Below are 139,868 nucleotides of genomic sequence, written 5' to 3'. Positions count from 1 at the left end.
ATGCATAAGAGGGCTTGCCATGAGAGTGATCTCTACAGCCATTGAGAAGGCTCCAGGATCGCCATCTGGGATGCTGATGCCTCTACTGGAGCAGCATGACCTGGGAGAACTGGAGCTTGGCGAATAGGGGTGATCTCTCTGGGGAGAGATCAAAAGGGGGAATTGTAGATGTAGTGATTGTATGAGTTAGTGAACTGTTGTAAGCTGTTGTAACCAATGTAGATGTATTGATTGTATAAGTTAGTGAACTGTTATAAGCTGTTGTAACCAATGAAACAAAATATTAATTGTTTGTAATATGAGCTGAAACTGAAGGAGCAAGTAGGAGAATAGGAAACCCTGTTCAAGCGGTTGCCGGGGAGAGAAAGGTTTAGTATGTCTGTCTTTTGAGAAACAGGACACAGGTTAGAGACACACACACATAGTCTGACAGGCCAGACAGAAACCAGGAGGGGACAAGAAGATGTTTGCGTTTATCCTTATAAGGAATAGAACTGGAACTGGACCAATAGCACACTTGTTTTGTGAATTTAACGACTCTATCTTTTGGGCGTAGCAGAAGTATAAAAATGATGTTTTGACTGTTGATCCTTAGACATTGTGCGGCGACACCTTGTCTCCAAAAGCTTTTGTAATAAACGGAATATGGGGTACGGTAATTGACCTGACTCCTGGTGTTTTATTCTCCTTTCCAACAAACCAACTCGGGGAAGTGTTAGACTTCAACAGGGCAAAGCTTCACAATATAGAGCCGCCGGCCCTAAGGCCGACTGCTTCATTTTCTCTGGCGGTTGCCTCGGTCTAATGGACCGCGGCCGGCTGGCGACAAGCCGCTTTGAAATACAAGGCTACTCTCAAAATCGACCAGCCATGTTGGTTTGGACACGCATTCGCATCAGTTCGTCGCTCAATCGCGAGTTACTACAGCCTGCACTTTGCTAGCTAGCAAAGTCATCGACTACCATCGTTTAAGTAAGTACATGTTTCCTTTTTGTGTAACGCTATGTTATGTTTACATTGTTTTTAGTTTATATATTTAAAATCTGTAGTCATCTTTGTTCTTGCCTTACTAGTCAAGCTAAAGTAGCCTTGTTTACGCAGTGTTGCTAGTACATGTAGAAATGTAACGCCAGCGAGGTGACGTTCCACGTCCCTAGAGCTAGTTTCCGTGTCCAGGGATCGGGTTGTCTAGGCCCCCGCCTTCGACTGCCGCCCGATCCTCTCTGCACCGGCCCCTTATGGTCCCTCCTGTGAGTGGTGAGCCCACGGGAGGGCGGCCCCATGTCGCTCGTTCGGGCTGGGCCCGGCCGGGCCCCATGGGGAAAGGCCCGGCCACCAGGCGCTCGCGAACGTGCCCCAACCCCGGGCCTGGCTCCAGGGTGGGGCCCCGGCTGCGCCATGCCGGGCGACGTCACAGGACACAAAATCTTTTTCATCATTAAGGGGTTTTTGAACCGCTCTTAGTCTGACCCGTCGCCTAGGACCTGTTTGCCTTGGGAGACCCTACCAGGGGCATATAGCCCCAGACAACATAGCTCCTAGGGTCACTCGGGTACTCAAACCCCTCCACCACGTTAAGGTGGCAGTTCAAGGAGAGGTTTAGATATAAATGTAACATTTAGATTTAGATATAACATTTAGATTAACAATTAAATTTAGATATAATTTATAGATATATAATTTCTGTCTCAAATGTGAGGAAAATGCGCTAAATGTGAGGAAAGTGAGCTAAATGTTGAAAATGTATCAGCAAAAAAATTTTAACTGAACTTTTACATTCGGCACCCCATAGAAGAAGAGTTAACTAACGTTACAACTATCTCAGAGTCCATGTGATTTCATTCAATATCTTTTGTTAACATATAACACTAGGTTCAAGCGGTTCAAGCATAGATAAAGAAAACAAAAGTGTATTTGCTTTGACTACAAGTTGAAAAAGAACTCTAGTACCAATTATGGAAAATTAAATGGTATTTTCCAATACCATTTAATTGTATTTTGTTTCAGGATTAAAATTGTTTGATTACATACACCTGAAATATATTAATTTGAAAACTGAAGTGCCTCTAAAAATAGTTTTGGTTGCAGTCACTGAGACACTGGTGGTTTAGAAAGCTGCTGAGTGCAGTTATAATATATAGCAGTATGACTGCATACATACACATGCAGTCATACTCACTATGCCTTCCATGGTCAATTTTCCTTTGAGTAGCTATTGCTTAGTTATATGTGATACAGTAGAGGGCCATCATTAAGAGGTTGATGGTTGAGAATGCTGCTTATTGCAGTTACAATATTGTTGATCTTAGCTCTACATTTTACAAAGTGAAACAGGACTCCCCAAAGTATATACAGGATTACCATTTATGCATTTTCCTTAGATTCAACATATTCCACAAATGTGAACATACTGGGGAAGGTACATTGTGCGGTGGACTTGTGAGCAACAACTTCAGTGTCAGCTAAACTGTTCTGAAGGCCCTTTGCTGAGACCTGTGGGTCCTGCTGTGTAGATCTCACCAGTTTTCATACAAATCATTGTAATGGTTTCTCCTTCCTTTGACTTGCACTGTTCAATTTAAAAGCGTTGTTCTAGAAAGTTGAAATTGATAACTGGAAGTGTTGAATTTTCTATAGCTTGTTGCAGAAAGGTGGCAAGTTTCATGTAGAGGTCAGATCTGTTTACAGAAATATAGATTTTTCAGAGGGTGCCTGGAACAAGCACATTTTTAATTCTAGAGCAATGATGTGGTTTTGGACTTTGTGGTAATGGACATTGTAAGTGTTACATGTCTTTGTGGAGGAATGTAAGTGTTACATGTCTTGTGTGGAAGATGGAAAATGTTTGTGATTTATCTAAATAAAAACTTCCCAGTTGTTCGTATAACAGTTGATTATTTCAAGTTTAATTTTGTGGATCCAAGGAAACAATCATCACAATATGACAAAGAATGAGTACAGAGACCACCAGAGTAATGTCATAACAGATTGTTCTGATTATGCATTACAAGTTTCAAGCTTATATTCTCTTCCAACAGTAAAGATGATAGAATTAGCATTTGTAGAATGTACGTATAAGGAATAGTGGTCACTATGAGGTAGTCTAAAAATGCAAGGTTGCACTCAGCTCCAGGAGGCATTGAATTATATAATGTCGGTTGCCCAGACAACCCGGTCAAAGAATGAGATATACCAATCTGGACAGTTACTATATGGGGACTTTAGTTAACTATGCTCATCTCAATAAGGAATTGAGCTGTGTTCACCTGTAGAATGTAAGTAATAATAACCCCCTGCTGTTCAAGAGCTTCCTCCTAGATAACAGTTTCTTATGGCGGTTTTATGGCACAGGCATGTTTCTCTTACTGCTAAAAGGAGTATGCTCAGCCGACATTCCATTCATTACTGCCCCTGAACACAAGACACTGGCTTTATAAGTTGGAGACAGAGAGAGACAAGTCTTTCAGTATATGTGTAATTGATCAAGCATACAGAGTAAAAAAAACCTTCTAATAAAATAATGATTAAATAAGGATATAATAATTAATTAATTTTCTACAATTCCTCCCTTTTGTCCCCAAAGGGACAATAAAACAAATTATTATTCTAGTATAAAATACATTCTTTATTGTCAGAACTTCCTGGTCTTAAGTATCAGGAGGTTACAGTTACTTTTAAATAAGTTATAGCAGAATCAAACACTGACAATCAAGACAGTTGTTATGGTTATAAAGATCATTGTCCAGTTTATACTAAGTGTGGATCTTCCTCCACGGAGGGTCCATCCGCCGGGTCATCCATCACCGTAGTCACCCTAGGGGTTTACCATACTGGGCCAAGGCCCACTCTGGGTTTGATGCACACCATCGTGACAACTCCATGTTAACTATGTGTGTAATTTACCTAAGCATGGACTTGTGAGGCAGTCAGTGTATGTGAGCATCAGTAAATCATTATCAGTAAATCTGTATCAGTAGGTTAGTTATCTTATACTAATGCATGTCTTTTAGCTGTATGCCAAACTAATTATTACTGTGAAATAATGCATTCAGGGCCACTCGGCAACTGGTACGTAGGAGGAGTACCAACAGGCCTATGGCCACTATGACTATAATGGCTATACCAATCCATTCAAAGACTTACCCAGCAATACTGACCCCATAGCCCAGCTATCCAGGAAAGTGGTCCTTTGATGTTATCATTGTGGGCCTGGTGGGAAACTTGAATCATTTCATTAACTAGGTCAGGAACAGTGGAGTTGCAATTAGGTATGAATGTACAGCATTCCTGTCCTACCAGAGCACAGGTTCCTCCCTGGGAGGCCAATAAATAGTCTAAGGCTTCCCTGTTCTGCAGAGCAAGCAAGCGTACAGCTCCCTGCTCCTCAGAGATCAGATTACTGGCCCTAGCGGTCACATTCGCAAGATGTTCTACATCCTAAGTTAAATCACGCACCTGATCCAAGGACTGCATCACACCATACATGGGCAATAGCATTCCCATCGTTTGAGTGCCCCAGGTCTGCTTATGGGTCAGCCAGGATAGATCACGTGCTGGCCTCTGGCTACTATTGACAAGAACAGGGAAAGAATCCGAGACTTGCATTGTCGGATTGACATACCTATGACCGTGTGACTGTGAGTGTCCCAAGAGCACTAACCCTGCGTATACACCACATCAGAGGTTTTAGGACAGTCATCCCAGGATGGGATGTCTTCTGGCATCCGATGTTATCTTTCACCATTGGACTTGGCCCACATTTACTGTCTGGCTGGGTACTATTTGGAAATAATAAAGCACACACGTGTCACAGTCAGAGATTGGAATAGACATAAGGGGCACACCCCCTGTGGAACTGTGTTATTAGCCCACATATTACGCATTTTCCTTTCTTGATGGCTCTTGCATGAGCAAGAGCAAGTTGGCTATATAGGTTACTGGTCCTGCCTTTAACGGCATGGTCCTGAACAGAAAGAAAGGCTGGCGGAGAGTTGTGACCAACCGCTTTAGGTGAATCATGGTGTGTGTCGGTTACCTTGGGTCTGTTACAGTTTAGAACTACCACCTGATGGCCTGGGCATATCACCTGATTCTCTGGGTTTGGAGCTCCTTCAGGGGTGGAGAAAGTACAGCAGAACAAAGTCCTAATGGTTAATGTGGATGGGTTAATTACAGAGAAAACAATTCTAACATCATATCTTACGGGCACATGGGTTATCATTACTTTTTCTGGGCAATCATAGCCTATAAGTGCTTCCATCTTTTCCTGGTCCCATGAAGCTGTTTTACATATTTGGGCAGAAGATTTTGGTGAAACAGATAAGAGACTCACTACTGTCACAGGAGACCCTGGGGTAAACAAACATTCTATATGGGCTATCCTGTCTCCCCTACAAACAGTATGGTTCACTAATGGAGGAGAGATAGTTTGTCTGCTTCTTACCTCTGGTCTAAATTGGGTCATGAATTTTTGCAAGCGCGGGAGAAGAGTTGATCCTCCCTTTTCTCCTATGGACCACCCGGTCCTTACAGATGATGGACCATCGCACCTGGATACCTCGACCAATGAGAGCAACCTGTTCTTTATTAGTTCCTTTCCTGAGATAGTAATAACGAAGAACATGCATACAGCGTAAAAACTTTCATCGAGTTGTAATGTGTAAGAGAGAGAGCCTCCACTTTCCCTATCGATTGGACTGGAGAATATATATGATTGTAAGGTGTATTGACAAATCCCTACTTTAGAGGAAAACCCTTGTGGGGGCCATTCCTTGTTAGAAGCTAACTTCAGTCCTCCTGCTATACAGTTTGCCCCTGTTGGTAACCCCTGGATACCCAGGGTCAGATACTCTCCCTTTATGCCAGGGATGTTATTGCAATTCAGGTGTACTTCTGTCCCTGTCCCTGCTGAGTTTCTGTCCCTGCTGAGTTTATCCTTCCCCCTTTGTTCTTTGTATTCCCCAAAATGTGTTGCTGGAGAGTGTGGGTGAGTGGTGGAAGTGTTGAAGTGCAGTTATGTGCAGTGGCATCTGGTTTCTTTGATTGTTCGGTTTGGCTGTCAGAGTCAATTCTCCAGGCCCACCCTTGGCAGTCCCTGTGGATTCTAGACTCTGCCAGCTTTGTCCTTCTTTGAGCACAGGCTGAACTCCTGATGTATGTCCTTCTGTACTGGATGGTTGTGGTCTGGTTGGCAGTGGCTGGCATGGATCCAGGTATCTTGCAGTGCTGTGTGAGTTGTCAGGAGTACCTGGTGTGGGCCACTCCATTGTGGATTCTTCCATTTTCTGCTGTAGATCTTGATGTAGACCCAGTCGCCGGGTTGGTATCTGTGGCATGGCAGCGTTGGGGGAGGCGGTCCTTGTGCCTCCTTGACCTGTGAATGCATACGCTCGACAATTCTAGTTAGCTCTGTGGCATAATCCATAAGTGAATCAGTCAATGTTCGGAGGAGGCTCCAAAGGAGTCCTCATCGGTCTGCAAGTCAATATCTCATGTGGAGTGTAACCAGCCCTCTGACTAGGAGAGGAGCGTAGTGCCACTAGTGCCAGAGGTAGTCATTCAATTTTTGTTGAATTCCTAGTTCGTGGCACAGTTCTTTCGTCAGTTCATTTTTGAAATGTGTCCCTTGGTCAGATGAGAGAATCTGTGGCATAACCTCCATCATTAGACATTCCACAACTGTCTTTTCATCATTGTTTCGTGTAGGAAAAGCTTCTACCCAACTTGAAAACCTACCAAGCAATAGCGTTTGTCACCAGCTCTCTCAGTTGTGTCAATGAAATCCATCTGTAAGTGTACAAATGGACCATGTGGTGGGGGTACTTTACCTTTACCTCTGTATGTTGTGTACTTTACAGATTGGGCATCCTCTGCACATTTTCTCACATCCCCTTCGGAGCCCTGAGGCGAAGGTTTACCTATGCTAGCTATCATTCCCCCTTTTCCCGTGTGGCAGACACCGTGTGCAGTTGGGTGTGGTAAGTTGCTGGCCATCTGTCTTGTGTCACATAGGTTTTACCTAAAGGGAGGGCTGTCCCCCAACCTTATCCTTCCTGCCATAATGTTTACTGTTGTGTTTACCTAAACAAGCCAATTGCTCCTACTTCCCCCCAAGGGCCACATTCCTAAGGAACAAAAGGACTGACACCCTTCTTGGTCTAGGCAGGAGAACATGGTCAAAGTACCTAATAATCCTCTGATATTATACAGACATGTGTGTCACCATCTCATCTTCATCCGCTTATCCGGTATCGGGTCGCAGGGGCAGCAGCTCCAGCAGGGGGCCCCAAACTTCCCTTTCCCGAGCCACATTTTCCAGCTCTGACAGGGGGATCCCGAGGCGTTCCCAGGCCAGTGTCGAAATATAATCTCTCCACCTAGTCCTGGGCCTACCCCGAGGTCTCCTCCCAGCTGGACGTGCCTGGAACACCTCCCTAGGGAGACGTCCTGGGGGCATCCTTACCAGATGCCCGAACCACCTCAGCTGGCTCCTTTTGACGCAAAGGAGCAGCCACTCTACTCCGAGTTCCTCACGGATGGCTGAGCTTCTCACCCTATCCCTAAGGGAGAAGCCAGCCACCCTTCTGAGAAAACCCATTCCAGCCGCTTGTACTCCCGATCTTGTTCTTTTGGTCATGACCCAGCCTTCATGACCATAGGTGAGGGTAGGAACAAAAATTGACCAGTATATCGAGAGCTTTGCCTTCCGGCTCAGCTCTCTTTTTGTCACAATGGTGCGGGAAAGCGAATGCAATACTGCCCCCGCTGCCCTGATTCTCCGGTCGATCTCCCGCTTCATTGTCCCCTCACTCGCGAACAAGACCCCGAGATACTTGAACTCCTATACTTGGGGTAATGCCTCATTCCCTACCCGGAGGAGGCACTCCATCGGTTTCCTACTGAGAGTACCTAATAATCCTCTGATATTATACAGACATGTGTGTCACAATCAAAGTAAAGTTTTACATACCAGCCCATAGAAAGATAGACATTTCTCAAATGTACCTTAGTTCAAAATGTCCATAACAATCCATCCTCTTGATACTCAAAATAAACCCTTGGTATCAATCCTTAAACAGTTTACTCATGAGGATGTAGACTGCAACAAAACAATACTCTGTAACAACATGACCCTGTCGATATCATTACCCTCATACTTAGAGAACGGAACATATCTGAAATGTCTGGATCCTCATTTACATGCTTATAGACCATTACCTTCGTTGTAACTCCAAGACCACACATTTTCATTATACAGAACTATAACCTAGTACAGCAAAACCTTTTATGTTAAAATCACTGGTCAAAGGAAATTAGTTCAAGTGACACATACAGATGCTGGTCATAAAATTTGAATATCATCAAAAAGTTGATTTATTTCAGTAATTCCATTCAAAAAGTGAAACTTGTATAATGTACACATTCATTCCACACAGACTGATATATTTCAAGTGTTTATTTCTTTTAATATTGATGATTATTACTGACAACTAAGGAAAACCCCAAATTCAGTATCTCAGAAAATAAGAATATTGTGAAAAGGTTCAATATTGAAGACACTTGGTGCCACACTCTAATCAGCTAATTAACCCAAAACACCTGCAAAGTCCTTTAAATGGTCTCTCAGTCTAGTTCTGTAGGCAACACAATCATGGGGAAGACTGCTGACTTGACAGTTGTCCAAAAGACGACCATTGACACCTTGTACAAGGAGGGCAAGACACAAAAGGTCATTGCTAAAGAGGCTGGCTGTTCATAGAGCTCTATGTCCAAGCACATTAATAGAGAGGCGAAGGGAAGGAAAAGATGTGATAATTCCAACAGGAATTGACACCTTCACACAGTGCCAAAGCTACCAGTACCTGGTTTAAGGACCATGGTATCCCTGTTCTTAATTGGCCAGCAAACTCGCCTGACCTTAACCCTATAGAAAATCTAAGGGGTATTGAAGAGGAAGATGCGATACGCCAGACCCAACAATGCAGAAGAGCTGAAGGCCACTATCAGAGCAACCTGGGCTCTCATAACACCTGAGCAGTGCCACAGACTGATTGACTCCATGCCACGCCGCATTGCTGCAGTAATTCAGGCAAAAGAGCCCCAACTAAGTATTGAGTGCTGTACATGCTCATACTTTTCAGTTGGCCAACATTTCTAAAAATGATTTTTTTTATTGGTCTTGAGTAATATTCAAATTTTATATACTGAATTTGGGATTTTCATTAGTTGTCAGTTATAATCATCACAATTATAAGAAATAAACATTTAAAATATATCAGTATGTGTGTAATGAATGAATATAATATACAAGTTTCACTTTTTGAATGGAATTACTGAAATATGTCATCTTTAATGATATTCTAATTTTATGACCAGCACCTGTATACTGACAGAAAGGGGTATGTAGCATCGACATGTGGGTGTGTAAACACCTATAACTGAATACATCCTTCAATTTTTTACTGGTACAAAGTCCTCTCATGCCAATTACTCAATTCACTGAAAAGTCCTCTCATGGTTCCAATAAGTCATCACAAAGGTTCTGCTCCTTCAAACATCAGACAGTCAGTTATGAACCATTTCTTGGCAGACCATTGTAACAGAACGTGAAAGTCAGATGTATATTCCAAGGTGTTGTCCTTCATAGCTCAAATGCAGGTTACCATGACACAGCTCTAGTTGTCTCCATTTCTACCTGCTTTATCAGCCAGGTCAGAAGAATCTTTGTGTTCTCCTTTGTGAATGCCAAGATGACCAGTTTTATCTAAGGGCTCTATAGCTGCAGGCCGGGTCGGAAGTGATGGTTACTGGCACCAGAAAATTCCCTTTTCCCTCAGTGACTTCAATTCACAGTGCCTTATCTTTAAACACCAAACCCCTCCTGTAGCGTGTATTGTCGAACCCAGGTTCCTCTCTCAGCTACCTGGACAGCAGATGAGATGTACCTGGTATGGACCCAACCAGCGTGGCATAAAGTCGTGCAGTTGGTCTCTCCGCGCCCCAGTGAACGTTGTCCAGAACCTGAGCTTTTCTTAGCCCCCATCCTCTCGGTTGGAGGTTGCCTTCTCCTTCTCATGGCAGTATCGTAAGGACTAGATCAGTTCCAAGGTGTTACGCTGCTATATTATTGTGCTGGGGGATATGAGGAATGCACTACTAACTTTTCTCAGTCTCCTCCAGTTTTAAATTTTAGGAGGAGATGAGGTCCTGGTTTGGGGGGCCCGTTGCTGTCCCTGTACTTGTCCACCTGGTCATATTTCTGACCTAGTCTAAAATCAAATATAATCTGGATTTAGCCCAGAGAAATGTATTTATTATTCCAATTGGACTCTTAATATCTCACCCAGCACAGCCAGAAGAGGACTGGTCACCCCTCTGAGCCTGGGTCCTCTCTAGGTTTCTTCCTAAAATTCGACCTTAGGGAGTTTTTCCTAGCCACTGAAATTCAACACTATTGTTGTTTGCTCCTTGGGGTTTAGGGCCGGGTGTCTCTGTAAGGCACTTTGTGACTGCTGTTGTAAAAAGGGTTTTATAAATACATTTGATTGATTGATTGATGCGCCCAACTTAGCTGATACCCCACGTTAACTGAAAGTTCACAGTTATTGCTCTACCCATCTAATATCGTTGCTGTTTGTAAAACAACGCTTATCTCATCAACACAGCAACAGTAGGGGGAAAAAACTCTCAAGACAGGCCAAGTTAATAGAGAACAGATGCATGAAGTCACTAAAATCAAGGAACAATCAGGGAGTGATCACCAGGATACTCCAACCTAGATCTCTAAATACAGTCACATCAATATACCCCATTTTTTCAGTTTACCAGGTTAAAATGTAAACGCCAATAACGAGCATCAGGTGTAGGTCTGAAAACACAAGTATTATCCCAATTATCATCGTAAATACAAACAAAGCGAAACTACATTACTTAACCAAACCCAATTGAACATTTAAAATAGGACGTCTAATTTTATAGGCTTTGGCTATCTGGGGAATAAACAGGTCATGTCTATATTGAATGCAGATCCAGTCTTGATGGAAAACAGCGTGTTTTCTTAACGTTAAAGACTAACGCCATGTTCTGCATTCTCCTCCAGGAGAGAGAAACACAACATTTTAACCCCTCATAACAAAACCACGAGGTCATATGTTACCAAATTAGAGAAGCATCATTGTACCAATTTCCAATCTATCCATCTAATTAAATGTCGGACATTATTCTCGTATAAAATCCTAAATTCTCAGGCGATTACCTCCACGTGTGCCAGTCACCAGCACAACACTAGAAGGCAAGTTTCAATTTCGCGCAACTGGCGCTTAGGCAAAAGCCGAAAGAGTGGGCCTCGCCAAAGAATCACATTAACGACGCAATGAGTGCGTTCACCCAAGTGTACACCCAACAAAGCAAAACCTTGTGAATTAAAAAATTCCAAGTTAACAACAACCTCAGTAAACAAGATCAAATATTCCACCAAGGAATACATAATGCAGCCAATCAGATCCCTCATGCACAGGGAATACCAAAATGGAAATGCATTTACTAGGTCGACCATAACAAGGTATTGACAATTCAATTATCCAAAACCATTATATACAGGAGCAATCTCTACTCCATCTCGCAGTCTAACTACCGCAGTCCAACTTATTTAAGTTATTGTACAAATCGCCAAACCACAGGTTGTCCCACAACCTTGGCTTTCTTTACTGGGAAAATAGGAGTGCGACAGGGGCTGTTTGGACATGGAACAAATATGCCTTTCTCTAACAATCCTTTAAAACGGGAGCTATCCCGTCAATGGCCTCTACTTGCAGTGGGTATTGAGTCTGGCATGGTCTATGGGGTCCTGTAGGTGTAACTACAAGAGGCTGTGCATCGTTTAATAGCCCAACATCATAGTTATGCTGCGAACACAGGGAGAGTGGAACCTCCGCTAATCTAGGATCTGTAGCAGCCACCTGGACTGCACAGACCTGATGGACCCAGTTGTCATATGGCATAAGATTTACTTCCCGTTTACACAAAACAGTGTACCCAAATCTTTCTCTATAGGCTTGGACTGCTATGGAAAATTCCACTCCCACCATATGACAAGGGACCCAGTCCACTACTTCACAGCACCACCCCACCCAAGGACCCAAGCTTTCCCACGTAGCAAACACAGGTTTAGTGAGGGAGACATGAGGGTCCAATCCCCTCCACTTCGAAAAAGCGAGGCACCTCTCTCACATTTCGCATAGACCAATCACAAAAACCCTCGGAAGACCAGTATACATATTCACCCGTCAAAAAATCACTTCTACCATCTTCAAACCACACTTTCTCAAAACCAACACCCTGACTTTCTGAAAGTCGCCCATATCCATAAACTGGGCAGAACCAGTTTCTACTCTATTCACCGCCTTATTTAACAACTCATTTGAAACAGCTCTAGGCCCTGTTCTTGCTAAATCCCATGACTAACAATAATCAACAGGCTGCCCACTGCTTGTAAAACAGTACGTTTAATTCGCATGCCTTTGTCTGAACATTCTAGCTTGATCCCAAACTGTTTTAATATACTTGCAAGGAGAGAGTACGCAGGTTACAAAGTAACAGTGAATAGTCTCTAACTCAATATAGCTCATTCAACCGTATATATCACATAGGAAAAAGGGGTGTGGTAAGATGCTGCCATCTGTCTCATGTCAATCAAACACATTCCCTTTGTTCTATCACACATGTCAAATGCTATCTTCCCCCACCTTATCCTTCCTGCCATAATGTTTACTGTAGTGTTTACCTAAGCTTCACACAAAGGACAGCTCTCCTTCCCGCCTGTAACGAGGACGCGCATGGAGGACGCGCGCCACCCCTCCCGACGTGGTGTTCGGGGCGCGTCATCGCCGGCCTTCTAGCCACGCCGCTCCTCCTCCCACGGCACTGTCCTGTCTTGTTATTGTACACACCTGGTGTCCATTCCCTCATTAGGTTGCCTATATTAGTTCCCTTGTTTCTGGGCGTCTTTGTGTGGTATTGTTCTATGTTCAGTGTTCTGTATTTGCCTTGTGCTGTGGGTTTTTGCACTTGTGCGTTATTTGAGTTTTGCGTGCCTTGTATTCTGAAGAACGCAATACAATTACTTTCCCTGCATCCCTGCATTCGACTCCTTTTCTACACACCTCTAGACACACTGCTACAGAATACCACACCAGCAAATGGAGTCAGCGGGAAGCGACCTGGTTCTCCAACATGGGAACATGATCGCGTCCCTGGGGGAGGCCGTGACGGAGATGGTCCACGCTATGCGGCGGTTGGAGGCGAGGCTGCCCCCTGAGCAGCAACCCCCGACACAAGACCCGGCTGGAGTGCCCCTGCCATCGTCTCCACCGTCGCCGAGGAGGACCATACAGCTGAGCCTTCCCCAGGGATTCGGCGGGGAAGCTGCCCAGTGCTCTGGGTTCCTGCTCCAATTGGAGCTCTACTTTGCCTCCCTTAGCCCTCACCCTGGGGATAGGGAGAAGGTCTCGGCCCTTGTCTCCTGCCTGAGGGGCAAGGCGTTGGACTGGGCCAACTCCGTTTGGTCCACTAACGGGCCGGAGTTGGCCCATTACGGGGCGTTCGTCGGCCTCTTCCGGGCCGTGCTCGATCACCCGCCCGACGGCAGGGAGGTCGGCGAGCGTCTCGTGCACCTGAGGCAGGGGACAAGGAGCGTACAGGCCTTCGCCCTGGAGTTCAGGACCCTGGCGGCGGTGTCGGGCTGGAACGACAGGGCACTTATTGATCATTTCCGGTGCCACTTACGGTCTGACGTCCGTAGGGAGCTGGCATGCCGGGACGCCATGTTGACGTTCGACCAGCTCGTCGACATGGCGATCCGGCTGGACAATCTGTTAGCCACCCGCGGACGCACCGGGAATGATCAGCCCCCTCCGGTACACCCCGTCGCCGGACCTGAACCCATGGAATTGGGAGGCGCCGCACGAAGGGAGACGGTGCGGCCTAGGGAGTGTTCCTTTTGTGGGAGGAAGGGACACTCTGCCTCCCACTGTTTCCAGCGAGAGAGGGTCGAGCGGAGGAGGCCTGACACCCCTACACTGAGTCAGGTGAGTAGACCACACACACTGTCAGGGCTCTCTGCGAAGCACATGACACTTTTGGTGGCCTTTCCTGATTTTCCTGTTAACTCTCAGTGTAAGGCACTCGTAGACTCAGGCGCAGCTGGGAATTTTATGGACAGCAGTTACGCACGGAAACTGCGCATTCCGCTGGTGCCATTGTCTCAGCCTAGGTCCATTACGGGCTTAGACAGCAAACCACTAGGCACTGGTCTCGTTGAGCACGTCACGGTCCCTATCACGATGACCGTACACACTGAACTCATCGAATTCCATGTTATCCACTCACCTGCTTTCCCTGTGGTGCTGGGTCTTCCCTGGTTGTCGGTACACAACCTGACTATTTCCTGGTCGCAGAGAGTATTGACAGGGTGGTCTCAGGGGTGTCAGGAGAGGTGTCTAGGTGTTTCCGTAGGTGCGACCTCGGTGGAAAGTCCAGACAGTGTCTCCGCAGTGCGCATACCCCCGGAATATGCCGATTTACCGCTGGTTTTTTCTAAGGCCATGGCAAGTCGTTTGCCACCACATCGGCCCGGGGATTGTGCTATAAATCTAAAGGGGAACGCTGTGCCGCCTTATTGTCATGTGTATCCCCTGTCGCAGGCAGAAACGGCAGCGATGGAGACCTACGTGGCCGAATCCCTGCGGCAGGGGCAGATCCGCCGTTCCACCTCGCCCGCCTCCTCGAGTTTCTTTTTCGTGAAGAAGAAGGATGGGGGTTTGCGTCCATGCATTGACTACAGGGCGCTGAATAAACTGACAGTCCGTTATTCATATCCCATCCCCCTTATTTCCCAGTACATCGAGTCAATGCATGGGGCGCGCTTCTTCACGAAACTGGACCTCAGGAGCGCGTATAACTTGGTGAGAATCCGAGAGGGAGACAAGTGGTTGACGGCCTTCAGCACCACCACAGGGCACTACGAGTACCTGGTGATCCCGTATGGGTTGATGAATGCCCCGGCAGTGTTTCAGTCCTTTGTGAACGATGTGTTTAGGGACATGCTGGGGCGCGGAGTTGTGGTTTACATCGACGACATCCTCGTGTATTCCGCTACGCGTGCTGAACATGTGTCTCTCGTTCGCAGGGTATTGAGGCGGCTGTTGGAGCATGGCCTGTACGCTAAAGTAGAGAAGTGCACGTTCTTCCAGCGAGCCGTCTCCTTCCTCGGGTTTCGAATTTCCGCCGATGGGGTGGAAATGGAAGTTGATCGTGTGTCAGCCGTGCGTAATTGGCCCGTTCCTACCACGGTTAAGGCGGTACAGCGGTTCATTGGGTTTGCCAATTTCTACCGTAGGTTTATACAGGGCTTCGGCAAGGTAGCAGCTCCCATCACTTCCTTATTGAAGGGTGGGCCGAGCCAGATCACCTGGATGGCCGAGGTTTTGGCTCACCCCGACCCGTCACTGCCGTTCATAGTGGAGGTGGATGCATCTGAGGTAGGGATAGGTGCTGTGTTGTCCCAATTATCAGGTACCCCTCCTAAGCGTTGCCCCTGCGCTTTTTACTCACGGAAGCTCAGTGAGGCAGAACGCAACTATGGCGTCGGTGATAGGGAGCTGTTGGCTGTGTTTAGCGCCTTGACTGTTTGGAGACATTGGCTCGAAGGAGCGAGACACCCGTTTGTAGTCTGGACCGACCATCGAAACCTGGAGTATATCCGGGCGGCGAGGAGACTGAACCCTCGTCAGGCCAGGTGGGCGTTGTTTTTTGCCCGGTTTGATTTCACACTGTCATATGTGCCGGGTACGAAAAACGCCAAGGCAGACACACTATCTCGGTTGTGCGACGCGGGTGTGAGGCGGGTAGATGAGACACCGATTCTGCCCGCCTCGTGCATTGTGGCGCCGGTTCGGTGGGACGTGGACGCGGACCTTCAGCGGGCGTTGCGTGACGATCCTGGGCCCCCTGGGTGTCCTGCGGGTCGTCAGTACGTCCCGCTGGATGTCCGTGACCGTCTCATTTACTGGGCCCACACGTCCCCTTCCACGGGTCACCCAGGCATAGACCGTACTGTGCGCTGCCTTACCGATAAGTACTGGTGGCCTGGTCTGGCCAAGGATGTGAGAGTGTATGTGTCCTCCTGTTCGGTGTGCGCTCAGTGTAAGGCACCTAGACACCTTCCGGCAGGTAAGTTACATCCTTTGCCCGTTCCACAACGACCGTGGTCTCACCTGTCCATTGATTTTTTAACCGATCTACCCCCCTCACTAGGCAACACCACGATCCTGGTTGTTGTGGACCGGTTTTCAAAGGCCTGCCGGTTCCTTCCTCTCCCCGGTCTCCCGACGGCCCTGCAGACCGCAGAGGCTCTATTCACCCATGTCTTCCGGCACTACGGGGTGCCGGAGGACATTGTATCTGACCGGGGCCCTCAGTTCACGTCTCAGGTTTGGAAGGCCTTTATGGGCCGGTTGGGGGTCTTGGTCAGCCTCACCTCCGGGTTCCACCCCGAAGCTAATGGGCAGGTGGAGCGTGTGAACCAAGACCTGGGGAGGTTCCTGCGGTCCTATTGCCAGGACCGGCCGGGGGAGTGGTCGGAGTTCCTGCCCTGGGCAGAGTATGCCCAGAATTTGCTCCGCCACTCCTCCACTTCCTTGACCCCTTTTCAGTGCGTCCTAGGGTACCAGCCGGTCTTGGCACCCTGGCAGAGCCAGCCCGAGACCGGGGCTCCGGCGGTGGACGACTGGTTCCGGCGCGCCGAGGACACCTGGTCCGTAGCTCATCGGCACATCCGGCGCGCCGGGGCTCGCCAGAAGTCCGCTGCCGACCGCAGGCGTAGCGACGCCCCGGTCTACACAGTGGGCGACCTGGTTACAGGATTAATGCCTCGTTCCATGTGTCTCTCCTCAGGCCGGTGGGGGCGGGTCCCCTCCAGCAATCTGAGGTGCGGGAGGTCCCTCCGCCCCCTCTGGACATTGAGGGGGGCCTGCAGTACCTGGTGGACTGGGAGGGGTACGGCCCGGAGGAGCGTTGCTGGGTGCCGGCGGTGGATGTTCTTGATCCGGAGCTCCTCGCCGACTTCCATCGTCGGCGCCCTGATCGTCCTGCGCGGCGCCCTCCGGATCGGCCCCGGGGCCGGTGGGGGCGCGCTGCCGGAGCCGCGCGTCGAGGGGGGGGTACTGTAATGAGGACGCGCATGGAGGACGCGCGCCACTCCTCCCGACGTGGTGTTCGGTGCGCGTCATCGCCGGCCTTCTAGCCACGCCTCTCCTCCTCCCACGGCACTGTCCTGTCTTGTTATTGCACACACCTGGTGTCCATTCCCTCATTAGGTTGCCTATATTAGTTCCCTTGTTTCTGGGCGTCTTTATGTGGTATTGTTCTATGTTCAGTGTTCTGTATTTGCCTTGTGCTGTGGGTTTTTGCGCTTGTGCGTTATTTGAGTTTTGCGTGCCTTGTATTCTGAAGAACGCAATACAATTACTTTCCCTGCATCCCTGCATTCGACTCCTTTTCTACACACCTCTAGACACACTGCTACACCGCCATAAATAACTTCTTCAATTCTAAGAGTTCTTACAGTATCTGGACAGACAATAGATGCCGCCTATGCAAATACCAGATCCTCCACATTGCTCTACCCATCTAAACAGTGGGACTCAGTCCTTTAATCAGTGAGAATACATTGTATAAAGAAATTTCCACAACAGCCCTCATCGTCTACCACCAACAGAGGGGTAGTAAATCGCTCAGTGGTCTGTCCTCCACTAGCCCCTACCGTAATTATGGTTCTACCACTCAATTTCGGAAGTGGGTCCCATTCCTAAGGACAGAATATCCCGCTCCAGAATCAACAAAATTCAATCTGTTTAACATTAATTGTAAGAAACATTGTGGGTTTAACTTGGTACTCTACGTGTTCTCTAAATGCTTGTACATTAAGTGTCTGCATAACATCACTATATGCAGGGTCATGTAATGGATTGATCTCACCGGTAGATGCTCTCTGGTCTGTCTCCTCTGACCGTCAGCACCTTTCCCTCAGACGGTTCAGTGTTCCTGCGTGTTCCCGTTGGATCGCTCACGGCGAGGCCAAAGAGGCAGCCGGAACTATCTCTATGCTTGCGGGAAAAATACATCTTTGCCTTCCGGCTCAGCTCTCTTTTCGTCACAACGGTGCGGTAAAGCGAATGCAATACCGCCCCCGCTGCTCCGATTCTCCGGTCGATCTCCCGCTCCATTGTCCCCTGACTTGCGAACAAGACCCCGAGATACTTGAACTCCTTTACTTGGGGTAATGCCTCATTCCCTACCCGGAGGAGGCACTCCATCGGTTTCCTGCTGAGAACCATGGCTTCAAATTTAGAGGTGCTAATCCTCATCCCAACCGCTTCGCACTCTGCTATGAACCGGTCCAGTGAGTGCTGAAGGTCACAGACCGATGATGCCATCAGGACCACATCATCCGCAAAAAGCAGCGATGAGATCCCCAGCCCACCGAACTCCAACCCCTCCCCACCCCGACTACGCCTCGATATCCTGTCCATAAAAGTTACAAACAGGATTGGTGACAAAGCGCAGCCCTGGCGGAGGCCAACCCCCACCTGGAACGAGTCCGACTTACTACCGAGAACCCAAGTTACCTTAGTTAAACATTTCCAGAACACTTACCTATTATAATGTGCGCAGTTCAGTCAAATGGAGAGTGTTGAAAAGCAGACACCGTTGTCGTGAAGATATTGAAGTCCCATCTGGGGTGCCAAATTGTGGAAGATGGAAAATGTTCATGATTTATCAAAATAAAAACTCAGTCGTTCGTATAACAGTTGATTATTTCAAGTTTAATTTTGGGGATCCACGGAAACAATCATCACAACATGAAAAAGAATGAGTACAGAGACCAGCAGAGTAACGTCATGACAGATTGTTCTGATCATGCATTTCAAGTTTCAAGCTTATATTCTCTTCCAACAGTCCAGATAATGGAATTAGCATTTGCAGAATGTACGTATAAGGAATAGTCACCACTATGAGGTAATCTAAAAATGCAAGGTTGCACTCAGATAGCTCCAGGAGGCACAGAAAATTATAGAATGTCGGTTACCCAGACAACCCGGTCAAATCTATCTGGACAGTTACTATATGACGACTTAACTATGCTCTTCCCAATAAGGAATGGAGCTGTGTTCACCTGTAGGATGTAAGTAATAATAACCCCCTGCTGTTCAAGAGCTTCCTCCTAGAGAACTTTTTCTTATGGCGGTTTTATGGCACAGGCAGAGGCATGTTTCTCTTACTGCTAAAAGGAGTCAAGGCCCTGCTCAGCCGAAATTCCATTCATTACTACACCTGAACACAAGACACTGGCCTTATAAGTTGGAGAAGGAAAGAGACAAGTCTTTCAGTATATTTGTAATTGATCAAGCATACAGCGTACAAAATCCTTCTAATAAAATATTGAATAAATAAGGATATCATTAATACATTTTCTACACTTGGAATTGATTATCTAAGGTCTAATTTAACCCTTATCCTAAAAGTTGATTCAATAACAAAAATAACAAGTAGAACAAGTCCAAAAGAGAACAACAGACAATAGTGAAAGTCAGTAAATGTAGTCCAAAAACATGAAGTTAATGGCGTAACCTAAAAATACAAAATTAAATGATATGCCAGTTAGACACTTAAACATTTAATCACCCAATCAAATATTCAAAAAATTACATTTCAACACTGACAAATTACAGGTGCTGGTCATACAATTAGAATATCATCAAAAAGTTGATTAATTTCAGTAATTCCATTCAAAAAGTGAAACTTTTATATTATATTCATTCATTACACACATACTGATATATTTCAAATGTTTATTTATTTTAATTGTGATGATTATAACTGACAACTAATGAAAATCCCAAATTCAGTATCTCAGAAAATTAGAATTTTACTTAAGACCAATAGAAAAAAAATATTTTTAGAAATGTTGGCCAACTGAAAAAGTATGAACATGAAAAGTATAAGCATGTACAGCACTCAATACTTAGTTGGGGCTCCTTTTGCCTGAATTACTGCAGCAATGCGGCGTGGCATGTAGTCAATCAGTCTGTGGCACTGCTCAGGTGTTATGAGAGCCCAGGTTGCTCTGATAGTGGCCTTCAGCTCTTCTGCATTGTTGGGTCTGGCGTAACGCATCTTCCTCTTCACAAAACCCCATGGATTTTCTATAGGGTTAAGGTCAGGTGAGTTTGCTGGCCAATTAAGAACAGGGATACCATGGTCCTTAAACCAGGTACTGGTAGCTTTGGCACTGTGTGCAGGTGCCAAGTCCTGTTGGAAAATGAAATCTGCATCTCCATAAAGTTGGTCAGCAGCAGGAAGCATGAAGTGCTCTAAAACTTCCTGGTAGACGGCTGCGTTGACCTTGGACCTCAGAAAACACATTGGACCAACACCAGCAGATGACATGGCACCCCAAACCATCACTGACTGTGGAAACTTTACACTGGACTTCAAGCAACGTGGATTCTGTGCCTCTCCTCTCTTACCCCAGACTCTGGGACCTTGATTTCCAAAGGAAATGCAAAATGTACTTTCATCAGAGAACATAACTCAGCAGTCCAGTCCAGCTGAAACCCATGTCTTACATACGTCTGTGCATGGTGGTTTTTGAAGCACTGACTCCAGCTGCAGTTCACTCTTTGTGAATCTCCCCCACATTTTTTAATGGGTTTTGTTTCACAATCCTCTCCAGGGTGTGGTTATCCCTATTGCTTGTACACTTTTTTCTACCACATCTTTTCCTTCCCTTCGCCTCTCTATTAATGTGCTTGGACAGCCTCTTTTGCAAGGACCTTTTGTGTCTTGCCCTCCTTGTGCAAGGTGTCAATGGTTGTCTTTTGGACAACTGTCAAGTCAGCAGTCTTCCCCATGATTGTGTTGCCTACAGAACTAGACTGAGAGACCATTTAAAGGCCTTTGCAGGTGTTTTGGGTTAATTAGCTGATTAGAGTGTGGCACCAAGTTTCTTCAATATTGAACTTTTTCACAATATTCAAATTTTCTGAGATACTGAATTTGGGGTTTTCCTTAGTTGTCAGTTACAATCATCACAATTAAAAGAAATAAACACTTGAAATATATCAGTCTGTGTGGAATGAATGTATACATTAAACAAGTTTCACTTTTTGAATGGAATTACTGAAATAAATCAACTTTTTGATGATATTCTAATTTTATGACCAGCACCTGTACATTCTAAACTGTTTCTTTATGTACTGTGTATTCAGCTTTGCCCAGTTTCTTTAGGTTTTGGTTTCATCCTATCATGTTGTATAGCAAGGCAAACACTTCCAAAATTCTTTCCAGTACTCTTGCTAAACAACTGATGTTTCTTGTCACTTGGTCTCGTCAAACTATATTGTGTTTTCTGGATCTTGTAATTTTTGTTGTGTGGAAAGCAGCATTAGCTGATGGTTTAATGACAGCTAATATGTATCCTCATCAATAAAAATAGTCCTCTTTTGTCTATTTCATCCATGAATGTTTCAGTGTCTTCAAAATTATTAAATAAAAACATGAATGGGGAGAGAGCTTCTTGTTCTTCCTCTAGGGGTGTTGGCATTTACCCAGGCAACAGCATCCCCCAGGTCAACAACGCATCTTGGCAACTGAAATGGAAGATCTCAACAAATCACATAGAAGTAGAGGTATTCAAAGTAAAAGTACTTAACTGGGTTCGGCTTAGGGAAGTATCTAATTAAGATCTAAGTAACCAAGTAAAGAGAGTTCAACACTAACTAGTGATCAGATTCAAAGAATTTAGTAGATCAGCGATCTTAGTGAACACGTTAACTATCCTTAAATATATAGCTAGAGGTTGTCATATGGAAGCACTTACCGAAATCTTCATCATAGACCCTGTAATTCTTCTTTCATAAAACACATGTATTAAATCAAAAACACCACACCAATGGAAAGTGTCAATGGGCGTAACTTAAAGTTAAGGTACCCCCAGACTTGCGGTCTGCAGAAACAGTGGGGAGAAAAAGTATTTGATACACTGCCAATTTTGCAGGTTTTCCCACTTACAAAGCATGTAGAAGTCTGTAATTTGTATCATAGGTACTCTTCAACTGTGAGTGATGGAATCTAAAACAATAAGCTAGGCCACTCCAGGACTAGGCCACTCCAGGACCTTGAGATGCTTCTTACGGAGCCACTCCTTAGTTGCTGTGTGTTTCGGGTTGTTGTCATACTAGAATACCCAACCACGACCCATCTTCAATGCTCTTACTAATAATTGCGCCAACAGTTGTAGCCTTCTCATCAAGCTGCTTGCCTATTGTCCTGTAGCCCATCCCAGCCAGTCTACAATTTTATCCCTGATGTCCTTACACAGCATTCTGATCTTGGCCATTGTGGAGAGGTTGGAGTCTCTTTGATTAAGTGTGTGGACAGGTGTCTTTTATACAGGTAACGAGTTCAAACAGGTGCAGTTAATACAAGTAATGAGTGGACAACAGGAGGGCTTCTTAAAGAAACAGGTCTGTGAGAGCCGGAATTCTTACTGGTTGGTAGGTGATCAAATACTTATCTCATGCAATAAAATGCTAATTAATTATATAAAAATCATACAATGTGTCACGATTCCTGGGACTCAGGACAGAGGTAGGATCCAGAAGCAGATACAGACACCGGGGTAAAAGGACAATGATGAGGATTATTGTAGTAGTCGGAGATGACAGTGGAGATATGTAAGAATTACGTAGGCGGGTATGAATTTATTGTTGGAGGGTGGATAGTGGGTAGCAGAGGTACGAAGTCCGGGAGGCAAGAATGGTTGAATAGTCAGGCAGGGTTCAGTTAACAGAGCGGGGAGTCAATACAGGGGAAGGTCGATAACGGGAAGGCAGATAAGTGATCCAGGTAGTTGGGAGGGGAGGTGCAGGACGGGTCTCGGAACAAGGGTGTGGCTGTACAATAATCCGGCAGGGACTGAAAGCAGAACTCTCCTATTTATAGGGAGAGTGGCAATCAGCCCCCCAGGTGTGTAGACTGGTGCAGGTGCTCAGGATCAGTGGTGATTACGGGTGCCTTCGTGGAGTGCCGGGAACAAGGAGACTGGTACTCGGGGAGATGTTATGACAGACAAACAGCTCAGGAGGGCTGAGTCCTGACACAATGAGATTTTCTGGATTTTTGTTTTAGATTCTGTCACTCACAGTTGAAGAGTACCTATGATAAAACTTACAAACTTCTACATGCTTTGTAAGTGGTAAAACCTGCAAAATCGGCAGTGTATGAAATACTTGTTCTCCCCACTGTATACCCTCCTCAAATGATCAGCATTTTTTTTTCTTTACAGGATGGCAAGAATGCTAGATATACATTTCTAGTAGACACTTCAGAGAAGACTAAGATCTGTCATTTGTAATAAAAAATAAAATAATTATAATGTAATTCAACAAAATAGTAAGGTCAATAGTATGGCCAACAATTGGAGACGGTGGCCGATAATTGGTGGTCGTATTTTTTAGATGAGTGGGCTAATTACAAAATCTGTCTGATGATTGATGACACGCTGGAGGGACTATGTCTCCTGGCTGGCCTGGGAACGCCTCGGTGTCCCCCCGGAAGAGCTGGAGGAAGTGTCTTGGGAGAGGGAAGTCTGGGCATCCCTGCATAGACTGCTGCTCCCGCGACCCGGCCCCGGATAAGCGGAAGAAGATGGATGGATGGATGTCTGATGATTCAGAGAAATCCCGCTTAGAAACAGAATATGTACTTTATGTAGATGTTAATTTACTATAATATATACAGTGGGTATAGAAAATAATTACCCCCCTTTAAAATAATCACATTTTGTTGCTTTGCAGCCTGAAATGAAAACGGACAAAAACTATTTTTGTTTTATTCAGCTGTATTTACAACATATAACATCCAAGTGAAAGATATAATACCAACTTAAATTAAACAACAGAATCACTGAGTTGGAAAAAGAATCACCCCCTCCTAAAAACTACTGTAAACCCAACCAGGTGTAGTTAATCACCTTCTCAATAGCACACAAGCCAATTGATTTTCAACTGTGATCAGCTGTGGTCATTTTGATTAGCTCAGCATGAAACAAGCTTTTCCTGAAGCATTTCAGTCCTTGGTAGTGCAACTGAAGAAAACAATCAACTATGGGTGGCAAGGCATTGTCAAAAAAACTACGGGATAAAGTTGTGGACAGGCACAAGTCAGGAGATGGATACAAAAACATTTCCAAGGCTTTATCAGTGCCTTGAAGCACAGTGAAGTCTATTATTAAAAAGTGGAAGGTATTTGGTACAACACAGACCCTCCCTGGGTCAGGACGTCGCTCCAAACTGAATGAAAGAGCCAGGAGGAAACTGGTCAGTGAGGCTACCAAGAGGCCTACAGCAACTCTGAAGCAGTTGCAGGAATTCACGACAAAGAGTGGTCATTGTATGCATGTGACAACAATATCACAAATTCTCCACGAATGTGGCTTGTATGGGAGGGTTGCAAGAAAAAAGCCACTCCTCAAAAAGGCCACATGCAGTCATGACTGAGCTTTGCCAAAACGCACCTTGAACATTCTAATGCCACATGGAAAAAGGTGTTATGGTCAGATGAGACTAAAATGGAATTATTTGGCCTCAACGCCAAACAATGTCTGGCGAAAATCCAATACAGCTCACCATCCAAATCATTCCTACAGTACAGCATGGAGGTGGTAATATCATGTTATGGGGTTGTTTCTCTGCAGCAGGGACTGGAGCACTTGTCAGGATAGAAGGAAAAATCGATGGGGCAAAATACTGTCAAATTCTTGAGGAAAATCTGCTGTTCTCTGCCAGAAAGTTGTCAATGGGAAGAAGATTTACTTTCCAACATGACAATGACCCAAAGCACACAGCAAAACTGACTACACAGTGTTTGAAGGAGAAAAAGGTGAATATCCTTGCATGGCCTAGTCAGAGCCTGGACTTTAACCCCATTGAAAATCTGTGGAATGACTTGAAGACAGCAGTCCACAAACGGTCACCATCAAATCTAACTGAACTTGAGCAGTTCTGCAAAGAAGAGTGGACAAATATTGCAACATCTAGATGTGCAAAGTTAGTAGAGACATATCCCAACAGACTAAAGGCTGTAATTAAAGTAAAAGGTGGCTCAACAAAATACTGACACAAGGGGGTGATCCTTTTTCCTACTCAGTGATTGTTTTTTTACTTAATCTTTTTTTTTTCTGACATGTTGGTTCATATCAGATTGCAAAGCAACAAAATGTGATTCTTTTAAATGGGGTGATTCTTTTCTATACCCACTGTAGTTGACAAAAGTATTTTAGCTACATAATTCAGATGTTTTTGTGCCTTTCTTTGGTGTTGGATGGATGAGGACAGAGCAGATTTGTTTTTCTTTATTTGGATAGAATTTACATCATATTAGATAAGTGTCTAACACAAACTATGAGACAGGTATACTTTTAGCTAACCTTGACCAAAAATAACCTTATTATTTTACACCTGTTGTTACTCGAAAAATACATGACGAAAAGATGTTTTGGGGAGTATGCCCAGACCCCCCAAAACAAGGCTTAGCCCCCCATTGATGATTTTCTAGTGACCTCCCTGCATAAGGGCATTGTGTTCAGGCTCTTATTTTATTTAACATTCCCACTCCAATTCCTCACATAATCGCTGAAGGCTGTCTGTTAAATGAATGACTGTGTATGTTGACTATGTTAAATATTTAGTAAAAGTCAAATTATCGATATTAGGGGAATCAAATGTCATTACAGGCTGATAAAACATTTGATACATTTTGAATGACTTCCTATAACCTTGCCCTAAATTCCTTTCTTTTCACTTGTCTGTGTTCCTCTACTCTCTTCCTAAGTATTTTAGTTATGCGTGTCTGAACACCTCATCACAGGCAATGTGCATTTGTAGCTCTATTTCACCACAGCATTCCACACTCGCTGAATCCGAAATGACTAAAATGTATATGTACAGCTGCTTCGTCGACTTATAGAGTATGTTCTTTTAATGGAATGGTCTTTCCCATATGCTTTGATTAAATTAATGGATTACTGTTTATTGAAATTAGTCATTTTAGCATTATAGCTACACATTCTAAGTGTTAAGAAAATAAGCAATAATTAATTTGAGTGTGTAATGGCATGTGTTACCTTTATTATTGTGTTTTTTTGTTTTTGCCATCCTATTAATAGATTAAAAGATGGCATCAGTTGATGGAGTTACAGTAATAATAAAACACAGTGATTAATTTAAAATCGATGACGTAGTGACAAACATGAGGCATGTTATCCTGATGATATCCTGTTGAAGCCAGTATAGTTTCCATTGTAAACCATATTTGTCAGGTCCTGGCCATCTCTATGCTGGTCTGGGGGCCATAGTCATGACCTGGCAGAGGAGAGGCCTCTAGGCATCTCTGCACAGTTTTTTTTTTTTTCCCCAATTAGAGGCAGCTGCACATCGTTGCCTCTAATTGTGAATCCTATTTAGTTCAGCCTTTTGCCATACTGTGTGGATTATTGTTTGTTTTCAGTTGCATCTTAGTTTTTTTTTTGTAAGCCTACGTTAAAGTAATGTCATGCTACTACTCTGCACCTGTGTCATGCCTCCCGCATCGTAACAATATTGCAGTTACTGCGGGCAGCTCTCAAAATATTTCAAAAGAAGAGTGATGTTCGCATTTCCAAACAGGGTCTATTTGACCTTTCTAGGGCTGTAGTTGACATTTCCTGGAAGTGTTCTATTGACCACTTGGGTTTGCTTGATCCTACACAAGGACAAAACCTTCTGTATTGTAGCCTTTCCATGCTATGTGACCAACCCCTACTCCAAGTGTTCGTTTAGCTTCACCCCCCCCTTCCCAGTAGCACCCTTTCCCCCGTGTATCTCTTTCACTCTACCTCCCTCCATCGCTGTCTTTTTCAATTACATTTTAAAGGGGTTTATTGACATAGGAGAAATGTATTTCCATTGCCAAAGCAAGTGGAAATTAAAATAGGATGATAAAAATAATAAATGACAAAAGTGGTAAAAGAAATCGAAAACACATTTCAAAAGGCTAAAGACATTTCTGATGATATATTATGAGCCATTATTAGCAAAGACCCTCCCTTCCTTCTTTCTCCAGTCCCTTCTCCCCTCCCTCAGTGCTAGGATTTCCCAGTCAGGCTGGTGTAGAGGCAGTCATAAACCCAACTAGGTTTCTCAAGAAAGGAACTTACACACTGTTAATCACCTCTGGATACAAGACACACCTTGAAACACATACACACACACTAGTGGAGACCAGGGGCAAAGAGTGGACACAATCATTTATATGTGCTTTGAAGATTGGCGTTCAGGAAGTAGACATAAAAGCATATTTACACACACACACTCAAGGTCTACTGCTTTCTCTCTCTTCCGACTCAGTAGAAGGAACAACAGGTAAATTCCAGTTTTCCGCCCTTGTATTTTCTTCTGTCCTCTCAGATATCATTCTCTTCCCTCCCATGCGCGCTCTCTCTCTCATGCTCTCTCTCACTCACTCGCCTTTTATCTGGCTCACCTACTTTCCTGCACAGTCCAAGGACAAGAAAAGTAGGCTTAAAGTTTGGTAGTCAGCTCCCAGAGATACTTAGGTAATAGTTTTGTATTACTGTAGCTTTACAAGTAGCCTGTTGTAGTTAACTCACCATAGAGACTTTTTTGTTGTAGTTAAGTCAACATAGAGCCAACAGAGTGGTTTTCCACAGCTGAAGCAGTCGTAGTTAGAGTTCTGGACTTTAGGACTGGTTGACGCTGTGTCCTGTCTGTATGTGCTCCAATAGTACTGTGTGTTTACCAAGAAGCCAGGCACCCTGCTCTCTCTGCTCTGGACCTGATTTCAAATACTCTTTCAGGTATTTCAATGACTTTGTTTTTGTATGTTTTTTATGTATTCAGATAACCTTTTTTGGATATACTGGAATGTATTTGATTGAGTGTTTGGGGCATGTATTGAAATGCATATTGTTAGGGGTACTTAAGTTTAAGTAAATGTTTGAATAATGTTTTGAGAATAGTTGTGCATGTACATAGTGCTTTAATTTTAAATAACAAACAATTAAACATTTGCAGGATGTGGACAGATTAACAGAAAAACCACATGGAAAATTACTGTTACTTTTAAGTAACTAAATCACAATTAAAGCTGCAGAGGTCACATTAGGTTGATTGGCAATTAGCAATAAATATTGTATGTGTCAGCTGTAAAAGAGGTCTCACAATTAGTCCTTTGATATTTGAATTTTCAAAGCAACGTGAGGCAACTAACAGATACAAGGTTATGAGATAATTCTTTGTTGATATATCCACCTGTGTTTGCTTGTTCTATGAAACCAAACCGTGCATCCAACCAACTTGTCTTCACTGACGGTGGTGGCTGGCTACAAGGGACATCTTGTTTTTGCTGGGGAACCTTTCTGTTACATTATTGACATCTGAAGTAGGGGCGGCATTCTTAGTGGCATTGTAACGTGCCAGAAAAACTCTGAGTTAGATCTATACTGATCTGGTATCGCTCTAATACAGTAAAGTTCTTGTGCAATACTAGTTTTAGGTGTTTCACAAACTATCCATTGTACCCTGTATAATAAGTGGTTCACTTATTTAATAATGTGGCCGGCTGTGACAATGTCATATTTTTGCACAGTCTTTGGAAAAGTGGGTGTTAGAATGTCAGAAATGTCAAAAGCGTGTGCATACATACAGTGTTTGATACACTGGCGATTTTGCAGGTTTTCCTACTTACAAAGCATGTAGAGGTCTGTAATTTTTATCATAGGTACACTTCAACTGTGAGAGACGGAATCTAAAATCCAGAAAGTCACATTGTATGATTTTTAAATAATTAATTAGCATTTTATTGCATGACATAAGTATTTGATCACCTACAAACCAGTAAGAATTCTGGCTCTTAAAGACCTGTTAATTTTCCACACACTCAATCAAACAGACTCCAACCTCTCCACAATGGCCAAGATCAGAGAGCTGTGTCAGGACATCAGGGATAAAATTGTAGACCTCCACAAGACTGGGATGGGCTACAGGACAATAGGCAAGCAGCATGGTGAGAAGGCAACAACTGTTGGCGCAATTATTAGAAAATGGAAGAAGTTCAAGATGACGGTCAATCTCCCTCGGTCTGGGGCTCCATGCAAGATCTCCGTAAGTGGCTCCGTAAGAAGTGTCTCAAGGTCCTGGAGTGGCCTAGCCTGTCTCTAGACTTGAACCCAATAGAAAATCTTTGGAGGGAGCTGAAAGTCTGTATTGCCCAGCGACAGGCCCGAAACCTGAAGGATCTGGAGAAGGTCTGTATGGAGGAGTGAGCCAAAATCCCTGCTGCAGTGTGTGCAAACCTGCTCAAAAACTACAGGAAACATATGATCTCTGTAAATGCAAACAAAGGTTTCTGCTTTTCTGATGAATCAAATACTTATGTCATGCAGTAAATGCAAATTATTTATTTAAAAATCATACAATGTGATTTTCTGGATTTTTGTTTTAGATTCCATCACTCACAGTTGAAGAATACCTATGATAAAACGTACAGACTTCTACATGCTTTGTAAGAGGGAAAACATGCAAAATCAGCAGTGTATCAAATACTTGTTCTCCCCACTGTACTTCTTGTTTACTGATAGCTTGGTGAGCTTGGCAGTGTTTCAAGATTTTCTTCATCTTCATGGAGAACGGAGCGAAGCAAGTAGATTTCCACCTTGTGATAGTGGCTGGGTGCAGACAATCGTGTGCTTCACAGAAATCTTGAGGAAATGATGGCTTTAGGTGGGAGACAATGTTGAAGGCTTCAGAAATGGTTTGGTGAGGTTCTCATTTAATGGTGAGCTATATGTAACATAACGATTGTACTCTGTAAAGTGAACATCATCGAGATCAGTGGAACTTTACATATTTATTTTATTTAACCAGGAAAGGATAATTGAGATTAGAAATGTATTTTTCAAGAGTGTCCTGGCAAAATAGGCAGTAGCAAGTAATTATTTCAAAATTACAGACATAAAATTAATGAGTTATCTAATAAAAAACATAGAAAAAAAATCAAAATCATAACAGCTAATTAAAAACATTTACAGGTCAAGGAATCTGCCTCAGAGCCCTTCATCAATTATTTAAAAACACCAAGAAGAACAAGTTCTTCCAATTTAAATCTAGATTGTATGGCGCTCCAAGCCTTTGGAGCAGAGTACATGAAAACCCTTTTTCCAAATGTAGTTTGGTCATTTGAGACTGTTAAATAACAAAGAGAGTACCCATCACATTTCTGAAGAATAAAAATGCACAAATAAGATGTTATGAAACACAGAAGACTTTGTAAATAGAAGTAAACCAGTGACTGAGCCTATGGGTCATTAGAAAAAGACAGCCAACCCCAGCATAAAAGATGCGCTTGCACATAAGGTCTTTGCAGTTTAAAATAAATCAAAATTTTCCATGGTAAAGGCTCTCATCTGATCTTAAACACTTTTAAAATATCATTTTTTAAATATCACCAAACCTTCCTCCTCATGGTCAACATACTCATCAGAGGATGAGTAGTCTTCACACTGAGCAATAAAAGCAACCATGTTACCATCTTCATCAGTGACCACAGTGTTCCCTTTCACTTTAGGTTTGCAGGGACAGTGGTGGTAGGGGTGGTTAAAACATGTACGCACTGGAGGACCTGTGATCAATCCCCATGTCATCCATTCCCATTTTCTCTCTCCTCTTAGTCTTTCTCCTACAATATTTCAAACATATCTCAAAAAAAATATATATATAATATGCTCAATACACAAGCATTCAAGTGATCCAGGATGTTTCTATGTGTACTGGCGATGCACTCTCTAGTATGACAGACACATTTACATGCCAGCATACCAATGTGAAAAGACTAGGAAGTGCTCTCATTGCCATGATTGATTTCATTTGGCAACCTGAACCAAAGATCAGGAGTAAAATCTAGGGAAGTTGATGTCCCAACATCAAACTCAAAGAATGTGGACAGACTTAGTCCTGATAAAAATAAAAATATCAAACATTCTAAAATGTCCAAAACTCTCATTGAAGTTTCAAAAGTTCACTTGGTGTGCTGCAGTAGCTACATTTAATTTACTTGATTAACAATGGTTTTATAGGCATTCCCTCTCACCCAACCCTCACAATATGTTTCAGTATGTTTTGTGTCTTAGTAAGACCTAAACTAGTAAAAACTTAGACCCAATCATCATACCACAGCGTTATCAGGAAGAAGGCCTTGAAACTGGCACATTCCAAACTTTTGCAACCTATATACTATAGGAGCATACTGCTTGGACTACAACAAAAGCATCAACCAAACTTAGTCTAATGAATATTGTAACTTCAACAAATAATAATCAAATAAATATTAGTGATATACACTCACCTAAAGGATTATTAGGAACACCTGTTCAATTTCTCATTAATGCAATTATGTAATCAACCAATCACATGGCAGTTGCTTCAATGCATTTAGGGGTGTGGTCCTGGTCAAGACAATCTCCTGAACTCCAAACTGAATGTCAGAATGGGAAAGAAAGGTGATTTAAGCAATTTTGAGCGTGGCATGGTTGTTGGTGCCAGACGGGCCGGTCTGAGTATTTCACAATCTGCTCAGTTACTGGGATTTTCACGCACAACCATTTCTAGGGTTTACAAAGAATGGTGTGAAAAGGGAAAAACATCCAGTATGCGGCAGTCCTGTGGGTGAAAATGCCTTGTTAATGCTAGAGGTCAGAGGAGAATGGGCCGACTGATTCAAACTGATAGAATAGCAACTTTGACTGAAATAACCACTTGTTACAACCGAGGTATGCAGCAAAGCATTTGTGAAGCCACAACACGCAAAACCTTGAGGCAGACGGGCTACAACAGCAGAAGACCCCATCGGGGACCACTCATCTCCACTACAAATAGGAAAAGAGGCTACAATTTGCAGGAGCTCACCAAAATTGGACAGTTGAGTCTCGATTTCTGTTGAGATATTCAGATGGTAGAGTTAGAATTTGGCGTAAACAGAATGAGGGCATTGTTTAAATGCACAGCCTACCTGAGCATTGTTTCTGACCATGTCCATCCCTTTATGACCACCATGTACCCATCCTCTGATGGCTACTTCCAGCAGGATAATGCACCATGTCACAAAGCTCGAATAATTTCATATTGGTTTCTTGAACATGACAATGAGTTCACTGTATTGAAATGGCCCCCACAGTCACCAGATCTCAACCCAATAGAGCATCTTTGGGATGTGGTGGAACGGGAGCTTTGTGCCCTGGATGTGCATCCCACAAATCTCCATCAACTGCAAGATGCTATCCTATCAATATGGGCCAACATTTCTAAAGAATGCTTTCAGCACCTTGTTGAATCAATGCCATGTAGAATTAAGGCAGTTCTGAAGGCGAAAGGGGGTCAAACACAGTATTAGTGTGGTGTTCCTAATAATCCTTTCGGTGATTGTATACAGTGGATATAAAATGTCTACACACCCCTGTTAAAATGCCAGGTTCTTATGATGTAAAAGAATGAGACAAAGATAAATCATGTCAGAACTTTTTCCACCTTTAATGTGACCTATAACTTGAACAATTCAATTGAAAAACAAACTGAAATCAATTTTTTAAAATAATAACCTCACAATAACCTGGTTGCATAAGTGTGCACACCCTTACCAGACCATAACACATTTTCCCATGTGCTTTTGGGGGACTTGATGTTTGTTTTTGCAAACTTCAGATGGGCTTGGATATTTGTCTTTGTAAGAAAAGGCTTCCGTCTTGCCACCCTACCCCATTCATATGAAGAATAAGGGAGATTTTTGTCACGTGTCACACAGCCAGTAAATTGCCAGTAATTCCAGCAGTTTCTTTAATGTTGCTGTAGGCCTCTTGGAAGCCTCCCTGACCAGTTTTCTTCTCGTCTTTTCATAAATTTTGGAGGGACATCCAGTTCTTGGTAATGTCTCTGTTGTGCCATATTTTCTTCACTTGATGATGACTGTCTTCACTGTGTTCCATGGTATATCTAATGCTTTGGAAATTATTTTGTACTCTTGTCCTGACTGATATCTTTCCACAATGAGATCCCTCTGATGCTTTGGAAGTTTGAATGTGATTGGTTAATTCTGAACACAGCTACATCCCCAGTTATAAGAGAGTGTGCACACTTATGCAACCGGGTTATTGTAAGGTTTTTATTTTTCATTTTTCCCCCTCGAAGATTTCAGTTTGTTTTTCAATTGAATTGTTCACATTATAGGTTACATTAAAAGTGGAAATGTGTCTGACATTATTTATCTTTGTCTCATTCTTTTACATCACAAAAACCTGGCATTTTCACAGGGGTGTGTAGACCTTTTATATCCACTGTACCTATATTCTTGTTACATTACTTGCTGATCAGATTTTGCTTGGAGGGAAATGTGGTTTGTCCAGGTACCACACACTGCACTTGGTGATGACGTAAATGTAAAATGTAGTTCTGTAAGATAGCCTAATTAGCTTTCCGTAAATTTTTGCCTAAATCTAGGCAAAGATATTGATAAAGGTCACCTTGTATTATACATATTTACACATCAAATTGGAAAAGTTGTGTAAGCCTACATGAAACACAAACCTTATTTGAAGTGGATCCAATAATCCCCTATGGGAAAAAATGTATGGTGAAAGAGATGCTTTTCCAGATGTGCTGCAAGGTTTTGTGGGTATTATGACAATATGATACTATTTCAGTTTCTATTATTTATTGGATTCATTTCAAAAGAAAATCACATACGCTATCAATGTTAAGTACAAAAAATACAAAAAAATTATAATTCTACATCAAATAATTTCTTTTTGAAACGCGACTGGAATGCCCATGACAACATACGATAGCAGTGTTAAGTTAACAATAACCACGGATAAACACAGACATTCTGTACATAACCTTGGACAATGAAACTGGACGAGTACATTTGTCCAAAGTAATGTACATAACAAAGATGTCTCCCACTTATCCCACAGAGTATAGGCAAACAACAACATAAGAAAACATTTACTAGTAGACATTACTGTTTGCCTTTATATTCACATGCTTTATTATTTCATTTTGGCTTTTTCATAGTTATGTTGGTACTAGTCTCGCAAGTCCACACCTTCAATCTCATCTGGGCTCCTTGGAGGTCTGGAAACTTACCTATTAAAAAAAGTTGCAGCTGATTGTCAGCGGCAACATTTCTATTGGATGTAGGTTTTCACAGGCTTGTTGAAGGCGGGCTTAGGGTGGTTTCACAATTTCTTCGAACTGGATAGAACACATTTCCTTAAAGTTTTTAGTTCCTACCTAGGTTGCAACACACCAGAAAAAAAGAAAAGATGGGGAGAAAACGTAATTCTGTTTTGGAAGAACTATGCTCTATTCATAAGATCGAGTCAATAAAACCATTACTTCTCTGCTTAAATGCTGTTCTGAAAAAAAGGGATATTTTGGCATGCCTTCCTTCAGGCTATGGTAAAAGTTTAATTTATCAAGCATGGCTGACATTCTGTGATTTTGTGAAACTGAAAGCAGACATCAATGCAGATCAATGCAGACATCCCAACTAGCAAAAACTTATTTCAGGAATGTGGCTTCTGCGCACCATCCCTCCCGGGTACTATTTGTTGACAAGGTAGTCCCAATCGGTCCCAAAAACGGGCATAATAGCCTACTATATACTAAATAGTACGTACTTCACCATCACCCATAGTTTGCGGTGTGCGAATTGAGATTCAGCCCTTAACTCTCTCTCGCTTGCTCAAAAAAATCTGGGATATTGTGTATAACTTGCAGGCGTCAGGGAGCCACTATTACAATGTGGGAGACTCACAAAAATTCTGGGAGAGTTGGGATGTCTGTCAATAATACTCACAGTATTATTGTATGTTAACCCAATGGGGGTACATGGACTGCAGCCCCGGGCCCCGACCACTATAGGGCCCCGAGAGTGGATGGCAGAATGAGAATTTTCATTGGGATTTTGTGTTGCATTTTAGGTTGAGTTTTGGCCTAAATGTACATCTATACATTAGTTAGATTTTATGTTATTAAAGTAGCTAGGTATGGGCTTTCACTTCTCGCAGGATTTGTTTCAGTTCACTGTACATGTCAATAAAAAAAGACTTGCATCATGTGTCATTAGACCACAAGACAATATGATAGTGGAGTAAATAAGAGAAAGCAATAACAATTGAAAAAGGCTAGAAGTGCTTAGTAAGATACAAAAACGAAACACTTTCTTCAAAAATTATTAGGGAACTTCAAAGACCCTGTTAGAAATAATTAGCATTAGCAGCAAACTCTCTGATGAAGGTAATTGCACTGCAACGCTCCCTGAGGGTGTCTACATCAGCCACTCTTAAAACCTCTCTCCGTTTTATGCCAGCACCAGAACAAACTTTCGCCATGATAATCGCCATTGAATCAAGTGCTTCAATGGACACAGGTGGATCTTTACCTGCGGTAACTCCTTTTATTGAAGAGGAGGTAAAAGATGTCATGATATCCACTGATGCTGCTTGTTGGGGTCCTATTACAGAGTTATTACGTTGTTACTATGTTAGCAAAGGAGTAAAAGCACCACTATTGGGTCAAAATAGAGATGCACCAATATTAGCATCAGAGCAAGTCTACAAAAAACAGAAGAGAAGCTTTAGCAAACCCTTGTTTATGCGTTCAATGCGTAATGGAAAGTTCCAAGAGTGGCTTGTTAACTCTCCACTGGAAATTCTTATTGCTTTGTTTGTAGGCTATTTGGTCAGTAATTAATTTCTTTCTCTCAATCCACTTTTTCCGACTGGAAGCATGCCTGTGCTTGTGTGGAGGAGCATGAATCAAGCCAGCATCTCCGAAATGCAATGCTTCTGTAATTTTTGCTCGGACTCAGGTGGATTGAACTGACTCCACCTGAGTCCAGGTGGAGCAGTGTGAAGATTAGAAGAAATATTGGCAAAAGGTTCTAAAACAAGTGATAACGGTAATACAGTTTTTATCAGAGCGAGGTCTAGCATTCCGTTGATATAACGAGACTCTCGGCTCACCCTACAATGACACCTACCTCGGGATACTCAAGCTTGAGCAAGTTTGATCCATTTCTTGCGAAACACATGAGGAAATATGGAAGCAAGGGAAGAGGGACATTTTCGGATCTATCCAACACCATATACAAGGAATTTATTGCACAAATGGGACAGCGACTAAAAGCTGAAATTATACTTCAAGTGCAGAGCGCTAAATAATTTCCTTTAGGAGTCATTTCTACCCCAGACGTCACATATTGACCAGCTCACATTTGTGATCCATTATGTTTCAGTGGAGGGCCAAGTATTTGCGCGCTTTCAGAAAATTCTACCAATATTTATCTATTGGAAAAAATACTGTTTTATATCGGCAGTCTGCATGTTCTCTTACACAGCTTTCTTAGTAAACAGATCTCTATCTGGTTTCACCCTTATCTTTAACCTCTATCTGTTTGGCCAATACTAAACAGTAGAGTTGTTGTTTGCTGTGTAAGACTTCCTATAGAGACTCATTGTTTTTCTATAAACATTGGACGGTTTTCTGAGGCCTGTTTTCTTGGTAGTGTCTATTCATGAAAAGTGTCTTTTTTTATACTATGGGGTTTCTATTCCGTCATTTCTGTAGTCATATTTGTGGTGTTCCTTAAGGCAAGGTAAGTTACAATGACTCTACATACCTTTACTATATAAAACATGGATTGTGTTTCCTTTTCTCCTTAAGCACTCTTTCAAAAAACCCTACTTTTGTGTTTTCTTTGACTCTTCCTTCCTCATTGTGTTTCACCCCTGGTATCTCTCTTTGTATTTGCAGACCCATTGACAGAGGCAATGCAATGAGGTGATCCATATCTACTTTCTTCAGCCTCATTAGACTGCCCCCCAGCCCTGTCTACACATGCAGTGATGGGAGCATTTAGGAGTGTCTGTGTTCCGGTAGGCTGCGCAGGGGCATTGTTGGCCTGGATCTGGGCTCTGCTCCTGGGGCCCAGCTTGGCCCAGCCCACTGCATCCTGTGCTAAGGGAGACGCTCTCTTGAACCTGACCCAACCAGAGTACCAGTCAATCCCAGGGGCAGACAAAGGCTTCATGTCCGGGGTGGTCCAGTCTTTCCTTCACACCGTGCAGCCCAACCCCTTCCCAAAAGGTCAGTCTAAGGGTGCGTCTGCTGGTTAAATTGTAGTGTACTGCTCTAAAAGAATAGGGTTTCATTGTCCGAAAAAGGAATGTTCACTTTTTTGAATGTAGTATATTGTATGACCTCATACTGACTTAGTCCCGTCTCTGTAACCATAATTTAAATTCAGGCAAATTTACATTGGGGAATTCATACAGAGGCTAATTTACACAGGGGCATTCATAAAGAGCTGCTATAACAGTTATTTCCTGGAAACCTGAAAGTTCATATTTTCCTTTGCTGCAACGCTTTCGAAGGTTTAACATCTGTGCATATTTGCTGATATAATTTGTGATCAGTTAAGCGTATCTATAGATAAAGCATTTGTGCTAACCTGCACCTTTTAATCATTGAAACTGGTAACCTGGCTAGCTAATCAGTCTGTGTCTTTTCTGTGTGGTGAGTCAGGCTAATAATATTTACCTAATCAGTTAATATACACAGTGTTTCTTTCCCATTTCTTTTGAGTAGTGACTGACTCATAATGGTTTACCTAGAAAAAACACAATTGACCTGTTGACAATAATCCACTGTGAACTGAATCTGTTCACTGAAAAATAAGTTGTTGATTCATTGCTAGTTATAGACAATAAGAAAACCACAGAGGATAATGTGCTAGATCAAGGTTTATTGGTTAGGGCTGCTCCAATTATCTCTGGAGTTCTAATGCATTAATTCTGGGGTTGTCCCTTAAGTCTGGAAAACCACTCATGTTCTCCCACTGCATAAGTGGGAGATAGTACGTACTTCACCATCACCCATAGTTTGCGGTGTGCGAAGTATCCTTGAAACCTATCACCCTAAAGCCCTAGATGAGAAATTAAGCTGTGTTGCTCTGTTTGCTGATGAAGCGAAGGTGTTTGATACAGTAGATCATTAAATCTTATTGATAAAGCTTTTCTACTTGGGCCTAGCCAAGGACACTGGCCACTGGTTTGAAATTTACCTTAGTGACAGAACACAGGCTGCTGTAGCTGATAGAATTAAATCTACATTTCTTGTAGTCTACCAATTAGTTCCAAAGTGTTCGATTTTGGGTCCTGTTCACTCTACATATTAATGATATCCAAAACTCTTTTATGCATTTCATTTTTATGCTGACACACAGAGGTATACACTACTGCTCCCTCTCTTGAACAAGCTGTTGCACAGCTAGTCTGTTGGGCTTCTAGGCAAAGTTCTTCTTCTATCCAGTGTCTGTGTTCTTCTGTTCATCGTAATCTTTTCTTCTTATTAGCCAGTCTGAGATATGGCTTATTGTTTGCAACTCTGCCTAGAAGGTGTTGTTCCAGAGTTGCTTGTTCACTGTTGACGTTGAGACTGGTGTTTTGCGGGTAGATTACTGGCATATAAGATTTGCCTATAGATACGGTAACCAGATGATTTGCCCGGGACTGTCCTGGTTTCAAGCTTGGTGTCCCAGGTCCTGACAAATATCTGTAAAATACATAAATGTCCCAGTTTCTGACATTCACTACCAAATTGTCCCGGTTTTCACCACAATAATAATAATAATACTGTAATGTTTCCACATATGAGTCGGAGCCAAACAAACAATTGCGTAGCAAAGCAACAATTCTCATCAAAGCTCAAAGCGCCCCCGCTCCATCAACCACAAGCACGCATGATGACCAACATGCGTGCATAAGGGCATAAATGTGTGCGTGCATTCACGTGTGGTTACACAAGGGTCCCGGTTTGAAAATATGGTCACCCTATCTATATAGGTGACTTGAATAAGTTATCAAAAAACTGAGAGGAGTTCAGTAAAATAAGCTGAGAACATTCAGAGAGAGATGATAGGATGTGTGTGTGTGATTTAGTTACTCTTTCCCTCCTAAAATATAAACAGTGACTTGTAATACCTTTGTTGAATTGATAATTGGTGACTTGTAAACAATATCCTTGGTATTTTGTTCGTGAATAATTATTTAGCATAATACATTTGTAGATTTAAATTTTATATTTAAATTTGATGAATTAGCCCACACAATAAGCTGAATCTCCTATTGAAAAACGGTAATGTGTGATAAGTAACCTATATAATTTGTATTATGTTTCAATAATAGCCTAAATATTTTTTGGAATGGTCATGTTCATTCAAATTCAAGGTCTGATCATTCATCTGGGAGTATCGCGCATTCATCCATTGACGTCATGCATTTAGTGAGGGGTAATTAGACCATTTAGGTACCAACGCTAAGTGGTGTGGGCTGTTGGCGGATTAATATATGCCTATTTAGGAAAAGTCATGGAAGGAGGAGGGTGTAGCTTTCAAAATGGCAGTTTTATTTTAATTACAAACTCAAACGCAAATTGGCGTAGGCATCGATTTACCGGTCAATCTACGTTCCTACTCTCACCTATGGTCATGAGCTTTGGGTCATGACCGAAAGGACAAGATCCCGGATACAGGCGGCCGAAATGAGCTTTCTCCGCAGGGTGGCTGGGCGATCCCTTAGGGTGAGAAGCTCGGTCACCCGGGAGGAGCTCAGAGAGGTGCTGTAGAGCCGCTGCTCCTCCACATCGAGAGGGGTCAGCGGAGGTGGCTTGGGCACCTGTTTCGGATGCCTCCGGAGCGCCTTCCTGGGAAGGTGTTCCGGTCCCGTCCCACCCCGGGGAAGACCTAGGACACGCTGGAGGGACTATGTCTCCTGGCTGGCCTGGGAACACCTCGGTGTCCCCCCGGAAGAGCTGGAGGAAGTGTCTGGGGAGAGGGAAGTCTGGGCATCTCTGCTTAGACTGCTGCCCCCTCGACCCGGCCCCGGATGAAGCGGAAGAAGATGTATGTATGTATATGCATTTGGTGGTTCTAGTGTTAATGAAGCTGCCAGTTTCAAGTTTTTCAAATGTACCAAAGAACGTAGCGTCATCCTGCACAATGAAATTCTTGTGACATGGCACCTGATATCTACATAATAAGAATTAAGAAAAATATATAAAGCCAAGTATATGGCAAAAAAATAAAGTGATAATATACATAACGCTGTAAAACAAGCAGCAATTTAAGAAGAATACTGAAAAAATTGCAGCAAATGGGTAGTAGTGTTAAATATTATAGATATGGCAATTATGGCAACTTAGGAGGAGTATGATTGGGAAAATGCACAGTATTTTGAATAATATAGATGAATATGAGTGTAATATGCTTACGATTGGCACATGAGAGGGAACTTGTACATTGAAAGTACCTGAAAATACATGAAAGCATGTGTGAGTTGAGAACCTGAGAGGCATCTGTTTCTCAAACTAAACACTCTAATGAATTTGTCCTCTTGCTCAGTTGTGCACTGGGGCCTCCCACTTCTCTTTCTATTCTGGTTAGAGACAGTTTGCACTGTTCTGTAAAGGGAGTAGTACACAACGTTGTACAAGATCTTTAGTTTCTTGACAATTTCTCGCATTGTATAGCCTTCATTTCTCAGAACAAGAATAGAAAGACATTTCTTTGTTTCTGGCCATTTTGAACCTACAATTTAACCCGCAATTGCTGATGCTCTAGATACTGAACTTGTCTAAAGACTGACAGTTGTATTACTTATATAATCAGGACAACATTTTTCAGTTGTGCTATCATAATTGCAAGGGTTTTATATTGATCACATAGCCTTTTAAAATAATTAGCAAACACAACGTGCCATTGGAACACAGGACTGATTTTTGATGATAATGTGCCTCTATGTAGATATTCCATAAACAATCTACCGTTTCTAGCTAAAATAGTCATTTACAACGTTAACAATGTCTATACTGTATTTCTGATAAATACAAAAAAGTTTGGACACTCTAAAATGTGAAGAAAAACAGAATTAAATTATTTAAACCCTATATTCAATAGAAAATAGTACAAAGACAACATATCAAATGTTGAAACTGAGAAATGTTATTGTTTCTTGAGAAGTCTGTCTATTTTGAATTTGAAAGTTCCGTGTCGAGAACCAGACTTTGTCGCTAAGATGGTACATTGGCGTCTCCCCGCGGTGGCGGTCGGCTTGGTGTTTGTGACGGCCTGCGGCACGCTGGAGGCACAAATGGGCTGTGTTTCAAATCTCATCCGCGTGCCGGAACAATTGGTCCACTGCGGGGGCCTCGGTCTGGCAAAGGGGCCATATTCTGGTACATAGACCACCCCCCCGGCCTGCCTTGGCATTTAGACCACAGGAACCTGCCCACCTACTGGTTCACATGCTCCACCTGCCCATTGGCCTCGGGATGGAACCCAGAGTTAAGACTGACCATGACCCCCAACCTTTACATGAACGCTCTCCACACACTAGAGGTGAACTGGGGGCCCCGGTCAGAAACAATGTCCTCCGGGATGCCATAGGTCCGGAAGAGATGGGTAAAGAGGGCCTCTGCAGTTTGCAGGGCCGTGGCAATACCGGGGAGAGGTAGGAAGCAGCAAGCCTTTGAGAACCGGTCCACAACGACCAAGATCGCAGTATTGCCCCCAGAGGGGGGAAGATCGGTAACAAAGTCGATGGATAGATGCGACCAAGGCCGTTGTGGGACCAGAAGAGGCATTCATTTCCCTGCAGGAAGATGCCTTGGTGCTCTACTCTGGGCAAACACCGAGCAGGAGGATACGTAAACCCTCATGTTCTTGGCCAAGGTTGGCCACCAGTACCTGCCCTCCATGCAGCTGATCATGCGGCCAATGCCAGGATGACCGGAGGAGGGGGTGGTATGCGCCCAGCATGCGCCCAGTAGCCTGCTGTCTTATGCTTGTCTCCCTCTCGGATATGCACGAGATTGTAAGCATTCCGGAGATCCAATTTAGTAAAGAAGTGCACGCCATGCATAGATTCCACCACTGAGGAAATGAGAGGGAGTGGGTAGGTGTAACATATGGTGATTTGACTGAGTGCACGGTATTCTATGCATGGGCGCAGGCATCCCTCCTTCTTTATGAAAAAATACTTGTGGATGCAAGCGAAGAGGAGGGACGTATGTACTTCTGATTCAGGGATTCCGAGACGTATGTTTCCATAGCCTGTGTCTCCGCATTTGACGGGGTACACATAACCCCTGGGCAATACGGATCCCGGTAGGAGGTTGATGGCACAATCCCAGGGCCGATGGGGTGGTCATTTGGTGGCCTTTGATTTTGAGAAGGCATGCAACAGGTCAGAATATTCAATTGGAATGGGAATGTTGGAGGCACTGTTAGGACTTACCACTGTGGTGGCACTCAGCGAAACCGGGACACACCTTCCCAGACACTCATGCAACCCCCCCTCGATGGACCTACCGGGCCAAGACACAGAAGGGTTATGCACAGACAACCAGGGAAGCCCTAACACAACGTGACAGGAGGGGGTGTCTATGACGTAGAAGGAGATCTGTTCGGTGTGGGTGTGTTGAGTTGTCATGGAAACCGGAATAGTGGCCTGACGCACGAAACACGTCCCTAAAGGCCTGCTGTCCAAAGCTTGGATGGGCAATGGCTGTTTCAGTGTGGTCATTGGAATGCATAATGTGGGTGCCAATATCCTATGTATGAAATTACCCGCTGCCCCCAAATCTATGAGAGCCTTTAAGGACAATTATTATTTCTAACCTTGTCTATGACTATTTACAATTCATTTTGCTATTATTTCCTATTCCAATTAAATTCATGTATGTTTTATGGAAAAGGACTGCTAGTGTATATACATATACAGTGGGGAGAAGAAGTATTTGATACACTGCCGATTTTGCAGGTTTTCCTACTTACAAAGCATGTAGAGGTCTGTCATTTTTATCATAGGTACACTTCAACTGTGAGAGACAGAATCTAAAACAAAAATCCAGAAAATCACATTTTTCTGAAAAGAACAGGGATAGCATGGTCCTTAAACCAGGTACTGGTAGCTTTGGCACTGTGTGCTGGTGCCAAGTCCTGTTGGAAAATGAAATCTGCATCTCTGTAAAGTTGGTCAGCAGCAGGAAGCATGAAGTGCTCTAAAACTTCCTGGTAGATGGCTGCGTTGACCTTGGACCTCAGAAAACACTGGGCCAACACCAGCAGATGACATGGCACCCCAAACCATCACTGACTGTGGAAAACTTTACACTGGACTTCAAGCAATGTGGATTATGTGCCTCTCCTCTCTTCCTCCATACTCTGTGACCTTGATTTCCAAAGGAAATGCAAAATGTACTTTCATCAGAGAATATAACTCCGTAGCAGTCCAGTCCTTTTTGTCTTTAGCCCAGGCGAGACGCTTCTGACGCTGTGTCTTGTTCAAGAGTGGCTTGACACAAGGAATGCGACCGCTGAAACCCATGTCTTGCATACGTCTGTGCGTGGTGGTTCTTGAAGCACTGACTCCAGCTGCAGTCCACTCTTTGTGAATCTCCCCCACATTTTGGAATGGGTTTTGTTTCACAATCCTCTCCATGGTGCGGTTATCCCTATTGCTTTTTTTCTACCACATCTTTTCCTTCCCTTCGCCTCTCTTTTAATGTGCTTGGACACAGAGCTCTGTGAACAGCCAGCCTCTTTAGCAATGAACTTTTGTGTCTTGCCCTCCTTGTGCAAGTTGTCAATGGTCGTCTTTTGGACAGCTGTCAAGTCAGCAGTCTTTCCCATGATTGTGTAGCTTACAGAACTAGACTGAGAGACCATTTAAAGGCCTTTGCAGGTGTTTTGGGTGAATTAGCTGATTAGAGTGTGGCACCAGGTGTCTTCAATATTTAACCTTTTCACAATATTAAATTATTTTCAATAGTTGTCAGTTATAATCATCAAAATTAAAAGAAATAAACACTTGAAATATATCAGTCTGTGTGGAATGAATGTATACATTATACAAGTTTCACTTTTTGAATGGAATTACTGAAATAAATCAACTTTTTGATAATATTAAAATTTTATGACCAGCACCTGTGTGTGTGTATATATATATATATATATTTTACTGGAGATGCTATACGGAGGTTGGAGTGTTAAACATTGCAGTATTATTTATAATACATAAAATAATTCACATAAATAACACAATGACACAGCCATTTCCTCAACCGGTGAACTGTCTATGGACAATGCTATGGATAGCATTCAATACTTCTCCAGCCTCTGGTACAGCCTCACGCAGTTTTTCTTCTTAGATCCATTCTGAAAATGTCTAAGCCAGGTTACCCTTTAATGTGACTATAAAGTTATTAGTTGAAATTAAATACAGTTTAATGGCAGCCATTCTTAAATTTGCATGGTTTATGGTAATGAACATGCTACTTTTTGCTTTTCCTTTGGTTTCCTTTTTTTAATGGAAACCAAAAGAAGTCAGCTACCTATCTACCCGTAGCCCTCCTACGAAAACAAAGGTAGACTTTCCAAGGTGCGCTCCTTACATTGTGCTGACAGACTTGCGCCAACCATCATTACAACTTCATCAATACGTTTACATATGGACATCAAACTAAGGCCATATTTGTCGCTCGGCTTGGATAGCTAACTAACAAGAATGTAAAATGTTCGATAACCTGGTTTTTTTTATCTACTAGCTGGCTAACTACTTACACAGCCCTACAAAGGCAATGTGCAGTAACTACGCAAACTCTGAAACTGAGAAAAATGCCTTTAAAGTTTTTACACTAGCCAGTCAAGCATGATGTGGGTAGATTAGTCATAATGCATTCTTGTAATGCCTTCTTAGGAAAACATTTTTATAGATAAAAACCATAGACTGTAAAAAAAATGGACGACGCCCTTTCGCTCTTTTCCATTGGTGAAAAATGAAGCCACCAGTGTCCTGATACAGCGCTGACATCTTGGACTTGCGTCTGCGCAGATAGCGATCTTGGGACCAGATCTGCGCAGTAGTTATGCGCAGTAGCGAGAAGGAAGTAAAGCCGTAAAGCCGCGAAATCAACGGCCCCACCCCTGTGCCCCGCCCTCACTCTCCCTCGCAGAATGCGCATACCGTGATCAATCGCAAGTCCAAGTACAGTACAACCTTTGCTTGTTAAACCTAGACGATATGTTATAGCCTAACTTACATCATGTTTAACCTTAATTTAGAATAGGCCTAATACAAAAATAATTGGTAACTTCTAGCTAACGATCACCTGCTAGCTATTAACATGGCTATAAACGAGGCTTGTTGTCTTTTAGCTAACGTTAGCTAGCCCATTACATTTATTTACTAATTAAATAGCTTATAAATTTAACTTACGTAAAAAAATTCTAAGATCGATTGGAAATGCCAGATCGGTTAGCACAATGTACTGCAGAACAACCCATTATGTCCGTGTGAAATTATATCAATTATAGAAATTTAGAGATTAAATGTAAAGTTCCAATCTCCTCAGTCCTCCGAAGATTCAGTGGCTCCTCGGCTCAGATAGCTGTCAATCACAGCTGTGAATCACGACGTCACACCACCGTTTTTAGAGCATTAAATAACTAACTAAAAACAAACTTATTTTAAAAACAAACTCTTGAATTTTCATTAGCGTGATACAAACTACAGTAAATGACAGAAACCAGCTTCGGAAAAAATATATTTGAAGGGTAATTTAATTGTTTAGTTGGTCTCGCGTCCCATTGAATAACATGGGGAGGGCGGGGTTTATGACCTATACTGGGACCACTCACCAGGGGGCGATCGAGACGTTTTGGCTTCACTTTTCAGGGCTTGTGCGGCACGCTTGATAAAAACCATGACCACTGATGTGACCTTTGACCATCAAAATGCAGATACTGCACTCTGCCTTTGGATGACCTTAAACTACAAAAACCTAGAGTCAACCAGAATGTACATTTCGCTGCCAGTTGTACTCTGTTTATAACTCTGTATGTGACAAATACATTTTACTCTTACTCTTATTCTCCCTTACCTTCTTCATGAGGAAGTCCAATTGTGTGAACTCCTCTTCATCATGTGAGAGTTTGAAGAACATCTCTCTTGATCCTCTCCTCAGCTGAATAACAGCCATGACAGACTGATTTGGTGCCATCTTTAGTTTAGCCAGTGAGTGGCCAGCCCTCCATGCCAGGCTGTTTCGACTCCACATTGACTTTCACAGAGTTGGAGGAAGCGATGACATTCTTAAAATCCTCAAAATCCAGGACAACAAAATCCAAGACAGCACCTCCAGGCCGCTTCCTCATCTCTTTCTCCACCCCATGGTGGAAACTGTCTGCGCTCATGAAGGTGTACCCTGGTTCACAGTACTTTAAAGTTATATCTTCAAGTGGGGTCTTAGGGTCATTTACCACAGTGACTAAAGTTGTAAGTAGGCACCAGTTCTTACTCTGTGTGGTGTCAATGTCAATTGTCAACCCAGTAAATTGTGTTTCACATCCCGCTCCTGATTAAGTACTGTGACAAAAGCCGATGCCACCTCCTCTGCCTTCCTTCCAGTAATGCCTTTGTGCCATATTACTGAAATGTTGTTCTTCTTGGAAGATTTTTTTTTTAGTAAAGACTGCAGCATGATGACTTTCTGGAGGTCGACACTGCGGATTGAGAGGTAATCAAGCTCTTCCCTTTTTGCACCCAACCTATAGTGATGCCTTCCTCTCTCTGCTCCCACTTTCGACAGGGGTGACATTTTTCAATGCTGGTTTCAGCCTGGTGCTCTGCTTTGACGTGGACATCTTGCTTCAAGCAATTTTCATACTCCTCTTCACCCAACTTAGTGAAGCTAATGTTCTTCTCCTTCACGGCCTTCCTATATGTTTCATAGGAACATTTGAGAGACTTTCTTTCCTTGATATCTTTGAACATCAACTCGGCAGGTACCTCCTATGTGGGAGCCATGCTCACGTCTGTAATGGCTGGAAGTGTGATTCAATTATTTAATGTGTTCAAATATTGGAGCCATGTCAATTTTACTGATGGGAGTATGCCTTCCTCTGAATTCTTGTGGTTGCCTTCCTCTGAATTCTTGTGGTTGCCTTCCTCTGCATTCTTGTGGTGGTGTTAGACTTGAGATTTTATTTGCAATGACAGTGACTATCAGTCTGTAATTTTCTTGGATGATTGTTTTACAGACATCCTGTTTCTGACCGAGTATATCATTCAGATGGTAGCAGAGTGACCTGGTTTATCTGCTAGGAACATCTGATGTGTGGCACATGGTCTGGTGCTGTGAGACCATATGGAAATAAATCTATTTTGCTCACTGTGGGACATATTGCAATATGCTAATTAAAAGCAATAGTCAAACAAACAGTAGTATCCACCTTTTCATTGGGTTGCCAATTTAAGGCTAACTTGGCATGAGATTAACCAATACAGGAGTAGGGTATTTTTTGGGGTGTGCAGATGTATTCAATATTTTATTTCATGCTAATCAGGCATAACCAATGTGCTGTCTGACTCACATTGAGGATAGTAAACACCGGCAGATTTCACAGCTATTTTGAATATAAATGGGATTATCACTACATTGTCAGAGTGGATATTGCAGGTAGGTGTGACGAACAGGTAGGTATGACGATGCCTGCGCTGCAAGCTCATCACAGCTCACTGGAGAGTCTGTTCAGCCACTCACCGAGAAGTTGGACTGGATTATTACGCGCACCTGTTTTGTGGTGGACTCGTTAAGTGGTTATTTAAGTTCAGTGCTAAGCGACAGTCCTTGTTTGGACATGTCGTGTTTGCCTTGTGTTACTCCTGTAACGTGTGTTTCGGTGAGCGTTATCTTTCGTTGCGTAGCCTACTTTAGGATGTATGGTTAGTTAGGATAGCTTTAGTTTATTGTTTTTTTCTGAAAGTTTCAGCTCTTTTGTTTGTGTCAGTGCTTTCGTTTCCGTGTTTATATTAATAAATGGCTTTCGTTAATGATAACTCACCTGGTTCCTTATGCTCTGCACCACAGGCTTGTTATAGCCCAGGTAGAGGTCAGTTCTGGGCCATATCAGTACATCACCAGCCAGTGTTGGTGCGTGTGGGCCAGAACTGTGCCAGATACTCAAGGGCCATATGTATGCCAGATTTGGGCCGGGACATAGGCGTATATTTGGCCAGCAAAACACAATACGGACTTTCAGCTCCCTCCAAAGATTTTCTATTGGGTTCAGGTCTGGAGACTGGCTAGGCCACTCCAGGACCTTAAATGGCTTCTTACGGAGCCACTCCTTAGTTGCCCTGGCTGTGTGTTTCGGGTCGTTGTCATGCTGGAAGACCCAGCCAAGACCCATCTTCAATGCTCTTACTGAGGGAAGGAGGTTGTTGGCCAAGATCTCGCGATACATGGCCCCATCCATCCTCCCCTCAATACGGGTCAGTCGTCCTGTCCCCTTTGCAGAAAAGCATCCCCAAAGAATGATGTTTCCACTTCCATGCTTCACGGTTGGGATGGTGTTCTTGGGGTTGTACTCATCCTTCTTCCTCCAAACACAGTGAGTGTAGTTTAGACCAAAAAGCTCTATTTTTGTCTCATCAGACCACATGACCTTCTCCCATTCCTCTGGATCATCCAGATGGTCATTGGCAAATTTCAGACAGGTCTGGACTGCGCTGGCTTGAGCAGGGGGACCTTGCGTGCGCTGTAGGAGTTTAATCCATGACGGCGTAGTGTGTTACTAATGGTTTTCTTTGAGACTGTGGTCCCAACTCTCTTCAGGTCATTGACCAGGTCCTGCTGTGTAGTTCTGGGATGATCCCTCACCTTCCTCATGATCATTGATGCCCCACAAGGTGAGATCTTGTATGGAGCCCCAGACTGAGGGAGATTGACCGTCATCTTGAACTTCTTCCATTTTCTAATAATTGCACCAACAGTTTTTGCCTTCTCACCAAGCTGCTTGCCTATTGTCCTGTAGCCCATCCCAGCCTTGTGCAGGTTTACAATTTTATCCCTGATGTCTTTACACAGCTCTCTGGTCTTGGCCATTGTGGAGAGGTTGGAGTCTGTTTGATTCAGTGTGTGGACAGATGTCTTTTATACAGGTAACGAGTTCAAACAGGTGCAGTTAATACAGGTAATGAGTGGAGAACAGGAGGGCTTCTTAAAAAAACAACTAACAAGTCTGTGAGAGCCGTAATTCTTACTGGTTGGTAGGTAATCAAATACTTATGTCATGCAATAAAATGCAAACGATGTTAGGATGAAACAGTCAGGTTACGAAGCAGAACATAGCATCAGCGTGTAAATTAGCTAGAAAGATGTGTCGGCATCGAGTAATTGTCTCTGGCCCCCTCCCAGCTAGGGGTGGTGACGAGCTCTACAGCAGACTTGCGCAACTCAATCGCTGGCTGAAAACGGAGTTCTGCCCGTCGCAGGAGGTAGAGTTTGTAGATAACTGGCCTTCTTTTTGGGACTCTCTCAGAAATAGGGCCAGGCCTGATCTGCTGAGGAGCGACGGACTCCATCCTAGCTGGAGTGGTGCTCTTCTTTTGTCTAGGAACATTGACAGGAGTCTCACTCCTATAGCTTTAACATGAGATAGCCCCCCGGGCCATACACATTGTTCCTCAATGAGTTTCCAGAATTCTTGTCTAACCTTGTAGTCATGGCAGATAGTATTCTAATTTTTGGCGATTTCAATATCCATATGGAAAACCCCAATGATCCTCTTCAAAAAGCCTTTCAAGCCATAATTGACTCAATGGGTTTCATCCAACATGTCTCAGGTCCAACACATTGCCACAATCATACCTTAGATTTAGTCCTGTCACGAGAAATAGATATTGTAGATCTAATAATTTACCCCCAAAATCCTGGATTATCGGATCACTGTCTTATTACTTTTACCGTTAAAACAAGAAATCCACTTGCCCCCCAAACAATGAGTTTCAAAAGCCGTACTATAAATTCTCGGATTACAAATAAATTCCTTGATATTCTTACTAGTTCGCTCATAAATGACAGAGTAAATAAATCTGTAAACGATCAAATCGAGGATCTAAACTCAATATTGCGAAATACATTAGACATAGTTGCACCACTAAAAACTAAAGAAATACGCAACAAGAAACTTGCTCCTTGGTACACCGACAATACTAGAGCACTTAAGCAAGCCTCCAGAAAATTGGAGCGAAAGTGGCGTACCACCAAGTTGGAAGTATTTAGACTAGCCTGGATAGACAGTACAGTACAATACCGAAAATCACTCACGTCTGCTCGATCAGCTTATTTCTCCAACCTGATTGAGGCGAACAAAAACAATCCAAAATGTCTCTTTGATACAGTTGCAAAGTTAACAAAAAAGCAAAGCTTAGCAAGTGAAGTGGGTCTTCACTTTAGTTGTAATGAATACATGAACTACTTTGATGAAAAGATCATCACCATTAGAAAACAAATAACTGAATCCTTAAATAGTTATGGTCCTAAAATTCTCAGTTGTCCAAAAAATTTCCGGAACCTCCCTGATCAGGTGTCAATGGGGACACTTGAATTTTTTGATACCGTATCGCTCGACACATTTACAAAATTTGTAATGAGTTCTAAACCCACAAACTCTCAGCTAGACCCGATTCCTACAAAATTACTTAAGGAGTTATTTCCTGTGCTAGGTCAGCAAATGCTGAACATAATAAATTGCTCCCTTTCCTCCGGATGCGTACCAAACTCACTAAAAATTGCGGAAATTAAGCCTCTTCTAAAAAAATCTAATCTAGATCCTGACATATTAAACAATTATAGGCCAATATCGAACCTCACGTTCCTAAAGACAAAAAACATTTATGAAATATTCCAGTCCGGTTTTAGATCCCATCATAGTACTGAGACTGCACTCGTGAAGGTAACAAATGACCTTCTAATGGCCTCAGACAAAGGTTCCGCATCCGTCCTGTTGCTTCTTGATCTTAGTGCTGCTTTTGACACTATTGATCACTCCCTTCTCTTAGAGAGACTGGAAACCAATATTGGGCTACGTGGACATGTTCTAGCCTGGTTTAAATCTTATTTATCTGAAAGATATCAGTTCGTTAGTGTGGATGGCATATCCTCTGACAAGTCAAAGGTATGCTTTGGAGTTCCTCAAGGCTCGGTTCTGGGCCCATTACTTTTCTCACTATACATGCTCCCTCTGGGCGATGTAATCCGAAATCACAATATTAACTTTCACTGTTATGCTGATGACACACAGTTATATATTTCAATGAAGCATGGAGAAGCCCCTAAATTAGCTATTTTGGAAGCATGCGTTTCAGATATTAGGAAGTGGATGACAGAGAATTTCTTGCTCTTAAACTCAAATAAAACAGAAATGCTCCTTTTAGGACCCAAAAAACAAAGAGCGTTGTTAGCAGATCTCACTGTGAACCTCGACGGCTGCATGGTCGTATCCCAAAAAACTGTAAAAAACCTTGGCGTTACCCTTGACCCTGACCTCTCCTTTGAAGAACATATAAAGTATATCTCAAGAGTTGCTTATTTTCATCTTCGAAACATCGCAAAAATTAGAAACTTTCTATCAAAAACTGATGCAGAAAAATTAATCCATGCTTTCGTTACTTCTAGATTAGATTACTGCAATGCTCTTCTCTCTGGTTATCCAGACAAATTAATAAATAAACTTCAATTAGTGCTGCACACAGCTGCTAGAATCCTAACTAGAACAAAAACATTTGAACACATTACTCCTGTCCTGGCATCCTTACATTGGCTGCCTGTTAGGGTTAGGGCTGATTTTAAGGTTTTACTCTTAACCTATAAATCAATACATGGACTTGCTCCTACTTACCTTGCTGAAATGATCCAGCCATACATACCTACACGTAACCTTAGATCGCAAGATGCAGGCCTTTTAATTGTACCTAGAATTTCTAAACAAACAGTTGGCGGCAGGGCCTTTTCTCATAGAGCTCCACTCCTGTGGAATGATCTGCCAATTAAGGTTAGAAATGCTAGAAACTAGAAACTTTCAAGTGTCTACTAAAAACTCATCTTTACAGCACGGTTTATAATTAGGTGTAGCCTGGCCCGGGGGCGTGAAGGTGACCAGTAGGCTTGATACTGTCTCAGTTTCCAAGGTGTTACGCTGCTATATTATTGTGCTGGGGGACATGAGGGATGTACTACTAACTTTTCTCAGTTTCCTCCAATTTAAAATTTTAGAAGGAGATGAGGTCCTGGTCCACACCTGCGGATTACCTGGTTTGGGGGGACCGTTGCTGTTCCTGTCCTTGTCCACCTAGTCATACTTCTGACCTAGTCTGAAATCAAATATACTCTGGATTTAGCCCAGAGAAATTTATTTATTATTCCAATTGGACTCTTAATATCTCACCCGGCACAGCCAGAAGAGGACTGGTCACCCCTCTGAGCCTGGGTCCTCTCTAGGTTTCTTCCTAAAATTCGACCTTCTTAGGGAGTTTTTCCTAGCCACTGAAATTCAACACTACTGTTGTTTGCTCCTTGGGGTTTAAGGCCGGGTGTCTCTGTAAAGCACTTTGTGACAACTGTTGTTGTAAAAAGCACTTTATAAATAAATTTTGATTGATTGAAATTAATTATTTAAAAATCATACTGTGTGGTTTTCTGTATATTGGTTTTAGATCCCGTCTCTCACAGTTGAAGTGTACCTATGATAAAACTTACAGACCTCTACATGCTTTGTAAGTAGGAAAACCTGCTAAATCAAAACCTGTATCAAATACTTGTTCTCCCCACTGTATTTACTGGCTGGTGATGAACTGATATGGCCCAGAACGGACTGCTACCTGGGAGTAGTAGGCTATGTCTGTCTAATTTGCAAGCAGCAGGCTAGCCATTAACTTATTTAGGTATCGTTAACTTATTCTAAAGCTGTCATTTACCTCGCTAAGTGTTCATTTTGCCATCCTCTCGACCGTTCTCCGGATATTTGCGTTTTAACGCGAGTTCAACCATCATTTTGCCACGGGATTGTGCCATGTTTTTTATGGTAGGCTAGTTGGCTGGCTTGTTGGTTCTGTGTGAGGGGGTGTTACGCTCGGGACAAACAGTATTAGAATCCCCATCCGGATAAGGCTAAGACAAATCGCGGTGTCAAAGCTGGGAAAGCAAACGAGGTAAAGTTAGTTTTATAGTGGACATTCCTATACGCCCGACCAAACCAACTAATTCAGGAAAAGTATGGGTTCTTGATCAGGTGATATATATTTATTTATTTATTTTATTGTGATTAGAACATAAAAAAATGTGTCTACGAAAAGTGTGCCATGACAACAAAAGTGTTATATTCTGAGTCGGGTAGGATGGGCTGCAATCTACTGCTTTTAGTTTTCTTACAGTCTTTTGCAAATGTTCGAGTTTAGCCTTTCAATAGCGCCTACGAAAAGTGTGGGATGACAACAAAAGTGGTATATTCGGACTCGGGGCAGGATGGGCTACAATCTTTGGCTTTCAGTTTTTCATAAAGAATTTGCAAAAAAAATTTGTTAAACCTTCGAAATTCAATAGTGTCTACGGAAAGTGTGGCATAACAACAAAATTAGTATATTCAGACTCAGGGGAGGATGGGCTACATATACTGGCTCACCTTCATGAGCGCAGACTGTTTCCACCATGGGGTGCAGAAAGAGATGAGGAATTTTGAGGATTTTAAGATTGTCATTGATACTGAAGTTGCAAAAATATTGATACACTTTCACTTTTTTGTAAGTCGCAATGTCTCACATTTGATTGAACAAAAACATAGCTTTAAAATTATGATGTAACATTCCTTTAAACACTCAAACAAAACTGTTCCGAATGAAAATATTAGGGCATTTATCGTAATATTTAGTTCCATTGTCTTAGACAATAACTGCAATCAAGTGCATTCTGTGCAAGTCAAGAGTGCCGTCCAATTCTTTATTTCACCACTTACCCTTTTTGAGGGTCACTCCCCAACTGAGGTTGACTCAAAATGAGGTTGACTACTCACCTATGATTTTACCACTGTGGTATGGCGAATTTGGATGGTGGCAAAACCCCATTTGACTGGGTAAGTAAATTTGTTAAATGATTTCAGCAGTTGTAAAATGATTTCAAAAATAATATTTTGAAAGGCTCTAACATAGATAATTGAGAAGCATATGGATGGTGAAATGCAGATGTTGTTGTTCTTGATGAATATGGTACAGAAAGAGTATTGAAGCACTGCTCTATGTAGTTCTAAAGCATATTCTTTGTTGATGCAATTGTAGAATAAATATGATCTGTATTTTGCACTATTACCTATTAGTACCTATTACTGTCTCTTTCAATTAGCGCAAACACGTCTCTGAATCTGTTGCAAGTATAATGAAAATGCTAATCTGAAGGCTGATAGGATTGTACCATGTCAAGCTAAATGCTTGTCTCACTCAGACTTATTTGAAAACATATTCATAGATTGTAGCAATGTGACTGTTTATTAGTTTAGTAGAAATGTTACTGACTATTTGACATCTTGGGAACTACTTATCAGGTAAATCCAAATTTAACTATTTTCTTTTTTGGGAAACCTGTTCTGCTTCAAACTTAATATTCTACAAAATTGAGTAAGCTTTTTGAAAGTCAGTTTAAACACAAATGTACATTCGCTACAACAGCACAGGAATAATAAAATCACTATAGCCTGGGAGGTGAGGGTCCAGACTTGCTCAACACCTGATTGGCCATAAAGGCATTGAACAATTATGAACAAAATATCAATTATCAAACTTTCAGATTGGGTGTGACTAGTGCATCATGTGGTACCATCAGAAGTGCCTGCGAACGACTGACAGAATACACCACAAATCAAACAAAACAATGGAAATGCTCTTTTTGTTAATGCCATTTCATTTGTAACAACTGTTTATTTAAAAAAATGTATGTTGCAATTTTATTTCTTGTTAGATCCTTATTATAGAATTATGTACGGTTTAACAAGCTATTACAGTATTATGTACTCTTTAAAAAGCAATCTTGATGGCATTTAGCATAGTATTTGCACCGTTTTTGTAATAGGTATTAAATATTTACTTTGAAACAAGAGTTATTATAGGGTTTTTATATTTAAGAGTTGTTATATTTGAAACATGGGTTGTCATTGTTATAGTTATTGCACATTTATTGGAGCTCCCTCCAGTAATAGATTCAGCAGTTCGAGGTTTTGATTAGAACAGGGATTTATTCTTCAATTGAACCAACCCTGTGAAAACTGTTAAAAAATAAAAAAAATGTAAAGCCACAGATTGTAGCCAATCCTCCCACGAGTCAGAATATACTACCTTTGTTGTCCTGCCACACTTCGTATACGCTATTGAATTTCCAAGGCTAAACTCAAGAATGTGCAAAACATTTTATAAAAACAAAAAGTCGTAGATTGTAGCCCATTCTCCCCCGAGTCAGAAAATAGAAGAGAATCTGATGGAAGAGAATTCCAGAGGCGAGGGGCAGAACGACTGAACGCTCTAAACCCTATAGTGGTCAAACGGGCAGGAGGTACAGTGAGGTGAATAGAAGAAGAAGACCTGAGAGTACGGGTGGGTATGTTGATATGAAGGAGGTCAGTGAGGTACAGAGGAGCGAGGTTGTGAATGGTCTTGAAGGTGAGGAGCAGAATCTTATCAATGCAGAGATCTAATGTTACTGATGAAGAACAGGAGTGATGTGATTAATAGATGATGTTCTGGTGATGATACGAGCGGCAGAGTTCTGAACCAGTTGGAGTTTTTGTATAAGTTTGAGAGGAAGACCGAAGTAAAGAGAGTTACAGTAATCGATACGGGGTGTAACCAGGGTATGAACGAGAATGGCTGTACTTGGGAGTGTGAGAGACGGACGGAGACGATTGATGTTATGTAAAGTATGCAGAAAAAGTTACATTATTAATGTGAGCTTGAAATGAAAGTTTGCTGTCGAGGATGACACCCAGACTCTTAACCTGAGGGGAGGGAGAAACTGAGGAGTTATCAGTGGAAAGCAAGAAACTGTCATGAGTAGATTTGGTGCCAATGAGGAGAACCTCCGTTTTGTCATTGTTAAGTTTGAGGATGTTGCAGGAAAACCAGGATTTGATTTGCGTTAAGCAATCAGAGAGGAAGTGCGTGGGAGGGTTGAGTTAGGTTTAGTTGACAGGTATAGCTGGGTGTCATCCGCATAGCAGTGGAAATGGATATTGAATTTACGATAGATGATGAACAGAAGGGGCCCCAGGCCTAAGGGCTGGGGAACACTGGTAAAGACAGAAGATGGATGTGAATTGAACCGGGTTTGCACCAGGTTTCTTAAGTATAGGATTTATTGCAGCAGATTTTAGAGGTGAAGGAACAGTGCCAGTGGTGAGAGAACAATGTATAATGGTAGTTATTAGGGAGGAGAGAGAGGGTAAGCGGGCTTTTACCAGGGATGTAGGTAGAGGGTCTAGCTGACAGATAGTTGCCTTTGACTTTTGAATAAGGTCAGATATGTAAGCATCAGAAGGAACCATGAAACTCGAAAATGCACGAGAAAGAGGGGCTGAGAGATCTGAGAGAGACGGACTGTGAGAGGTAGTAGTTGTCAGTTGCTGGTGGATCTTATGAACTTTGGCATAAAAAAATGACATTAGGTAATTTATGTTATGTTAACATCTATGAATATCCTAAAAGGGCAATACTGCTAAATGGTAAGCTAGATAATAATATTACGGGAAAAATACCACAAGCTTATTTGCTTACCTTCAATAACTTATTTGCCTGGAGCAAAAAGGGCGAACTGAAAAAAATACTAATTGACTGAACAAGCCATTTATGGCCTATACAAATTGACATAGGCTACAGGTCTATACAAACTCAGAGCTTTTGATTGGTCAATTAACCCATCCTTCGATTGCGGGTTGAAACTAAATTGAGTTAACCCTAAAATACCTGGAAAAAGTTTACTTTGTTTAGGACTGGTCAACAAGCAGCTTTGAAAATTACCCAACTTCATTTATTGCAACAAATGCTAGTCAGAGTTTTCTGGTTCTATAAAGGGGTGCACGTTTTAATTTTTGCCCTAGCACTCTCAAACCTGAAATTGTACCCTACTTACACACTTGACTAACATAAACTGATAATCAGAAACAAAAAATAGGCAACCCTTGGGGTCACCAGGACCAGGATTGGGAAAAACTGTTCTAGGCCTAGTGCATTCTTACTAAAAAGAAGGTTAGTAAAACCATATAGGGTTCCATCGATTTGTCCTCTAAATGGTACCATTAAATACATTTGTGCTCAAAAGTATGCATACCCTTGGAGAATTGATAATATATGTACCATTCGTAAAGAAAACATGAGTGAGCAGGCAAAACACGTCTTTTATTTCTTATGGGATTCACATTCAACTGTAGGTCATAACACAATGGCACAATCAAAAAAAATAACTGACCCATGTTCAAATGTCTGCATACTTAATATTATGTATTGCCCCCTTTAGAATCAATGACAGCGTGAAGTCTTTTGTAATAGTTGTCTATTAGTCCCCAAATTCTTGCAGGTGGTATAGTTGCCCATTTGTTTTGGCAAAATGCCTCCAGGTCATGCAAAGTCTTTGGCCATCTTGCATGAACTGCACTTCAGAGATCTCCCCAGAGTGGCTCAATGATATTAAGTTCAGGAGACTGTGATGGCCACTCCAGGACCTTTACCTTTTTCTGCTGTAACCACTGGAGGGTCAACTTGGCCTTGTGCTTAGGGTCATTGTCATTCTGGAAAGTCCAAGAGCATCCCATGTGCAGCTTTCGTGCAGAATTATGAAAATTGTCTGCCAGTATTTTCTGATAACATGCTGCATTCAACTTGCCATAAATGTTCACAAAATTCCCTGTGCATTTAGTGTTCACACCCCCCCAAAACATCAGTGAGTCCCCACCATGCTTCACAGTGGGCATGGTATTCTGTTCACTATAGGCCTTGTTGACCCCTCTCCAAACATACCTCTTATAGTTGTGACCATAAAGCTCTATTTTGGTCTTGGCACTCCAAATCACAGTGTGCCAGAAGCTGTGAGGCCTGTCAAGGTGTTATTGGGCAAATTGCAACCAGGCTTTTTTGTGGCATTGGCGCAGTAAAGGCTTCTTTCTGGCAACTCAACCATGCAGCTCGTTTCTGTTCAAGTATATCGTCGTAAAAAAACTATATATTTTCAGAGCAGCCTGTATTGCTCCTGATGTTACCTGTGGGTTTTTCTTTGTCATCATCATCATCATCTTCTTCCGCTTATCCGGGGCCGGGTCACGGGGGCAGCAGTCTAAGCAGGGATGCCCCGACTTCCCTCTCCCCAGACACTTCCTCCAGCTCTTCCGGGGGGATACCGAGGCGTTCCCAGGCCAGCCGGGAGACATAGTCCCTCCAGCGTGTCCTAGGTCTTCCCCGGGGTCTCCTCCCAGTGGGACGGGACCGGAACACCTTCCCAGGAAGGCGTTCCGGAGGCATCCGAAACAGATGCCCATGCCACCTCAGCTGACCCCTCTCGATGTGGAGGAGCAGCGAGCTTCTCACCCTATCTCTAAGGGATCGCCCAGCCACCCTGCAGAGAAAGCTCATTTCGGCCGCCTGTATCCCGGATCTAGTCGTTTCAGGCATGACCCAAAGCTCATGACCATAGGTGAGAGTAGGAACGTAGATTGACCGGTAAATCGAGAGCTTCGCCTTGCGGCTCAGCTCTTTCTTCACCACGACAGACCGATACATTGAACGCATTACTGCAGAAGCTGCACCGATCCGTCTGTCAATCTCCCGTTCCATCCTTCCCTCACTCGTGAACAGGACCCCTAGATACTTAAACTCCTCCACTTGAGGCAGGCACTCTCCACCAACCTGAAGTGGGCAAGCCACCCTTTTCCGACCGAGGACCATGGCCTCGGATTTGGAGGTACTGATTTTCATCCCCACCACTTCACACTCGGCTGCAAACCGTCCAAGTGCATGCTGAAGGTCCTGGCTTGAAGGGGCCAACACAACAACATCATCCGCAAAGAGCAGAGACGAAATCGTGTGGTCCCCAAACCTGACACCCTCCGGCCCCTGGCTGCGCCTAGAAATTCTGTCCATAAAAATTACGAACAGAACCGGTGACAAAGGGCAGCCCTGCCGGAGTCCAACATACACAGGGAACAAGTCTGACTTACTGCCGGCAATGCGGACCAAGCTCCTGCTTCGGTCGTACAGGGACCTGACAGCCCTTAGCAAAGGACCCAGGACCCCATATTCCCGAAGCACCCTCCACAGGATGCCGCGAGGGACACAGTCGAATGCCTTCTCCAAATCCACAAAACACATGTGGATTGGTTGGGCAAACTCCCATGATCCCTCCATCACCCCGTAGAGGGTATAGAGCTGGTCCAGTGTTCCACGGCCTGGACGAAAACCACACTGTTCCTCCTGAATCCGAGGTTCTACTATCGCATATTCTCCTCTCCAGAACCCTGGCATAGACTTTCCCGGGGAGGCTGAGAAGTGTGATCCCCCTATAGTTGGAACACACCCTCCGGTCCCCCTTCTTAAAAAGAGGGACCACCACCCCGGTCTGCCATCCCAGAGGCACTGTCCCCGACTGCCACGCACAGGCGTGTCAGCCAAGACAGCCCCACAACATCCAGAGACTTGAGGTACTCAGGGCGGATCTCATCCACCCCCGGTGCCTTGCCACCGAGGAGTTTCTTAACCACCTCTGTGACTTCAGCCCGGGTGATGGACGAGTCCACCTCTGAGCCCTCATCCTCTGCTTCCTCAATGGAAGACGTGACGGCGGGATTGAAGAGATCCTCGAAGTATTCCTTCCACCGCCTGACAACATCCCCAGTTGAGGTCAACAGCTGCCCACCTGTACTGTAAACAGCGTTGGTAGGGCACTGTTTCCCTCTCCTGGGGCACCGGATGGTTTGCCAGAATCTCTTCGAGGCCAGCCGATAGTCCTTCTCCATGGCCTTCTTTGTATCCTGAACAATTCTTCTGGCGGTTTTGTCTGAAATCTTTCTTGGTCTACCTGACCTTGGCTTGGTATCAAGAGAACTGCGAAATTTCCTCTTCTTAATATGTGATTCAACAGTACTGACTGGCATTTGCAAGGCTTTGGATATCTTTTTATACCCTTTTCCATCTTTATAAAGTTCCATTACCTTGTTACGCAGGTCTTTTGACATTTATTTTCTGCTCCCCGTGGCTCAGTATCTAGTCTGCTCAGTGCATCCAAGTGAGAGCTAACAAACTCATTGACTATTTATACACAGACACTAATTGCAATTATAAAATCCACCTTTAATTGCCATTTTCACCTGTGTGTGTCCACTTGTGTGTCTGTAACAAGGCCAAACATTCAAGGGTATGTACACTTTTGATCAGGGCCATTTGAGTGATTTCTGTTAACTTCATGATTTAAAAAAGAGACAAACAATTATGTGATAATAAATGGCTTCATATGATTACTATCCTTAAATATTCTTTTTTTCTTTTTTGCATGATCAGTCATATTTTCAAAATCAATGCCAAAATTACACCATTTCTGCCAGGGTATGCAAACTTATGAGCACAACTGTATTAGTCAATGAAATTACAAAGTCATTTGTGGAAAATCTGTTTTCTACATAGTGTAATATAGTGAAAATCATTACTCATGCAGTCATGCAGCCAGTCAGGATGCTCTTGTTGTAGCAGCTGTAGCGTTACCATTTTGACAACAGTTGATGGTCCATGACAAGTGGTTCTGTAAATGCAGAAGAACTTAAAACTCTTGATTGTACAACAGGCCCTGGTGATGTGAATTGTGGTGTCCTTCCCAAAGTCAACAATCATCTCCTTTGTTTTGCTGATGTTGTAATAGAGGTTGTTGTCTTTGCATGATGGCAGTTCTCTTTCTCCCTGTAGGCTGACCTATTGTTGGTTATCAGACCTATAATTGCAGTAGTGTATGCACACTTTATGATCTAGTTGGGGTCATGCAGAACCACACGGTCATGTGTAAAAAGGGAGTAAAGTAGAGGGCTGATGACACACCCTGAAGGATCCCAGTGTTAAATGTCAGAGAGTAGTAGGAGGTGTTGTTCCAATCCTTGTTTCAAGTGAGCAATAGTGTTGAATGCTGAATTAAGGTCAATTAACAGTTTCTTTCATGTTCCTAGAACATTAAAATTGTTTTCTATAAAAACATAAGAAAACTCAGAATGTAAAAATGGATGCTCTGATCTTGGCATCATGAAAGACCTTTCTATGATGGCTCCCCATCAAATTCAGTATTAACTACAGAAGTCTACTACTAGTTAGAAAAACAGTGCCTCGTCTGTCCGTGAATCATTCAATCCAAAACATTTTTCATCTCACTTTGATCAAATGTCTAAAGACCCCTTCAGTTCGAAAGTCCCACTGAAAAAAATGGATGACTGACTTTTCTGCTCTTCACCATTTTGCATTTTCCAGCCCACCACTGCTATAACGTTTGAGCAAAACAAACCTTTTTTAGACCAGCCTTCATTTAGTTTAATGTTTGGATATCTATTGTTTGTCCTATACAGTCCTATACACAAAAGTATTCATCCCCCTTGGACCTTTTCAGATTTGTGATGCAACATTTAATCAAAATGTATGTAATTAGGAGCTTTTGCCATGGTTCAACACAAAACAAATACTGTCAAAGTGAGAACTAAAATCTGTAATATTTTCAAGATGATGTACAAGTATAAAACAGAAAATTATGGTTTGCATAAGTATTCACCCCTTTAGTCAGAATTGGGTAGAGGCACCATTGGCAGCATTTACAGCCATGATTTTATTTGGATAAGTCAAGTTGGATGGGGACCTTTGAAAAGCTATTTTGACTATTTCCACATTCCCAGTTGGACTGAAGTCTGGGCTGTGGCTGTGCCACTCAAGGACATTCACAAACGTGGCCCAAAGACACTGCAAGGTTGTTTTGCCTGTTTGCTTTGGGTCATTGTTTTTATATAATGTTCCTATTTTAGATTAGATTCAACTTCATTGTCATTGAACAGTACAAGTACATTACAATGAGATGCAGTTAGCATCTAACCAGAAGTGCAAATCGAGGAGGGCAGAAATTTACAAGTATTTTGAAGTATTAAGTATATGTATATTATCAGTGGAATGTGTATACTACCAGTGGAATTACAAGTATTAGGTATAGTGTATTTTACTAGTGGGAAAATAGTTGTTTGGGTACAAATGGCAATTTCAAAATGGCATTCAAGATGTGCAAACGAGGCAAATGAAGGAGTGATGTATTAAGGTAGCATGTGCACCCAAGATGCAGAGATAGACATGCATGTGTATAACAACTGTTAAAATGCAGGCACAATGGCAATGTGCAAAGAGGCAAATTGAATGTATGTCTATGTGCAACTCAAACACAGGGTACCTTTGAGGTTGACACGTACCTTTAACAACTGAAAACTTCCATAATCAGGCAAAGCAAGGCAGTGTCAGAGTTGTACACGGGAGAAGTGCAACAAGGTCCCAGAGCGGTGGGGGGGGTGAGTGATGGGTCACAGAATTCAGCAGGGTTACAGTAGAAGAAACTGTTCCTGAGCCTGCTGGTGCGGGACCGAAGAGACCTGTACCACCTGCCTGATGGAAGGAGGGCAAACAGTTGGTGGCATGGGTGTGAAGTGTCCCTGATGATCTTGAGTGCTCTGCGCAGACACCGATTCCGGGCGGAGGTCTGCGATGGCAGGAAGCTGGGCACCACTGATGTGCTGGGCAGTTTTCACCACATGTTGCAGGGCCTTCCGGTCGGCTATGCAGCAGCTGCTAAGCCACACTGTGGCACAGTTTGTCTGAATGCTCTCGATTGGGCAGCGGTAGAAGTTCACAAGTTCACAATCTTTTTTTTGACATACGTTCCACCTCTGTACCATTGATGAGGACAGGGGCGAGGCTGCAGCCTTTTGGCTTCCTGTAATCCACAATGAGCTCCTTGGCGTTGACGGCCAGTTTGTTGTCAGTGCACCATGCCACATGGCGCATGTCCTCTTCCCTGTAGGCTGACTCGTTATTGTCACTAATCAGGCTTACCGCCGTGGTGTTGTCTGCAAACTTGGCGATGGTGTTGGAACTGTCTACAGCAGTGGTGTCAAACCGGTTCCACGGAGGGCCGAGTGTCTGCAGGCTTTTGTTTTTTCTATAAATTGGTTCCCAGTTCAGTCCTAAACAACCAGGTGAGGGTAGAAACTAGCCAATTAGTGACCTAATTAATAAATAATTTACAAGGTAAGAGTCAAAACCTGCAGACACCCGGCCCTCCACGGAACCGGTTTCACACCTGTGGTCTACAGGATATTGGTGATTGGTGATTTTGAAGGATGCTGTCCTGTATTTGCTTTCAATGTTCCTTCATCTCCATTATGTAGTTTTGGTTAGGGATTGTACTAACCAACTGTGAGATGTGATGGCACTTCCATCAAATAGAACTCCTACTAAGGAAGATAAGACAGAGATCAAATGCTCTTAAACACAATTATAGATTATTATATAATATTCGCAAATAGAGACAGAAAGACACTAATACAAGATCGGCGAGAGTCTCTCTGAAGAACAGTTCAGAAAACCTCCTTTTGTATAGGCAAGAAAGTGTTACAACATCTCACAAAATAATTGACATTTCATCAATACATGTTAGTCTGGTCTAAACCAGTCAGTTCTCTCCGCCCAAGATTCACCCAAATGCAGGTTGCCCACCTGCATTTTACAAATACCTCTTGACTTCAATTATCCACCCATGTCTTGTCCCTCTCTTACTTTTGTAATATTTTTGTAATTAATATTGAACAATTGGCAGATTTTACCTTTCACTTTGTATTATGGACTTTTTTGTGTTGATCAGTGGCGAAAACCTCTAATTATAACCATGTTGAAACACAGTATAATTTGGAAAAGTCTTATTAGCCTTATTTTCTTTGTATCTTTGTGATACCTTATTTTCTTTGTATTTCTTTTAATAGTTTTTGTGCAGTAGCCTTTATTTGTTCCTACTTAATATATTCAGCTCTGTGTAATGTTTTTTATTTTATGGGTGACTCACAATGGAAAGAGCTTTTTAATATACATTATGTCTGTAAATAGAAAGTGATTTAAAAATATAATCTATTATTATTATGTGGTTTAGTGGGTTCAGGTGCTGCACCTACTACAGTTTCTTTGAAACAAGGTTTGTTTGAATAAACTAAAATAAATAAAATATAGAAAATTATTATTGTATTGGGAAGGTGTAAGAGCGGTAGAAACTGTGAGAGTAGGTGAGGGAGGGAGGAATGTTTCAATATATTTGGGTACTGATATCATCTATCCCTTTTTTCTAGATTTGCTGTTGAAATTTGTGAATGCAAATGGCAATATTTACCATGACCAGAACACAAACAAAGAGGTGAGAAGAGTGAGTGAGTGATTGTGTGTGTGTGTGTGTGTGGTTGTGTGTGTTGTTATGGAAATTTTGAACTAAGGTACATTTGAGAAATGTCTGTCTTTCTATTGGCTGGTATGTAAATCTTTACTTTGATTGTGACACACATGTCCGTATAATATCAGAGGATTATTAGGTATTTGGGCCATGTCCTCCTGCCTAGACCAAGAAGGGTGTCAGTCCTTTCTGTTCCTTGGAATGTAGGAGAGAGGGATCTGGTATATGTCTTAGGGGTCATTCTTGATTGGTCACAGTAGGTTGTAGGGTTAATAATCTGCCAACCTATAGGTTGTCTAGATGCTTTAAGTTTCCCTTAAGGGTTGAGAAAGTTAACCACATGAGGGAAGACACCATGTCCCTTGTGTCAAGCCCAGGACATGTGATAGAACAAAGGGCATGTGTTTGATTGACATGAGATGGGCAACAACTGACCACACCCCTTTTTCTATGTAATAAATACGGATTGTTCATGTATGGAGTTAGAGACTCCTCGGATGATTATGTATGTAAGCATTTGACGCGTCTCTCATATTTGTATAATAGTTAATAAAACTGTTATAATGTGCCAAGAGAACTTTTTGTCTCTGTGTTCCTTACTCCGAGTGTCAATACATTGTCAATTGCCATCACAGTGTGTGTGTGTGTGTGTGTGTGTGTGTAAACTAAGAACATTTCCTAATGGATTAACCTTTTAGGCAGTAACCTGAGGAACTTTATGAAATCTAGCCTACATATACAGTGAGGGAAATAATTATTTAATCCCCTGCTTAATTTGGACTTTTGCCCACTGACAAAGAAATGATCAGTCTATAATTTTAATGGTAGGTTTATTTGAACAGTGAGACAGAATAAGAACAAAGAAATCCAGAAAAATGCATGTCAAAGATTTTATAAATTGATTTGCATTTTAACACTAACTAAAGTGTAAACAGATGAAAATGTCAATTGTTGCAAGTCACCTTCCGAGGTAACGTGTGACACATTTCCAACAGATACCTCCTGTGGCTACTGAGATCTAAAGACAGCGTCTCGCTCAATTGTGTATTGGAGTGAAATGAACAGTGACATAGGAAGTCTGGTTCTGTAGGTCCTTCCAGTTCCATAAACAGAATCAGAAAAATCTTATTCTTTTGTTAAGATGCAACTAAAATTATTTCACACTGGCACTAAAATAATTCTGCTATCAGCAGCAGTTTGATGGATATTGCCATGTTAGTTAACAGGTAAACAACATTGTCCGGGAGCTTATACTGTACCTCTTCCACGTCAGGGGTCTGGCCAAACTGCACCTGGGAAAAATATTTGTTTGTTTGGCTACCAGATTTGCATACAGTTGTTTGCTTTCTAGACAACAATAAGCATAACCGCAGTTCTTGAAGATCGTAATTCCTCATCACAGGAAAAATAGGTAGTGGGGAGAACCTTTTTCTGGACCAGGCAAGGCAATGTATTTTACACAGACCACCCATTTAATAGTCCAGCCTAAACGTGTTTTAACACAAATTGCACAATCTGACATAAAGGCACATTACAGAATTTCTATTTTATTAATGGGTTTAGGTACATTCTTTATGTCTTGGGTGTTAACAAGTCTTTGTCTTTGTTTGGTAACCTTTGTCTATATATTCTCAGGTCCTTCTCTATGAAGTTGGTTTCCTAGTGTGTGCTGCCATAGGGGTTGTGTACATTATTCTGATGCCAGTGGTTGGGTTCTTCCTGGCCTGCTGTCGTTGTTGTGGAAACTGTGGAGGACACATGTACCAACGACAGACTGAAGCTGTTGACTGTCACAGAAGAGGACTCTACTGGGCTACACTATTCACCACGCTAGTTTTACTGTAAGTGGTAACATCACCAGCCTATGAGGTGAAAAAAACAGCCTTTTCGTTCAGTCCCGTGTTGTTATTGTAAATAAGGTGTTCTTAGCATACCTAACTGGGAAAATAATGGTTAATAATAGACAAACTTGTGAAACTGTTCTTTTGAGTAGTTGTCACAAATATAGTGAACAAGGGAACATTTATGTTTTAGACTTAGCAGTTAGAATTATGGTTAAAATCCGGGTTAGGGGTCAGGGATTAGTGAAAAAAGCATTTTGAATGGAAATACATTTTTGTCCCAAAAGTATTCCCAAGTATATTAAACATGGATGAGCATTTTGAAATTAAGTATAACAATGATAACTATTTTTACTTCGTGTGTCTTTTTGTGTTTGTGTCTCTATATAGTGCAGGGAATATCTGCATGTTCTTCAGTAACCAGTCACTGAAAGGGAGTGTCAAAGACAGCTCTGTAGAACTCAACAATACACTGGACAACTTCCATGCCTACCTTAAAGCCATTCCATTGGTAAGTGTGTGCAGTATTTGTGTTTATCCTGAGAAGGCATAACTATTATTTTCAGAAGGGAGTAGAAAACCTGAAGTATAAATGTAGGATTGTATTTATAAAACCTTAAAGTTAAAAATGTAAAGACAGACAGTTTTGCTGTTGTAGCTGAATGACAAAGCTGGATGTTTTAGCATGGACTTACACATTTAGTTAATCCACATTCTCTGGTGTTAGGTATCATTAATAATTACATTGTCTAAAAGTGACATGCCCCAAACCTTACACAACCAATACAACCAATCGCCTGTATGGCAATTACTGACATAAACCTTCTTTTCATAGTTTGTTACCGAAACCAACCTCCTTTCTATCTCCTTCTGCAGAACAGCTATTGTATTACATGCACACATTCAGCCTCCCATTCAACTTCATGATTAAGTGGCTGTTCAGCCTGCACTGTACACACTATTATCTGGTTCCACAAAGCGAGAGGGAGGGAGGAAAAAGGGTGGGATACGGGTAGATTGATGGCTGATGGCTAGAACAAGTAAATCATTAACTTTGGGTCTTGGTTGTGGCTTTGAAGAATATAATACCATTCAAAAGTTTGCTGTCATTTAGATATTTTGGGGTTGTATGAAAACATACAACCCCATTTCCAAAACAATTGGGACGCTGCGCAAAATGCAAATAAAAACAGAATGCAAATATAGTTGCAAGCAACCATGGGCTGTGACATGGTGGGCATAGGGAAGTAGCCATAACAAAATTGTAAGCATAGGACAGCAGAAATAGTCCCATGGTAAGCACTTTAATATTATATTTTTGCTCTGGTCAGACATATTGTCTGCCATCTTGTATTATTTTCTTAGCTTTTAACTCCCTATAGGGTGACATCTGTAAGGCACGTATGCCGCTGGCCAGGTCAATCAGAGTTACTGTTGATTTTAAGTACATTTCATGAAAATGTCATACTACAAGAAATCCAAGATGGTGGACATGATAGGTTGTTGATGCAATTTTGGACCTCCTGGGAAATGAGGCATGCCCACAAAGAATCAGCATTCTAGGTCAATTGGGGTTGAAATGTCATAATTGTTGAAGAAATGCATTAAGGCATGGCCTGTGGCACCCCCTGTGGAGGAATCGGGTCAGGTGACTGTGTGGTAGGTATACATAGTCAATATTTTCATTGTGTCATAATTTTACCCACAAATGAACTTTTTGAATCAATACTTTTTACATTGGACACCCATTTTGTCTGCCATCTTGCAATGTATCTTGGTACCACTTTATTTGGCAGTAGGTTATTTCCAGGAAACAACACTGAAACAAACAGGAAACAACCGGGTAACAGAATGGTAACTACACATCAATAGAAATCTTTTGGGGTTTAAGGCCGGGTGTCTTTGTAAAGCACTTTGTGACAACTGCTGTTATAAAAAGGGCTTTATAAATAAATTTGATTGATTGATAGATTGAAAAGCAAACATGTTTCTGCAGAAAATAGGTAACTGCTAGGAAAGTTGTAGGGAAAAAGCTTTTTAACTGAGACCGCAACACCAGGTAAGAGTATGCTAGTCACCCATTTATCATTTGTTTGTTTATGCGGAACTAACAAGGAAACTGTAAGGAAAGCTCCTCGAAACAATACAGAATGAAAACCGCTACAACCACATCAGAATGTGTCAATTACCCATCAACAGTTGATATGTTGATCTCCTGCATTTCTATTTATTTTCTGACATTACTGTTATTTCAACACAACTCAATTGTTAAATTCCCCATTATTTAAAATTGCACACCATGTAGTTTTACTGCAATGCTGTTGTATCATTAACTTGCAATACAGCATTAGCCTTTAACCTTTTCAAATTTTGTTAATCTTTTATTTAATGTGTATTTCAAGTGTACCTACTGATTCCTTGGATATTCATTGTTCTTTCCACAAACGATCATATTGTAGCCGCTAGTAGTGGTCTGAATTTTGCAGTTATGACTCTGTAACTATCCCCTTTATTTAACTGTTAGTGCCATATTAAATTGCATAGTTGCAATTCAAATGGCTGTCCTATTACTATGCAATTTCCCAGTATTAGCCTTCTTCTTTCCACTTAGTTTCAACTTCCCTCTTTCATTGTAGTTGCAGTGTAACAGCCAGACGTTGCCACTGCAAACTAAAGCTTCCTTCCTAATACCTTGCAATTTACCAGTTGTTTCTTTCTAAGTTCAACACTTTCCATTTTACTTTATGCGCAGTTGCAGTGTAATGGCCAGGCATTGCCCCTGTAAACTAAAGTGAAGATTTCCCATCCTATTACCTTGCTATTTACCACTTTTTTCCTTGCAATTTCAACACTGTTTTAATTTTACTTTCTGTGTAGTTGCAGTGTAATAGCCAGACATTGTCCCTGCAAACTCAAGCAAAGATCTTTCCTCCTATTTCCAAATAATTGACCAATACTTTTATTCTGTATAAAATATATCTGTACAATAAAACATGCAGGCTGCAGTGGGGATGGCCCTAGCTGCATCTGGGCAACTGTTAGAATTTAAATGTCAAAAAGTATTTTGTTGAAGCAAAACATGCATCTTTTATTTTGAAATGTAGGATGAACGCCTGTTTTAAATGTATTTAAAAGAAAATGCTTAGCAAATGCTTAGCAGGAAATACATGCATTATGTACTTGCAACATACAAACAACGTACAAAGACAAATGCAAATATAGCTGCAAGCAAAGATTAAGGGGACCAAGTAATGACAAAAGAAAACTTTGAAGCCCCTTTGAATGTATGTGTTACTGTAACTAAGCAATTGTCTTTACATTTCAACTTCAATTAAAGCTGCAAGCAGCATTTAGTGTTTCAGCATTTAGTTAGCATGAAAAATATGCAATATGGAATGTAGGGTAAAAGACAAACTGTACACGTATACAAACATTAACTCAATGTTGGAAGGATTTTTTTTTCTGTCCAATCGTGACCCCATAGTTTTTTACATAGTGGTCTGGTTCATGCAACACTTAAAGATATACACTGATCAAAATTATATACGCAACACTTTTGTTTTTGCCCCAATTTATCATTAGCTGAACTCATAGATCCAAGACTTTTTCTATATACACAAAAGGCCTATTTCTCTCAAATATTGTTGAGAAATCTGTCTAAATCTGTGTTAGTGAGCACTTCTCCCTTGCTGAGATAATCCATCCACCTCACAGGTTTGGCATATCATGATGCTGATTAGACAGCATGATTATTGTACAGGTGTGCCTTAGGCTGGCCACAATAAAAGGCCACTCTAAAATGTGCAGGTTTACTGTATTGGGGTGACCAACACCAGCTTTACCATATCTGGTGTGATCAACATTTGCCAACAAGTATGCAAAGTTTCATGCAAATTGAGCCACATATGGCCGAGTTACGGGCCTCTGAAAATGGGCCCGGGAAAAAAGAATAATAATAATTAAAGCTGCAAGCAGCATTTAGCGGGTTTCAGCATTGAAGCTACTACTAGCCATTGTGCAAATGTTTTTCTACTTTATGAAATTAATGGTTTTTCATTTCCTATTTCCCATGGGGCCAACTTGAAACATCATTCACACAAAGTAAAATCACAACCCTCATCATTTGTACCAAATGTAATCTCACTGAGTGAAAAAGAACAACAGATTCTGTGTTATGGCTATTATGGCGCCACGGTTCCATCAAACAGAATTAACTTGCATGTTACATTGCAATAGTTTTCAGGACATACACCTCAATTAACCAAATTACCTCAATGTAACCAGGAAGTTGCTTGAATTTTTCAGAATGTAATAAATGTACCTTAATCGCATGGTAAATGTAACTGAATGGAAGTTTGTCAGACATCCCCAGCGCAGAGCATATTAATGATTTCAACTTTTTCTTGTTGTACGAAAATGATGGGGTCAGAACAGATCATTATCATTTTCAAAGGTATGCTTAATTGAAGAACTATGACCACCAAAATACTTCCCCAATATTTTTTGGAGGGTGATACAATTAAACTTGAGATTTTGAAATCACAAAATATTTGTACCCCTTTGACCTACAGCCACAAAATTTATTTCAAAGTCTGAATCATATTCTAATTACACAATATGTGCACAACCACTGTATGTGGTACATAAATGTCTGGAGACATAGACCAATTGCATAATCTCTTATCTGTAGAACCACTTTATAGTTTATCATACTGTTTCTGATAATAATTACAATATTATCTCTTATATCACTTCAAGCACAATAGCACAAAGAATCAGAATCAGAAACAGATTTCTTACCAAGTAGGTTTTCACATACAAGGAACTCACTTTGGTCTGATGATGCATAACAGTAAACATATAGTGCAGAGACAATAATAGGCAAATGCAAAAGTGCCAAATACGGTACAATTAAGAGAAACATTAATAGTAGAAAAAGTTTTTTTAGAACAAGATTGAGGTTGTATATGATTGTTTGGTGTCAGTGGTGGTCAGGATTACTGTCAGTGTCAATGAGGGACTCAGGTTCACGTTTCCCGGAGAGTCGGAGGCAAATGCAGGGTCAAAGAGGAGCTTTAAAAAATACAAAAAATAAGCATTTTTTTAAGAAAACAAAACCGAGTGCCATGCCATACAGATACAAAAGGCTATACGCTGAAACACAGGACGAGAGAACACAACAATAACTACACGTATGCATGTCCGGTGACTTTGAAATTTATGATTACATTGATGTGTCCATGTTTGATGTTTTACAAGGCCTGATGAGCAACACAGACTATTGTTATAACAGGTGGGTTGTGTTTGATGATTAACAAATGAGCCTTAGGGTTCTGGAATGAAAAAATCCCAGGCAGTAGATAAGTGTTGTGTCAGCGGTAAGATGTTTGGTGTTCAACAAATGGTGTTCGGCAAATCTATAACCCCAGTGTTTTATCTTCTGCCAAGTGGTGCAACAGATGGCCTACAACCAGTGGTTGTTATCCTTTCATGTTTTCTATCTGTGTATTTAAACCACACAGACATCGGTGATGGTCATTCAGTCTTGCCTGAGCAAACTTACCAACACAATACAAAACATGGAGGATTGTGCGGCGATCAATGTTTTGGGTGAAACACAGTTGAAAGCTAACATCTTAAATGCAGCTCAGCGATTTGGTAAGAAATTACAAATGGAACGCAAAGATGCAATCAACATGCCAGCCCCAAAGAAACCGATGCAGAGTTTAACCCGAATCCATAAACTACACCTGGATATGTTGGCACAGGAATGGAAATTGGACGATGGTCGGATCGGTGGATACATCTTCCACCCAGAGCTGCCATGTGTTTAAGGCTGGTGTGACTGATCAAATGATTTTTAATGCCAGATTATGGGGCACCTTTCGAAAAGTGTTTTATTTGGGGCGAAAACAAGGCCCACATAATACGGTAGATGTACTGTTTAAAGTTGTCGAGGGGCTGAAAGAGAATGACTTTTGAAAATGTCAGGGGGGTAGATTGTGACTGTGGACTGTTCAACTGACATAAGACCTTGAAGCCCCACCTTACGTTAACATCGTCCTCAACACAGAATAAAAACAGACAGACCACCTGTGACTATCAAGCAGACGGAATAATTTACTAAACATGTCTCAAGATTACAACCAAGCGGTGATTGAAGAACCCAAGGCTGAGGACTGGCTGTGTGACGCCAGGTATGACAACGCTGAAGCCTTCTACGGAACCCCTGACCCCGACAGCTCGATTCCACTGGCATACCCAGCAAGAAACTACAACTGGATTGACCGGATTGGTGATCAGCTAGGTCCTCTTAATCTGTTCTACCTTTCAAATGCTAACAAGGGTTATCACAAAATGGACAAACACCTTGCACCAAAAGTTTTAAAGATCATCAAAGCAACACTGGGTATGATTCTGGAAAATGTTGTTGGGGCTATTCTACACAAAGCATGCATCGGATGTGAAGTGGACCACCCGAGCCAGACAAGACATTCTTTGTCTCAATATGCCTGATAATTTTTTTGAGACCCATTATGATGACATTGTGGAGACAGTTTTAACACCGCGACTGAAACGTATTGGTCAAGGCCTTGAAAGCCTCAGGCTTTCACTCACCAATGACTGATGAACAAACACTATGAGAAATCTGAATGTTTGTGTAACTATTCTGAATATTTTTGGTGTGTAATTTTGAAAACTCAAATAAAACGATGTTAAACGTATTAATTCTCATTATTGTTCGAATGCTCTACGATGTCTGAACAGGTTATGAAAGGTATTTACTACAACCCGTATTATGTGGGTAGAGAGGGTTTAAAAAGAGCGTACTTGGAGAAAACCTTGGAGATGACTGGCTGCTCGCCCAGGATACATACACGCTACACACACGCTACACAGGCCTGTAGCTAACAATTTTATTGTTCATGTTATAAATTCACAATTTCAGCTGGATTTGGTTGACATGAGTGCTTACAGTGTGGGAAACGATAACATGAAATTTAGGTTAACATGCATAGATGTATTTTGTTTTGTTTGTCGTGACATAACACTGTTGACAACATCGCCTACTACAGTGAGGCAAAAAAGTATTTAGTCAGCCACCAATCGTGCAAGTTCTCCCACATAAAAAGATGAGAGAGGCCTGTAATATTCATCATAGGTACACTTCAACTATGAGAGACATAATGGGAGATAAAATCCAGAAAATCATATTGTAAGATTTTTTATGAATTTGTTGGTAAATTATGGTGGAAAATAAGTATTTGGTCAATAACAAAAGTTCATCTCAATACTTTTATATACCCTTTGTTGGCAATGACAGAGGTCAAAAGTCTTCACAAGGTTTTCACACACTGTTGCTGGGATTTTGGCCCATTCCTTCATGCAGATCTCCTCTAGAGCACTCCAGGACCTTGAAATGCTTCTTAAGAAGCCACTCCTTCGTTGCCCGGGTGGTGTATTTGGGATCATTGTCATGCTGAAAGACCCAGACACGTTTCATCTTCAATGCCCTTGCTGATGGTAGGAGGTTTTCACTCAGAATCTCACGATACATGGCCCCATTCATTCTTTCCTTTGCATGGATCAGTCGTCCTGGTCCCTTTGCAGAAAAACAGCCCCAAAGCATGATATTTCCACCCCCATGCTTCACAGTAGGTATGGTGTTCTTTGGATGAAACACGACAAACACGACAAGTTGAGTTTTTACCAAAAAGTTATATTTTGGTTTCATCTGACCATAGGACATTCTCCCAAACCTCTTCTGGACCATCCAAATGCTCTCTAGCAAACCTCAGACGGGCCTGGACATGTACTGACGCCATACTGGGCGACTTTACCAAAAAGTTATATTTTGGTTTCATCTGACCATAGGACATTCTCCCAAACCTCTTCTGGACCATCCAAATGCTCTCTAGCAAACCTCAGACGGGCCTGGACATGTACTGACTTAAGCAGGGGGACACGTCTGGCACTGCAGGATTTGAGTCCCTGGCGGCGTAGTGTGTTACTGATGGTAGTCTTTGTTACTTTGGTCCCAGCTCTCTGCAGGTCATTCACTAGGTCCCCCCGTGTGCTTCTGGGATTTTTTCTCACTGTTCTTGTGATCGTTTTGACCCCACAGGGTGAGATCTTGCGTGGAGCCCCGGATCGAGGGAGATTATCAGTGGTCTTGTATGTCTTCCATGTTCTTATAATTGCTCCCACAGTTGATTTGTTCACACCAAGCTGCTTACCTATTGCAGATTCAGTCTTCCCAGCCTGGTGCAGGTCTACAATTTTGTTTCTGATGTCCTTTGACAGCTCTTTGGTCTTGGCCATAATTGAGTTTGGAGTGTGACTGTTTGAGAGTGAGAAGCTCAGCCATCCGTGAGGAACACAGTAGAGCCGCTGCTCCTTTGCATCGAAAGGAGCCAGTTGAGGTGGTTCGGGCATCTGGTAAGGATGCCCCCAGGACTTCTCCCTGGGGAGGTGTTCCAGGCACATCCAGCTGGGAGGAGACCTCGGGGTAGGCCCAGAACTAGGTGGAGAGATTACATTTCGACACTGGCCTGGGAACGTCTTGGGATCCCCCAGTCAGAGCTGGCAAATATGGCTTGGGAAAGGGAAGTTTGGGGTCCCCTGCTGGAGCTGCTGTCCCCGCGACCCGATACCGGATAAGCGGATGAAGATGAGATATGAGATGTTTGAGGTTGTGGACAGGTGTCTTTTTTACTGATAACAAGTGCAAACAGGTGCCATTAATACAGGTAACAAGTGGAGGCCAGAGGAACCTCGTAAAGAAGTTGTTACAGGTCTGTGAGAGCCAGAAATCTTGCTTGTTTTTTAGGTGACCAAATACTTATTTTTACAGAGGAATTTACCAAAAAATTTATAAGAAATCCTACAATGTGATTTTCTGGATTATTTTTCCTCATTTGTTCTGTCATAGTTGAAGTGTACCTATGATGAAAATGACAGACATGTTTGCAAGTAGGAAAACCTGCAAAATCGGCAGTGTATAAAATACTTGTTCTCCCCACTGTATATGGCCTATCCTTTTTATTCTAATAGCTTGGACCCCTGAATTGCTGCATGCAGCTATAGGGAGGCACTTATGAGAGTTTGAAAGATGTTTATAGTGAGAAAAAACATTATTTGATCCCCTGCTGATTTTGTACATTCTCCTGCTGACAAAGAAATTATCATTCTTTAATTTTAATGGTAGGTTTATTTGAACAGTGAGAGACAGAATAACAAAAACAAAGAAATGAAATACGCATGTATTTTTTTTAAATAAATTTATTAAATAAGTATTTGACCCCTTCTCAATCAGAAAGATTTATGGCTCCCAGATCTCTTTTATACAGGTAACGAGCTGAGATTAGGAGCACACTCTCTTAAAGGTAGTGCTCTTAATCTCAGTTTATTACCTGTATGAAAGACACCTGTTCACAGAAGCAATCAATCAATCACATTCCAAACTATCCACCATGGCCAAGATCAAAGAGCTGTCCAAGGATGTCAAAGACAAGATTGTAGACCTACACAAAGCTGGAATGGGCTACAAGACCATTGCCAAGCAGCTTGGTGAGAAAGTGACAACAGTTGGTGCGATTATTCGTAAATGGAAGAAACACAAAATAGCTGTCACTCTCCCTCGAGAGTGGGGCTGGGGCTCCATGCAAGATCTCACCTTGTGGAGTTGCAATGATCATGAGAACGGTGAGGAATCAGCCCAGAACTACACGTGAGGAACTTGACAATGATCTCAAGGCAGCTGGGACCATAGTCTCCAAGAAAACAATTGATAACATACTACGCCGTGAAGGACTGAAATCCTGCAACACCCGCAAGGTCCCCCTGCTCAAGAAGCACATGTACAGGCCTGTCTGAAGTTTGCCAGTGAACATCTGAATGATTCAGAGAAGAACTGGGTGAAAGTGTTGTGGTCAGATGAGACCAAAATCGAGCTCTTTGGCATCAACTCAACTCACCGTGTTTGGAGGAGGAGGAATGCTGCCTATGACCCCAAGAACACCCTCCCCACTGTCAAACATGGAGGTGGAAACATTATGCTTTGGGGTGTTTTTTTGCTAAGGGGACAGGACAACTTCAAAGCATCAGAGGGACGATGGATGGGGCCATGTAGCGTCATATCTTGGCTGAGAACATCCTTCCCTCAACCAAAGTATTGAAAATGGGTTGTGGATGGGTATTCCAGCATGACAACGACCCAAAACACATGGCAAAGGCAACAACAAAGGAGTGGCTAAAGAAGAAGCACATTAAGGTCCTGGAGTGGCCTAGCCAGTTGCCAGAACTTAATCCCATAGAAAATCTGTGGAGGAAGCTGAAAGTTCAAGTGGCCAAAAATCAGCCTCGAAACCTTAAAGACATGGAGAAGAGGAGTGGGACAAAATCCATCCATAAATGTGTGCAAACCACTCATTAAAATGCAAATCAATGTAGACATTTTTTTGTATGGAAGCCCTGAAGCCCAAGTAGTAAAATAATTATGTGGGCCCAGAGACTAAATTTCTCTTTTGAACGACTTAGTAAAAAAAGTAGTAGTAGTATAAAAAAACTTACATTTATTTGTTTTCCCAATTTTTTTTTTCATCATTACCTTACTATTCATTTGACATTTTGCTAGACATTTGATTTTGAACTAATATAATGTTAATTTATCTTTGCTAACAAATAAATGAACATGACAGGAAACATTTTCATCAAAATCACATGCCAATTGCTTAAAATATTTAGAACATTGAAGAATAAAATAGGAATGTTATTTCTTTACCAAATAACTATAGACTAAGACATTGTAAACTAGATGTAATTTGAGGAAAACTAATGAGATATGCATTGAGTCATGGCAATGCTAGATATTTTTTTTAATTTTGGCAATTTCAAGTTTCCAATTATATTTTACTTCTATGCTAGGCTACGTATTCTAATATGCAGTTTATGCTATGTATAAGCAATCAACCACTCTTGCCCAAGGTCCGACAGTATTCTCAAGACTAAAAACCGATACATATGGTACAAATATTTTATTCTTGGACACAATCAAGGACGGGTGTGAGGAAGGCTTATAGAGAGCTCATATGAATGACTTGCAGCTGTGACACCAGCGCTACTGTCCGGCGACTGTGGGGTCAGGTCCCTATACTAGAAGCGCCGGAAAGGGGTACATTTGACCCAGAGGTACCAAAAATGTATAAATGCGGCACACTAAACAAACTGCAATCTTAGAGGGGGAAAAATGAAAACCTTACAATAACCTGGTTTTTATATCCACTGTAGATAACGAAAATAGGAAATTCAGAACAGTTTTATATTACAAAGAGGCACTGTTTCTTTCCATAAATATCACCCTGTCACTTATGTATGGGAGGAAAGCATCAACTTGTAAACAATCGCATCTCCCAAAATTCCAAGGTCCATTGTGAGCAATTTATGTAAGCGCAATTCAATTAATACACAAGAGTTGTTGAATTTGACTGTTTATTAAAAGTGATTTATTATATACAAATAAAAAATAGGCTAAACAGAAAATGAAAAAAAGCTTTTCACGCTTTGAGATATGATATCTTAAATTCCAATCAAACCCTTTAAAATTTCAGATAATAAAAAATGGCATGCTTCAAGTTTCATATAAGCAAACTAGGTTTACAGACGAACTAGGTTCTACACATTTACACAGTAAACTCCAGCCACACACTCAGTTCACTACTTTATACCACTAAACGCTAAAGAAATTGTACCATGAATACAATTTTCCTAACAGGTCCGCCCATTCAGTTGATCAATACAATTGTTAATATATCTCCCTGGTTTCGATAGGCCGTAATGACCTATTGAATATTGCCATCTGATTGTTGCCATCTGTGCCACATCAACTTACACAATGTGTTAATTTGCGTATTTTTTTAAAATCACATTATCCTTACGTAGTAAAGCCTATTAACCATTTTCAAAGGTTTGATCAATTGACGTAGATCATTCGCCTACATTTGTCTACCAGTAGGGGATATTTTATTTAAATTTATAATTTTTTTCCAATTTGAGATCCGGGGCTATTCATAAAAGATCCGGAGCTATAGCCCCAGACTCCCAGGCCTAACAATGCCACTGTCTTACCAGGCTTATTTTAAAATAGCAATATAATAGCCCACATTTAAACAGCAATAGAACACAAACGCGATGATCCAACAATGTGTTTTTATTTAAATTGGTCTGAAGAATTCACTCTTCACAATAGTTCATTGTGGGCTAAGCAATATTATAACATATATAACTGCCTGATGACAATTATTTGAGCCAGATCACAATAATTTTTTATAGAAAACAATCTTCTTGCACAATATTTGCATTCCAAAATCATGTTTACAATTTGGGATTAAAGGGATTTTGGGTCAATGTTAGAAACGTCTCAACAAGTACATCTCATCTCATCTTCATCCGCTTATCCGGTATCGGGTCGTGGGAACAGCAGCTCCAGCAGGGGACCCCAAACTTCCCTTTCCCGAGCCACAGTTGCCAGCTCTGACTGGGGGATCCCGAGGCGTTCCCAGGCCAGTGTCGAAATATAATCTCTCCACCTAGTCCTGGGCCTACCCCGAGGTCTCCTCCCAGCTGGTCGTGCCTGGAACACCTCCCTAGGGAAACGTTGTGGGGGCATCCTTACCAGATGCCCGAACCACCTCAACTGGCTCCTTTCGATGCAAAGGAGCAGCAGCTCTACTCCGAGTTCCTCACGGATGGCTGAGCTTCTCACCCTATCCCTAAGGGAGAAGCCAGCCACCCTTCTTAGAAAACCCATTTCAGCCACTTGTACTCGCGATCTTGTTCTTTCGGTCATGACCCAGCCTTCATGACCATAGGTGAGGGTAGGAACGAAAATTGACCGGTATATCGAGAGCTTTGCCTTCAACAAATACAACGCAAATTAAATCAGTTTCCAGCCAATGCATGCAGAAGCGTGTTTGACATAATATGCTCAGATAATTTACTGAAACTGGTTTGGTTCTTAATTTCAGTATGCTTAAATATAGTTTAGAATTGTTTTGCAATGCACCTTGATGTAGCCTAATTTCACAACATTATTATTAGATAAACACATTACAGTCAATTATATTTGTTGCATCAACTCTGATCGACAAAAGAAAAACTCCCAAGCATGTGTAAAATATTTTGGCAAATATTGTCAAACTTAGTCATTTCCACCCATATTTCCTAATTAGATAATGCCCATTAAATGTATCGATATTAATATATGTTTGTCAGGCTTCGAGTGAAAAGGAGGAACAGGAGAACGAAGCGGTACGTCTTTGTTGTGTTTTTTAATAGTAGCGACAACGGTGAAGCTTAACAATGCTCTTTTGTAAAGTGAGACAATAACACACAAAGACAGGGGAAGCAGAGGGAACATATATACTGGGAAGAATGATGAGGATGAGAACCAGGTGCGCAAAAACAAGACAACAGGTGAAATGCATGAATGAGATGGGTGATGGTGTCAGAAGACCGGTGATGTCGAACGCTGGAGCCGGCCTGCGGCAGGGGGAGGAGAGGCAACAGAGGGCACAATGGTCACAATGTTGTCCCATTGAAACATCTTTTCTTGGCAACATATATAGAACACACAATATTAGGTAATTTAATATGCTTTTAATCAATTTAGTTATTTAATTGCCATATTTCCCACCAGACATTTTGGCCGTTGATATTTTCATCTGCCAGACAACTACACCTAATACCACCGGCTAACGTAAACCCTTACACACATACACATGCACACACGCATTCAGACTAATCAATATTACCAAAACTTTGCGCCATCTGGTGGCATAGAAGGCATTTCTTTGCGCTACCTGGTGACAGAGTAGGAGACTTACAGCTTCAAAAAATTTAAATGGCGAATTGCGCGTCTGGCAGAAATTCGGGCAAAATTGCTTTAAGCACTTAAACAAGACTACAACTTGTATTCGTTGTAATGTTGCCTGGATTGAATATTTATTGGACAATCCTGTTTTGTATTACATACAATGTTTTATAATTTGAGCAAAATGTCATGGCACACTTGATGCGTCCTCACCTTATGCCAACATGCTACTATTCAGCCAAATGCTCACTGCTCTGACTTAATGCTTTGGAGTTCAAAGGTTGCCTTGCTTCAGAGTTCACTGGACAGAATCAAAGAACGATGGGCTGTAGCAACCATTACATGGTCTTTTAATGCTGCTGCATAAAGAATTTGGCCTAATTAGACATACTAATGATTATCTCATTTGAACAACATAGTATCTCGTATTTTTGACATGTGTTTTTCTTGATTTGTTTTTGTTGTTATTCTGTCTTTCACTATTCAAATAAACTTACCATTACAATCATAGACTGATCATTTCTTTGTCAGTGGGCAAACGTACAAAATCAACAGGGGATCAAATAATGTTTTCCCTCACTGTATTAGCATTAGCTTGTGTCAAAAACGTATATCATTTTGCCATAATGTAATGCACACATGAAGCACACATGAAGTGTGATGCATTTGATTTAAAGTAGTCAGCCATTTTTCCACCATCTTGTAATTTGTAATCTTGTAATCTGTTATTCCTTTTCACCCCAATGGGAGACATGTATGAGACACCTGCATGCCAAAGGGCAGATCATTTGGAGCTATTGTTAATTTTAAGTTATTTTGTATATGTTTTGCCAAATTTGCACTGTCCAAGATGGTGGATTGTAATGGTTCATGAGGCTTTTTTGTTCATCATGAGATATGAGTCATATACAAAAATAATCAGTATTCTTGGTCAAACGGGGTGGAAATGCCATCATTTTGAAATTCGCTAATTGAATCTGGTGGACGAATCAGCGTGGGTGTCGGTGAGGTAGTTAGTCGGGGGCTATAGTTGAAGTGAGGAAAGTAAGTTATAAATAAAAGTTACCAGGGAATTTTTGTGTTATTTTGCAATTTAGGCCACAAGAATAATAATAAGAATATAAATGTTATTATTATAATACAAATGATTACAAATGGTTTTCACCTACCGGATGACCCCTAATAATGTGCAAATCTTTTATCCCTATACTTAACTGAAAGTAGTACCAAGATAACATTTCAAATGTTGAATTTGAAACATTGTATGGTTCTTTGAAAAGACATGCCCATTTTGTATTTGATGACAGCAACAAGTTTCAAAAAGGTTGGGACAGTGGCATATTTATCACTGTGTTGCATCACCTCTTCTTTTAACAGTTCTCTGTTTGGGAACTGAGAAGACCAATTCCTGAAGTTTTGAATGTGATATGTGTTGCCATTCTTGATTGATATAGGATTTCAGATGCTCAACAAATTGGGGTCTCCTTTGTCGTATTTTTTGTTTCATAATGAGCCAAATGTTTTCAATGGGTGACAGGTCTGGACTGTAGGCAGGCCAGTTTAGCATTTGGACTCTTACTATGGAGCCATGCTGTTGCAATACATGCAGAATGTGGTTTGGCATTGTCTTGTTGAAATAAGCAAGGCTTACCCTGAAAAAGACGTAATCTGTATGCCAGCATAGGTTGCTCCAAAACCAATATATAATCAGCGTTAATGTTGTCTTCATATGTGCACCACACCCATGCCATGTGCACTAATGCAACCCCATACCATCATGGATGCTGGCTTTTGAACTGTGGGCTACTAAGAAGCCGGATGGTCCCTGTCCTCTTTAGCTCTGAGGAGACAGCGTTCATGATTCCCAAAAAGAATCAATAAAATTTTGATTAGTCAGACCACAGGACAGTTTTTCACTTCGCCTATGTCCATCTTAAATGAGCTTGGGCCCAGATAAGGAGGCAGCATTTATGAATCTTGTTTATATATGGTTTCTCATTTGCATGGTAGAGTTTTAACTTGCATTTGTGGATGCAGCAATGTACTGTGTACACAGACAATATTTTTTGGAAGTGTTCCTGAGCCCATGCAGTGCCGTCTGAGGGCCCGAAGGTCACGACCATCCAATATTGGTTTTCGGCCTAGTCTCTTGTGTACAGAGATTTCTCCGGATTCTCTAAATATTTTAATGATATTATGTAGATGATGAGAACTCAAAACAATTTGACTATTTGCCTGCACAGACTTTCACAGAGTGGTGAATCCCTCCCTATCTTTGCATCTGAAAGACCCTCGGGATGCTCTTTTTATACCCAGTCCAGTTACTGACCTGTTGCCAATTAACCTATTTAGTTGTGAGATGTTCCATCAGGATTTTTATTTGAGTATTACACAAATGTTGCAGTCTTTTGTTGCCCATCCCAGCTTTTCTGAAATGTGTTGCTTGCAAGGAACAATAAAAATTTTCAGTTTCAACATTTGATATGTTGTTTTCTTACTATTTTCTATTCAATATAGTCTTTAAATGATTTGCACATCTATGCATTCTGTTTATTGATTTCCATTTTACCCAGCATCCCAACTTTTATGGAAACAGAATTGAACATGGAATGAGTTTAAACAGGAATTACAGAAAAATATATAGGAAATATAGTCATTGAGAAGGTTAGAAATAATTATCTTAAATGTAATAATTGTGTCCTTCAAACTTGGCTTTTGTCAAAGAATCCTCAATTTGCAGCAATTACAGCCTTGCAGACCTTTGGCATTCAAGCTATCAATTTCTTGAGGTAATACAAAGAGATTTCACCTGATGCTTCCTGACGCCCCTACCACAAGTTGGATTAGCTTGATGGGCACTTCTTGAAAACCATAAGGTCAAGCTGCACCCACAGCAGCACAACAGGGTTGAGGTCTGGTGACTGTGCTGGCCATTCCATTATAGACAGAATACCAGCTGAGTGATTCTTCCCTAAATAGTTCTTGCGTGGTTTGGAGCTGTGCTTTGAGTCATTGTCCTGTTGTAGGAGGAAACTGGCTATATTCATTCCTTGAAGGGAGTAGTATGGAGCGTTGTACGAGATCTTGGCAGTCGGATTCCAGGTTATTTCTCGCAAGGAATAAGCCTTTGTTTCTCAGAACGGTTTTCAGCTGTGCTAACATAATTGCAAAAGGGTTTTCTAATGATCAATTGGCCTTTTAAAATGACAAACCTGGATTAGCAAACACAACATGCCATTGGAACACAGGACTGATGATTGGGCCTTTATACACCTACAGTTAAGCCCAAAAATATTCATTCCCATGCCACATTTTGAGCTATAGTGAATTTTTCTTTGATCAATAGGTTTCTTCTGGCTGGAAAGGACATAAACAAGTGACAAAACACGGAAAGACATTGTGCTGGAGATACAAATGAATAACATAACTATTTCTGTTCTTAGCCATGACCTGCAGTTGACTAGTAACTGACTAGAGAACTACTGCTGTTCAGCTGTTCTCAATTTATGAATGATTACAATGCTCTCTCATGGTGGAAATTACAAGACCATTGTCTTGGTATAGAAACCAAGAATATTGTATAGAAACTTGCATTTTCTAGAAAATTTGCTTTCAATTTCAAGGGGTATGAATAATGTTGGACATGGCATTACTTGTAAAAAAACTGAAATAGTTATGTTATTCATTTGTATCTCCTGTATTCCATAAAAATCTGCTGTTTCCAGCATCCAACATTAACAATGTGAATACACTGTATTTCTGATGTTTTCTGATGTTTGATGTTTTCTTTTGAAAACAATTACATTTCTAAGTGACCCCAAACTTTTGAACAAAAGTGTAGTTTCAGTGTTTGAGAAAGCTTCCTTTTTTTAGACGTTAGTACTTATTAATAGAAGCCTCCACATTTGACTAAACAGGTGCATTTCTGGTCTCTTCACAGCAAATCGACAGTGTGCTAATGGAGAGTGATAAGACGTTGGACAGTGTCAATAAAAGCCTCAGTGGTGAGTGGCTTGGACGATCACGGAATGCCTGATTCTGCAATGTTCAAACACACAGTTGTTATGTCAATAGACATTTTGATTCAAAGGAGACTAGCTACCACCATTGGGGAAAACACTGTTTTGCAAATAATGACAAATTCTCTATCTCGTCTCTCTCTCAGAAATAGGTCCTTTACTGGGCCGAGAGATCCAGAGAGGTATAGATGGGCCACTTAACCATGCCCTGGGGTCAGTCAGAGACATGGCCATAGGTATAGTGCAACTACATCCTGTGTGTGTATGGTTGTGAATGTGTGTTCCTCTTCTGATAACATTTAATTGGTTTTCTACAACTCTTGCCCTATGTGTTGTTTCTGTTGCCCCAGTGGTGAACAGTACTGCCGTCCTCCTGATGCGGTTGAACTCCATTATAACCCAGCTCCGGTCTGACACGTCTGCTCTCCAGGCTAACGTTAGGTCCGTCAGAGACCTCATAAATACCACACTGAGAAACCCTGTCTGTGCTGGATGTGGCGCATATCAGTCAGAACTGCAGAAACTAAAGTTTGATATCGCTGTAACGGTGAGTACAATCTGGTCTTGATTGCTTGCATTTTTTTTCTCCCTCACTCCTTTTCCCACTAGTAAATAGTGTTTCTGCTGTAGTTCTGATAAGGCCTGTTGTCTCATGTGTGTCTCTATCATTCCCTTGGTTTGTAATAAATAAGAAACAATATAGGCCTTATGTAAACCTCTATCGAGCTGTGCGAAAACACCTTCCTTTCCTATGTGCTGCTAAAACAGTGTGTCTGTGTGGAGGGTGTGTTTTGTTATTCGATGTTTGGCCAAGCAAGAACAACTTATGAAAAGCTTACATGGTAGCTTAATGTTGGAACAGAGCATGACACATGCTAATGTGTTCTGTGGAAAGTAGTGTTTCACGACACTGGTTGCAGGGTATTGCTGGTGTGGCCCACAAACATGCTTAAACTAGACTTTTGATATTTTAGATGGTAAAGCCTCGTTTTAAGAACTGTCTATGCATTAGAGAGTAGTTACATTTCACCAGACCTATACCTCAGCTTCTTACCAAAACACAAGTGAGAGGACCAAATTTATGTTGTTACATTTGTCTAACAGTTTTTAATTGCACCTCATGTAATGAATCCTTTCTAGTGCACAACTATTGTTGCACCTTTGCTGGGTATAATGACCCACTGTCCCTAGTCAAATATTTTTGTCATCAGTGGATGGTTCTGGTTTTGCTGCCCCCTGCTGTCAAAGCATAATAATTACAATAACTGCAGATAATGTGATCAAATGTGATCAAGCTAACTTAGCTGCTAGCTGCTGTAGGACCTGGATCAAAAGTGTATCCCCTTTTCGCTTGAAGCTGCAATGCTGCTCCTGTCATTGTAACATCAGATCTATCCATGTTCTCATGTATGGATGACCAAACCTGCCAAAATTTGAAATACACTGATGAATAAATGTATCAATAAATATATTTATACAGTGGGGAGAACAAGTATTTGATACACTGCTGATTTTGCAGGTTTTCCTACTTACAAAGCATGTAGAGGTCTGTAATTTTTATCATAGGTACACTTCAACTGTGAAAAATCCAGAAAATCACATTGTATGATTTGGGGTCAAAGTATTTCAAATGTGTTTTCCATAGATCCCCAGTCTAAGTAATCTGCAATCAGTGGTCGATGATATCACCAAGGCTGACCTTAACTCTAAAGTGAAGGAGGTGAGTCTGCCCTGACTAAATAGACACATTTTAGAAGAACTGCTTTTATTGATTTGCCACCAATTAGCAATTTTAAAATTAACTGTTGTCAATTTTGTGGTGAAATGTCAAGAAACAATCATATACAACAACTGCTGTAAAAGAGTTTCATACTGTATGCCATTGTAGAAGACATGAGTGTCTGCCGAAAGAAGACAGATTGGGACTGCAAATAATTATTATTGAACTTTACAATAAATGTACTCTTTTGAAAGTTAGGTGATAAAAAAGAAATAGTGTGTGTGTTTGTGAGACATATAGAGAGGGCAGACATATTGAGAATCAATCACACTGTACATATGTTTATGCACACTCAGAAAGTATTAGTGGCATGCTACAGTTGTCCTGAGGGGATCATTATGATCTGTGCTTGCTACTAAATTGTTCATGCAAGTGTTCAAATTAAATTATGTGCATTATTTATGCTGGCAAACCTCTTGAAATGGCTCATCTGAATGAGTTTTTCAATTTGTTTCTGATTCTCTGTGTGTTTGTGTGTGTCAGGCAGAAGACTTCTTTGCCAGTATTCCACAGATGGTGACCAATGAAACAAAGAATGTGGTACAGAGTGAGTATTTTAACCTTGGTCCTGGTAAAATCCAAAGAATGTATTTGTAGATGTTCTAAAGATTCTCTTCCGACAATCAGTTACATTTTAACTAACAAATTAAAAACACTAATCCTTACCCTAACCATAATTATGAAACTATTTATTTACTTAAATTTAGCAAGCAGTTGCTAATCAACATATAGTAATACTTTAAACAAATGTTCAACAAAGTATCTACAGAACATCTACAGATGGAATTTGAGACTCTCAAAATAAAGTGTAACCCATGTCACTTTTGAAGGTAACAGTACTACTTTAGTTACACTACTATTGTAAAAATATTTACGAGTTTAGTTAACATACTATTATAGTACTGGTAATAATTATAATACTTGTACTAGTTCAGTTAAACTACTAAAATATAACATATTTTAGCTGCCCTGTGTTGCCTCTAATTGGGGATCCTATTTAAGATGCCCTTTTGTGTCCACTGGTGTGGATAATTGTTTATGCCTTTGTGCTTTATGGTCTTGGGTGTGCCTTTGTTTTGTTGGTTTGCACCGAAATAAAGGGATGACCAACTTCAACAGCTCTGCGCCTCGTGTCCTGACTCCGCACCGTGACACTACCAGTGCACACTGCAGCATGGGTTAGATTCAGGCCCACAGTTATTTCAGCACACTCTGTCACCAAAAACATCTAACAACAGGGACAGAGTAGTGTTTCCTTCCTTTTGTCACAAAGTATCTCATTTGGCATGCAAGTAATGTGTATCCCGCTTTCTCTCTAAGGTGTAAAGCAACAGCTTGAGGACATCAAGATAAAGATTTCTGCAGTGAAGGGACAGATCCCTGTCACAGCCCTCAACAACGTCTTAAACATAATCAGAGATGCTAGGAGATACATTGGCATGTACTCACCAGAGGCACAGATGATTGAGCTGATCAGGTAATTAACCTGAATGTTCTATTCAAATGGAGGTTTAAGCTAAAAGTTAACCTGATTTAACAAATGACAGAAAAAAATTTTAAACTTTGAAACCATTTATGGAAGTAAAATGAAAATAAATGCAATTTCATAGGGCAGAATAAACAAGCACCTCTCTAGCTTCAATAGCTGGTGTTGTCCCCTTTAGCTGAAAACACTTTTTTTGTGCAGATCAGTCATTAATGTCAACCAAGAGAGCAGAGGCTTCTTCCCACATATTAAACAAATACCTAAAGATACAAGGCTACACACTCAGTTGCTCACGGACAGACGCTGCTTATTAAGCACATTATACCAAGTGCTTACAAACTGTAAGGAATCAAGGGAATGGAAGAGGATTAAAGTGCAGAGCACACTATGTTTATTACGTTACACACTAGGGATCCATCCATCCATCATCTTCCGCTTATCCGTGGCCGGGTCGCGGGGGCAGCAGTCTAAGCAGGGATGCCCAGACTTCCCTCTCCCCAGACACTTCCTCCAGCTCTTCCGGGGGGACACCGAGGCGTTCCCAGGCCAGCCGGGAGACATAGTCCCTCCAGTGTGTCCTAGGTCTTCCCCGGGGTCTCCTCCCGGTGGGACGGGACCGGAACACCTTCCCAGGAAGGCGTTCCGGAGGCATCCGAAATAGATGCCCAAGCCACCTCAGCTGACCCCTCTCGATGTGGAGGAGCAGCGGCTCTACTCTGAGCTCCTCCCGGGTGACTGAGCTTCTCACCCTCTCTCTAAGGGATCGCCCAGCCACCCTGCGGAGAAAGCTCATTTCGGCCGCCTGTATCCGGGATCTTGTCCTTTCGGTCATGACCCAAAGCTCATGACCATAGGTGAGAGTAGGAACGTAGATTGACCGGTAAATCGAGAGCTTCGCCTTATGGTTCAGCTCTTTCTTCACCACGACAGACCGATACATCGACCGCATTTCTGCAGAAGCTGCACCGATCCGTCTGTCAATCTCCCGTTCCATCCTTCCCTCACTCGTGAACAGGACCCCTAGATACTTAAACTCATCCACTTGAGGCAGGCACCCTCCACCAACCTGAAGTGGGCAAGCCACCCTTTTCCGACTGAGGACCATGGACTCGGATTTGGAGGTACTGATTTTCATCCCCACCGCTTCACACTAGGCTGCAAACCGTGCAAGTGCATGCTGAAGGTCCTGGCTTGAAGGGGCCAACATGACAACATCATCCGCAAAGAGCAGAGACGAAATCGTGTGGTCCCCAAACCTGACACCCTCCGGCCCCTGGCTGCGCCTAGAAATTCTGTCCATAAAAATTACGAACAGAAATGGTGACAAACTAGGGATAATGCAGAAATTGTGGTCTTATACACAGCAGGCAAATGTACAAGTAGGGCGAGGCTGTAACGAGGTGAAGGACAGGCAGGAATCAGACACAGGCGAGGAAGGTGGAACCAGGCAAAGGTACAGAAGGGGCGAAGGCAAAAGGCATAGTCGGTGAGAACTTCCAAAGCGAGATTTATAGTCAAATACCCAAAGGTAACTGTAACGATAGGGTAGGCACAAACAATCAATCAATCTCTCACGAGATCTGGTGGAGACTGCTGGCTTATATACTGTGGCTGTAAGGAGAGAACAAGAACCAGGTGATGACAATTACAAACCCGATTTCAAAAAAGTTGGGACACTGTACAATTGTGAATAAAACAGAATGCCACAATGTGGAAGTTTCAAATTTCTATATTTTATTCAGAATACAATATAGATGACATATCAAATGTTTAAACTGAGAAAATGTATCAGGGAAAAATAAGTTGATTTTAAATTTCATGGCATCAACACATCTCAAAAAAGTTGGGACAAGGCCATGTTTACCACTGTGTGGCATCCCCTCTTCTTTTTATAACAGACTGCAAACGTCTGGGGACTGAGGAGACAAATTGCTCAAGTTTATGAATAGGAATGTTGTCCCAATCTTGTCTAATACAGGCTTCTAGTTGCTCAACTGTCTTAGGTCTTCTTTGTCGCACCTTCCTCTTTATGATGTGCCAAATGTTTTCTATGGGTGAAAGTTCTGGACTGCAGGCTGGCCATTTCAGTACCCGGATCCTTCTTCTATGCAGCCAAGACATTGTAATTGATGCAGTATGTGGTCCGGCATTGTCATGTTGGAAAATGCAAGGTCTTCCCTGAAAGAGACGACCGTCTGGATGGGAGCATATGTTGTTCTAGAACTTGGATATATTCTCTGAATCTTTGGATGATATTATGTACTGTAGATGATGATAACTTCAAACTCTTAGAAATTTTTCTCTGAGAAACTCCTTTCTAATATTTCTCCACTATTTTTCGCCGCAGCATTGGGGGAATTGATGATCCTCTCCCCATCTTGACTTCTGAGAGACACTGCCAATCTGAGAGGCTCTTTTTATACCCAATCATGTTGCCAATTGACATAATAAGTTGCCAATTGGTCCTCCAGCTGTTCCTTATCTGTACATTTAACTTTTCCGGTCTCTTATTGCTACCTGTCCCAACTTTTTTGGAATGTGTAGCTCTCATGAAATCCAAAATGAGCCAATATTTGGCATGACATTACAAAATGTCTCACTTTCAACATTCGATATGTTATCTATATTCTATTGTGAATTAAATATAAGTTTAAGATATTTGTAAATTATTCCATTCCTTTTGTACTCACAATTTGTACAGTGTCCCAACTTTTTTGGAATCGGGTTTGTAGAATTAATCTGCCAGAATGAGATCTGCCAGAGTGGGCATGGCCAGGTGCCTGTGTGGGTGTGTTGTGCTGGGGAGAGTGGGGAGCACCCGTCAGACTCACAGTTGTTACACAAACTTTTCTCATCAGGTTGACATTTTTGCTTTTTTAGTATTGTAAAGACATATAGAGCACTTGAAAGTAATGCTTTATCATGTGTATCAGCAGGTGTGGCTGGGGTGTAGCATAGCGTTCTCTCCCATGGGTGTGAACATTAGCCACCCCCCCACCCCCCTATGGCTAAAATCTTACTGAAATCTACAAAAAATTAATCCCAAGGTGGTGCTTGGAATCATTGATTTCCCAACTGAAAGATAGTGGCAGATAACTTATTTATAAGTTTCAATGCGGACCTGGATCAAAAGTGTATCCCCTTTTCGCTTGAAGCTGCAATGCTGCTCCTGTCATTGTAACATCAGATCTATCCATGTTCTCATGTATGGATGACCAAACCTGCCAACATTTGAAATACATTGATGAATAAATGTATCAATAAATATATTCATACAGTGGGGAGAACAAGTATTTGATACACTGCTGATTTTGCAGGTTTTCATACTTACAAAGCATGTAGAGGTCTGTAATTTTTATCATGGGTACACTTCAACTGTGAGACAGAATAAAAAACAAATCCAGAAAATCACATTGTATGATTTTTTTATAATTAATTTGCATTTTATTGCATGATATAAGTATTTGATCACCTACCAACCAGTAAGAATTCCGGCTCTGATCCAGAGGAGGAATGGGAGTAGGTAATGTGGTCTGATGAGACAATAATTTAGCCTTTTGGTCTAAACTCCACTCACCGTGTTTGGAGGAAGAAGAAGGATGAGTACAACCCCAAGAACACCATCCCAACCGTGAAGCATGGAGGTGGAAACATAATTCTTTGGGGATGCTTTTCTGCAAAGGGGACAGGACGACTGCACCGTATTGAGGGGAGGATGGATGGGGCCATGTATCGCAAGATCTTGGCCAACAACCTCCTTCCCTCAGTAAGAGCATTGAAGATGGGTCGTGGCTGGGTCTTCCAGCATGACAACGACCCGAAACACACAGCAAGGGCAACTAAGGAGTGGCTCTGTAAGAAGCATCTCAAGGTCCTGGAGTGGCATAGCCAGTCTCCAGACCTGAACCCAATAGAAAATCTTTGGAGGGAACTGAAAGTCCGTATTGCCCAGCGACAGCCCCGAAACCTGAAGGATCTTGAGAAGGTCTGTATGGCGGAGTGGGCCAAAATCCCTGCTGCAGTGTGTGCTAACCTGGTCAAGAACAACAGGAAACATATGATCTCTGTAATTGCAAACAGTTTTCTGTACCAAATATTAAGTTCTGCTTTTCTGATGTATCAAATACTTATGTCATGCAATAAAATGCTAATTCATTACTTAAAAAAAGGTGATTTTCTAGATTTTCTGGATCTTCAACTCACAGTTGAAGAGTACCTATGATAAAAATGACAGATTTCTATATGCTTTGTAAGTGGGAAAACCTGCAAAATCAGTATCAAATAATTGTTCTCCCCACTGTACATAAAATATAATAATTGTATTAATTAATATTATTTCCTCATTCATTTAATTCCTTGATCATTAATTTCTTTATTTAATAATTATTTTTTTCATTTCCATAATCTTATATTTCTGTATTTATTTATTTCTGTTTTTATTTATTTCCGTGTTCTTTTATTTCTGTATTTATTTATTTCCATATTATTTCTGTGTTTATTTAAGATGGTGAGTGCTGTTTTAGATCCTAGGCGCATCCCCATGTTGCCAATCTCTATTCCTAATTTAAGCACAGGCATCATTTGAGCATAAGTGACATTAAGGTATCGAAAAGCCGAGAGTTTTCGTAAAACACAATGTAATTTTTCAAAATGAATAGGCTACGACAACGGCGCATATTTGCGGGTCTGTCCCAGGAGTCCTTGCATTGAAATTGGTTCATTTCAGTCCCAGTGCATAGGACCAGACTCTTAATTTAAGCGATCATATTTTCCCCAAACTCCACTCTGTTTAGACCTATGCACTGGCGTTGAAATCAAAACGTTATCCCCAACAGATCCCCTGTGAGACGCGCCATTTTTGTGGCCAATTCATTTTCCAACAACCCCTCTCGGTTTCTCTATAGGCTAACTGGCATACATTTGCACTGGTCAAAGTCATATCCACTCTAGAATATCAACCATCGATCACACAAACTTGGGGATGGTCTTATTCTAAAGTGGAGACCTAAACAAGTGTTCCATTTCAATGGTGTGATTTGGATATTCCAACAAATATACCATACCATACCATCTTTCGCGAACGAGCCCCAACCCCGGGCCTGGCTCCAGGGTGGGGCCCCGGCTGCGCCATGCCGGGCGACGTCACAGAACACAAGTTAGTTTTCATCATTAAGGGGTTTTTGAACCAACAAATATAGATCTACATATTCAGGTTTTGCCCTAACATCATGCCTGTCTCACAGCCTTGTGTTTTTCTGCAGTTTGGCTGAGGCCTCTTCATAGTTTTGAACTTTAGTCATGCCTTCTTATTAAGCTGTTAGATACTAGCTCAGCACCAAGATATAAAAGGAGTTATTTTTTATGTCAAGTCGAAAGGCAGCAGCCTATAAAGCTTTCTAACCATTTTTGCATTCTGCAATGTAAAACCAAAGTTAATTACTGCTCACGTGCGCTTCCTCGCTACTACCGGTAAATGCTGTCTTTTGTACAGTCATGGCCAAACGTTTTGAGAATGACACAAATATAAATTTTCACAAAGTCTGCTGCGTCAGTTTTTATGATGGCAATTTGCATACATTCCAGAATGTTATGAAGAGTGATCAGATGAATTGTAATTAATTGCAAAGTCCCTCTTTGCCATGAAAATGAACTTAATCCCCAAAAACATTTCCACTGCATTTCAGCCCTGCCACAAAAGGACCAGCTGACATCATGTCAGTGATTCTCTCGTTAACACAGGTGAGAGTGTTGACGAAGACAAGACTGGAGATCACTCTGTCAAGCTGATTGAGTTAGAATAACAGACTGGAAAGGAAGGTGGTGCTTGGAATCATTGTTCTTCCTCTGTTTACCATGGTTACCTGCAAGGAACCATGTGCCGTCATAATTGCTTTGCACAAAAAGGGCTTCACAGGCAAGTATATTGCTGCTAGTAAGATTGCACCTGAATCAACCATTCATCGGGTCATCAAGAACTTCAAAGAGAAAGGTTCAGTTGTTGTGAAGAAGGGGCAAAGACTTTTGGAGGATGACCTGGTGTCAATAAGGGCAGCAAAGAAGCACTGCTCTCCAGGAAAAACATCAGGGACAAACTGATATTCTGCAAAAGACTGGATTAAACGCCAAATCCCACTGAGGCAACGTCCGCCGGACCCGGCCAGAAACCATTTAACCAAGGGGTGACTAAACACAGACGCCATTGAAACCCTCATGACACGCCGAAATGGCACAAGCGTACACCTGCAGCGTGCCAGGGGACCTTTGCTGCTCAAAGAGAATCTGCAGGAATGACAGGACACTGCCGATGTCACAACAGAGGGGGTCAACACCCCTGTCCTCACACCAGCGGGCAAAGACACCCCAGCGGCTAGAGTAACTAGCCAACGTAGAGGCTGCCCTTGCGCCCTGAATGGTCACGACCACTTCCGCAATCAGTCCCTGACGCCGCAGTCTGGCCCTTTCAGGAGCCAAGCCCGCAACGGCTGGCCCAGCACAGGGAATGCCCCTATTGAGCCGTTTGCCTGCGACAACGCCCCGTGGCGGTAAGGGATCGGCCACAGCGTCCCCACCGCCATCTGGGCCGCCTCCGCAAACCACAGGGCACCCGGGCGAAAAGGGGCGATCAGGATGAGCGACAGCCCTTCCGACCGCACCCGAGACATGACAGGGAGAATGCACTGCAGAGGGGGAAAAGCGTACAACAGCACTCTCGGCCACAGCCGATGAGCCAACGCGTCCACGCCCAGCGGGGGCCTGTCCTGCGCACGCAGAGAGTACCACAGGGGGCAGTGCGCGTCCTCCCGGGACGCGAACAAGTCCCCCTGCGCCCACCCGAAGCGCCTCCAGAGCTCGGCCACAATGTCGGGGTGAAGACGCCACTCGTCGTCCCGGGGACCCCCCCGGGACAACAGGTCTGCGCCCACATTGAGTTCTCCGGGAATGTGCATAGCCCTCAATGACCTGAGGTGCACGTGAGCCCATTCCCAAATCTGCACCGCCAACAGGAGGCCTCGGACACCCGAGCCCTCATAGCGACTGTGGATAACTGGAGCCCCAGAAAAACCACCAGTCGGCTGGGCTGAGGAGCACTCTTCTTCCAATTCACTGCAAACCCCAGGCGAGTGAGCTGAGTCACTAACCGGAACGTGTGAACCCTGGCCTGCTCTGCCGAGTGTGCCAGGACCAACAGGTTGTCCAGGTAGGCCAGAACCCTGACCCCCTGACCTCTCAACGGTCCCAGTGCAGCCTCTACGCACTTGGTGAAAGTGCGGGGAGCCAACGCGTACCCAAACAGAATCCTCGTGTACTTGTATGCCTGGCCCTGAAAGGCAAACCGCAGGAACTTCCTGTGGTGTGGCAGAACAGGAACATGAAAGTATGCTTCAGATGCTGACGCAAAAATCCCCGGGATGCACACATTCCAGGAGACGCTTTGTCGTGAGCATGCGAAACGGTTGCTTTGACACGCATTTGTTCAGAACGCGCAGGTCCAGAATCGGTCGCATGCCCCCCGTCTTTTTGGGGACCAGGAAATAAGGGGAGTAGAGCCCCCTCTCCCTCTGTCCCAACGGGACCAGGGACACCGCCTCCTTTTCCAGACGGTCCGCAATTTCCCCCTGTAGGGCCGCGACCTTCACCGGGGACGTCATGGCGGTCTCCACGACCCCCGAGAACGGGGGAGGCTGACAGTGAAACTGCAGTGCGTACTCCTTCCGCAGCGTCACGTCCAGCCACCCCGGCAGAGTGCACGGAAAGGGTGTACTGTTTCTCCGCCAGGCTGGCGGAGAGACGGCCCCTCACAGAAGGCAGAGCGGGGCGCTTGTCGGACCAGGTGCTCAGGCCCAGAACCGGGACGAGGAAGAAGAGCTGGAACGCCGCCGCACCCGCTCAGCCAAGCGAGAGGGAGCAGTCCCAGGGGTAGGCGGAGCCATCACCGGGCCGGTCTTCTCAGCCGATGCCCCCAACTCCTGAAAGGAGTCCTCTCTCATCAAGGAGACAGAGTACGTCGGCAAGTGGGACCTCCTCAGCGAAAAATGCAAGCCGCTCCATCCTCACCGGCAACGGGAGAACGGCGCAGGCAGTGCAAATCGGCTCCTCCTTGGCACCCTCACGAGCGTGCTGCGACCCCAAACACGCACAACACAGAGCGTACGTGTCTAAGGCCGGGTCCAGCCCATCGCAGCCGCAGGCTGACACAGAAGTCAAAGGCCGGGGTGCCGTCATCGAAGACGCCTCTCCAGTGGCAGTAGACGGCTAAGTCATCCTTGACTGTTGAAATTCAACTAAATGCATTAAAATAAACTTTCTCGTGAAGAAAGAAGGGAGGCAGATTGGGGTGTGTGCACTGCTTTTATAGCCATGGGGCAGATGGCCTAGAGCAATGCTATTTGCATATTTAAATTTTCAGTGACTGCCGATTGGCAGAGAGGGTAAACCAATAGGAGCGAAGCCCCTATGGGCAAAGCTTCACGATATAGAACGAGTGTTCGACGCTGAAGTTCGCGAAAGGTTGGTATCTCATGAACACCTTTACACAATCACACATTAAAAAGTGGTATAAAAATATTTTTTATTCTGAATATAATTTCGTCAGTGTGTTAATGTCTACCCGAGAAGCGTTTGCGCCTTCTTTAGAAAGTTAACTAGTCGCAAGTTTGAGGTAAAATGCACTTGGGTTGTCAATGTCAAAACACTATAAGCTGTGATTCAAATATTAAATAATGTTATGTCATTTTTACTTTTACACTGAATGTTTGCTGCTTCAATCCAGATGAGTAGGCAGAAGGCTATTGTATACATTTAGAATAGGGTGTGAAAATTGTACAGCTGTGGTATTTGTATAGAGTGTGAATTCTGTTTAGAAGATGTGTAACGTTAGATTTTTGGTACGGTGTGTGGATTTTGCAAGAGGTAACGTTAACGTTAAAGGAATTTCCATGGGGTGTGAATTTGGTAGGCCTCTAGGGTGTTAAATGTGTATATTTTGTGAAGGCGTGAACCATATTTAATATAATAAAGTTCTGTGTAACATTATTAACGAAGGAATTATTTTAACTATCCCTTTCAGATACTTTTTTCAAAACATTAAAGCAAATCTACTAAATAGCGATCAGATGGCTAAAAACTTCATCTGCATTTTGAGTTCTAACTATTTATGCTCTTGGCAAAGGTCATAACAAAACTAGTGCTAGACATATAAATGTATGATGATTCATGGTTATCACAGGTTTTGAGTGCTAACATCTGTGAAACTGTGCCTTGCTCCAAATATACATATCGTAACACTTTGCCCCTAAACAACATAGTTTTTGTTGAGTTATTATTACACAATACTTTTTCTGACCTTTTTGAATCTTGCCCCTGACAAATAGCCCATATTACAAAAAAAGACTAAAACTAACACTAAAACTAATAAAAACTAAACTAAAACTAAGCATTTTCAAAAAATAAATACTAAACTAAACTAGCAAACTCACTTTAAAAACGAATTAAAACTAAACTGAATTTGAAAACAAAAAGTAAAAACGAAATAAAAATAAAAACTAATAAATAAAATAAAACTATAATAACCTTAGTTCATACTTAGTGTAATTGAAGTCAACCTGCATAATATTACATAGTTAATATCACACAATATTATAAAATAGCATGAGAAAATTACAGGAATTTGCCTATTCACATATCCTGCAGGATTATCAAAATCCTTAAGGTTTTAGTCCTCCAGGAATTGCCATATCCTGCTGGTATATTACAATTTGAAATCCTGCAGGATTCCTGCATGAATTGCCATGGTTGTGCAGGATTCTCACAATTTCTGCAGGATATGTCATACACAAGCTGGAGCATCAGGGAGATTTCCTTGCATAATTCCTTCACAACAGATTCACTTCCTGCAGGTTTTCTGTGGGACGTTTTTGTAAGGTGCCAGTGAAAGACCTGTGAGGCATCTCTTTCTCAAACTAGACACTAATGTATTGGTCCTCTAGCTCAGTTCTGCACCTCCCACACCTCTTCCCATTCTGGTTAGAGAGTTTATGCTGTTGTGTGAAGGGAGTAGCACATGGAATAGCCTTCATTTCTCTGAACAAGAATAGACTGATGAGTTTCAGAAGAAAGTTCTTTGTTTTTGGCCGATTTGAGCCTGTAATCAAACGCACAAATGCTGATACTGAAGATACTGAGCTAGTCTAAAGAAGGCCAGTTGTATTGCTTCTTTAATCAGCACAACCGTTTTCAGTGGTGCTAACATAATTGTAAATGGGTTTTCTAAATGATAAATAAGCCTTTTAAAATGATAAACATAATGTGCCATTAGAATACAGGACTGACGGTTGCTGATAATGGGTCTTTGTACACCTATGTAGATATTCCATTAGAAATCAGCCGTTTCAGTAGTCATTTACAACATTAACAATGTATACACTGTATTTCTGATTAATTTGATGTTATTTTAATGGACCAAAAAAATCAGCTTTTCTTCAGAAAACAAGGAAATGTCTAAGTGGCATCTGCGTCTTGTGAGCAACATTAAAGAAACACTTCCGGGTCACGAAAATCTGGGTCACGAATTTTTCAAAATAAAAGAGACCAACGAATTACTTAAAAACTGAGATAAATTGAGTTTATTAATTGTTTGAGAACATGTACCTCTCAAAACATTGACAACAATTCAAATATGATCATATTTAAGAGTAATATCGATAAAAAGTGGGTGTTAGTGGGTGTTAAAACACGTTCAAAGGGTAAAATTCAGACAATGCCAATGACAGAATATGGAATATATATTGCCTCATAACTAATAAACTATTGAATATGCCACAGAGAAAGCAGTGTAGGAATTGTCCAGGAGAATGTGTAGAGTAAGACAAACCTGTCTAATCATGGGGAACAGTGTGCTACATCTAGCAACACAATATTTCCACACCCTCTTTTTCCACAATGTAACTTAATGGATATGAAATACATATTGACTCATACAGAAAAAACTATTCTATACGCCGCAGTGAATGTATTGTAGGAAATGTTCAGGAGACTCTATAGAATGATTATATGCAAAGAAATCAAGGGGCACTCTGTATTTGCAATTGTTGCTAGTGTTTTACTCCGCCCACCCCATTGGCCACAATGCAACTCAATGGATATGAAATACATATTGGCCTATAAAAAAAAACCTATTCTACACGCCGCAGTGAATGTATTGTAGGAAATGTCAAGGAAGGTGGATAGAGTAATTATATGCAAAGAAATCAAGGGGCACTCTGTATTTGCAATTGTTGCTGGTGTTTTACTCCGCCCACCCCATTGGCCACAATGCAACTCAATGGATATGAAATACATATTGGCCTATAAAAAAAACTATTCTACACGCCGCGGTGAATGTATTGTAGGAAATGTTCAGGAGACTCTATAGCACAGGTGTCAAACCGGTTCCACAGAGGGCCGAGTGTCTGCAGGTTTTCGCTCTCACCTTGTACTTGATTGATTAATTAGTTCACTAATTGGTTAATTTCTACCCCCACCTGGTTGTTCAGGTCTGACCTGGGAACCAATTTAAAGGAAAACCCAAAGACCTGCAGACACTCGGCCCTCCGTGGAACCGGTTTGACACCCCTGCTCTATAGAATGATTATATGCAAAGAAATCAAGGGGCACTCTGTATTTGCAATTGTTGCTGGTGTTTTACTCCGCCCACCCACATTCCAAATTGCTGAACAGCCTTAAGATCCATTTATCCTTTTGTTAATGGAGGTGATTATCACCACTTGCTGATTACTTAACAATTCAGCCAAGGATCTAATGTTGTTGTCAACGCCATATATTAACTGGTCATTAGCCTGTTGTACCACCTTTAGAGATGTAGGTGAGTCCAAAAGACCATTTACAGTTTTATACCTTTTAGATTAGCAAAATATTTTTTACAACAGAGTCAAAACATAACCAATATCCAACTATTACATATTAGAATAAGTTCAACTTCATCAACTCTATTAGAAGGACATATTTTATTGCAACTACATTCCAGCCTTAGCTTAATTTGTGAAAAGAATATGTATTTGTCCTTATATTGAAAGATTCATGTTTTAATTGAGACATATGAAGGCTTGTATTGTACAGTGAGGAAAAAAAATATTTCATCCCCTGCTGATTTTGTACAAAAGACACCTGTCCACAGAAGCAATCAATCAATCAGATTCCAAACTCTCCACCATGGCCAAGACCAAAGAGCTGTCCAAGGATGTCAGGGACAAGATTGTAGACCTACAAAAAGCTGGAATGGGCTACAAGACCATCACCAAGCAGCTTGGTGGGGAAGGTGACAACAGTTGGTGCGATTTTTCGCAAATGGAAGAAACACAAAAGAACTGTTGATCTCCCTTGGTCTAGGGCTCCATGCAAGATCTCCCCTCGTGGAGTTGCAATGATCAGGAGAACAGTGAGGAATCAGCCCAGAACTACACGGGAGGTTCTTGTCAATGATCTCAAGGCAGCTGGGACCATAGTCACCAAGAAAACAATTGGTAACACACTACGCCGTGTAGAACTGAAATCCTGCAGCGACCCCAAGGTCCCCCTGCTCAGGAAAGCATATGTACAGGCCTGTCTGAAGTGTGCCAATCAACATCTGAATGATTCAGAGGAGAACTGGGTGAAAGTGTTGTGGTCAGATGAGACCAAAATCGAGCTCTTTGGCATCAACTCAACTTGCCGTGTTTGGAGGAGGAGGAATGTTGCCTATGACCCCAAAACACCATCCCCATCGTCAAACATGGAGGTGGAAACCTTATGTTTTGGGGGTGTTTTTCTGCTAAGGGGACAGGACAACTTCACCGCATCAAAGGGACGATGGATGGGGCCATGTACCGTCAAATCATGGGTGAGAACCTGCTTCTCTCAGCCAGGGCATTGAAAATGGGTCTTGGCTGGGTATTCCAGCATGACAATTACCCAAAACACATGGCCAAGGCAACAAAGTGACCTAGCCAGTCTCCAGACCTTAGTCCCATAGAAAATCTGTGAAAGGGGCTGAAGGTTTGAGTTGCCAAAAGTCAGCCTCGAAACCTTAATGACTTGGAGAAGATCTGCAAAGAGGAGTTTTAACCCCAGCACAACAAGGTCTAGTTGTATCGATTACCTGTATTTCCTTAAACAAAGTGTCCTTGATCAGGGTAGCCATAATTGGCGTCTCAAAATCATGCTCAAATTAATCTTTTTAGCCACTGCTCATAGGGCCTGGAAGGCCCTGGACGTCTCCAATCCGTTAGGTTTCATACTCCAGGGCCAGCCGTTCTTGGTAATTGCCTGGCGTATCAAATGAGAGATTTGTGAACGAGATGCTACCTGGCAAATGAAAGGACGATTGGGATAACTATAGCACAAGTTCATTTTATAGTCACTGGACAACACAGACTTTCAACTCCCTCCAAAGATTTTCTATGGGGTTGAGATCTGGTGACTGGCTAGGCCACTCCAGGACCTTGAAATGCTTCTTACGAAACCACTCCTTCGTTGCCCGGGTGGTGTGTTTGGGATCATTGTCATGCTGAAAGACCCAGCCATCTTCAATGCCCTTGCTGATGGAAGGAGGTTTTCACTCAAAATCTCACGATACATGGCCCCATTCATTCTTTCCTTTACACTGATCATTCGTCCTGATCCCTTTGCAGAAAAACAGCCCCAAAAAAGCATGATGTTTCCACCCCCATGCTTCACAGTAGGTATGGTGTTCTTTGGATGCAACTCAGCATTCTTTCTCCTGTTGAAGTATAACACTTCCCCGAGTTGGTTTGTTGGAAAGGAGAATAAAACACAGGGAGTCAGGGCAATTACCGTAGTTATACGTCCATTTATTACAGAAGCTTCTGGAGACACGTGTCGCCGCACAATGTCTAAGGATCAACATTCAAAACATCATTTTTATACTTCTACTACGCCCAAAAAGATAGAGGCGTTAACTTACAAAGTGTGTGCCATTGGCCCAATCCCAGTTTTATTCCTTATAGGATAACTGCAAGTATCCCCTTGCCCCCCTTTCTGGTTTCTGTCTTGTCTGTCCGACTATGTGTGTGTGTCTCTGACCTGTGACCTGTTTCTCACAAAACAGACATACTAAATCTTTCTATCCCCGGCAACCGCTTGAACAGGTTTTCCTATTCTCCTACTTGCTCCTTCAGTTTCGGTTCATATTACAGACATTTAATATTTTGTTTCATTGGTTACAACAGCTTATAACAGTTCACTAACTTATACAATTACTACATCTACACTCCTCCAAACATGAGTTGAGTTTTTACCAAAAAGTTGTATTTTGGTTTCATCTGACCATATGACATTGTCCCAATCCTCTTCTGGATCATCCACATGCTCTCTAGCAAACCTCAGACAGGCCTGGACATGTACTGGCTTAAGCAGGGGGACACATCTGGCACTGCAGGATTTGAGTCCCTGGCCGGCATAGTGTGTTACTGATGGTAGCCTTTGTTACTTTGGTCCCAGCTCTCTGCAGGTCATTCACTAGGTCCCCCTGTGTGGTTCTGGGATTTTTGCTCACCGTTCTTGTGATCATTTTGACCCCACAGGGTGAGATCTTGTGTGGAGCCCCGGATCGAGGGAGATTATCAGTGGTCTTGTATGTCTTCCATTTTCTTATAATTGCTCCCACAGTTGATTTGTTCACACCAAGCTGCTTACCTATTGCAGATTCAGTCTTCCCAGCCTGGTGCAGGTCTACAATTTTGTTTCTGGTGTCCATTGAACGCTCTTTGGTCTTGGACATAGTGGAGTTTGGAGTGTGACTGTTTGAGGTTGTGGACAGGTGTCTTTTATACTGATAACAAGTTCAAACAAGTGCCATTAATACAGGTAACAAGTGGAGGACAGAGAAGCCTCTTAAAGAAGAAGTTACAGGTCTGTGAGAGCCAGAAATCTTGCTTGTTTGTAGGAGACCAAAAACATATTTTTGGTAAAGGAATTTACCAATAATTTCATATAAAATCCTACAATGTGATTTTCTGGATTTCTTTTTCTCATTCTGTCTCTCATAGTTGAAGTATACCTATGATGAAAATTACAGGCCTCTCTCATCTTTTTAAGTGGGAAAACTTGCCCAATTGGTGGCTGACTAAATACTTTTTTCCCTCACTATAATTAAATGTTGGTGTTTTCAGTAGTAAAAACATTTAATACTGTTCTAATGGACCTAAAAACTGGAACAAAAACTTCTTACAGAGAAAGTATGCAAACATAACCTTTCTTTTCAGTTTCACATTCACACATTAAACATTAATTTTATATTATTACAGATAAAATCCTACATCTACATCTCTAAAGGTGATACAGCAGGCTAATGGCCAGTTAATATAAGTAATTGACAACTACATTAGATCATTGGCTGAATTGTTAAGTAATCACCAAGTGGTGATAATCACCTCCATTAACAAAAGGAATAATGGATCTAAAGGCTATTCAGCAATTTGGAATGTGGCCAATCATAATTACTCTATCCACCTTCCTTGACATTTCCTACAATACATTCACCGCGGCGTGTAGAATAGTTTTTTTTATAGGCCAATATGTATTTCATATCCATTGAGTTGCATTGTGGCCAATGGGGTGGCGGAGTAAAACACCAGCAACAATTGCAAATACAGAGTGCCCCTTGATTTCTTTGCATATAATCATTCTATAGAGTCTCCTGAACATTTCCTACAATACATTCACCGTGGCGTGTAGAATAGTTATTTTTTTATAGGCCAATATGTATTTCATATCCATTGAGTTGCATTGTGGCCAATGGGGTGGGCGGAGTAAAACACCAGCAACAATTGCAAATACAGAGTGCCCCTTGATTTCTTTGCATATAATCATTCTATAGAGTCTCCTGAACATTTCCTACAATACATTCACTGCGGCATGTAGAATAGTTTTTTTTTTATAGGCCAATATGTATTTCATTGCATTGAGTTACATTGTGGCCAATAGGATCTAGGATGGGTGGAGTAAAATGCCAGCAACAATTGCAAATACATAGTGCCCCTTGATTTCTTTGCATATAATTATTCTATAGAGTCTCCTGAACATTTCCTAGAGTACATTTTTACAATACACACTAAGCAAAGTGTCAAAATAGATACATTTAATATTATTAAAATCGCGTTTTACCGCGGACTTCTATTTTGAAGGCAAAATCCAAAAACCGGAAGTCTTATTGTTGCTACGGAATCTCTAATGTTGCCAGCATGACGCTAATCTAAGTGACCACAAACTTTTGAACAGTAGTTTTTATGGTCTGACCAGTCCAGACCAAGTGTCTAATATTTATTGAAGATTGGACCTTCCCAAGTTACTCTCTAATAATTTCTTTATCAAATTTTCTAATTCATACATTTTCTGAATTTCATGAATTGCTGTTTTTGCACCTGATTCTACTTTAGCCATTTTATGTGATTGTAAATTAAGGGATGTTGTTTCTGCAAATGTAATTAATTTTAAATGCATAAATGGTTTCAATGTTTATTTCTGTGATTTTTTGAATTGGGTTATCTTCATAAATGAATGTGCTTGGCATTTAGCTGTCAGGTCCTGGCTGGGGTGCCTTTAGGCATCTCTTTGTGCCTGGAGGCCACAGTCAGGGCCTGACTGCAGAGTGCCTCTTGGCATCTCAGCACTTATGTTAAATTATCCCTAATCAGAGGCAGCTGTTCCCTATTGCCTCTGGTTGGGGATCCCATTTAAATTGCTTCAGTTTAGCTTTCAGTGTTCAGCCACTGTTTGTGTTTGCGTTGTATGCCACATCAGTTCAGGGTTATTATTTCTTCTATCGGAAGAAAGTCAATTAAAGCTCAAATCCCTCTACGCCTCATGTCCTTCGCCTCGACCGTGGCATTCTCAAATATCAATCCATGTTCGAATGTGTAAAAAAAGACAACTTTCCAGGGGGCTGTACCCACTTTATTACATGACAGTACAAACACATTTAGGAACTTCTATCCTCATGAAGGTGCAAAACGTTATTGCCAGTCATTTCCCAAGCATCCCTAACTGCAACAATATAATCTTAACCTTTACTTTAACCCTAACTACTGACCTCTAAGATGGAAATAACAATTTTCTTAGTGGGGACACGTGAAATGACAGATACATAGACATGTAGACAGAAAGACAGACAGGTCTAAACATAAAATTATCTCTGTGTGTTTCTTCTAGGTGGGCTGTATGTATTACCCTGAGTTGTGTAGTTCTTTTGGTCGTAGTGTGCAACCTCCTGGGTCTGTTTTTGGGTCTGATGGGATTGAGCACATGCGATGACCCAACAGAACGATCAAGTACTGCAGACTGTGGGGGAACTTTCCTAATGGCGTAAGTACTGTCACTGTATGCTTATTTGTTTTTGTGAGATGGGCATACTTGATGTTTGGTGATAGCAACATCATCGTATCAATTTATTTGCATGTGTGTAGGGGTGCAGGGTTGAGTTTCCTGTTCTCCTGGCTCTTCATGCTAGTGGTGTTGGTACTGTTCTTACTGGGAGGAAATTTCTACACACTGGTGTGCCAGCCCTGGCGCAGTGGACAGCTACTGCAGGTGCGTAGGCACAGACACACACACACACAACACACTAATCTCCTTACTTCAACATTCATTTCTATAATCAAACCTTAGTACCTAACCCTAAACCTAATGCCTAAACCAAATACTCCAACTGTTTTACCCTAAACCTAACCCTTAAGTTGTAAATAGCCTTTTAATTAGTTGGAACTGGATCTGAACTGAATCTTTGTTGTCTCCTATGTTTTGTTAGACCTACATACTGTTATACATGCACAAACTATATTTTGAATGAATGGACTCATTTATTCATTGGTTGTGTCTTGCCCTTGCACAGTTTGTTGACACTCCGGGGCTGATACCTGGTTTCAATTTAGGGGAGATGCTGGGCCTGAAGACAAATTTGACACTCTCTGAAATATACAAGTATGAAGAAACATTATTAAGTCTTAAATTAAACATCTTTCTGGTTTTCAAAATTGTTACTAAATATTGTTTTTGATAAGAATGTCTTTTGTGTGTCTGTAGTGACTGTGAACAGAACAGGCCTTTGTGGACCACCCTCCACCTGTATGAGGTCATAAACCTCACTGATCTGCTTAACGTGTCCAAAGTGAGTCTGTCATTATACTGGTTCACATTTGCTTTCTACCGCATCACATCTATATATATATTTTTTACCAGTTTTAATCAGTCCCATATTGTTTTTACTTTTGCTACTGTCTCACATCTGTTTGAAACTCTTTAATGCGGTTCTACATTATCACAGTTTCTACCATTTCTATATTATCACATATACGGTTTCTACAGTCAAATGATGACAGGGAATCTTTTTACATAAGGTTAGTTCGTTCTCAATTAAGTTTTCCTCTTTTTCCACTTCCAAAGGGGAATTCGCTATTTCAAACCATTTGCTGTTCTATCTCTAGTCTGTCTGACACCAGAATCCTACTTGACTGTGTTGTCACATAGGTCATGTCTGCCATGCTACAGTGTTTCCTCTACTCCCTGTAACTGTGTGTCTGCCTCCTCCCTATCAGTACACGGCTGAGATCCACCAGCACTTTGACAGTAATGAGATCAAACTGTCTACCATCACCCTGCTTACCCCTGAGATAAGCAAACAGCTACACAGCTATTCTGACATGGCCCATGGTGTCGACTTCAGCAATGCCACACAGCAGGTACATTGTGTGTATGGGGGTGTGTCTGTATGTCTGTATGGCCTTGGGCTGGGTGAGGTTATACGGACATGCTGGTCGACAAATTGATGACTGCATACATTTCCTATACTTTTTCAGCTGAGCTACATGTGACACCTTCAACTTCAAAAATAATTGGAAATGTATCTCCTGAAAAAAGTATCTAGTTTTTTTAAAGCACAACATTAGGAGGGAGCCTCTGCAATGTATGAAAATATTAAATAAAAGGAAGTCATTTGTGTTAAAAAGAAACAGCACTGGAGCCCCTGAGGGAATACCTAATGTTCTCAAGACCTAAAAAAACATAATTTCACATATACATTCAGAAATAGTAAGGGAGTGAACAGATTTCCAGAATCCTGCATCAAGCCAATAGGGAAGTAAAATCCACAATGTCTGCTTAGCTGGGGGCTACTGAGGACAAGTCCTCTGGAATACCAAAAACAGCTATCCTGGGGCATGGTTGCAGGTTAACGTTTAGCACTTCAGATTGAATTTGTATAACTTTTGGGAAAAATGTATTCCCAAAAGTTCTTAAGGGCAGGACACAGAGTAAACATATGACTAAAGTCACATGGGGAGATATGACATCTATCACATTCATCGTTCACATTTGGATAGATTTCAGCTAGCCTCAACTTGGAAAAATGAGCCCAATGCACAACCTTAAATTATATAAGACCAAGACGAGCACAAGATGTAGTGGAGCGTACCCTATCAATCGCCTCATCCCAGCACTCCTGTGTGAATTCCATGCTCATCTCCTGTTCCCAGGCATTTTTAGCTTTGTTAATGGAGTGCTTGTCCAATGACAAAATAAGCAAATAGATCTGAGAGGTTAATCCCTTCTCTCAAGGTAGTAAAGACAATATACTATCCCATGGTCGGCCAGGGGGTTCAAGAAAACTGTGAGGAGGCAGGTAACAGAAAAAGTGTGTGTGGGGGTGGGGTAGAGAGTATTTAGAGACCAGAGTGGGAAAACCAGAAGAGTCCACTGGTCCACAGGTCTTGGAATGTCGTAATACCATTCCTTGCCCAGAGACAGAAAGAAGCATTAGGGACTGGGGGAAGACGTGGTTCTTTTTAGTAGGGCCCATAGCCAATGCAGAGAAAAACTTGAAATGACGCCTTCTTTTTTTTTTAACAAACATTGTACTTGGTTCTGTCATCCTGAAGAGCCGTTTCCTGCTAACAAGTATACAGGCCAGGCCACCTGCCAAAATGTATTGCGATAACTTTACACAAAAACTGATACTGTCTATATAAAAAGTATATATAAGTGTATATATACCCTCACCTAAAGGATTATTAAGAACATCTTTTCAATTTCTCATTAATGCAATTATCTAATCAACCAATCACATTGCAGTTGGTTCAATGCATTTAGGGGTGTGGTCCTGGTCAAGACAATCTCCTGAACTCCAAACTGAATGTCAGAATGGGAAAGAAAGGTGATTTAAGCAATTTTGAGTGTAGCATGGTTGTTGGTGCCAGATGGGCCGGTCTGAGTATTTAACAATCTGCTCAGTTACTGGGATTTTCACGCACAACCATTTCTAGGGTTTACAAAGAATGGTGTGAAAAGGGAAAAACATCCAGTATGCGGCAGTCCTGTGGGCAAAAATGCCTTGTTGATGCTAGAGGTCAATGGGCCGACTGATTCAAGCTGATAGAAGAGCAACTTTGACTGAAATAACCACTCGTTACAACCGAGGTATGCAGCAAAGCATTTGTGAAGCCACAACACGCACAACCTTGAGGCGGACGGGCTACAACAGCAGAAGACCCCACCGGGTACTACTCATCTCCACTACAAATAGGAAAAAGAGGCTACAATTTGCACCAGCTCACCAAAATTGGACAGTTGAAGACTGGAAGAATGTTGCCTGGTCTGATGAGTCCTGATTTCTGTTGAGACATTCAGATGGTAGAGTCAGAATTTGGCGTAAACAGAATGAGATCATGGATCCATCATACCTTGTTACCACTGTGCAGGCTGGTGGTGGTGTAATGGTGTGGGGGATGTTTTCTTGGCACACTTTAGGCCCCTTAGTGCCAATTGGGCATCGTTGAAATGCCACGGCCTACCTGAGCATTGTTTCTGACCATGTCCATCCCTTTATGACCACCATGTACCCATCCTCTGATGGCTACTTCCAGCAGGATGATGCACCATGTCACAAAGCTCAAATCATTTCAAATTGGTTTCTTGAACATGACAATATGGATGTGCATCCCACAAATCTCCATCTACTGCAAGATGCTATAAGTTTCTAGACAACCATAAACTAGCCAGCAACTGGTCTAAATGACTAAGTGGGCTCATTAGGATGGCTCACGATTCACTGAACCAAATCTATTAGTCTCCATTCAAATCTCAGTTGCAGCACATACGCCATCAATTTCAGCACCAGAGCCTTCCACATAAGGCTAACCTTTGCTTACGGCTTTACTCTGTCTTTTTAGTGAGAAGTTGAGTTGTAATGTGAAACAACATGCATTTTCACATGCAGCTTCACATCAGTATGGTTACAAAGTATCTTGACATACTATGGCTTGCTATAACTTTTTCTACATCTGTTTCAGATCAACAATATTTCCACTATTAATGTAAATGAAACAGCTCAAGCATTGGAACACCTTGCTGACAATGAAGTGAGTAATACAAAATATGCAACATTATTAAAGCATACAGTCGGGCAAACATTTATTTAGTCAGCCACCAATTGTGCAAGTTCTCCCACTTACAAAGATGAGAGAGGCCTGTCATTTTCATCATACACTTCAACTATGAGAGACAAAATGAGAAAAGAAAATCCAGAACATCACATTGTAGGATTTTTTATGAATTTATTGGTAAATTATGGTGGAAAATAAGTATTTGGTCAATAACAAAAGTTCATCTGAATACTTTATGTACTCTTTGTTGGCAATGACAGAGGTCAAACGTTTTCTGTAAGTCTTTACAAGATTTTCACACACTGTTGCTGGTATTTTGTCCCATTCCTCCATGCCAATCTCCTCTAGAGCAGTGATGTTTTGGGGCTGTCGCTGGGCAACACAGACTTTCAACTCCCTCCAAATATTTTCTATGGTGTTGAGATCTGGTGACTGGCTAGGCCACTCCAGGACCTTGAAATGCTTCTTACGAAGCCACTCCTTCGTTGCCCGGCGGTGTATTTGGGATCATTGTCATGCTGAAAGACCCAGCCATGTTTAATCTTCAATGACCTTGCTGATGGAACGAGGTTTTCACTCAAAATCTCACGATACATGGCCCCATTCATTCTTTCCTTTACACGGATCAGTCGTCCTGGTCCCTTTGCAGAAAAACAGCCCCAAAGCATGATAGGTATGGTGTTCTATGGATGCAACTCAGCATTCTTTCTCCTCCAAACACGACGAGTTGAGTTTTTACCAAAAAGTTATATTTTGGTTTCATCTGACCATATGACTTTCTCCCAATCCTCTTCTGGACCATCCAAATGCTCTCTAGCAAACCTCAGATGGGCCTGGACATGTACTGGCTTAAGCAGGGGGACATGTCTGGCACTGCAGGATTAGAGTCCCTGGCGGCGTAGGGTGTTACTGATGGTGGCCTTTGTTACTTTGGTCCCAGCTCTCTGAAGGTCATTCACTAGGTCCCCCCGTGTGGTTCTGGGATTTTTGCTCACCGTTCTTGTGATCATTTTGACCCCATGGGGTGAGATCTTGCGTGGAGGGAGAATGTCCCTCCATTTTCTTATAATTGCTCCCACAGTTGATTTCTTCACACCAAGCTGCTTACCTATTACAGATTCAGTCTTCCCAGCCTGGTGCAGGTCTACAGTTTTGTTTCTGGTGTCCTTTGACAGCTCTTTGGTCTTGGCCATAGTGGAGTTTGGAGTGTGACTGTTTGAGGTTGTGGACAGGTGTCTTTTATACTGATAACACGTTTAAACAGGTGCCATTAAAACAGGTAACAAGTGGAGGACAGAGGAGTCTCTTAAAGAAGTTACAGGTCTGTGAGAGCCAGAAATCTTGCTTGTTTGTAGGTGACCAAATACTTATTTTACAGAGGAATTTACCAATAGATTCATTAAAAATCCTACAATGTGATTTTCTGGATTATTTTTCTCATTTTGTTGAAGTTGAAGTGCACCATAGTTGAAGTGCACCTTTTTAAGTGGGAGAACTTGCACAATTGGTGGCTGACTAAATACTTTTTTGCCCCACTGTATGTAACCTAAGCTGAATCCCAAACCTGTCCCTTCCCCAAGGGCCCATTTCAGTATTTACATGTTTCTGATATACAAGTGTACTAAAAATGAGGGAGCAAAAAATATTGTGTTTTGGGGCTAATTGGGGTGTCCACTTTGACTAAGCCAGCTAGTCTGCAATTTTGTCTAGATTGGTTACAACCTGGGATGGGCAACATTTATAAAACATTTATTTCAAATATGTATTTCAAATACAAAATAGGATTTTGTAATTTTTATTTGATAGGGTTGATAAATGGCTTCATATTTTGTAGTTTAAAAATACTGTAAAATACTTCGTGAGAAGTCTACCGTACATGATGACATTTTTCCCAGACTTGCTGAGATCATAGCATAGCATCATCTTCCGCTTATCCGGGGCCGGGTCGCGGGGGCAGCAGTCTAAGCAGGGATGCCCAGACTTCCCTCTCCCCAGACACTTCCTCCAGCTCTTCCGGGGGGACACCGAGGCGTTCCCAGGCCAGCCGGGAGACATAGTCCCTCCAGCGTGTCCTAGGTGTTCCCCGGGGTCTCTTCCCGGTGGGACGGGACCGGAACACCTTCCCAGGAAGGCGTTCCGGAGGCATCCAAAACAGATGCCCAAGCCACCTCAGCTGACCCCTCTCGATGTGGAGGAGCAGCGGCTCTACTCTGAGCTCCTCCCGGGTGACCGAGCTTCTCACCCTATCTCTAAGGGATCGCCCAGCCACCCTGCGGAGAAAGCTCATTTCGGCCGCCTGTATCCGGGATCTTGTCCTTTCGGTCATGACCCAAAGCTCATGACCATAGGTGAGAGTAGGAACGTAGATTGACCGGTAAATCGAGAGCTTCGCCTTGCGGCTCAGCTCTTTCTTCACCACGACAGACCGATACATCGACCGCATTACTGCAGAAGCTGCACCGATCCTTCTGTCAATCTCCCGTTCCATCCTTCCCTCACTCGTGAACAGGACCCCTAGATACTTAAACTTCTCCACTTGAGGCAGGCACTCTCCACCAACCTGAAGTGGGCAAGCCACCCTTTTCCGACTGAGGACCATGGCCTCGGATTTGGAGGTACTGATTTTCATCCCCACCGCTTCACACTCGGCTGCAAACCGTCCAAGTGCATGCTGAAGGTCCTGGCTTGAAGGAGCCAACACGACAACATCATCCGCAAAGAGCAGAGACGAAATCGTGTGGTCCCCAAACCTGGCACCCTCCGGCCCCTGGCTGCGCCTAGAAATTCTGTCCATAAAAATTACGAACAGAACCGGTGACAAAGGGCAGCCCTGCCGGAGTCCAACATGCACAGGGAACAAGTCTGACTTACTGCCGGCAATGCGGACCAAGCTCCTGCTTCGGTCGTACAGGGACCTAACAGCCCTTAGCAAAGGACCCAGGACCCCATATTCCCGAAGCACTCTCCACAGGATGCCGCGAGGGACACAGTCGAATGCCTTCTCCAAATCCACAAAACACATGTGGACTGGTTGGGCAAACTCCCATGAACCCTCCATCACCCTGTAGAGGGTATAGAGCTGGTCCAGTGTTCCACGGCCTGGACGAAAACCACACTGTTCCTCCTGAATCCGAGGTTCTACTATCGGCCGTATTCTCCTCTCCAGAACCCTGGCATAGACTTTCCCGGGGAGGCTGAGAAGTGTGATCCCCTTATAGTTGGAACACACCTTCCGGTCCCCCTTCTTAAAAAGAGGGACCACCACCCCAGTCTGCCATCCCAGAGGCACTGTCCCCAACTGCCACGCGATGTTGCACAGGCGTGTCAGCCAAGACAGCCCCACAACATCCAGAGACTTGAGGTACTCAGGGCGGATCTCATCCACCCCCGGTGCCTTGCCACCGAGGAGTTTCTTAACCACCTCGGTGACTTCAGCCCGGGTGATGGACGAGTCCACCTCTGAGCCCTCATCCTCTGCTTCCTCAATGGAAGACGTGACGGCGGGATTGAGGAGATCCTCGAAGTACTCCTTCCACCGCCCGACGACATCCCCAGTTGAGGTCAACAGCTGCCCACCTCTACTGTAAACAGCGTTGGTAGGGCACTGTTTCCCTCTCCTGAGGCGCCGGATGGTTTGCCAGAATCTCTTCGAGGCCAGCCGATAGTCCTTCTCCATGGCCTCACCGAACTCCTCCCAGGCCCGAGATTTTGCCTCCACAACCACCCGGGCTGCAGTCCGCTTGGCCTGTCGGTACCCGTCAGCTGCCTCAGGAGTCCCACAAGCCAACCAGGCCTGATAGGACTCCTTCTTCAGCTTGACAGCATCCCTTACTTCCGGTGTCCACCACCGGGTTCGGGGATTGCCGCCTCGACAGGCACCGGAGACCTTACGGCCACAGCTCCGAGCGGCCGCTTCGACAATGGCGGTGGAGAACATGGTCCACTCGGACTCAATATCTCCAGCCTCCCTCGGGATCCAGTCAAAGCTCTGTCGGAGGTGGGAGTTAAAGATCTCTCTGACAGGAGACTCGGCCAGACGTTCCCAGCAGACCCTTACAGTACGCTTGGGCCTGCTGAGTCTGTCCAGCTTCCTCCCCCGCCATCGGATCCAACTCACAACCAGGTGGTGATCAGTTGACAGCTCCGCCCCTCTCTTCACCCGAGTGTCCAAGACATGTGGCCGCAGGTCAGATGAAACGACAACAAAGTCGATCATCGACCTGCGGCCTAGGGTGTCCTGGTGCCACGTGCACTGATGGACACCCTTATGCTTGAACATGGTGTTCGTTATGGACAAACTGTGACTAGCACAGAAGTCCAATAACTGAACACCGCTCGGGTTCAGATCAGGGGGGCCGTTCCTCCCAATCACGCCCCTCCAGGTGTCACTGTCGTTGCCCACGTGGGCGTTGAAGTCCCCCAGTAGAACGATAGAGTCCCCAGTCGGAGCACTTTCCAGCACCCCTCCCAGAGACTCCAAGAAGGTCGGGTACTCTGCACTGCCGTTCGGCCCGTAGGCACAAACAACAGTGAGAGACCTATCCCCGACCCGTAGGCGCAGGGAAACGACCCTCTCGTTCACCGGGGTAAACTCCAACACATGGCGGCAGAGCTGGGGAGCTATAAGCAAACCCACACCAGCCCGCCGCCTCTCACCATGGGCAACTCCAGAGTGGTGAAGAGTCCATCCTCTCTCAAGGAGTGTGGTTCCAGAGCCCAAGCCGTGCGTAGAGGTGATCCCGACTACCTCTAGTCGGAACCTCTCAACCTCACGCACCATCTCAGGCTCCTTCCCCGCCAGCGAGGTGACATTCCACGTCCCTAGAGCTAGTTTCCGTGTCCGGGGATCGGGTTGTCTAGGCCCCCGCCTTCGACTGCCGCCCGATCCTCTCTGCACCGGCCCCTTATGGTCCCTCCTGTGGGTGGGCTGGGCCCGACCGGGCCCCATGGGGAAAGGCCCGGCCACCAGGCGCTCGCGAACGAGCCCCAACCCCGGGCCTGGCTCACAGAACACACGATTTCTTTCTTCATTAAGGGGTTTTTGAACCGCTCTTAGTCTGACCCGTCGCCTAGGACCTGTTTGCCTTGGGAGACCCTACCAGGGGCATATAGCCCCAGACAACATAGCTCCTAGGGTTCAAGGAGAGGGGAGGCTTACAGCACCTGGTAATCCCAGGCGATCTCCCATCCAAGTACTAACCGGGCCCGACCCTGCTTAGCATCCGAGATCAGAATATGTGCCAGATCAGAATAGAAAATGTATTTATACCCAAAGAAGAAGGTCAATGTGAGAAATGTTGGTTGCCAGCTTTCTGTTGATTTTTAGCATAAATTGCAAACAAAATTAACAGTTCATGTTAAGTTTTGGTGTTCATTTGAGTAGCCTAAGCTAAATTGTTTACCAATTTAGGTAATGTTCTAGCTAATTATTTGACCCGAGTTGCAGCCCTCACAGTTAACATTAGCTTGCTACTTTCAGCTCATGTTTAGTTTTGTCAGTTGTGCATGAAGATATGAGACAGGGTACAAGATTGTACCCTAATTGAAGTAGCTGTTTAGTAGGACCATGAGTTTGTATACCATTGCTTGAATGACTGCCTGACACATAATTTATTATTATATTTATGATTAACAATCAATTGATCAATTATTTAGAAACTAGTTGCTATGAATAAAGGTGCATTCAGTTGTCTTCTTATGAATGACTTGTTTGTCATTGAGTCAGTGTTTCTGATGCAAAGTAGGCCCTTCATAACAATTATGAGTCATTAGCAAACTGTTAGTTAAACATTAAACTTTTAACATTACTTTCAAACTAACTTTAATCTGGGTGAACACAGGGATATGTGAATATTTAATCTATTAAGTGGTTGCGTATGTCAGATTTATCGCATGACTCGTTAGGCAGATAAAAGCTGTTGCTATCAAAGATTGTTTAATCAACAGGGTCTGTGTACTGGTGAAGGGATAGATCAACATATGATAATGAAAGGCACTGAGTGGTTGGTTGGGGCAAGGGGATGGTTTGGGATTCACCAATATTCCCCTCATCTGAGCACTCACCACTGACATAACAAGAACACCAGATGGTAAGAACAGATGTCATTTATGACTCTCAACAGACTGATGCAGGACTTAAAGTTGAGCTGAGAAAGGAAGCTGCCGAACTGAGAAAGATCCAATCAGACATTGAAACTACCATCATCCCACAACTGGTATGTTTAATGTCAGTTTCCGTTCTGGACAACCTCATTAAATTAATGCCCAATAATGACTGGTCTTATGTACATCTATCTATATATATATATATATATATATACAGTGGGGAGAACAAGTATTTGATACACTGCCGGTTTTGCAGGTTTTCCTACTTACAAAGCATTTAGAAGTCTGTAATTTTTATCATGGGTACACTTCAACTGTGAGAGACAAAAATCCAGAAAATCACATTGTATGATTTTTAAATAATTAATTTGCATTTTATTGCATGACATAAGTATTTGATCACCTACCAACCAGTAAGAATTCCGACTCTCACAGACCTGTTAGTTTTTCTTTAAGAAGCCCTCCTATTCTCCACTCATTACCTGTATTAACTGTACCAGTTTGAACTTGTTACCTGTATATAAGACACCTGTCCACACACTCAATCAAAAAGACACCAACCTCTCCACAATGGCCAAGACCAGAGAGCTGTATAAGGACATCAGGGATAAAATTGTAGACCTGCACAAGGCTGGGATGGGCTACAGGACAATAGGCAAGCAGCTTGGTGAGAAGGCAACAACTGTTGGCGCAATTCTTAGAAAATGGAAGAAATTCAAGATGACGGTCAATCTCCCTCGGTCTGGGGCTCCATGCAAGATCTCACCTCGTGGGGCATCAATGATCATGAGGAAGGTGAGGGATCAGCCCAGAACTACAGGGCAGGACCTGGTCAATGAACTGAAGAGAGCTTGGACCACAGTCTCAAAGAAAACCATTAGTAACACACTACGCCGTCATGGATTAAAATCCTGCAGCGCACGCAAGGTCCCCCTGCTCAGGCCAGCGCATGTCCAAGCCTTTTCTGCAAAGGGGACAGGACGACTGCACCGTATTGAGGGGAGGATGGATGGGGCCATGTATCGCGAGATCTTGCCCAACAACCTCCTTCCCTCAGTAAGAGCATTGAAGATGGGTCGTGGCTGGGTCTTCCAGCATGACAACGACCCGAAACACACAGCCAGGGCAACTAAGGAATGGCTCCGTAAGAAGCATCTCAAGGTCCTGGAGTGGCCTAGCCAGTCTACAGACCTGAACCCAATAGAAAATCTTTGGAGGGAGCTGAAAGTCCGTATTGCCCAGCAAAACCCCCGAAACCTGAGTGAGCCAAAATCCCTGCTGCAGTGTGTGCAAACCTGGTCAAGAACTACAGGAAACGTATAAGATCTCTGTAATTGCAAACAAAGTTTTGTGTACCAAATATTAAGTTCTGTTTTTCTGATGCATCAAATACTTATGTCATGCAATAAAATGCAAATTAAGTACTTAAAAATCTTACAAGGTGATTTTCTGGAGTTTTGTTTTAGGTTCTGTCACTCACAGTTGAAGAGTACCTATGATAAAAATGACAGACTTCTACATGCTTTGTAAGTGGGAAAACCAACAAAATCGGCAGTGTATCAAATACTTGTTCTCCCCACTGTATACATATTATATTATATATTACTAGTTTATAAAATAGTTCATTATCCACAGCATTCATATTGCATGTAGATACTACATTATCTGTCTTTCTTTTGCGTTTCAGACTCAGCTGAACTACAGTATAAAGTCTCTAAGGGTCATAATGTCGCAGATAAATGTAAGTCTATTGTAAAATGGTCAAAATTCAAGATGAGCTGAAAGTGTTCTTTCTATAAATAACGGATAAAGAAAACAGCAGAGGCGTTGCTAGGACCACAATACATTCAGGGCTTAGCCCCCCACCAATCCGCCTCCCGGACAGAAAGTACAGGGTTTTGAATGTGTATGAGGAACATTTCAATGTACATGCTAGCAGCCTATACGTCTACATTGTCATAATGCGCGATCGGAATTATAGATGAATAGATCAGGGGCTATTTTTGATTATTATTTTTTATGGTCAATTTGAGATCCAGGGCTACTCATAAAAGATCCAGGGCTATAGCCCCGGACGCCCAGGCCTAACGAAAACAGGCTCCTCTCTCTCATTCCATCTTTCTTTCCGATCTTTCTCCCTTCTTTAGGGCACAGTAGAAGATGTATTGAGTAATGTTGGAAAAGCTCAGGACTTCCTCAACAACAACACCACACAGATAATCAAGGCAGTGAGTAAACATATACACACACACACACATCTGGTCACAACAATCTACTTGACAAGAGGAAAAGGACATCATAAAATATCAAATTTTGCCCATTTGGTTTCTATTTGAACAACATTAACCATTTCATCTGGAGGGAGAGGTGAATTTTATCTTGTGACCAACTCAGCTCTCTGTCTGCCTCTTAGCCAATATTTGTGTAGCTTGCAAGGCCCACTGAGTTAACAGAATATATGGATTTCACACTTGTCTTTCTCTGTCTCTCTCAGGACAGTAAGGTGTTTCTAGACTGTCAGATTGGGTACTTCACAAAGTATGCTGAGTGGGCTAATCTCACGGTGGGTTCGCTTAGCCTACTGCTACTGTTTTGTCACTGCATTGCTGTACCTTGGTTGAGTGTTTGTGTGTAATTTAGCCACAGGCTTATGTGTAAGACTTCATAGCTGTTGTTGATCCTGCTGTGTTTATACACTGGTTTAATTTTATGCTAAATTTATAAAATCATTTTTATTTAATCATTTTGATTCTTGGACCCTAATGTGTGTATAGATAACTCAAAAGGTGGGCCTTTGTGCCCCAGTGGCTAAAGCAGTGGATTCTGCTGAGGTGATTGTCTGCAAAAACATGGTGGAGTCTTTGGTGAGAAATTGTATTTTGGACACAGAAAATTAGACACTGCATTTAAATCATCTTTGTTGATTAAACTGTGTGTGTGTGTGTGTGTGTGTGTGTGTGTGTCCGTGTCCAGAATGCATTCTGGTTCAGTCTGGGCTGGTGTTTGATCTTGCTCATTCCAAGCATAATCTTTTCCATCAAACTGGCCAAGTTTTACAGGAGGATGAAGCACAGCGATGTTGATGAGTGAGTATAATTTTTATAAGCATCCATACATATATTACAGGAGATCCTACATCGGTTTCAGACTATTTGTGAATAAAGCCATACGAAAATCATAATCCAAATGTTGTTTTAGTAAAGGTGGAATAAGAGTGACATTTAATGAATCTTTGTCCCACAGCAACCACATACCCATGCATGACATCCCCAGAGCCCAAGCCAAACACTACTGAGCTGGGGGTAGAAAAGACCCAGCTGAGACTGTTACTACTCTCAGGGACTACAACCAGGCTATATACAAGTGTTGCGTTCCCCAACTCAGCTGTCTCGCTCATCAACAAAGGGTTGTGCGCCATGCTAATATGCTATTGACCTACAGATTGCATTAACAAGAAGTCATTTCCTGATCTTTTAAAATATGGACAGGGAAACATGCTCAATTACATTGAACCTTTTTTAGACTTAACCTTTTTTTACACACACACCCACTCACATTATGTTGCTAGACTTTAAATTCATCAATACTTTACCAAAAAAACATTACTGTTTATTTTTGTTTCCTGTGTGGGTCCAACTGTACGTGTTCAACAGGATGAGAAACATGACATCCATGATCATTTCATTTGGTTGTTTGTCTGATAATGTAAGATTTTCTTTATTATAATTATTCTTACATTTATTTGAATAGGATGTTTGTGTTTGTGACTTAGCACTTTACATGGTCTGTTTATTTAGGAAGATTTATGACAAGCTTTGCGCTAACTACTGTAATTCAAAATTACATAGGGATAAATGTGTGGGTTTATTCTTTCTGAAATGTATAACAGTTAGTGTGTTATACTATAGTACATGTATTTCTAATATAGTACCAGCAAATGGCGAACAGAAATGTGTGTGGCTTTTGACTGAAATTTGTTTCCAAGATGCAGTTTAGAAAACAGCTTGTTAACTGAAAAACTGACCACAACAATCAATTGTGTCATGCAGTTTTCAAACCTCTGGTCGTAGCTTTGTCACCTAACCATCCAACTCCACTCCAGGTCCTCACTCTTCTGCAGTATTATTATCTGACACAGAGACAGTGATTCCCCAGGAGGTGTCAGTCTAGAGACAAAACATAGTCAGCCATGTTCCCATCCACAATCATCTAATACTTCTCACTCCTTGGTGAACTGCTCTTCCACCTTCATGAGATCTTTCTCATATAATCCTGAGGAACATTTCAGTATAGTATGAAGCAAAACAGACAGTCTGACACAGCTGCATAGCAATCAAGGGCGTAAGAGTGACTCTGATATTGGGGGGGACACATTTGACTACAGTGTGAATCTTCATGTATTCACCAAGTGTTTTTCCACTTCTAGTTTTGATTCTCTCTGTCTGTGACTACATTAGATATAGACACGCTCTGGATTAAAAGGCGTTGGCATTATTGACCAATGAAGTGCTAATAGGACCAGTGTGACCGACTGTTTCGCTCTGAGGTAGTGTGGTTGAAAACACTGGGGGCGATAATTGTTTCCACAATGCTCGCACACAACACTCATTATGTCTGGAAAGTACTGTAGCAAATAGATAGTTACCCCAAACGATGTTGTCTACCCACTATGCTTTCTGTACCGATGCTTTGCGGGTGTTGATGGACTCAAGCATTTCTTGTGAAAATTACAATCAGTTTGACTTTTAATAAAAATTTCTGAACATGCAATAGTCCTAACTAGCATTGGTAAATACCATGTGATTTTTTTTGCATGGTGGGACTTTTCAGTTGGAAAGGCATTTCAGATAGATGATACTAACTGAAATGCAACTCTAATGTTGTTTGCTCCTTGGGGTTTAAGGCCGGGTGTTTTGTAAAAGCACTTTTTGACAACTGCTGATGTTAAAAGGGCTTTATAAATAAATGTGATTAATTGATTGATTGAATCAATAGAATATAGATAACATATCGAATGTTGAAAGTGAGACATTTTGTAATGTCATGCCAAATATTGGTTCATTTTGGATTTCATGAGAGCTACACATTCCAAAAAAGTTGGGACAGGTAGCAATAAGAGGCCGGAAAAGTTAAATGAACAGCTGGAGGACCAATTTGCAACTTATTATGTCAATTGGCAACATGAATGGGTATAAAAATTGCCTCTCAGAGTGGCAGTGTCTCTCAGAAGTCAAGATGGGGAGAGGATCATCAATTCCCCCAATGCTGCGGCGAAAAATAGTGGAGCAATATTAGAAAGGAGTTTCTCAGAGAAAAATTGCAAAGAGTTTGAAGTTATCATCATCTACAGTGCATAATATCATCCAAAGATTCAGAGAATATATCCAAGTTCTAGAACAACATATGCTCCCACCCAGACGTCGTCTCTTTCAGGGAAGACCTTCCTTTTTCTAACATGACAATGCCGGACCACATACTGCATCAATTACAATGTCTTGGCTGCATAGAAGAAGGATCCGGGTACTGAAATGGCCAGCCTGCAGTCCAGATCTTTCACCCATAGAAAACATTTGGCACATCATAAAGAAGAAGGTGCGACAAAGAAGACCTAAGACAGTTGAGCAACTAGAAGCCTGTATTAGACAAGATTGGGACAACATTCCTATTCATGAACTTGAGCAATTTGTCTCCTCAGTCCCCAGACGTTTGCAGTCTGTTATAAAAAGAAGAGGGGATGCCACACAGTGGTAAACATGGCCTTGTCCCAACTTTTTTGAGATGTGTTGATGCCATGAAATTTAAAATCAACTTATTTTTCCCTTAAAGTGATACATTTTCTCAGTTTAAACATTTGATATGTCATCTATGTTGTATTCTGAATAAAATATAGAAATTTGAAAACTTCCACATCGTGGCATTCTGTTTTTATTTACAATTGTACAGTGTCCCAACTTTTTTGGAATTGGGTTTGTAGAACAAAACATGTTAAGCACATTCCAGATACACAAATTCTAACCAAGACTACTAAGAATAAAATATTTACTATATCACTAAACTTAATATAATCTTGAAAGCACCTGTGGATACTAAAACATTTAGATAAGCAATACTATGGTACATTACTGCTTTGGCAGTAAGCTAAATCATGAAAAGGAAAAATACAAATCAAGAACAGTATATTCAAAACCCCACACATCACTCGGAGACCATGTTGATGTTTTAACTTTTCTTTAATAGAACACATTTTGCATTCACTCATAAATATCCAAACATTCGATAACTGTGTTAATTGAAAGTGAAACACTTCATAGGGTTAAAGGACAGTACATGGAACTGTCTTTAAATCCAATCAGAAAACAAGAAGCAGTTTGATAACAGGCAAAAACATAAAGGGGAACTCCACCTGTCAGAATAGAGCAGAGCCAAATAAGTAAGTTCCTTGATTTGAGAGCCCATTCACCTGTCCAAACTGAACAGTACACTGGGATTTTCGGTGATTGTCTCATTTTATTAGGTGTTATACATCCATCCATTCACAGTGCCTGTCACATACTACAGGGCTATCAAACTCAGGTCTGCGTTTCCCTAAGCCGAGCTCCATATTTTGCTTCAGCTGGGCAAGTCTGTTTGGATATATATGTATTATCTTAAATGTTTCTTATTGATCAATAAATGGCACCTATTGGCAAAGGAAAATATGGATATAGAATGTGGTTATAAAGCAACCAAAACCAGATGTTGTGGCCCCACCTCAGGACTAGTTGTGAAACCCTGACATCTTAACAGTCACATTGGTCATATGCATTTTGAATTATTAAACAGGACTGTCATCACAGGTCACAGCACCTAATGATTCATATGGCGCATCACAATTCCCATCCCTGGACATCTAAGACAACCAAGTTGGTCAAACGCATGGTGAAACATCAAGCAGGAAAGAATTTCATAAAATCTCATATCTCGTGTCATTATGCTGCATCCCACTCCTCAGTCCTTGATAACTGAGTAGTCCAATTCCCCATGCTAATTGGAAAGCACAGGGTCCGGTCAAATTAATAACCCATGATTATACCAGTCTGATTTAATTACCTGAATTTAGGGGATTTCCTTGAATTAATTCTTGGAAAAGGGAAGGGAATTGGGGACCTGTTTTTACACCCGATCGAATAATATGATAAAAATACTGCCCCCATGTCACACACCAACTTTCCATTGATACCATCCCATGTTCCTAATAGCTAGATTAATAGCTGTTGTGCTGGTGACTGCATTATATGTCATGCTAGGTTGTAAAATGAGCAAATGCTTACCTCAGCAACACTTGCTATCGAATATTACAAAGAAATTATTTGCAACTGTAGTTCTGCCTGTTTTAACCAGGCTGCTACTACAAACCTCAGAGAATGTATCTGGATAGGACTACAGAGGAAAATCCACTCAGGAATAATCAATAATATTCTGTAGTTGTAAAGCTTCAACGTGGTTAGCCTGAGTGCTGTATCAGCCAGTATTGTCTTTACCAAGACACCAGTAGCACAAGTAAGTTGAAGGAGCCGAAGTAGTAGAGACTACTTCGGCTCCTTCAACTTACAAAATCTATAGAAAGTTAGATTCTGAATCTGAACCACAAAAACAAGGGTACTGAAAAATTAAACCTTAAGATAAAACGGTTTTAAGCACTTTAAAACAATTGTAAGTATCCATAGGTGTAACAGGTATAGATCTCCAGACTAACATTTAACTCATGACAAGTAAACAGTAGTGGGATGTTTTACACACGTGGAGAATTGACTCCCCATTCTGCTTGTGTGTGTGTGTATAAACAGGGTAAATGGTAATGACATTAGAGTCACTAGGCCCATGCAGGGAGATGTGACTGATTACAGGGTTTCTAGTGTGTGGGTATGATGTGCATTGGTTCAGGCCTATCCCACCCCCACTAAGGGCATAACAGAGTTATCTCCAATTCAATTACAGGAGCTTGAAGACAGTGAGTCACCTCCCCTGTACAGGGCAGCTGGGTTGGGATTTTCTGGATGGGACTGGGGAAAGAAAGGAGATTTGTCTGAAAAGGAAAAATAGAGAACGCATATAGGGTTTAAAGAACTAAAGAGAGATATTCATTAATCTTCATCTACCCCGGACCGAAAATAGACACCTGTTTTTAACTGAACCACCTTTCTCCACTGAAGTAGCAGTCTCTCATAAATAATGTGGTTCAAAATATAACCACTATGTTGCTGCCATTTTCAAACAGACACGGTACAGTAAAAGTTAAAGGAATTTTAACAACTGACTGACTTAGAGGAAAATCACCTCAGCCCAGAAGTCACATACCAGAGACAAAACTGTTACCCAGGGTTTACAATTCATAAACAAATATACTGTAGTCACAGAGGAATGTGGGCTAGGATTTGATTTCTCTCTCTATGAATTGACAAAGGGCTTCGGCATCTTTGCAGGTTTAAATTACATGAAAAGTTCTGGGATGTTTTAACACAGTTTGGAAAAGCACAAAAACATTCTGAAGCACAGGTAGCACAACCGGAACGTGACCAATGATTATTGTAGCTTTAAAAACGTGTTGCTTAAAAACGTGTTTTATCTTGTCCATACTGGACACCACCTACCACAATTAATGAATACTGAAGTTGATAAACAAAAAGAAAGACATACAGACAAGAATGGCAGTTCTTTAACATGCACATAATCAGTTATTACCAAAAGATATTAGTCTTTCTATTAATTTTCTTTGTGTTAAGGCTGAGGCTATTGGATGCAATGCTAGTCATAGGCAGTATTCTAATGAGTGCCTTCCTGATCAAACAATAGTACATAAATACACCACATATGAACAGACATCACAACAGAAAATAAAAGTAAAAAAAACAAACAATAGTTATGTACAATAGAATATTTTAGTAGTCATTTAACAACATGGAAAAACTCTTAGATTTTGTTCAGACGGCAAGCTTTCATCTATGGCCATTCTGTGACCTAGGATTGACAAGAGCCAGCTAAAGAGGAACACTTTGTTTTTCTTTGACTGTACTAGTTGTTCAGACAGACTTGCGCCAGTGTAGAGAAAGAACTGAGGAGATTCAACTTCCATACTATGTAAAGGCAGATCAGACTAAACCCTCTGTCTAAACCCACTTAGTTTTTCATAGCTAACACTACACATCATGAAACAATATCTCAACCAATAAGTTCCTAATCAGAATGTTTCCTTTTACAGAGTAGAGCGAATACGGTTTGACAGGGGACATAGAAGGGTGGTGTGGGGTTGTGTGTACGCTCATCTCAGATGAGGTTTGCTGGTTCGGTCACCCTGTCCCCGAGAACAGTCCTGTGTATAGAGGAGTCGCATTGATCCAAGATGGCCAACGTGTTGCCAATGACATTATCATTGTGTTGCTGGTCTGAACCGATGCTTGGCTCTGTGGTGACCCTGGGGGGTCCTTTGACCTGGCGAGGGGGTGTGGGAGGTGGGAACGAGGGCGACTGGAGAATGTCTGCATACCGCTGGTTCGGCCTGGTATCTCGTTGTAGGACCTTAATGAGCAATGGCTTCAAAAGTCCGATGGTCAGCTGGCTGGACTGGCAGTTAGCAGAAGGAGAAGTGAATGAGGGAGAAGAGGCTGAAAGAGAGGAAGAGAAGGGAGAGGAGGACGACGATGTGGGTATGCTTTTCAGGACCATGTTGAGTATGGCTGTCACAGTGACATCTTCAGGACACAGCGTCCAGAGGAGGTCCAGGTATGGGTCCAGATCGCGATGCTGGGCAACCTCGCAGAGCAAGGCTTTAAAGATTTCCTTGTTAAGCAAGGGACTCTGCCTGCAAAACCTATGGGCCACTTTGGTTACCTTCTCCCACTGCTGTCGCCCCATCAAGATCCTCAGAGCCTGGAGGACTGCGTTGGGTCTGCCGCTCACCAGGAGTAAATCCACCTCCAGGTCCTGGATGTGTTCATAATCTGGGTTTTGTTTTGGGTCTGGCCCGGGTGGGGGCAGAGCCGATAGGGCGCGCTTATACAGGGGCAGACTCTCTCCGTTCTCTGCTGATCCCCTACCTCCAGAGTAGCTCCAGGGGGAGCCGCCCAGGCCTAGGCCCATCCCCAAGCCTGCCGAGGTCTGCTGCTGCTGGGATAGCTCCAGGAATGGGGACAGCCAGCTGGGCTGGAAGAGGAAGACAGAGTGGCATAGGAGCTCGAAGACAGCCAGGTTAGAGTTAGCAGCAGGTGAGTGAGAGTTGGAACTGAGAAAAGGTTTGTGATTAGACTGGCCGTTGCTGTTGGTGTAGGGCAGGTTTGCTGGGACAGTAGGGATCTGCACAGGGCTGAGGACTGTCTTCCAAACCTCTGGGGGTGCTTTAGAAGACAGAGAGCCCTCTCTGTTGCGGCGAAGTTGCAGAGTGCCTTGCGTGGCTCTCCACGCCTGACCAGGGAAAAGACTAAAGATGGAGTTAAGGTAGAGTAGAGAGTCTCGGTCGAGTTCTGGCAATGACAGCAGTCTCCCCACCTCCTGCTGAACCAGACTCTCACACACCTCCCCCACTTCCCTGTCCTTACCCTCCACCAATCCCCTCTTCACTTCCTCTAGGGAGACCATGCCCTTCAGTTCAGCCTCAAGGGACCCCAGCAGCATCTCCTGAACTTCCCCTGCACCTCCCTGGGTTAACTCCACTCCCCTAGGGGCTCCGCTCTGGAGGTAGTCTCTGACGATGTTGGCCAGAGAGATAGGAGCCTGGAACATCCCTCCTTTCTTTAACTTTTCCACAGTGAGCCGAGTGCTGCTGAGACTTCTCTGCTGGTAATACTTACAGGCCTCTTCAAACACAGCCTCTACCAGCAGAGCAGCGGGGCTGATGCTCTCACCCATAATCAGAGATGGGGCCTTCTGCTTTGTGTCGGAGTTGCGGCCCCGTGGGTCCCCCTCCCTGAGCATCACCACAAACAGGCCTGTCTCTGACAGCAAATGCGGTGACCCCCTCTCTGTGCCATTCACATACAGTAGCCCCTCCCTCTTCAGCGATATCTTTTCCAGCTCCACGCCACACGTAGTGTCAATTAGGTAAAGGGTCCGTCCGATGGTCAGAGCCAAGGTGTCCTGATACAGGTTCAGGCTGTTATGGGCACTACTGTTAGCCAGGCAGTTATCAGCTAGTTTGTACATCTGTCGTAACATGCCATCTTTCTGTAGTAGGGTGACCCAGCCAGTGTTGAGCAGCATTAAAAGGCCTCCACAGCCATTGGGAGAGTAGCCATATATATCCGGGGGGTTAAGAGCTGATAGATACCCAATGCAGTCTGTCACCAATCTCTTAAAGTCTGATTCTTTAGTAGAGGGCAAGCCTTTTCGAAGAGTACCTTTGCAGGTGTTGCTCACTCTAAATGAATCATGCTGGGGGGACCACGTGAGAAAAAATTTGGAAAGGGCCACAGTAGATTTGTCTCTCCAATCAGGTAGCAGGTAAACAATCTCACCTGAGCTGATTACGTTGTAGCGGGGGTTGTTGTGCAGAGCGATTTTCACCCCCCCTAAACTGACAGCTGTTTCCTCAACCTCATAGGTCCGTTTGCAGATACAGTACCTGAAGTTGTGGGTGACGTTGACAGGTGAGGAGCTCTCAGACGGAGGCCTCTCCTCACACCAGAAGATGTAATTCTGATTAGCTGAGACAGAGATTACTTTAGCCCGAGGGCTATTGCAGAGGTCAGCAGTGTGCAGGAAATGCCATCCCCCTTTGAGGTCAAAAAATCTCCAAAACTCTGCTTTTCCATTCTCAAATATTACAGTTAGAAGAACATTACCCCCGTCTCTGTTGCTGTTGTTAAAATATAAAATATCCACAATAGGCACAGTCCTAGTCAGTCCCAAATCTAGGTGCTTATGGCTCTGTGGTAGTCTCTGGTATTTGTCAAAAGTCATGAGACCAACCTTGGGTTTGCGGAGAATGACATGAATGTGGCGTCCATCTGGGCTCAGGCGAACATCTGACAGACTGTTTTTGTAACTAACGTTACTGTTATTTGAATGTGTCTGTTTCAGATACTCGTTTAAATCGGTACCTTTAGTAAAGTCCCCGAAATCTGTCACTTGTTCCAACATTCTTCGCGTCATGTCTACAGCTTGGAGGATTGGCAGAGAAGACATTCGATGGGCAGCTACAACTAGCACAAATCTCACCTCAATCCGTTAGCTCAAAGTATCCCATTGCTAATCCATGTTTGCAGTTAACGTAATATTCCCTGAGTGTCGTTTGATGTAGTTCACCCATTTCTACAAATGAATCGTCTGTAATAAGATATTTTGGTTTCGACATGTCATGAAAGTTTTAATATATTAAGCCTAAAACGAATTAGCAAGCTAGCTAGTCATCTAGCTATTGCTTACCTAACGTTACCTCCAGACATCACGAGCTTATTCATTTCCGGATACCGAAATGTTTTTCCTGAAAGGGGAGGAGTGGAAAGTAAAAGGGGCGTATCCACAAATACTGCATCACAGCAAAAGAGAGAAACAAATCTACTACTGACCCTGCTTTTCAATCTTCAGCTTGACTTCGCTTGCGGAATGATTTATTTATTTAACAGCATGACAACCAAATAAACACAAATGAATGCACTACGGGGGTGCTTCAGAAAGCATGGTTAACATACTCAGAGTTGAAACCACAGCTGTCAAACTCAGCCTTGACGGTTTCAGAACAGGTGGTAACAATTAGTTCAGTCAACTCTCAGTTAAGTCAACCCTGAGTAAAGCACATGCACGAGGAGATAAAAAGCCCTCATCAATGGAATGCCGATAATGTGATTCATCATGGCAACAGGAGAAAAAGGTCTCGGACCCAGTTCTTCTCCCCAGTTAGTTATATTAATGATTATTAATGAATACACATGCAGAATATAAATATATATTCAAGAAAAAAGCAATACATTAGCAGCAGCAAAAATTTCTGACAGAGACAATGCGTTAGTATTAACACAAAAAAAGTCACATCTCAAGTCTTCCACTCATTAAACATCTATTTAATGTGTGCGTGTGGGTGTAATATCAAGTTCAGAGTTGATCTAATGCACCGAATAACAGCGTCATTCTGAACAGTGACATTCTTGTGACATGGCACACATCTATGTAGTAAGAATTAAGAAATATATAAAGCAGAAATATAGCAATAATATACATAAAAGTGTAAACTAGCAGCAATTTCAAAGAGTAGGATGGGAATTATGAACAATATGGGTAGAAGTTTTGAATATTATAAATATAATGAGTGCAATATGCCTATGAATGATACATATAAAAGAATATTCTAATGTAAATTAAATGTACATAGAAAGACGTCAGAGCATTTGGAATGTTAATGTTCATAGATCATTGCTGCTGGTTGAGGAGCCTCATGGCCTGAGGGAAAAAACTGAGTCTGGAAGTGCATGCTAGGATGCTCCGGTAGTGTCAGCCAGACTGCAGTAGCAGTGTGAATAGACCATAGCCTTGGTGGCTGTAGACTTTGATGTTCTGTGCTTTCCTAAGGCATCATGTTGATGCTTTGCATGGAGGAGAGTTGGCAGCCGATGACACGCTCCGCAGACCTCACCATCCTATGGAGGGACTTGCAACCATCCTATGGTCTGGTTAGTGTTACAAGGTTGTAGGTGTGAATGGGGAGCAGGTGTGTTACATTTGGTGTTACCACTCTCAGCTCATGGCTAAAAACTCTCTGAGGATCTGAAAAAATAATTGTTGCTCGACATAAAGATGGCTTAGGCTATAAGAAGATTGCCAAGACCCTGAAACTGAGCTGGAGCATGGTGGCCAAGACCATACAGAGTTTTAACTGGACAGGTTCCACTCAGAATAGGCCTCGCCATGGTCGACCAAAGAAGTTAAGTGCAGGTGCTCAGGGTCATATCCAGAGGTTGTCTTTGGGAACTAGACGTATGAGTGCTGCCAGCATTGCTGCAGAGGTTGAAGGGGTGGGGGGTTCAGCCTGTCAGTGCTCAGACCATAGGCCGTACAATGCATCAAATTGGATTACTCCTAAGGACATGGATTACTCGAGCCAAGATAAACGTATTTGGTTCAGATGGCACCATCTGTCAAGCGTGTGTGGCAGCCACCAGGTGAGGAGTACAAAGACAAATGTGTCTTGCCTACAGTCAAGCATGGTGGTGGGTGTGTCATGGTCTGGGGCTGCATGAGTGCTGCCGGCACTGGGGACCTACAGTTGAGGGAACCATGAATGCCAACATGTACTGTGACATACTGAAGCAGAGCATGATCCCATCCCTTCAGAGGCTGGGCCGCAGGGCAGTATTCCAACATGATAACGACCCCAAACATACCTCCAAGACAACCACTGCCTTGCTAAAGAAGCTGAGGGTAAAGGTGATGGACTGGCCAAGAATGTCTCCAGACCTAAACTCTATTGAACATCTGTGGGGCATCCTCAAATGGAATGTGGAGGAGCGCAAGGTCTCTAACATCCACCAGCTCCATGATGTCATCATTGGGGAGTGGAAGAGGACTCCAGTGGCAACCTGTGAAGCTCTGGTGAACTCCATGCCCAAGAGGGCTAAAGCAGTGCTGGAAAATAATGGTGGCCAAACAAAATATTGACACTTTGGGCCCAATTTGGACATTTTCACTAAGGGATGTACTCACTTTTGTTGCCAGTGGTTTAGAGATTAATGGCTGTGTGTTGTGTTATTTTGAGGGGACAGCAAATTTACACTGTTATACAAGCTGTACACTCACTACTTTATATTGGAGTAAAGGGTCATTTCTTCTGTGTTGTCACATGAAAAGATATAATAAAATATTTGCTAAACTTTGAGGGGTGTACTCACTTTGTGAGATACTGTATGTTTAAGTAGTACGTGATATTTCCTAAGCAAAAAATAAGTACAATTCTCCGCCTATGTGCACATTAATGCTGTGGAAAGACTTTATATTCACATAATCTCCTTCATTTACTGAAGGAGCTGTGATAGGAATATGAGTGCCATCAATGTAGCCAACCACCTGTGGAAGATGGAAAATGTTTGCAATTTATCAAGAAAAACTCCTTCAGTCATTAGCATAACAGTTAATTATTTCAATTATTAATCGTATATACAGGAAAAAGCATCATGACAAAAAGAGTACTAGTACAGAGACCAATACAGAGTGGTGTCATGACAGTTGTTAAAAATGTTTACATTGGAGGTTCAATCTTATATTCTTTCCTAGCTGTACAGGTGACGACATCAGCACTTGCAAAAATGTACATACAAAGAATTGTTGTTGCCATGACGTTGCCTAGAGAATGCTAGTTGGCATACAGTCATAGATCCAGGAGACATAGGTAATAATAGAATGCCGGTTGCCCAGACAACTTGATCGAAAGCTCACAAAACAGCAGGGGCATGTTACTATTGGTGATTTTGCTAACTCAGCTCTCCCAATAAGTCCTGTTCACCTCTAAAGGCATTCTAACAGAAAATTTAAAAAACAAGGATATAATAATAAATTACATTTGTACACACCCGTGGAAACCCTAACCTATTAACTCCATACCAAATAAATTCATTACTGCTTTGACTGATACATGCAGTTCTGTGGATGAGTCTTGTGGGTCTGTGACTTAGGAACACTACTATAGTGTACAGAAAACATTTCAGTGCAAGAGTCACATCACGGTTGCCTTAGACATATGCTCAGCGTCACTGATGTTATACAGAAAACTGCAACAAAGAATTTGTTCCGAACTGAGAGCATGTCCACCATGTATCATAGGAACGATCAATCAATCAAACACATTTATTTATAAAGCCCTTTTTACAACAGCAGTTGTCACAAAGTGCTTTTACAGATACACCCGGCCTTAAACCCCAAGGAACAAACAACAGTAGTGTTGAATTTCAGTGGCTAGGAAAAACTCTCTAAGAAGGCCGAATTTTAGGAAGAAACGATATGAGGGCTGAGAATATTTTTCAGATGAATGAATTGATTGTTCAGAAAAAACGTTATTCTCAAATAGGGAATGACCAAACTTTCAAACGGGGACTGTGGTAAAGATAGTTTTATGTTCAATATTTGACAGATAGTCAGACATTCAAAGCTTAATAGCTTGCAAACAAATGAAGCTACAGGTCCCAGTAGTCTCATTATGAAAGAAAAAAGTTGGCATCAAAATGATGTGTTTCAGTCTCATGTTGAGAGAGCTATTGACATTTTGAATTTTCAAATGCTATCCAAAAATTATGTAGGTGCTTAACTGTGAAACCAAAGGCTGTGCAATGAATGAGCCATCTCTCTGTAGATTATAACAGTGCTTTGAAGCATCTAGGTCATGTGATCAGGGAGCTATTGAAATTCTAATCTGCACATTATGTTTTAATGTGTTCATAGAAAATATATTCATATCTATATTATCCATATAAAAGTTTAGCAATCTATAAAGTGCAGCCCATTTCCTGAACAGTTTAACATTGGTTTGAGGTTTGTAGGTGATGTAGTCAGAGTTGTTGAGATTTGAAAATGTTGATGGTGCGCTTTGTTGACGCTCCCTTGCGACGTGCTTTGGTTACGTGCAGACTGACTGCAATGTCGCCATAAATGCCTCCAGCATTTGAAAACGACGGTTGGAATCGATAAAACGAGACGTGTGCAGTGTTGTCCCACTTTTTTCTTTCATAACGTGACAAACCCGGGGTTTGTAGCTTAAATTGTTTGCGAGCTACTGAGCTTTGAATGTCTGAATATCTATCAAATACAAAACTATCTTTACCACGGTCAATTGGGGTCTGATCACTCTCCCGACGGAGATTGCTTCTCGAGTATTTGTGCTTCTACTGGCACCTCGAGAAAAGGACACGCCCTGTCTGACTGTATTTTCTATGTATTTTGAAGCCCACATTAAAATGCATTTTTCAGATCCTTTGAAAGTAAAAAGATGAAATGTAATCACCGATTATATAACTTTTAGGTGTTCAAACCCATTTTATAGATATATATTACCAAAATATATTTCATCTTATGGTCACAAATGTATTCAAACGCACTATAGCAATCTTGGTAAGGCCACTACTTGCCCCTCAAAATTTAATAATCCTATTTGGAATAGTGGTTAGTGTACCTGAATGTTGAATATAATGTTGCAGGTTTGAAAAACAGCCTGTCCAATGCTACAGTATATTTAGACATGCATTTAAAAAATGTGTTAAATCGATATAATATATTTAAGCTGCCAATTTCAAACATTGACATATATTTTCCACATGTATTCAGAAATATATTTTCCAAATGTATTCAGAAATATATTTTCCAAATGTATTCAAAAATATATTTAAAATACATTTATTTTCTGTATGGGAACATAAAGTTGAAAAGTGCTGTCCCATTGCCATTCATAGCATTTAGAGCCCTTGCAGCCTCGTGCACTCAATTACTTACCAGGTGACGCCAGTTAAGTCTGTGAGGGTTCATGGCTTTGGGTTTAGGGGGGACATTGGGATTGGGCAATTATTTTGCACAATGGTTCGCATGAGGGGTGGTTCATATGGAACGCCAAAGGGATCAGAATTCATGCATTCAGCACCTACGGCTGTTCAGCAAACCCCCGCGCTTATGGAAGGCCAAGTGAGTAATAAACAGGACATATTACGTCGTCCCACGAGACACAAAATATGCTGTTAAGAATTGTATTAACATAATTTACACATTAAGTGTATGTTACATTCATGAACTGGGGAAAGCTGTCTTTAGCTACCTAGATAACTAGTGCCTAGTTATGACTGTTAGTTATTGCCAATGGCTTTTGTCTTGGTTGCAATACTATCCATGTTACATGGCTTTAGGGAACATGGTTGTGTCTAAAAAGCAGCCTGTTTTAGAATTCAGTGAAACAAGTTTTTCCCTGACAGTCATGTGACCTCTCTTCCCCACAGTTGTCCCTATTTGTACTCTCTTGCTATCAGTTTGTGCCGTTTGACATCCCAGTTTAGTTGGTCTGACTCACCTGTTACTGTACAGTGCATCATCTCCAGTGCATTGTTCTAAAGTAAGTTTTCCCAATGCACACGCATGCATTTCATTGTCAAATGTATTATAAACAACACTTAAGAATAACAAATATTCCTTAGGTATAGAAATGCCACCTAATTAATTACATAAACATATGTTGCCTGTGTTTACAGAGACGGTGTTGCATCCAATTATGGATCGATTAGGCTTCCTCACATCTCTGGGGTTGAAGGATGGAACCCTGGGCAAATGCTTTCATATACATTCCTCTACAAGTCAGGAGGATCATCATCATCACACAACCCAACTTCCTGGACGTACATGTTTGAGTCATTGGCCCTTTGGATGGTGAACGAGAACTTTGCTGAGTTTTCTGCTCAGTGACATTGAACCAGAGAAGCACTCCCATTCCCCAATCCTTTCCAAACAAGAGACTGCTCACTTAAATCTCATGACGGTGTATTTAATGACCCACACAACTGCTTCAGATTTTTAGCAGGATGCATTGGCCACACAGAATCAAAGTCTTCACAACTATGGGTATTGGAACTTAAATCATTAGAATCAACTAACAGGCATGGGGGTTTATGATGTACATAGGCAGTGTCTTGTTGTTATACGTTTAGAGATGTTAATACAATTCTTAATGTTGTCACGTTAACAGTTCCAGAATAAAGTATACCTGAACTAGGGGCCAGCTCTCTCTGTGCATTGCCCCTAAATATTGAACACAGTAGGAGCAGTCCCCAAGTGTAAATATGTAAGAACAGCCATTTGGCATCTTTATCCTGACACTTAATTCTGTCTGCTGCACATCTTCTAATATCAAGGGAGAAGAGGATCTTCATGGTTAGAGGGTACATGGTCTCTCCAAATCTGAGGGAAAAAAACATTTGAAGAAGTTATTTTACTGTGGGGAGAACAAGTACTTGATACACTGACGATTTTGCAGGTTTTCCCACTTATAAAGCATGTAGAAGTTTGAAGCAGCTGTGTACTGTTAGATAAACTCAGTTTGGCATTCAAAATAACCAAATAAAAAGTCTCTTGCGTGTCAAAATTATTTTCTTAACATTATTTGATAACACTTTCTTAATATCATTCCCTAATAATAAGACGGCTAGAAAACATAATTTTGCTGGCTGTAGAACACAGTGCACTATAACTTTACAAACTTTCCTGAGTATTTTGTGCAAAACATTCACTGCGGCACTGAATTATTCCGCAAATAATATTTGTTGTAGATTACCGTGGGGGTAGGGATGTGGTTGGATTTATAACACAATCCTTATCCAAAGCTAATGAGCACAAGCAAATTAAGAACAAAAATGCGATTTTATTCCCAGAATAGGATATTTATACAACCCCGTTTCACAAAAAGTTGGGATGCAGCATGTAGAGGTCTGTAATTTTTTATCATAGGTACTCTTCAACTGTGAGTGATGGAATCTAAAACAAAAATCCAGAAAATCACATTGTATGATTTTTAAGGAAATAATTTGCATTTTATTGCATGACATAAGTATTTGATACACCAGAAAAGCAGAACTTAATATTTGGCACAGAAACTTTTGTTTGCAATTACAGAGATCATACGTTTCCTGTAGTTCTTGACCAGGTTTGAACACCCTGCAGCAGGGATTTTGGCCCACTCCTCCATACAGACCTTCTCCAGATCCTTCAGGTTTTGGGGCTGTTGCTGGGCCATACGGACTTTCAGCTCCCTCCAAAGATTTTCTATTGGGTTCAGGTCTGGAGACTGGCTAGGCCACTCCAGGACCTTGTGATGTTTCTTACGGAGCCACTCCTTAGTTGCCCTGGCTGTGTGTTTCGGGTCATTGTCATGCTGGAAGACCCAGCCACGACCCATCTTCAGTGCTCTTACTGAGGGAAGGAGGCCCCATCCATCCTCCCATCAATACGGTGCAGTCGTCCTGTCCCCTTTGCAGAAAAGCATCCCCAAAGAATGATGTTTCCACCTCCATGCTTCACAGTTGGGATGGAGTTCATCCTTCTTCTTCCTCCAAACATGGTGAGTGGAGTTTAGACCAAAAAGCTATTTTTGTCTCATCAGACCACATGACCTTCTTCCATTCCTCCTCTGGATCATCCAGATGGTCATTGGAAAACTTCAGATGGGCCTGGACATGCACTGGCTTGAGCAGGGGGACCTTGGGTGCGCTGCAGGATTTTAATCCATGTGGTCCCAGCTCTCTTCAGGTCATTGACCAGGTCCTGCCATTCTGGGCTGATCCCTCACCTTCCTCGTGATCATCGATGCTCCACGAGGTGAGCTCTTGCATGGAGCCCCAGACTGAGGGAGATTGACCGTCATCCTGAACTTCTTCTAATTTCTAATAACTGCGCCACACTTGTTGCCTTTTCACCAAGCTGCTTGCCTATTGTCCTGTAGCCCATCCCACCCTGCAGGTCTACAATTCTATCCCTGATGTCCTTACACAACTCTCTGGTCTTGGCCATTGTGGAGAGGTTGGCGTCTGTTTGATTGAGTGTGTGGACAGGTGTCTTTTATACAGGTAATGAGTTCAAACAGGTGCAGTTAATACAGGTAATGAGTGGAGAACAGGCTTCTTAAAAAAAACTAACAGGTCTGTGAGAGACAGAATTCTTACTGGTTGGTAGGTGATCCAATACTTATGTCAATCAATAAAATGCAAATTAATTATTTAAAAATTATACAATGTGATTTTCAGGATTTTTGTTTTAGATTCCGTCTCTCACAGTTGAAGTGTACCTATGATAAAAATGACAGACCTCTACATGCTTTGTTAGTAGGAAAACCTACAAAATCAGCAGTGTATCAAGTACTTGTTCTCCCCATTGTACCTTACACACTTTGAACAAGAATTGACGAAAGAACCAAGTCACTAAAATGAACGATCACGGTACTACAGCGTGGGATTCCAAATGGCAATTGTCTTGCCTTACACACGTGCAATTGACATTCGTTATATCGCCATCTACCCAGATAGCACACTGTTATCGGTCCGCTGGCTATTGAAGGGCGGCACGCCTCCAGTCGTTTTGTTACGAGCGGTCCTCCAGCGGGACACGGGCGGGAAAACAACTCTTACGATACAGCTATCGGTCCAGCTGCGGACCGCGAGCTGAAAGCTCTTAAACGGCTTATGGGCAAAATATGGAATTTGAGGCTGATCGACTGAGCAACCAGCCCCATTTGTCTGAATGCCGATCGGCCCACCCCCGGTAGTTTTGTCAATGGTGATCCAACCAAATAGGCTAAATACAGAAACACTTCCTATTTTGTTAATTCTTCAATTCCTCTTATCTCACAAAATTATGCCTGTTTTTCCTGTTTAATTTAATCGTATTGTAATTTGTAAAGTGTGTAGTCAAGCGGAGACTGAAATCATTATAGTCCCATCACTTTTTTCATAGCATATTGAAATGAACATTTAGAAATATTTTTTATATTGAACAAAATGCATGTGTATATATTATGACCTTCACATTGCTATACCATACCATCATACTTATTACCAAAGTCTGGAGTGCTCAACTTCTGTTAATCATAGGACAATTGTATGTATGTGTTTTTACTAAAAAGGATAAATATAAAGCTATCCATAATTATTATCCAGTTATTTATAACTTAAATAAAAAGACAGCAGCTTACTTTAAACATTTATTTGCCGGGCTGACACATTGAGTATGAAGTTCAATATGCAGAAATGTATATACACACATGCAACCAATTACAATCCTTCCCAAGGGGGTAATGGAGGTACCTATTTGAAAGGTGCAGAATCTTTGTTAACTTTTTAATATTGGGGTTATTATTTTCATTTTCAATATTATTTCATTAAGATCTTCAGCTGGAAACAGAAAGAATTCATTATTACTGAATGCTTTCACATTCAGTAATGTGACACACACCTTTCTGCTATTGTGTGTGAGGACCCAGTCCATGCATTTATAAGAAAAACAAAAGGTCACAGTGGCTTCCAGCATGTTTCATCGAGCGAGGTGCATTATTTGGTGTGGATAACGTTCCTTTAAGGTACAGCAGCTCCGAGATATGACCAAGATGTGGTCATCAAGACGACGTTCAGGTTGCTGTGAAGATATCAAAACGTCATGCTCCTATGTGCAGCCATGACCATCTTCTGGAGAGTTTCTCTCTGAACATCCACTATCCTGACAGCCTGCTAGGGTTATTTGTATTACACAACTTTAGGAAACTGTACGGCAGAGTACATTACATATAACATGGCCTACTCCACCTCTGTGATGATCCTTGAACATATGGTGTTCTGGATAACACCTCATGCTCGACCATTCAAGTACTTTCTGTGACAACTGAAGATGGTCCGCAAATCTAACAACATCAGGAGATTCCTCTCCTGTCCTTTCCTCTTGTCCAATGCTTTTCTAAGCAGATAATTTCACGGGGGAAGGGACCTTTCAGACCTAACAGCTGCAGGCAAAGTCCCACACCCATTTCTGAGTATGAGGAGAGTCCACCACACAAACATCCACCTGGCCCTGGTAGGAGCACCTAGAGACAGGGAGAAACGGGGAGAAATTAACTGAGAATGATCTACAGACAAAAAATAAGATTGTTAGAAACAATATTTTCGAAAATGTGACCCACATAGAAACAAGAGTAGGTCAACCTAGTGCATGCTAGGGATTGGATGTCTAAACTCTGGAATGGGTCCCTCATCCTACCATAACCGCTTATTATGCATCCATGATCACAACCTGTATGCTATTCAATAAGTCTGGAAAATGCATGCAAGTAAACAGTCTGTGCATATCACTATTCCAAAACCTGTATGTATTGTTCAGCATTTATGGTGCCTTCACAGAAGACCCAGTCACCCATGCCATGTGCACTAATGCACCCCCAAACCATCAGGGATGCTGACTTGTGTACTGTCCACTGATAACAATTGTCACCCTATTTGTCTGTGCAGTCTTTCACAGAGTGGTGAACTCCTCCCCATCAACACTTTGAAAAGTTAGCAGCACCCACAGAAGTGTGTAAAATGTAAACGCACAAGATGTATGATATTGTGTAGATCAATATGCCTTCTCTGCAATTGTAACCTTAATTTTGATGTCAAATCAGCAAGTCTTTTGATTGGCTCACAAGAGGCACAACAGGAGATCAAGATAAAGTGGAGAAAATATATCTGATCTTTACAACAACGGATGAGGAGTTCTTACCTCAAAGTGGTCCTCAGCGAAGATGAGACCAGCAGGACAGCAGATCTCTGGGAGGTAAGTACCAAAGCTAGATGTAGTCATCTGTTTGACACAAGGTGAATAACAGTTACCACAACGCCAACAACTGTACTTCCAGTAGCCTGAAACAATCTAGCCATGTCATGAATAAACAATCTAGCCATGAATAAAATAAATCCTTATTGCAACTTCCCAAATAAACAGTGTAATCAGGGGTTGAATTAATGGTTCATTTGAGAGATCAGCATAGTGTCTCGAGCACAATATAGTTTATCGAGCATTTATAGTGTTTGCTCGAGCACAATCTCCAACGGATAAAAACTGTTTGTTAAGTGAGCTTTTTACCATTGGAAACTGTCGAAGCTTCTTCAGAACGAGAGTAACTAGTATATAGAGATATATATTAAGTAAAATAATTGAAATCAACTAATAATTTTGTAAATAGCTGTATATGTCAAATGAGTTAATGGTTTATATAGATTGTATATTTTAGTGTTGAGGGTCGAATTGCTAGCTACCACAGCTAGCTTTTTGTGCCAAATTCAGTTTTTCCAGTTTTTACTCCCATTTACAACACGTAAGTATTCTAAGGTACAAATATTTACTGGATTCTTTCAGAAAAATTTACATCCAATGTTAAAAACAAAAAAACTTAACGTGGAGTCGAGTCTTGACTTACGCCAACTAGCGTTCTTAAGGGTTTTAAACCGTTGATAACTGGCTAGCTAGTCGGTTATAGCACAGTGCTAACTAACGTCAAAGAGCTAATGTTGCTAACGTCAGCGCTATGACAAAGGTCAGTTGGTGTTAGCCACCAGATAATCATCTAAAATGCTTGGCCAAATCATAATCTTGCAAAACAAACCTTTTAGTATGAGGAAACAAACTGATTCCTTTAGAGCGCGACAAAGGAGAAGCACCAGACAAATTCGGCTGCATGTTTGTATTTTTCTTCTTTTTTCTTCATTAGTGTTTAGTGGCAGGTACAAGCGTGCCGCAGAAGCCCTGAAAAGTGAAGCCAAAACGTCTCGATCGCCCCCTGGTGAGTGGTCCCAGTATAGGTCATAAACCCCGCCCTCCCCATGTTATTCAATGGGACGCGAGACCAACTAAACAATTAAATTACCCTTCAAATATCTTTTTTCCGAAGCTGGTTTCTATCATTTACTGTAGTTTGTATCACGCTAATATAAATTCAATAGTTTGTTTTTAAAATAAGTTGGTTTTTAGTTAGTTATTTAATGCTCTAAAAACGGTGGTGTGACGTCGTGATTCACAGCTGTGATTGACAGCTATCTGAGCCGAGGAGCCACTGAAGCGCCATCAGGCTTTTTTCGCGATCTTCGGAGGACTGAGGAGATTGGAGCTTTACATTTAATCCCTAAATTTCTATAATTGATATAATTTCACACGGACATAATGGGTTGTTCTGCAGTACATTGTGTTAACCGATCTGGCATTTCCAATCGATCTTTGAATTTTTTTCGTTAAGTTAAATTTATAAGCTATTTC

General features: G+C 42.1%; 2 protein-coding genes and 1 long non-coding RNA gene across 6 annotated transcripts; 1 reads left to right on the top strand and 2 right to left on the bottom strand.

Annotated features, from left to right (window-relative positions):
- The first annotated feature begins 27,206 nt into the window (after positions 1 to 27,206).
- prom2 (prominin 2) lies at positions 27,207 to 120,063 on the top strand. Of its 4 annotated transcripts, none has more exons than XM_013134284.4 (25): positions 27,207 to 27,518; positions 27,902 to 27,973; positions 36,984 to 37,316; positions 64,492 to 64,556; positions 66,225 to 66,430; positions 66,821 to 66,941; positions 84,241 to 84,304; positions 84,466 to 84,555; positions 84,670 to 84,866; positions 85,965 to 86,039; positions 86,583 to 86,646; positions 87,420 to 87,576; positions 104,788 to 104,940; positions 105,042 to 105,165; positions 105,467 to 105,555; positions 105,658 to 105,742; positions 106,170 to 106,313; positions 108,918 to 108,986; positions 115,133 to 115,225; positions 116,803 to 116,856; positions 117,263 to 117,343; positions 117,610 to 117,678; positions 117,890 to 117,979; positions 118,089 to 118,201; positions 118,359 to 120,063. In XM_013134284.4, the coding sequence occupies exons 3-25, from the start codon at positions 37,076 to 37,078 to the stop codon at positions 118,408 to 118,410; spliced, it is 2,496 nt and encodes an 831-aa protein (XP_012989738.2). In that variant the 5' UTR covers positions 27,207 to 27,518; positions 27,902 to 27,973; positions 36,984 to 37,075; the 3' UTR covers positions 118,411 to 120,063. The 4 variants fall into 4 exon arrangements, with proteins under 4 accessions (XP_012989738.2, XP_019902595.2, XP_012989740.2 ...); XM_013134286.4 differs by lacking the exon at positions 27,207 to 27,518 and adding an exon at positions 27,642 to 27,712; XM_020047036.3 differs by lacking the exon at positions 27,902 to 27,973.
- Positions 120,064 to 121,326: 1,263 nt separating this feature from the next.
- LOC105009712 (HPS6 biogenesis of lysosomal organelles complex 2 subunit 3) lies at positions 121,327 to 127,943 on the bottom strand. Its single transcript, XM_010869137.3, has 2 exons — positions 127,655 to 127,943; positions 121,327 to 127,569 (listed from the first exon to the last, which is right to left on the bottom strand). Exon 2 carries the CDS (start codon positions 127,269 to 127,271, stop codon positions 124,419 to 124,421), a length of 2,853 nt encoding a protein of 950 aa, XP_010867439.1. The 5' UTR covers positions 127,272 to 127,569; positions 127,655 to 127,943; the 3' UTR covers positions 121,327 to 124,418.
- Positions 127,944 to 137,029: 9,086 nt separating this feature from the next.
- LOC114839442 lies at positions 137,030 to 139,336 on the bottom strand. The gene is made up of 3 exons (XR_003781897.2): positions 139,222 to 139,336; positions 138,339 to 138,419; positions 137,030 to 137,664 (listed from the first exon to the last, which is right to left on the bottom strand). It is a non-coding gene; the product is annotated as an uncharacterized LOC114839442 (long non-coding RNA).
- Between the last annotated feature and the right edge of the window lie 532 nt (positions 139,337 to 139,868).

The sequence above is a fragment of the Esox lucius genome, chromosome 6, assembly GCF_011004845.1.
Source record: "Esox lucius isolate fEsoLuc1 chromosome 6, fEsoLuc1.pri, whole genome shotgun sequence".
In the NCBI taxonomy this organism is placed as follows: Eukaryota; Metazoa; Chordata; class Actinopteri; order Esociformes; family Esocidae; genus Esox; species Esox lucius.
This window is presented reverse-complemented; position numbering and strand designations above follow the sequence as displayed.

What these genes read in the sequence shown, in the direction of transcription:
- prom2 (XM_020047036.3), top strand. Translation starts at nt 37,076, where the DNA reads ATGGGAGCATTTAGGAGTGTCTGTGTTCCGGTAGGCTGCGCAGGGGCA. An exon ending in TTCACCACGCTAGTTTTACT is followed by an intron (nt 66,431 to 66,820) that starts GTAAGTGGTAAC and finishes GTCTCTATATAG; the next exon opens with TGCAGGGAATATCTGCATGT. An exon ending in AGTTTGATATCGCTGTAACG is followed by an intron (nt 84,867 to 85,964) that starts GTGAGTACAATC and finishes TGTTTTCCATAG; the next exon opens with ATCCCCAGTCTAAGTAATCT.
- LOC105009712 (XM_010869137.3), bottom strand. Translation starts at nt 127,271, where the DNA reads ATGTCTTCTCTGCCAATCCTCCAAGCTGTAGACATGACGCGAAGAATG.